We start from the raw sequence: 144,179 nt of genomic DNA on the forward strand, positions 1-144,179 counted from the left end.
GGGGAAGGGTGGTAATTAGGAATGAAAGAAACAACAGGCAGCTTCTGACATGTAAACTAGGATTTTACAATGAGAAACAGTCAAGGGGAAGGAGATTTATTTTCTACATCTCTCTGGCTCCCGCTTAACATGTTAGGAGCTAGACTTGGCAAACAAAATCATAGAGCTTTTCCTCTTTCACTTAAACACTATGCCAAGAAACTTCCTACTCTGTAGGTGTGTAGAAAGAGGATGGATAGAGAAATAAAAGAAAACCTTCCTCTGTGGTCTCTGGGATGGTGAGAAGGAAAAGAGGGATCAGAGGAAGGGAAAGTGGGCAATGAGAAACTCATGCTCCAAGGTGCTCTTCTTGTCCTTGCGGGATTCCGGGAGACTTACGCTGAGTGGCTTCACTTCACCATGTGATGCCCTAGTATGATTAGAAGACTGCAGTGCTGAGGTCCCTCCCTGAGAGAAAGAGAGAGAGAATGAGAGAGAGAACTTAATTTGCACTCAGAAGCCTACCTTGGTACCCATGTAACATGGACACAGAATTGGCAGCCAGAAGCTTGCCATGGGACCTGTTGTGGCAATGGAAGAGATGATCCCACTGTGTTTTCAGGATGGACAGCCTGGCCGGGGGCTGGATGGGGGAGAGAACCAGAGGGTCTGCAGCCAGAGAGAGTTGAACGAGGGCCAAGCAAACAAGGAAGGCATGACCAAGCCCTGATTAAAGCAGGAAAAAATAGACAACTTTAGGAGCAACTGAAGTCTGTAGCCAAAACTTGGATGAACTGACCAGTACACAATCAAAAGCCAGGACAGGACAAGTCCATACGGACCCCCTCTCCCAACCCCATACCATAAGAATACAAGAAACTATACGCTTCCCCATGTATTCTCAGATAGCAGGGCAGTGAGAAGTGAAAATGTGGGAAATCTCAGAACCTGAGAAATATTTGATGAGGTGGTTTAAATTACTGGATCAGAATACATTGAAACCAGATCAAATCAAGTTAGTTTTGTTTTGTTTTTTCTTTCCCACTACCTACCAGGTCATAAGACCAGATCAGCTATAGACAAAATAAAGAAACTAAATTTTTTCTAAATTTCTGTTATCATCAGTAATTTTGCAATCCTGCTACAAAAACACTGAGATCAAATAATAAGTTCACATCATACTGCATTTGACCCCACAAAAATAGTCTTTTATTCCTCAGAACTTTGTTACTGATAAAGGTTTTTCTTTATGAGAGGCTTTTGTGCATGAAGAATGATCACTACTATTTGTGCTTTGGTTATTATCCAATATTTTAATCTCGTGGATGTATTAAATGTGGTAGACTACATTATTTGCCCACAATTCTTCCTTCCCTCCCCTCTTCGCCATGGTTCACTGCAGGCAGACCATTCTTCCTTACCTCTTTGATGTTGGCCTTGGCCATGTGACATGCTTTAGACAATGGAATATGGGTAGAAAAGAGAGCCTGTCAGTTTTGAGCCAAGGTATTAAGGTAGTTACCTGTTTCTACTCTTCTCTTGCACTTCTGCCATCTAGCTTGAAAAGATCCTTGAGTAGCCACTGGTCCCACAATAGAAACACATGGAACATACCTAAACTCAACACACAACCTGAAAGAGATCCTCACCAGCCCCCAGCTACAGGCCGTGAACATGAAATAAGCGATTTGGGTGTTACACTTTACACATCAATATTGCAGAAGAAACCTGACTGACGCATTAAGCAATTCGCATTTCTTTAAATAGTAAACAATCAACATTATCCTAAATATTCATACAACATTCATACTGCTGATAAATCAAATCACAGATTTACAAGTCAAATTTCTCAGATATTCAAACATTGATTATAAGCTTATTTAATTATACTCTCTAGATAATGACTTAGGGACTTCCCTGGCAGTCCAGTGGTTCAGACTCCCCGCTTCCAAGGCAGGGGGCGCAGGTTCGATCCCTGGTCAGGAAACTAAAATCCCACGTGCCGCACAGCCAAAACATTTAAAAATAAAAATTAAATTAAATAAATAATGACTTTAAATCACAAATTAACATAGGTTCTTATAAATGTTTTAAACAACTTATAATAAAGACAAAACACACACACACAATATTATACTGATAGTAGCACTAAATGGTTTGGGTAGACAAATGACTGCTTCTCAATTGGATTTGGAATCCAATCACACAGTTCTACCCCAAACCACTGATTCTACCCCAAACCACTGGTTACTCTATTAAACCTTTATTATAGTGAATACTCACTCTTACTTTTAATTAATTGCCTTTCTTATAGATTTTAATTTTTTGACACATGGTTTCTCTCTACAAAATGATATGTTCTTTCATGTTTTCTATGTCTGGCAGTATATAACCAAATAGCTTACCCCTCTGACTTAATAGTCCAACCTGAAGGTTTAATTGATGACTTCTGTTTCATGAGTACCTCATTATAATTAGCAGAATATCTAGATCAGGGTTTTGTAAACTTTAAGGTACATGCAAATCACCTGCGAATCTTGTGAAACTACAGACTTTGATTCAGTAGGTTTGGAATAGGACCTGAGATTCTGCATTTCTAACAAGCTCCCAAGTGATGCTGATGCTACTGGTCCTTGAAACATACTTTGCATAACAAAGATATAGAGATGTCTTCTCCTGGGTGGTTAAGGATTATGTCTGTGTAGCCAATTCTCTTCTTTGGGATAACTGGCTCTTTTATTTTCTTGGAATACATTATCTTCTTGCACGGCTATTGTATGTGCTGAATAGTTGTCATACCCCCATTCTGTTGGTTACTTCATGTGGCTGCTGGTGTTGAAGAGTTTCTTGGAACAGTATCTACTTCTTCTGTTGTTCCCTGTGTATATTCTTTCCTGTATACAGACATAAAAATAAGGACATTTATATACTTCATAAACAGACTGTGAGGAAAAATTGTGAAAGACTTTGAAATCAGAAAAAAAAATTATTAACTCTCCTGTCTAGCACAATTTTCCACAGTTCATTGGTGGGGTTCAGGACACACTACCACAAAATATGGCAACTTGGCATATTGAATATATTAAGCTGAAGAAATTTGAGAGATGGTGTGTGCAGGAAGGACTTTCTGACCTTACTCTGAAGCAGTTTATGAAACCCTTATGTGAGAAGTGCCCTCCCTGTACTTGGAGGAAAAGAACATCCTTATCTCCAAGACTCTGAGAGGAATCTGAACAGGCCTTGCTGTTTACCCCAGTTTTCTATACTTAGCTCATATCCCTTTTTTGCCCTATCACATTTTTCCGGCACTCTCTACGCTTCATCAAACCTAGCATTAAAACACTCAGGTATGGGACTTCCCTGGTGGCACAGTGGTTGGGAATCAGCCTGCCAATGCAGGGGACACGCATTCGAGCCCTGGTCCGGGAAGATCCCACATGCCCTGGAACAACTAAGCCCGTGCGCCACGACTACCAAGCCTGTGCTCTAGAGCCCGCGAGCCACAACTACTGAGCCCGTGTGCCACAACTACTGAAGGCCGCTTGCCTAGAGCCCGTGCTCTGCAACGAGAAGCCACCACCATGAGAAGCCTGCACTCCACAACGAAGAGTAGCCCCCGCTCGCCACAACTAGAGAAAGCCCGTACGCAGAAATGAAGACTTAATGCAGCCAAAAAATTAATTAATTAATAAATTAGAAAAAAAACAAGCACTCAGGTGTAACCACTTCAGATCTTCATTTTCTTATGAAATATCTTGTGTCACGTAGAACTTATATTAAACAAATTCATACGCTTTTCTCTTATGACTCTGTCTTGTTCTTGTCCCAGCCAAGAACTTAGAAAGGTAGAAGAAAACCATATTTTTCCTCCACTGTAAACTATTTTACAACTCTGTAAGCTGTAGTGAACTAATAATAGTACAAAGGATTTTTGTCTATAGAAATGCAAATTAACAATTGAACGCAATATATTATTCCTTGTGGATATATGCCTTTTCATCTATTTGTGAATTTCTTTGGGCATTCCTTATTGCCTCTATATATACGTGTTTTTTAAATTTTCCTTTGACCAAGTAGTAACATAGGGCTGGTACCCTCATTAATTAATGAGTCACATGGGTTTATTTTATGTCTACATAAGAATGTCATATAGAAATAATGCCCGCTTTTAAAAATTATCCTTTAGCAAGACATAGAAATTGAAAAGAAAAAGACTACTTACTGTCTTATTCACTATTTAATATCATTAACAAGTAAAAATTAAACAAATCTATTCATCTTCACCATTCTTTTGTCTTATATCCACCTTTTTTCTTACATTTTATTATTTTAACTTTTTTCTTTTGAGTATTATTGTGAACTTAAAAAATAAAAATAATCATTTGATTCTTAATTTTTTAAAATTTAGAATATGGGAACGCCTTTAATTTACACCTATGCCCTTTCAGCACTGACTCTAATGTTTTTTTAAAGAATCTTTGTCTTCTGTCAATAGAAGGATATTTCCTGACCCGTTTCCATTTTTTTCCTGTCATCTGGGAAACTGCTACAGTCCAAGGAGTCCAGGCTCCTTTTGGTGGAGAAAAGTATCAAAGACCCAAATATGGGCATTATAAGTACACATGAGAGTTGGTGGTGAGTGAATGCTACTGCTATTGAGGCATTGGAGAAGTCACAGAGTTGGAAAATATAAGTCTTTTTGGAGTCTTGAGTTCATACTCGTTTTCCCAAGTATATTAAATTGCTATGTCCTAGTTTTCTCATAGGCTGGGGTTTTACTGACCTCTGAGAATTTTTCCCATGCTTCTGCTAAAGAAAACATGGTAAACCCATAGAAAAACACAGAGACATAGGTTTCCAGATACAAAGGAGAATGCTTGGGGGACAGCTGCAAAACAAAGCTTTCTATCTTAATTCTAACTTATTTCCTTTCCCTAATCTTGTATGGAGAGCTATTTACATAGGACAAGAGGAGGGAAGAGAGTTGGAAACCACAAAGATTTGGGAAAATCACTTAGGGACATAATGAGGACAAGATATGAACCATGAACAAGAACTCAACTATTCTGTCTTAAACAATCTCCATTCCTCTGGGTTTGAACTAGATTCCCAAATTGGATGGAGTAAAATATTCATCTTAACCTCCCCCTTGGTAGCGACAGAGAGTCAGTGTTCTCCAAGAGCTCTGCAACTGTGGCTTATGATCCCCTGGAGCTTTCTCTAAAGCAGGAAATACAATTTTTTTTCCACTGTGAGGTTTTTCACTTTGGCTATGAAAACCAAGTACCACTTGATTCTAAAGAGTTTTCCTCTTACCAGCTAATTCCCCACTGAGTTTCCTCCCCTTAGTTGCACTTTTCATCAGAACAAACTGCATCTTGCCCCACCCAGAGAACTGGAACCATGACTAATGTCAGATTCTTGGATCTAAGCATTGAATACAGCCACATCTGAGTCAGAGGCCTCAGGCATCTTCCCAGTTCCCATGTGAGGCAGCCAGAGGGTTGAGAGAGAGTACAGCTCCTGTCTCCATGGATTGGCTGTGCTTTAGCACGGAGCTCATGTGACTTGGGGCCAACCTCTCTCTTAAAATCTAGATTGTTTCTCAAAGACAAGCAAATCAAAATTTAAGTGCCCCCCGTTCACACAAACATACACACACACACACACACACATACTCAAAGAATGAAATGTTGTTGTATTACAATAAGATTCTTCCTAAAACTGTATCACAGATTACCAGGTAAAGAATAGACTTCAATGATTTGTGAGCACTTTGTGGGAATACTGTAGGGTCTGTCAACAAATATTATACTTCCATCTTGAAAATGACTTCCTCTCTGCTTGTCTGAGGGAAGCAGCAGTTAATGTTGAGTACGAAGCAACAAAGTGCTCTGTTCATTTCTAATCACTGAGAAGTTAATATTACCCCAAAAGAAGAGAAGTTATCCTTTAAAAATCACAAATGAGGGACTTCCCTGGTGGTCCAATGGTAAGGCTCCATGTTCCCAATGCAGGGGGCGCAGGTTCAATCCCCGGTCTGGGAACTAGATCCCGCATGCCACAACTAAGACCAGGCACAGCCTAAATAAATAAATAAATAGTTTAAAAATAAATAAAATTGATCACTTAATCATTCAAAAAAATCACAAATGAACCAAATTTGGGGACACATTTAAGTTACTATCTCTTTGAATCATTTGTAAGAGACAAAATTTGGGGTACCTAGCCTCACAAATGGAGGAGGGTGAAGTAATGTATAACAGATTTTCCATAATCCATGATTATGGATGATTTTCCATAATCAAAGTAATGTATAAAAGATTTTCCAAACCTCATGAGGGTGAGGTTAACAGGAGACCTTATTGCCTTACTTTCTGAAAAGATGCTGAAATTTGAACAGGCAATTCACAAACTCCATCTATCCAATTTTATCACATTCCAGTACTAGGTAAAGTTTATAGACAAGAAGTATTTACAGTCTAGTTACATTTGTATATGCTTACTTCATTTACTGAATGTCTGCTATGTGCCAGGCCCTGTGTTAGGACTGATACAAAGGTAAGGAGGAAAAACAAATCCCTGCCACCAGAATTTCTTTTGGTCCTGATTTTATAAGCAGTTCTTTGACTCTTGCATTTAAAAGAAGCAGCATTGGTTGTGAAGGCAGCTAGAAAGGAACAGTCATTTTGCCTAAATATTGAACTCAGTGGGAAATTAACTGGTGGGTAATAGACATTTCTGAGCAGCCAAAACCAATTTCCCACATTCCAAATACTGAAAGTCATGAGTTGAATCCCTAGACATGCCTCCTGGAGCCTTTATTCCTATTTTATACACAATTTTAGCCATGGTGGTACAGGAAAATACTGGCTCCCTTACAGTATTCTAGTAGCTTTGTTTTCAAAGTATGTTTGACCAACAGCCCACAATTCATAAAAAGGCAAATGGTGCCACAGCCCTATAAAGCTGGAGGTTACCCTGAGGGGTTTGATAAGGTGTTACGATTTTATAGCCTTCAGAGAAAGTAACCCAGAAGATGTTATGGTTTTATTGCCCTGTAGCATGTTATCCAGTTTTGTATCTCAATTAGCCACAATTTTTTTTGTGTGAACAGTATACACATCTATGTGTTTGTGAAAGCATTCAAGGAAACCAACTCTTTTGTCTAATTGCCTAATTCCTGATTCCCTCACTAATAAAAAGTAGATACATTCGAACAAATACACTTGTTCAAGAGTTTTGTTTTTAAAGCTCTGTATTGTTCCACACATTATCTGAGATACTTACCTGCCCTTCAAATACTGACATAAATTCACAGGTATCTCATCTGTCTTGCATTCTTCTTCGCTCCTACCCTGTCTACAGAAAGAGGCAGCCCTCTAAACATTCATTCCAGAATATGTTTTATTGATAGTTTTTATGGCTTTGTGGTTGGGACCAAGAGAGACGTATTCTTAGCTCACAGCAGCTCCCCAGACCTCTCCTTCCCAGCCTCTCATCAGCTGACTGCACCATGAATGACCTGACCTGGACTTTTTAGGTACATCAATGTAACCATGTGACTATAATAAAATACCAAAGCTCTGTGCCAAGAGAAATGTACCCGGGTCGTTTTCTTAAAGAACTTTGCAGTATGTGTAACTCCCATATATTTGCTGTTTCTTTTACTCCTTATTTGTTTCCCTAAAATAAATGGTAAAACTTAGAATAAGAAGAGCCTTTGTTGAGGGATTATGAGAATAAATTTTTCCTTTTTTATTTCTGTTCAAATATCTCTCATCCCCTATATATAAGCACTGTTAGCAATTTGGTTTATAATTTGGTTTCCAGACAGTTTTTCTATGTATTTTCAATGTGTTCTGCTATCTTTCCATATCGAAGCCTGTCTTTTTGAATCATTTCCTCACAATTCTGAAAGATTTTCCCAAAAGACTTTGAATGTTGGTACAGCAATGGAATACTTGGAAATTGTGCTCAACCTATTTGGGGATTTAGAAAATTGCTTGTAATTTTTCTGTTTTGTCTATTGTTGGAAAGACTTGTGGCGTATGGGGAAAGGTAGGTAGAAATGTGCAGAAGATGATAGACAAGAAGCTTAGAGGGCTTCCCTGGTGGCGCAGAGGTTAAGAATCCGCCTGCCAATGTAGGGGACACGGGTTCACGGGTTCAATCCCTGGCCTGGGAAGATCCCACATGCCATGGAGGAACTAAGCCTGTGAGCCACAACGCTGAGCCTGCGCTCTAGGGCCCGCGAGGCAAAACGACTGAGCCCACGTGCCTAGAGCCCGTGCTCTGCAACAAGAGAAGCCACCACAATGAGAAGCCCGCACACCGCAATGAAGAGTAGCCCCCCGGGCTTCCCTGGTGGTGCAGTGGTTGAGAGTCCGCCTGCCGATGCAGGGGACACGGGTTCGTGCCCCGATCTGGGAAGATCCCACGTGCCGTGGAGCGGCTGGGCCCATGAGCCATGGCCGCTGGGCCTGCATGTCCAGAGCTTGTGCTCCACGATGGGAGAGGCCACAACAGTGAGAGGCCCCCATACCGAAAAAAAAAAAAAAGAGTAGCCCCCGCTTGCTGCAACTAGAGAAAGCCTGCGTGCAGCAACGAAGACCCAATGCGGCCAAAAATAAATAAATTAATTTTTAAAAAAAAGGGTGGTCTTAGGCATGGGAAATGTGACTGGAGGTAGGGAAAAGGTGAGGTAATCGGTGTTCTGCAGAGGTGTATCTGCATTACATACCTCTTCATGGGATACATGTTCAAAAATGGTGCAGTTTTTAGTCTTCTGATGTCAAAAGGTCATTTACGGAACACCTGGGCAGGCCCAGTTTGGGGGTCAGCGGTCCCAACCACTCTTGGCCAGTTTGAACTGGGCGAGAGTCAACTCCAGGTCCCTGGGAAACAGCTTAAACCCACCTGTTACTATAGTGACCCATACATCAGAGGTGTTATCTATAAGGGTGGTTAAGGAGTCCTGTAATATATTATCTAGGCTATGTGAAGCTTGGAGGGTAGGCAATTAAAGAAAAACAACAACTAAAGCAGGTTAATTAGTAAAGGCAGGTTACAAACAGAGGGGGCTTTAATAAGCTGTTCCCTTATCTGCTGTTCTGTAAGACACACTCAAGGATTTCTAAGACGCCAGCTTCTGTTAACCCTGTAGTTTCAATCCCGCATGATAACAAATTGTGCATTTCTCCTTTGTACAAGGAGGAACAACCATAGCCTGGGCTAGGACCTGGGGTGGAATTAGAGCCACCGCTGTTTGGGTTGACATGGGTCCGCAGACAGCAATCCTGAGGTTCAGTGTCAGCAACAGCAGTGACAGTGCAGATGGTCACTGGGCAACAGCAACATGGCCTGGTCAGGGCATGCCTTCAGACTGCTCAGGTTTCAGAAGGCAGTGTACCAGGCACCTTAGTCAACATTGCGTCAGCAGCAAATTCTGGAGTTACAGCATCAGGGCTGCTCTGTGGAATCCTCTGGCCTCACGGGGACACACTGAGTTCTGGGTTTGCAAAGAAAAATAGCTAGAAGGATGAACATTTGGACATGAACCAGCTTCTTGGATATACAGCACTTGGGGAGGAAAACTCAAAAAACACTGGACTTCCTGCAGTCATGCATGCCATGCTAAACTGTATAAAAAAAGGAAGCATGGCCTGTGAGGATCATATGAGGACATGCTCTTCCACATCACTCTGAATACTTCTTTTTTGCCTCTGCTGGATCCTTTTCCTCCACGAGTTCTAAATCAGTATTCTACTTTCCCTCATTTGTATTGTTTTATTGGCGTCCTCATCCTGAGTCTTCAATGACTTACTGTATATTTTACACATATATTATCTCACAGTTTACCTAAAACCCACTTTAACAAAGAATGCTTGTAAGTGAAATTCAGCCTCTGTACCCTGGTACCGAACTGAATCTCAGAGACAGAGTTTTGGGTGAGGTAGAAAAGAATAGCTCTATTGCTTTGCCAGGCAAAGGGGGCCACAGCGGACTAATGCCCTCAAAACTATGTGTCCACCAGGAGGAGGTAATGAGTTTTTTGTTGTTTTTTGTTTTTTTCTGCGGTACGCGGGCCTCTCACTGTTGTGGCCTATCCCGTTGCGGTGCACAGGCTCCGGACACACAGGCTCAGCGGCCATGGCTCACGGGCCCAGCCGCTCCGCGGCAAGTGGGATCTTCCTGGACCGGGGCACGGATCCGCGTCCCCTGCATCGGCAGGCAGACGCTCAACCACTGCGCCACCAGGGAAGCCCTGGGAGTTTGATACTAATGGTTCAAAGCAGATGGCATGATCAGCTCATGGACATTTTTCTGATTGGTTTGGTGGTGAGGTAATTGGGAGTCAGTATCATCAACCTTCTGTTTCCAACCAGTATGGGGTCTACATGCTTGTGGGCATCACACAGTTAACTTCTTCCACCTGGTAGGGGTTTCAGTATCTGCAAAACAGCTCAAAGATATTGTTATGTATATTCCTTGAGAGGCAGAATCAGGACCCTGCCCCAAGGCTGCATTATTGTTTCTTGACTGCTCCCCTCTTGTTTCTGCATTCCCTCCCTTCCTTGATTAGCAACTGTTTGAACCTGCCCTTTGGAACTCCGGGAAGGCCATGGAGGCTGAATGAAGCCTATTTCCTACAAACAAGAAACGGGGGACACAGAAAGACTTTTGTGCCTAGAAATCCCATAGGGTCCTGGTTAGTTCCATGCTTACAAATCAATAAGAAAAAAATATCCAAAAGAAAAATGAACAAAGGACATAGACAATATAGAAAATGCATGAAACAGAAAACGTAAAGGACCAATAAACATGAAAAAATATTCAATCTCATTAGGAATTTTTAAAATAACACAAAAAATCATTTTTTGCCTGTCATATTTATAAAGGTCTCTAAAACCTAGGGTTCCACTGTCATAATCTGGATCTAAAGCTCTTTTTAAAATGGTGATCACAATGCCTCCAAGCTTGCAGTCAGTTTCCTTTTCCACTTGGGACTCTTCCCTCCAGGTGAATGATCCCTCCATTCATTAGTTATCTTTACAAAAGGGACAAAGGAGGTCTTCTGACATTTAGAAAAGCTAAGAAACCTCAAAAGGTACCCTACTACAGCAAAGTAGACCTAATCAAGGTTCAAGCAATAGGTACAACAAGTCTTCTCCTAACACTTAATATGCAAATATATTTGAGATTTTCTCTGAGAATGACATGTTAACTTATTTCGCCAAGTTGTATTCCCAGGGATACTATTTCAGGAGAGGAGAGAGGAGAGGGGGAGGGTTCACAGCACTAGTATTCTGAAGAACACGTTTGGGGAAATGCTGGATTAAATAATAATAGTTAATATTATTAGCTCAATAAAGTAATACTGTTTGTCTTGCTCTGGCACCAATCTAAGCATTTTTGTAAACCTTATAACAGTTCCATGGAAGGTTCTATTTTTACAGGTAAGGAGACTGAGACACAAGAGAAGTTAAGCAATTTGCCTAAAATTGAACAACTAGAGAGTGGCGAGTTTGACTTTGCATCCAGGCGAAGCCTAGTGCCTAAGCTCTGTGCTATATAACCTCCATGGTCTCTTTAAGCTCTGAATCCTAAGGCTCTTCCGTGCCGCTTGGTATTCTATATTCTGCAATACGTGAAAGGACTGTTCCAACATCAGGTAGAAAGGATACTGCTCCTTGATTCCTTTGCCGTGTTACAGAATAGCATTCCATCTCATCACCAACATTTCTGCCTTTGAATCATGGATCCTTAGCGTCTGCCAAGGCCTTAGAGTAAAAAGACAGATCTCCACTTCATTCCAATTAAAAAATGTTTAAATACACTCACTCTTCAGTATCCTAGGTCGTTTAATAAAGTAAATGAAAATTTCCTCATTTCTAATTCCATTAGGAACAAATGGTTTCCATTGCCAGGGTCCGCTCTAAAACTCTCAAATTAGAGTTTACTCTTGAACAACAGGGGTCTGAACTGCACAGTTCCACTTACACATGGATTTTTTTCATTAAATATATGTAGTACTACACGATCCATGGTTGGTTGAATCACCTGATGCAGAAATATGGATATAGAGGGCTCATTATGGGACTTTGAGCATTCATGGATTTTGGTATCCCCGACAGGTCCCGGAACCAACTCCCCCGCAAATACCCAGCGATGACTGTATTGGCTAATTAAAATAGAAGATCTGAGAACCTTTAGATGAAAAGAAAAAAGAAAAGGTGCACAAAAACATAAATGTCTTTTTTTTTGTAGAAATGTAGGCTTATATGTCACTTGCTCTTTCATCTGAGCTATACTATATTGTTTTGTTCTCATCAAGAGAAAGCATAATGCTTTGATAGTGTCAATTATTTTACTTAAAACGTTTCTATGTATTCCTATTTAGACCTAGGTAGCAAATTAAAGGGATATGTATGTTTTCAAAATGTAAAATAATGTACAATTTCAAATAATCTTGTATATTATCATATACTAGAAAGAATAAATTATTATAGTTACAAAAAGCATGCTCCTGAGTTCCGTGACTAAGTTCCGTGTTCCTGTAGAACACTTGGGGGAAGCCTAATTGAAGATTTCTGGACCTGACGCTTGATCTTAGTCTCAAACATTGAGGAGTAAAACAGCCTAAGCAAGCAGGTATTCTACATCAAGGAGACATCAATGGGGATTGTGTGTTCTTGCCTTATGAATCCCAAGCAAATAAATCTTGTACTCCATGCAATAAACCTTTAACTTTCAGTATGTGATAGTCTTTCCTCATTTCATAAATATTTATTGAGCGCCTGCAATATGCCAGTCTCTGATACAGCAGTTAAGAAAACACCAACCCTGCTCCTACGGAGCTTACATTAATGGGAGACCCTTTAATGTGTTCTGCCACCCAATTATCCAAAAAAGATAAATCTCGCCACGTAATCCAATTGTGTAAAATCTGTCTTGGGCAAAGGGAACGGCACGTGCATCCTCGAACCACCTTGAAATGAAAACTCAGCCTGTGCGTGAAGGACGCAGGTCGCCAAGCGCAAGAGGGCGCCGTCGCCTAGCGCCGCTCTGAACGGCGCGCCGCTGTGACGCGTAGGCTTCGCCCCCTGCTGCCTTCATAGCGCCCCCGCCCCCTTGAGCGAAGTGCGCAGACTCCTCCTCCGGGCTCTGCTTCGGCAGGAGAAGCAGCCGAGTTGAAGGCATCGCCTCCCCGCGTGCTTCTGCGGGTGGCTGCCGGGCCTTGTCCTACCGCAGTGGCCGCGCCGCGCTGTTCGGGAGCAGGGCGCTGCAGTCGCGGTCCCGGCCTCGGTGTTTGGTAAACAGAAGCCCCAGCGTGCCGGGAGCGTGCAACCCCTCGCCCGGCCCGGCGAGCCCCGGGCGTGAACCGCGTTGACGGAGGATGGCAGCCTCCGGGGTGGAGAAGAGCAGCAAGAAGAAGACCGAGAAGAAACTTGCTGCTCGAGAGGAAGCTAAACTGTTGGCGGGCTTCATGGGCGTCATGAATAACATGCGGAAACAGGTACCGCCTCTGTGGGAGTGACCGACGGCGTCGGGGAGGTGGTCCGGGACTCGGGCCCCTGTCAGCCGCGGCTGAAACCCCCGCCCTGGGGATCGCGACCCTCTTCTTCCTCGGTCCTTGCCCTTCCTTGCATTTTCGCACGCCAGCGAAGCCGCTGTCGGTGGAGGGTCGCGTTAAACTGTTCTCGAGCAAAAGTGCCTCGTCGTCCGCCGATGCTGTGGCTCCTGACTCCTATGGGGCCCCGTGGGCCGGCATTCGGCGTCGGGTATCGGTTGTATAACAGCTGTGCCCTAGTTATCTCTTTGTGAGGCGAGGAGCCCTCCATTGGCCAGCCGTTTTAAGGTGTCGTGAGATGTCGGGCGAAGAATCCCACTGGCACAGCCCAAACCGAAGCCCCCCAAGGAAGGGAGAAGCATTGCTGGCCTGACATCAGCTCCTCTAAAATAAGGATCCCCGCCCCCCTTCTGTGTTACCAGGGTGGAGCTAGTAGAAGACAAATCCTCCTGTACGTGTTAATTTAGAGCAGAAACAGTCGTGGATAAATACCGTGCCGCCTTTTAAGGGCACCGTGCGCCTCTGTTAAGAGGAGTTCTTTGTTCTTTGATGTGTGGCGTATTAGTGAAAGTCTTCAGCACGTCGGCGAAAGGTGGGTTATGAAAAGAATGGGTTTTAACGCCAGAGTATGTAGACTAGAGAATCTATTTGTTTTTAAATTCCATAGTATCTTATACCAGTAGGGGTAGAAAAGTCACTTGGTTATTTTCTCGTCCTGGAAGCTTTATTTCTAGAAATATGCATCCAGGAAGATTTGTGGGAGTGTTTGTTTTGTGACCGTGTTTTTCATGACAAAAGCAGGACATGAGTATAAGTAACTGCAAAACCTAGTTTGCTCATCGGGTGGTGCTGAAACCACACAACCCAGATGGGGACTGGAACCTACAGGCAGGGACTCGAACCCACCGTCTTTTAATTGAGATCACACACCTGGTCTCAGGACTTTAATGAAGCTCAGGTGCTTTTTTTGTTTGGGTTTCTTTTTTTTGGCTGAGCAGTGTGGCTTGTGGGATCTTAGTTCCCCGACCAGGGATTGAACCTGCGTCCTCGGCAGTGAAAGTGCAGAGTCCTAACCGCTGGGCCGCCAGGGAGTTCCCAAAGCTCAGGTAGTTTATGTCTCATGGCAGAAGAAATTCAGTGAAAAACAAGGTGATAGGTAAGAAGTGGATTTATTTATAGAGATACACATTCCATAGACAGAATGCAGTCTGTCTCAAAAGGCGAGAACGGCCTTGGGAGAAACACACTCCACAGCCGGGTGCGGGCCATCTCAGAAGGCAAGAGGCCCCAAGATGTGGGGTGGTTCGTTTTTATGGGCTGCGTAATTTCATAGACTAATGAGTGGGAGGATTATTCCAACTATTTCGAGGGGAAGAGGCGGAGATTTCCAGGAACTGGGCCACCACCCATTTTTTGGCCTTTTATGGTTAACCTCAGAGCAGTCAGGGCACTGGTGGGTGTGTCATTTAGCATATGCTAATACATTGCAGTGAGCGTGTAATGAGGAAGAAGGTGCACTGGAAGTCAGATCTTTCCACCATTTTGGACCTAGTTGGTTCTAACCAGTTTTTGTCATGTTCTATGGCTGTGTCATTCTTTTAAAGGTTGTGCCCTGCCCCCTTTCCTCCTGTTTCAGTTCTGATGGGTCTATGGACAACAGTAGAGGAATTTAAGTGTTTTATGAAGATATTAACTTTGGTTTCTTTAAGCAAACTCTGCTGGGGTCTTGTCTTTGTTCATCAGCTCCTGACATTGTGCATGAATGCAGTAGATATTTGTGGGAGTGCCTTTATATCTTGCCTGGTCTTTGGGTTGAAGTAGCTGTGAATGCCTGAATTCAGTATTTCACGTAACTTTCATGTATCTATTTCCATGTATACCTTCATGTTCCTTTTCTGTGAACCTTTCTTACATTTAGGACACCACTGACTTTGCATTGCTGGTGCATTTAACTAGTGCCTGCCTCTGAAAGGTAATTGCACCGCAGTTCACCAGTGCCCACATTTGTTTCCAACAACCCTCCCACTCCCCCAAATATGTGTTTTCATACACAGACTATAGCATTGTAAAGCATTGCCTCATTTCCTGCGTAGATGGGGTGCAACTGGGTCGCAGCATCAGATGTTGAGGAGGAGGGGATTGTCTGAGACTGTATGTTTAGCTTTTGGGGTTTAAAAATTGATTCATATCCATTTCTTAGACTTAGCTTTAAACAATATTAGCATCTACTTATTTACTGTTAAAACAGAAATAAAGTTACTGAAATACCGGGTTTCTGTTACTGAGTAGGAAGGGGAAAATGGATGCTGGGTGAGACATCAGGAATTTCTTCGACAGTGGTTAACTGGCCTTAATCTGCCAGTTTCTCCTTTTGTCATTGGCTTTGCTTGTTATTCAGACCGTTCTCCAGTAACACTTTTACCAACTTCTTGGAATCCTGCATCTTTTGTAAGATGGGCAGCTTCACTTTGCAGTTGATTTACATTATACATGTATTGTTCTGTTTAACATAACACAGAAGAGGCGCACCAGGAATGACTGACAAGGGCAGTTGATGGGAAGTGGCAGAAATAGAATCTGCTCTGAGCCAGAGGAGGAATGTTTGAGTGAGGACCAGTTTTAAAAGTGTTCTTCTATGGTGAATACTTTTGTGTTATTACTATTTTTGCTTTCCCTTATGATCTCATTACTTTGGGGATCAGGATAATGAGTGCCTGGATGACAAGGGCCCCCAGAAACATCCCTATACAAATTTAAGAACACTGTGAAATTAGAATTCCTGAATCCCAATTCCTGCTCTATCATTAATTAGTTTTGTGATATTAGAAAAAGATATAGGTCATTTCATGTCTCTGTAGCATTGCAGCCAGTCTCTACGTCGTGGTGAAAGGGGGCTCTGCTGAGCCCGCAGCCTCAGCTTCCCGTGGAGCCTTTTCCTCCATTATCCTTTCAGCCATTTCCAGCCTTTTGTTTTTAAGTAAACTTTACAATGAAGTATAGGATTCACGAAAAGGATCCAGATCATAAATGTGCAGCTCAAAGAATTATTGCAAAACGAACGCACCCCCTCCAAGTAAAAGAACTTGGCTAGTACACCAGAAAGTCTCCACCTAATGCCCTTCTCAATTGCTAGCCCCTCAAAGGTAATTTCTAATTTCTACTACCATAGATTTTTTGTCCTGTTTTTGAACTTGTATACATGGAATCATACAGTATATACTTGCGTGTCTTGCTTTCTTAAAGCTAGCATTTATTTTTGAATTTTTGAATTTTATTTTTTTATACAGCAGGTTCTTATTAGTCATCCATTTTATACATATGACTGTATAGATGTCAATCCCAATCTCCCAATTCGTCCCAACACCACCACCACCCCCCCGCCACTTTCCTGCCTTGATGTCCAAGTCTAGAAACTGTCATAGAGTGAAGTAAATCAGAAAGAGAAAAACAAATATCGTATATTAACGCATATATGTGGAACCTGGAAAAATGGTACAGATGAACCGGTTTGCAGGGCAGAAATAGAGACACAGATGTAGAGAACAAACTTATGGACACTAAAGCTAGCATTTTGTTTGTGAGATTTATCTATATTGTTGTGTGTTGTTCTAGTCCATCTTCATTGTATGTAATATCCCATTGTATGAATACACCACAATTTATCCATTCTATCGTGTACTATTAAAAGTAGTACTACTTTGAATATTTTTGTACATTTTGTACATGACTTTTGATGTGTACATGTATGCATTTCTGCATTTTTGTTGGGAAATACCTAAGCGTGGAGCTGTTGAGTCATAGGTTAGGCTACATTCAGCTTTAATAGATCCTGTGGTACAGTTTCCAAAGTTGTGCCAGTTCATACTTTGGCTTTTGCTTTTGCATCTTTGCTAACACTTGGTATTGTCAGTCTTTATAACAGCCATTCTGGTGGACGTATAGTGGCATCTTATTTAATTTGGTTGAGCACCTTTTCATTCATTTTTCCAGCTTTTTTTTAGATTAATGTTATTATCTGTTACACTAGAAAGGGGCTTTAAAAAGCAGGGCAGGGTCATAGTCACTCTTGCAGGTACCCAGTGCTGTTGCTTTTGTGTTAATGAAGTCCAGAAGACCCTTAACAATTGAGAGATGTTTTGAGAACTTTCTGAGTACCACTGCAGTTCACAGTTTCCTCAGGTTAAATGAATTAAAACATAATTAGAATTTAAAAGTTTATGTTAAAGCCCCATTGAGAGTTAAGTGAGAGAACCACAAATCTGATTTGAGGATTGGATGCTGGGCAGTCACCTGGGCTCACTTACTAACTAAAATGACTCAGCTTCTGTGTACTCACCTCTCCAAGACTGTCAATTACTACATGTCATTAATCTTTAGGGTCTCTTGTGAATAATCTAAACCTTCTGCATTAAATCCTCAATAACAGAAACACTTCTCGAGCACTTATTCTGTACCAGCCATTCTCCAAAGTGTTTTATATGATTGTCTCATTTAATTTTCATAACAACTCCCATTGACAACTCCCATTATCCAGACCTTTCTATTCTTAACTCTCTTCTATTTTCTCTTTTTGTCTGTCCAGTTTAGGAGATATATCTCTCTCTTCACTCTCTTTTCAATGTCCTAAGCTTTCTTGGCCCTCAGTCCTTTTTTTACATCCTTTGGGCAAAAAGCATTGATGACTGTTTACCTTCTTTGTGCACCGCTTCTAAGCACAGCTGAAGAATATCCCATTACTGGGCAGTCCTCTGCCAGGTGAGTCCTAACTTCAGCTGGGCTGGCAGTACTACTGGTGAGCAGTTCTACTTACTATTTATTTTACTGGTTTCCTCTAACCCAAGCCCTTACTCTGTATCCTCACTTTCAGTACATCATCCCTCTTTTGACGTCACAAATAAATAGAAGTCATTAGTCTGGAACTATCTAACTTTTAACTTTCCACCACCAAATCTATAAACCTGTTTTGGAACTTTAAAAAAATTCTGCTACAATGGATAAAGCCATTTAAAGCCAGTACTTTCACCTGGGCTTTGACTCGCTCAGTACTAGTGTAGTCAGAAAAGTTACACCATTGGTTATTCTTTCTTTGTTAGGCATCTTTAACTTCTCCTTCTCTGCTGGATTCTAGCCATCAGCATTTAGGCATGTTTTAACCTCTCTAGCTTTTAAACCAACAAACAAACCAATACACTTAGTCTCAGTATTTCCCTGTAAATAATATCCCTCTCCCCCTTGTTAAAACCAAAAGGTGGGTAGAATCACTGCCTCTTGGCTCACTGTTTATCTATTCCCCTATTTCAGTTTGGCTTTCTGACTTATCCATTTAGATGAATACTTGTTGAGAACCCATTGTGTGAGACCTACTTACCATAAAATGGCAGGTACAAGAGACTGATAAAAGGCCAGTGTGACTGGAGCACAGAACATAAGGGGAGGATGGTGCAAGATGAAATTGGAGAAGTAGCTAAAGATCTGCCCGTGTATAGCCTCATAAGTCAAGTTAGGGGGTTTTGCTTTTATTCTAAAACGCTTTCATATATATATGTGTATGAGAGGAGGAATAGGTGTATCAGTTTTTCTTTTGAAAAAGATGATTGACTGCTCTATGGTGAATGAATTAGCTCTCAGAGTAGATGCTGGCAGACCAAACAGGAAGTTGTTACAGTAGCGCTGTGAGATGGGCCTTTGGACTAAGGTGATAGCAGCGACAGCAGTATCAATAAAGAAAAGATGATATATTCAAGAGATTTAGGAGGTAAGATCAACAGGACTTAGTCATGGTAACGATATGTGGTTGTGATGACTAAATTAGAAAAGCAAATTAAGATAACTTAAAACAGAACCTGAGGGCTTCCCTGGTGGTGCAGTGATTGAGAGTCCGCCTGATGATGCAGGGGACACGGGTTCGTGTCCTGGTCCGGGAGGATCCCACATGCCGCGGAGCGGCTGGGCCCGTGAGCCATGGCTGCTGGGCCTGTGCGTCTGGAGCCTGTGCTTCAGAACGGGAGAGGCCACAACGGTGAGAGGGCCGCGTACGGCAAAAAAAAAATAAATAAAATAAAATAAAAAAAACAGAACCTGATAATGAGTAAGCTCTCAATAAATGTTGGCTATTTTTGCTGTTGTTGTGATGGTGGTGGCTGATTGGATGCTGAGGGGTTCTGTACAAGATGTCATTTATGACCTCCAGGGTTCTGAAATGCATAACTAGAAGGATGGTGACACAGTTCTCTGAGAGAGGAGGTACTGGAAATGGATCAAGGCTTTGAGGAAAGGATTATAGTTTGTGTTTTAGATAGTTTAGTGTGCAGTGCCCCTGAGACATTAAGGTATCTGATGAGTTGACAGGTCTGGAGAGTTGTGGGTTAAAAGTATAAATTTTTGAGGTATCTGCATATAGAAGATAAACTTCATTGAAGCTGTGGAGAGTTAAGAATCTAAGATAAAGGCTGGGTAGGGAATGAGCCTGTAAAGAAGACAAAAAAGTAATGGCCAGAAGAATAGGAGGAAAATGAGAGTTTTGAGAATCGGAGAAGAAATTGTTTCAGAAGGGAGATGACAAACTTTGAAGCCTAAGAGAAGTCAGAGTAAGATTAGAGCTAGAAATGTTCAGAGGATATAGCAACAAAGAGGGGCTTATTGACTGTGATGAGAGTTGTTTCGATGGGGAGACGATGGAAGTCAGATTAGTGTGAGTAGGATATGAGAAAATTGAGACAGTTCATTTGAGATTTGGCCCTGAAGGGAGTGAGGGAATCAAATAAAGGCTTTTTAAATGGAAGATGTATGTGTGTTTAAAAACTAGTAGGAAGAATTCATTTGAAATGGCGAGGTTTAATATATGTGAAACAGAATGGGTGATTGATAGATGATTCCTGAGATGAAGTCCAAAAGTAAAGGTGAGTAATCTCCTGTGGGAGGAGGATGGTTCCTCTTCCATAGGAGTGGGAAGGAGTACATAGGAGTGGTAGGTACATAGGTGGGTGGTAGGTACATAGGTGGGTGTGTTTGGAATCAAGAGAATGAAGGAGTTCCTATCTAGAGGCTTTTGTTTTCTCTGAAAAGTAGGAGATGAGATCATCTGCTAAAATGAAGGAGGAAGAAGATGAAGCTGGAGGTTGAGGAAAGTTGTTTTTGTGAAGAATAGAAATGGTATGAGGGCTGGCAGTGTGGTTTTGTTTTGTTGCTGTTTTGGCCGCACCACGTGGCGTGTGGGATCTTAGTTACCCGACCAACCAGGGATCAAACCCATACCCCCTGTAGGAGTCCTAACCACTGGACCGCCAGCAAATTCCCACTATCTAAGTCGTCGTCATCTTTTTGTTTTTTGCCACACCACACAGCTTGTGGGATGTTAGTTCCCTGACCAGGGATTGACAGCAGTATTTTTTGAGGTTAATTATCATGAACTTATAATGAATATTTATCCTTAACTTGGCCTTCAAAGCCCTGTCATAAAGGTTCTATGACTCGCTTCCCTTCCTACTCATGCCTCAGTTCTTTCTTTTTTTCTTCTTTAAGATTTTTTCATGTGGACCATTTTTAAAGTCTTTATTGAATTTGTTACAGTACTGCTTCTGTTTTATGTTTATGAGGTTTTTTTGGCCCCGAGGCATGTGGGATCTTAGCTTCCCCAACCAGGGATTGAACCCGCACCCTCCGCATTGGAAGGCAAAGTCTTAACCCCCAGTGAAGTCCCTCAGTTCTTACTTTAAAAGCCACTTCTTCCCTGAATGTCCTAGATTATGTCAAGCCCCTCTATTACATATGCTCTTACAGCAGTCTATTCCTTTCTTTCATGCATTTATCAGCTCTATAAAGGCAATAAACACTGTTTAGTTTATTGCATGTCTTTGCTACTAGGCTCTAAGCTCCATGAGGGCACGGACTGTGTTTGGCTTGTTCAGCTGTATTGCCAACATCTACTACATAGGTGCTCAAATATTTGTTAATACAATCGTTGATATCATATGTATGGTTGATAACACCTACAGGATGAGTGGACAGAGGATCTGGGTAGCATCAACATTTTAAAGGATAGGCAGAAAAGTGCATTGGCGATTAAGGTGTGGGAGGAAGAAAGCAGAGAATAATGTCATTGAAACCAAGATTAAGTTACAAAGGAGAGCCAGGTGGGAGTATCCAATGCTCTAGGGAGGTCAAAAAAGAGATTGTCCAGTGGGTTTGAAAATTGGTGGTTTTAGCAAGTAAGGTTTTAATGGAATGGGGGGGAGGGAAGCAAATTTTAGAGGACAAAGCAGGGACAGAGTGGGGAGTATATGGAGAGGAAACTGCCCCCTTTGTGGTCCAAGCTTTCCCAGATGGTATCAATGTTCTGCTAAACTCTATAGTATCTAGTGCATACTGTCATCATGACACCATATGTGTGTTGAATAAATGAGTACAGAAGCACATCTTAAGAGAGACATGATTGTATTAAAATTACCTTCTGAGAAGAAGGGGGACAGTCAAGATTTGGGAGATGCAAGAACCAGGGTAGCCCCAAAAGCCTCTGACCTTTTTCTAGGACACTGCCTTAATTGCACCTCAGCTCTGACTACTTGCAGTCTGTTTCTCTTTCAGAATTTCAGATCTTGGAGAGAGAGGATCTGATAGATGTAGTTTGGGTTAAATGTTAATCCTGTGAATAAATTATCCTAAGCAGAATAGGGCCATGTAGCACAAACATGATCTTGAAAGGCCCATGTATTGAGGCCATTTCCTGAGAAGGAGGAATTGTAAGTCAGGTGGCTACTCCAGTTGGCATCTACTGCAAAGATTCATATTAGTGAAATCACTGATAAATTTTTTAGTACATAATATAGCATATAATTTAGTTACATTCTGTTGAGCTGTCAAAAAATGTGGTTGATTAACGTTTAAGAGAGACACTCTTAAGAATATGCCGTCTTATTTCAGGTTAGCTTACTGGAAAATGGTGTGCCAGGATTAAATGAGTTCTGCCTTAGACCTTCTCTTTGAGTTGCAATTAAATTGGATCACAATTTAATATTACACTAAGCTATTACTGTGAAAAATGATTTTAAAATGGTTTTGTGTCTTCTGTAAAACTTCTTTTAGCAATTTTGCCTTTAGTCACTCATTGCTTTAGGAAGCAGTGTGCTATAGTGGAAATAACATGCACGTTGGATTCAAACAGATTTCTGGTTTTGAATTCTGCTCTGTCTTCTTACTAATTGTGTGACGTTGAGCAGGTCGATTCTTCAGGCTTTTATGTTCTTATGTGCACAATGATCATAATATCACACTGAATCTACCTTACTGATGTTGGGACTAATGAGAGAAAGAATGTGAAAACTCTTGATAAATTATTCAGTGTTACACAGATATTGTTGGTATTGTTATTATCACAGTGAATCTGCTGGGATTCTTGGTTACCAGAAACAGAAACCATTCTGTCTTAAGTAAAAGTAATTTATTGCAAGGGTATCGGGAACTTACGCCATTCACTGTAGGCTGGAAGATGAGCAGTCCTGGCAGACAAGCCCAGGGATTCTTTGGTAGCTAGGCTGCAGAAACCCTGGAGTCAAGGTTACAATGCAGGAACAGCCTTGACGACTTGCTGGTGCCACGATAAAGACATCCCGTCGTCCCACAACACACCGCCCCATCTTTCTGTCATTCACCCAAGATTCAAAATCCTGGAAGTAGGTATCTAATTGGTTGGCCTTAGATTGTTTGCCAGATTAGGGCTCTGCTAAGGAGTGAATAGAAGAATTATCTGATTTACTGGTTCCATAACGAGAGGCAGGCTCTGAGAATTGCCCTCTCCCCAAGATAGTTCATAATGAACATTTTCTCCAGAAATGAGAGTTCGGGGTTCTAGGAGGCAGGGGAAATTGGATGCTAGATTGCCAGAATCCACAAATATCCACTCTGACCTATACCTTAGGTTGTCCAATGCAAACATGCATGCTCTTATTCTGTCCTATAATTTTTTTTTTCTTTTTCTTTTTTTTTTGCGGTACGCGGGCCTCTCACTGCTGTGGCTTCTCCCGCGGCAGAGCGCAGGCTCAGCGGCCATGGCTCACGGGCCCAGCCGCTACGTGGCACGCGGGATCCTCCCGGACCGGGGCACGAACCCGCGTCCCCTGCATTGTCAGGCAGACTCTCAACCACTGCGCCACCGGGGAAGCCCTGTCCTATACTTTTTTAAAAAAATTTTATATATATATATATATATATATATCACCAATTAAATTTTTTCACTTACCATATCTAACTCCAGGATCACTTGGTGATATCCATTCCTTCTATAGGCATTTTAAGACCCTAAGGGTATATGTAATAATAGATTCTTTATATGATCGTGGAGGGGAAAGGAAACTAGTTAAAACTTAGGTAAATATAAAAAAAAGATGAAAATAAAAGTAGAAGCCACATTCATTGTTTATTATTTGTTCATTGTTGTGTTTGTGACTTCTTCCTTCACTGGCTATTCCTATTCTTTGTCTTTAGCCAACCCCTTAAGGTTCTTTATCTGATGGGGTGACCGGGTCTTTTATTCCTAGGTATCTTGAACCTTTGGTCTTGCCTGTATAGGGTTACTTTAGTCTTACATTAACATTTACCACTGCAGTTGGCAGTACTAGTGTTGGGTCTGGGATTTGATTTTATGCTACTTAAAAGCTGATTAGTTAGCCTGTTGCTGTTTAATGGATGCTGGCAGAAGACATGAGACTCCTAGGTCAGAGAGAACAGACTTGATTGTTCACAGCATCACCAGCATCAGCATGTATGCATCGGTTCCCCTTGCCCCACAAGTACTATGAGGGTGACATGGTGGGACCCAGATGGATGTTAGGGTTTGTGTTGCAGCTAAGGAATAAACAGTAAGGAATCTGCCACTTCTATAGCAAATGATAGGCAGGCTTGCTGTTTATCCTGGAGGGGAGACATTATCTCACCCTATGGTCGCTTTCTGCCAACAAAACCCTGAGAAATGATGGCCTGGGTAAAAAGTGGTAGAGCCTTGCATTCTTGGCACGTCCAGGAAGATATGCAGGAACTCAAGACCCATAGATAACTGTCTCTCCCAACAACCAGGAGGTATCCAGGGGGGTCCCCGAGTTCCAGTCATCTTCTGTCCCATGGAGGAAGAGCAACAACTTTTTTCTTGGTGGCCAGGATCAGGCGCCTCCCCAAATGTAATAACTTTTTACCCAGTGGCATGAGGAGGCCAAAATGGCCAGGTCACAGTCTTAACTGTCAGTTCTGTGGAAATGTTGTTATACCTCTTGATTAAATGATTCTTCTTTTGGGTCCCCAAATCTCTAAACTGCTAGCAGAACCCACTTCCAGAAAGACTAATTGCTGAGATAAGAAACAAAATTTTTGTAAATGAATCCTTAAGCATATTAGTGAGGGGAGCCTCTTCCATGCCTTGGTTGCCAGGCTAGTTCTGGCTAGAACCCATTCTATCTATACAGATTAAGTGAAACCACTTAATCTGTATAGATAGAATGAAAATGGACTGAAAATGGATTCAGCTGCTTAAAGAAAACGGTTTGAAAACCACTGATCTGAGGCTTTTCCCTGAAAAGAGAATAAACTGTGTGTGTCTTTCTGTGTCTAAGCGGTGTTGAGAACAGAGGATTTGCAGGGGTGGTCTTAAGCACAGCCTCATCTTCCAACTTAATTTACTAGAAAAGCACTGCATATAGGGGATTGCCAGGTAGTTGCCCATCTGTCAATAGGGTGTTCTATTATGTCTCAGTTGGCTATTGATCTTTACATAAACTCCCTGAGTTGAGAATCTCAAGAGCTGAATGGTAGAATTCCGGCACCAAATCCCCTCACAAAAGTTGGCTGGACAAAGTACTGTGAGTTCGAATTCCCAGGTTTGCTTTGTCTTTTAGTTGTTCTGTTTTCTTACTGGCACAGGGAGTGCTTTGTTCTATCTTAAAGGCTGACAAGGCAGCCTCTATCAATGACTGTTCCTTTTTGTAGCCTCTGAAGAACAGTTGAAGAGGTTATTTAAATTTTTACTCCAGAAAGCTCTGGAATGGGTTGATACCTCTTAAGTTAACTCTAGACTGGAAGGTCATTTCCATTTGTCATCTTAAATTTTTCTCAGCCAAGATGTCATGCATAGCTCTCCGGATTGTCTGCAGTGAACCAAATGACAGCACTCCATCTAATTCCATACTAGCAACAGAAAATCCCCCAAATTTGTCTGTTATGAACCCTCATTATTAAATTCCCACATCTGTAATCTCCCTGTAAATTAAAATTAAGGCAATTGAAAGGCAAAAGTCTGCTCTCCCTGGTTTCTTAAACTCCTCAGTCTCAGCCAGAAGGCATTCACTTAAGTGTTTTGGTCAAGTCAGGGTAACTTCTTCAGCAGCTTCAGCGTAGGCTGTCTTCCATTGGAATAGATTAAGTTAGTTTAGCACCTCCAAAGCTGAACGTCTCCAATTTCAAGGTAGTTTGCGTCACATGTTTTCAGTATGTCAAAGGGTCTCTGGGACTTTTAAGATTAGCATAGTGTCACCCCCACCCCTACAAACCTGAAAAGATACAAGCACATCTACTCTCTCTACAATAAATAGTGCATATGTTGACACATTATTATACAGTCCTAACCCACCTTATTGTTCCCAGCCAAAAACAGATAGAAACTTCGTTTCTGGAGGAACAGGGTTCTCAAAGTAAGAAAATCTTGGCTTTTGGTTTTGACAGCTTGCCAGTCTGTGTCAGCTCTCTGTAATTGATAGACCCTAAGTAAGACTAAACTCAGCTGGGAGGAATCACTTATCAAGAGGCCAATAGGGACACTATGTTTACTGGATAGGGAAGGAATTTCACATATGCATAATAATGTTTCATTGGCATATGATACATTGTTTCTCATGGGCAAAGTGTTAGGTATTTGCCAGGGGGATTTCTCAGCTGCTCAGTCTCTTAGAGTTTCTTTTTTCCCCTTGTTGTCCATCCTGCATGCTTAAAGATTAATTTTCCTTTCTTTTTTGAACCCTGTGGTCCTGGCAGAAATGATTGAGTTTTGTCTAGTGACAAACTCTTCCCTCCCTTTTGGGAGGAGAGTGATCCACGTTTGTAACAGGCAGTTGTGCAGAGCACAGTTTGTGGCCTTGAATTCTCTACAGTTCTAATCCTCCTGGTTGTTCTGCACCTTTGTGTCTTCATTAGAAGCCTCACCTCCTGTGAAATTCCATATATATATATATATATATATATATACACATGTATATATTTAAAATATATTGAAGTATAGTTAATTTACAATGTTGTGTTAGTTTCAAGTGTACAGCAAAGTGACTCAGTTTCTTTATATACATTAATCCTATCTCTTGGAAGAGCCTTTTCTCTATTCCCGTCCATTTGTCTCAGCTGGAGTGTGACCTTTAACAGATTCCTCTAAGGCCTGTGGCCCTTTACAGTGCGCTCCTCAAAACCTTGCCTTTCTTCATTTTTTGTTTTCTAGGCTTTGGAAACTTGGTGGTAGCAGACACATTCCTTTCTGTTACCTATTTGTGTCAAAATGGGCTGTGTCTTTGTGTCTCTTCCTTCCAGATAGCCCCAGCTGAGTTATTAACCTGTTTTTAAATTGAATACTTTCCTATCCTGTAGAGCTAACATTGTATAGATCAAATGCCTCTTTTCCTTTTGGGCCCAGATGTTTTGCTAACCTACTTCTACTAGTGCCTTTCAAAGTCTATAGATTTTGCCATGGTGGAAAATAAGAGGTCTCTGTGTTCAGGATTACTGCCAACCCTTACCACCCTCAGTAAGGTAATTTTAATTATGGGGAAGCCCAGCATCTAACTTAGGTCTGGACTATGTCTGAATTATTTGGCTTCCCTTAAGGAGTCCTACTACTGTCCCTTAGTCTTATCTCCACAAACTTCCCATATACGTTGCACTAGAGCATATACCTTGCCTGTTTTCCCACCAGATCACCTTCCAGATTATTTAACAATGCATGAAATACTCTATTGCTGCTCTTCTTTTCCCTTTTCAAATCAATCTGAACTTACTGTAATCACCTACTATAATTGTCCCAGCCTTTGAGGTCAGTCCTTTAATTATGTGTTTGATTTCTTACCTTTAGCTTTAAAAGAAATCTTATAAAAAAATTCCAGGACCAAGCTTCTTTCTGAGAGAAACGATTTAGTCTGCTCCTGAATTCTTTCTTCCTTCACTATATCTCTTTGGTCCATATTGCTTTTGTATAAATAACAATAAAAATAACTTTTTTTTTGTTTCCTAATTTCGTCTTTTAAAGAACAGTTATACCAAAGTTTATCTCCTTTCCCTTTCAAAGCTGTTTGGCCTAGCTTGTCATACATATGTTCCCCTTAAGGAAGGAAATCCCCTTTTCCTTTATTAATCTAGGTGTGTTCCTTTGTTTTTCTTCAACTTTCCCACTTGCCTTATTGTGATTATACATGTGTTTAAGCCCAGTGCTGTTTTCCTTGCTTTTCTGAACAAAGATGATTTCTAAAGAGGCCTTTTAATTTTTTTTCTCTTAACCTTTGGGTTTATTATGGCTTTGTTGAGACTTTTCTAGTATCTCAATCCAACATGATGATTTACCCTATATAATAAGGGTTCCATTTTCGTTTATCCTTTCAGTGATTTAAATCCACCACCCAACTATAGTTGAATCTACAGTCTACCCGGGGATTTGTACCCAGGGTCAACTTGAAATCACGCTGGGAGGGACTGATTGCAGAACCTTGTTGACAAGCTACATAAATCCAAAGGTTAGTCATTCCTCAGTCCTCTCCTTGGGATACAATAAAGAATAGAATTTGGGACAGCTGCTTGCATGCCTCCTACTAACGCCAGCACATATTGTTAAAAGCTAGAACCTCATGCAATGCTGTGGAGCTTTCAGGAACCTGAAGTGCCTTTGCAGTCCTGTCTGGCAAATACATACAGAGAGCAAAAGGTTATTCCACTAATGCATGCCTAAAATGCTTGCCTGTTTTGAGGTCTTTCCAAACCAAAGGACTCTTCCCTCAAAAGTGTCTAATACTTGCAAACACTAAAGTAGCAGCGAAGTTTCTGTTTGCCTCTGTTTGAGTGTCTATGCATATGGATTTGAGGGGCCCTCTTCTTCTTCTGGTTCTAAATATTTGAGCAGTAAAGGTAGGAGACAGATAAATTAATGGTGATGACAGACTAGTGAACATGGCGTTGAGTTGAGCATAAAATGGGCTTCCTCTTCTTTTTCCCCTTAACTAAAAACTTACCCAGTCTGAGGCAGAGCAGCTGAGGAATGGGAACAGTCCTCTCCTGCCATAGATAGGGGCAAGCCTCCCAATGAATTACGTTCTACTTTGGGGGCAGATTAATGGAAGAAGAGTGAGCCAGGAGGCCTGGCAGTGTGTGGTCAGTGACCTCTGCCATGCTCTTGCTCATCCTGTAGTCACTCTTCGACGAGCGACAGTTGGAGGAAAGGACTGAAACTTCCTTCCCAGTACTTACCTTCCCCAGAGGAAGAGAGAGTACTTCATGACAGAGAAATCTGTTGTTTCTCAAATTGATATGTTATCCCATTTTTTCAATTATCAAATCTCTCACCACATTTTTTAAATTAAACTTTTTTTTTGAGAGCAGTTTTAGGTTTAACAGAAAAATTGAGCAGAAAGTACAGTTTTCATTTACCCCTTTGCCCCTCCCCCTCGCCCCAGTTTCCCCTATTATTAACATCTTGTCTAAGTGTGGGGCATTTGTTACAATGGATGAGCCATTGTTACATTATTGGTTCACTCTTTGTGTTGTACATTCTGTGGGTTTTGACAGGTGTATAATGACATATATCCACTGTTAGAGTATCACACACAATAATTTCACTGCCTTAAACATTACCTGTGCTCCACCTTCTCACCACATATGTGAAATGGTATCTTTATCATATGCCAAATGCCCGTTATTGTGGATCCCTCACATTTCTTAGGTTTATTTCTCAACATTTAATTATTTTGTTGCTGCTATGACTGGGATTTTTATTTCTCTCATTTGTGTGTTTTTCTAATGGCATATTACTCACATCTAATTGCTTTTTCATGTTTATCTTATTTGTCTAGCCACCTTACTAACTTTTCATATTAGTTCTACAAGTGTTAAATTGATTTATCTTTATTTCCTTAGTGATATGGCTAAAATTTCCAGAACAATGTGACAGGGTGTGTGTGTGTATATTTCAAACTTGAATGAGAATGTCTCTCCTGCTTCACTAGTTTGCTGTTGATTCTGATGAATGACCTTCAACATACAGACACATCATTTTCTTTATTAAAGAATCTCAGGAAATGAATTTTTAATTTTATCAAACACTCTTTTGCCCATATATTGAAGTTTTTCTTTTTTTCTTTTTTTGGCCAAGCCTCACGGCATGCAGGATCTTAGTTCCCTGACCAGGGATCGAACCCGTGCCCCGTGCAATGGAAGCACGGGAGTCCTAACCACTGGACCACCAGGGAATTCCCTGAAGTCTTTCTACTACATGAAAATTTTCTCTTTTAACCTGTCAGTACGATGAATTACATTTATAGAATTATCATTCTTGAACCCTTCTTGCATTCCTAGAACAATACCCTGCTGGATTCAGTTTGCAAATACTTGACAGATCTGTAAATGAGACACCTAAAGGAGGAAAAAGTCCAAAGAAAATGTGACCAAAATAGCAACCGACAGTTTTAAAAAAAAAAAATGAAGACAGCAAGGAAACATAATAAATAGTATTTAAAAAGATGGCATATGTAAGATGAAACATAAGTTATCAGTAATAAATAGGAGGGATTCAACTAAACCCTACTAAAAATAATTATTAGATGGTGAGAAATTCAGACTAAGTTACACAAAAATCTATGCTGTTTATAAGAGACTAAAGATTCAGAAGCTGAAAATAATAAATACAAAGATATAATTTTGGGAGGACATAAACAGAAATTGCAAGGTTTTTTGGTTTGTTTAATCCAGTGAAGATGTATTGTTCAAAAGGTAGTTTTGTTTGTTTTTGTTTCTCTTCCATTCACCTAGGACTTGTTACCTCTCATTCTCCAGATCACCTGAATCTCTGTCTCTTCCCATTTCCTGTCTTTGCATACACCTCTTCCCCAGAGGTTTGATAGCAGGAGGGACCTCTGCCTTTAGGTCCGTCTCATTTCTTGTTGAATAGGACCTATTAATCTATTGTAGTCCAGCCAAATAAATGCACCATTTGGATATAAAAGATTGCTCCCATTTCACCTCCTCCTACTCGCCACACACAACGTTACTATCTGGCTAGAGATTAATCTTAGACTAAGACTAAATTGTACAAAGATCCCTCTGATTTCTCTAACTTCCTTCAGTGCCTGTAAATTCACTACACTAACATTCCCCATTCCTGAGTATGCCTTGGAAAGGTTTTTTGCTACATTTCAGTTTAGCTTTACATTTTTTGGAACTTCCCATCAGCAGCCGTAGGTCCCTCACCTATCTAATTTGCTTGCTATTCTGTCAGTATTCTTTCTTCCTCTCCCTCCTTTTTTCCTTCCTTCCCTCCCTCCTCCCTTTCTCTTTCTTTATCTTCAGCAACTTGATCAGCTTGTTTTGATAGTAACCAAATAGTTGGCTTGGTTTTGCTACCTGCTATTTTTGGGTGCAGCAAAATCACCTGAGAGCTACGCCTGTTCTGTACCCCCTCCCCAAATAAAAGGAAATAAAAATTTAAGACACTGTTGGAGTAACAGTAGCTTTAACTATAATCTGCATATAATTTCTAAGCAATAGTCTATAGACCTGATAAAAAAATACTTAAGTAAGCTGTAAGAGTGAAATGTTCATCCCTTAGCCCATTAATTGGGACCCATTTCTTTTCTCATTCTAAGCATTACCGTCTTATTTGGGTTTTTTATTCATGAAGTAGTAAAGTAGGAAATAGCAGTGATTTATCTATCAGAAACTATATCAGTAGTTTCAGTAAAATACTTAAAATTTGGAAAATGCCATATCCTCTGAGCTCTTGAGCCATTATTTAGTTTTGTGAGTGAAATTACTCTGAAAATATTATTTACCTCCTATTCCCAGTGCCTAAGAGGGTGCTTTACAAAATTTTTTCTGAGCCCAAGCTGTATGTTATCTTTAACTTCATTAAAAAATTGAAATTGTATTTGATAAAAAGGACATTTCTTTTTCCTTGGAATTCATCTTTAAGGGTTCCAGTAAATCTTAAATTTTTTCCTTAATATACCCCATTTTTCCAACATTTTAAGTGTATAATCTAGATCTGCCTTCTTTCAGTAACCTAGAGCGACACATTTTGGCCTAGGTCAGAAATCACAATTTAAAAGTGGCTGCTATCCAGGTCCCATCAGAAGTGCATTTTAGAGAGATGTTATTTAAGGAGAGAGTGCTGAATGGACATTTGGTTCATCCACTCTGTATATTCTGAGTTGTTTCTGTTGCAGGTTAGATCTATGAAGGCAACTTTCTTGGAAAATGCAGTGTGCACCTGCATTCTATCAAGGACAATTTTTAAGAAGCAGATTGTTATATTTGAAAAACCATCAAGAACATTGTCATTAGGTCATTTAACGTCCCCATAAAATCTCACCATGAGAAATATCTTAGAATTCATGTCAGAAAAAAAATTTGGCTTCCCCCAAAGATTAGTAGACTACTTTTTTTCTGATTATAAAGATCTTTTTTTTTTCCTGACTGTTGAGAAGCTAAGTGCCAAATTTTGATACAGCAAACTCACGACAGCAACTCTGTAAGTCCTTCCTAAATAGGTTTTATATTAAAAACAAAATCTGTGCTGGAAAAAGACTGGATTTAAATACAAAATAGAGATAAAGCATTTGGCAAGTGCCTGTTTTATATCTTGGCTAAGCCATGCCCATTGAACCCCTTTTAATTTTATTTATTTCTCTCTTGATTAGAAAACATTGTGTGATGTGATCCTTATGGTCCAGGAAAGAAAGATACCTGCTCATCGTGTTGTCCTTGCTGCAGCGAGTCATTTTTTTAACTTAATGTTCACAAGTAAGTATCTTAAGATAAAGCATAATAATTTTTCTATGAGAATTAGGTGGGGTCTAATTGAAAATATGCCATTTTTCCCAGTTTTAAAAGCACTTTAAGTTAAGTCCACAGAACAGTGAAGAGATTGAAGAGTGGTCATGGTGATGATTGATCAAAGGAAAACTGTCCTTTCGTTAGCCCTAAAGGCCTGAAGTCTTTATTAATGGAGATATAGCTTCTGCTTGAATACCAGGTTTTTTTCTTAACCTCTGGTGGAAAGGCACAGGAGCAGATAAGTCTTATGGCATTTTATCTAGCAAGTTAAACTAAAGCAAAATGAAATACATTATACTAGAAAGAACCCTAGTTTGGAGTTGAGAATTGGGTCCAAGTCCTGGTTCTACTTAGTACTGCTCGTGAGCTTGATCAGGTTATATAATATATCTGCCTCAAGTTTTCTCTTTAGTGCTCTGGCTACCTACCAGGGTTTTGGGGAAGAATGAGAGCTTTGCTAGTGAAAGCTGACTATACATATAATTGTCATTGTTCTTGTAGGTTTGTTCCAGCTACCTCAGAGGCATTTTGCCCATAACAATTTAAGAGAATGCTACCAAATTAATTTAGGAGTTGGGGAAATACTAAATGCATTTTTATGTCTCTCTGTTCATTTGGGCTTTTTTTTTTAGAAGTACACTAATTCACTAATTTCTTAAATTATTTTAAGGCACATGTCAAGTATGGAGAATTAATTTGCATTTATTATAGGAATGTGTTGGGCTTTCTGAGGTATTTTCTTTCAGGGAGGTCTCTGTCCTGTTATTTTCTTTCAGGGAGGTCTCTGTCCTGTTATTTTTCTCACATTTAACACAGCCTAGAATGATCGGGTTCTTCAGTTAAACTCAGGGTAGTACTCATGCCATTTATGTTTCTTCTCTTTGTATTAGCTAACATGCTTGAATCAAAGTCCTTTGAAGTGGAACTCAAAGATGCTGAACCTGACATTATTGAACAACTTGTGGAATTCGCTTATACCGCTAGGTAAGTTAAGGATCGTTTCTGTTGTGGAGGAGTAAGGTCGGGATCTGCCATGGCAAAGCGTTGTTGTAACAAATTGGTGTGCTCCAGAGTCTTCAGAATGAAAAACTACACGGATGGTAGGGGCGGGGTTTGAGGATCCTATGCCATACTAATTCAAGGGCTGTAAAGTTTAATTTTTTGTTTAATTTCGGGGGCTAGAAGGATACATTCTATGGTAGCATTATTTAAATAATAAATTGTAGGAAACTAACATTCACTTTAACTTACTTACAGAATTTCTGTGAATAGCAACAATGTTCAGTCTTTGTTAGATGCAGCAAACCAGTACCAGATTGAACCTGTGAAGAAAATGTGTGTTGATTTTTTGAAAGAACAAGTTGATGCTTCAAATTGTCTTGGTAAGAAATGAGATTCCTATTTTTTAAAACAAAAAACACCGTTAATGTATATTTTAATAAAGAAAAAAAGCGTGGTTATAAGTGTCCTCATTTAATCTTTTTTTACCCTCATTTAATCTTAAAGGTGTTGTCCAGTACAAATTTTTCTAGTAATATATTTTATTTTATTTTATTTATTTATTTTTAACATCTTTATTGGAGCATAATTGCTTTATAATGTTGTGTTAGTTTCTGCTGTATAACAAAGTGAATCAGCTCTATGTATATATATATCCCCGTATCCCCTCCCTCTGCGTCTCCTCCCACCCTCCTTATCCCACTGCTGTAGGTGGTCACCTAGTAATATATTTTAAGAGGAGGTTAGGGAGGTACATATTAACCTGGGCAGAAACAAGCCATAAAATACCGTATCAGCATTTTCCAAAATAAAAAATAGCCTCAGTAATGAGTTTTTGTGTGTTTAGGAAAACGAGTAATGATTTACTTCAGAAATGACAAAATGATTCAGTATTAAAAAACCAAACATAATATACTATACTAACATGCTATAGGAAAAAAATACTTAAAATCATAGCAACAGATGCTGAAGGCACTTTTGTGTTTTCAGTACCCATTCCTAATGTTTAAAAAAAACTTTTAAACTAGAAATAAAATACCTAAGTTAACCTGTATGTGTCTGAAACCTAAAGCTAATATTCTTTGCATGGAAACGTGCTACCGTTCAGCTTCGTGCTGAAGATTTCCACCAGTGTAGTCAATCAAAAAAAATAAATAAGGTAACAATAAAAGTTTCCTTATCAGGCATAATCATAACAGTAGTTTGTTGGCTAATTTAAAATTTCATTAACGCAGTGAGTGGTTAAACAAGATTATATCTGCCGTAAAGGTGTTATTTTAGTGTAACATAAAAATATACCAATCTGCCAATCTGTGACTGTAAGACCAAGTCTATGATTTGAATACAGATCCATTGTCTGTCTTACCTAAGTCACATCAGTAATATATTATCTATGATTTTTTATTTTTAGTTTCCTTAAAACGAATTGATAACTGAGCAAGACAGTCTGATTATAGAATCCCTCTAGAATTTTGCAGTGTTTTCCCCGATTTTATCCGTTGTCCTGGTCATGCTTAATTTGAGCCGTTTTCAAGTCTGTTGTAAACCTTAGAATTAGGTTTCATAGAAGCAACTGCTTTCTTTTCACATTCATATTTTATTGATCTGCATGATATTTAATTGAGTAGCATAATTACAACAAATTCAACTGCCAAAAGTTAGTTAAAAAACAAATACTGGTTCTTGGTGAAAATATCATTTCCCTGGTGGGAACATAAATGTTCAGGTGTAGCAGACTGAGCACATAGCATGCCATGGCATTGGTCAGTACATTTAGAAAATGACAACTAGTCTAACTCACTAGCAGGCATCAGTTATGAGAACCTTTATGGTTATAAATACGAAAGTGTCAAAACTATCTGAAGACAGCATTGAAGTTGAAACATGGAAAATCAAAGCTAATAAACTAGTTAAATTTATTTTAATGACTTTGAATGGAGGCCTGCCACAAGATCATATACAGTAATCAGTGGTTTTATTTAGCAGAGGTTGGCAAACTTCCTATAAGGGCCAAATAGCAAATATTTTAGGCTTTGTGGGCCATGTGTCACGTGTGGTCCTTGTTGCTCCTCTTCCTACTTCTCCCTCTCCTGCTTCTCCTCTCCTTCCCCTCCCCCCTTTTCTCCCCACTTCCCCTTTTTTCACAACCCTTCAAAAATATGAAAAACGTTCTTAGCTGCTGACCCTACAGCTAGATGTGGGCTGGATTTGGCTCATGGACAGTATTTTGCAGACTCCTGATACAGAACATTAATAATCAATTAAGGGGGATCTTCCCTCCTAAAGAGAAAATAAAATAGCTGAATGGAAAATATATGGGGTTTCTATGAAAAAAACTGTTAATTACATTGAAGATCATTAAAAAATGTAAGTGGAGATCTATGTCATGTTCCTAAGTGGAACTCTTCCATGTTGCAGAACAAGCAACTGTCCCTAATGTAATCCAGAAATTCAGCAATCCTAATTGAAGTCATATCAGGATTTTTAAGAAGTAGAATGTTATAAGCTTATTTTAAATTTATTTACAAGAGAAAATGTTATACCAGTAGCCAAGAAAAGTTTGAAAAAACACTGAAGGGGGCCTGTCCTACAAAGTACCAAATTCAGCCACACATAAGAGAGTATATTGGCATAACAGTAGACAAATCAATGGAAAAGAAAAGGATCCAGATTTATGAAATTTATTGTCTCATTTTCCTAGAGTCATACTTAATCTTTAATGTATATTTGTTTGTTTGTTTTTTAAGGTATTCATCTTTTATTCATTTGTTTTCTTTCTGTGTTCAGGTATAAGTGTGCTAGCAGAGTGTCTAGACTGTCCTGAATTGAAAGCAACCGCAGATGACTTTATTCATCAGCATTTTACTGAAGTTTATAAAACTGATGAATTTCTACAACTTGATGTCAAGCGAGTTACACATCTCCTCAACCAGGACACTCTGACTGTGAGGGCAGAGGATCAGGTGACTAAACTGGCTTCTCACATTTTTCTTAGTAAAAATGTCCCTATGGATTTCTTATGCTTCATTTTTGGATACATGACAAAGAAAAGAATCATATTAGGAGAGAATGTGTTCTTTACACTAATTCCAAATTCTGTTTCATAGGAAAAATAAGTTTTGGGTGCTTGTAGGGGCTGGCTCTTTGAGAGACCGGCCACTTGTAGAGATGCTCTTGGGTGGGTAAAACAATGCCTCCCCCAGAGTTGTCCACACCCTAATCCTTGGAATCTGTGAATGTGTTACCTTACATAGCAGTTGAGACTCAGCAGATGTGGTTAAGAATCATGAGAGGAGGAGGTTATTGGGTGGGTCCAATGTAATCACAAGGGTGCTTAAATATGGAAGAGGGACAGAAGAGTCAGTGTCAGAGTGATGTGATATGAATTAGACTTGGTTGGCCATTGCTGGCTTTGAAGATGGAGGAAGGGCCGCAAGCCAAGGAATGCAGATGGCTGCTAGATGTTAGAGGAAGCAAGGAAATGGTTTCTCCTGTAGGCCTTCAGGCAGCCCTGCTGACACCTTGATTTTTGCCCAGTGTGTGACCCATTTTGGACTCTGACCTCCAGAACTGTCAGATAAACAGTCAGAGGTGTAAGCTGGGTACAGGTGTTGGGAACTAGATGGGGTAACACTTTGATATGCAGACATTCACTTAAACCCTGTTTTCAGTTCCCCATCCTTCTCTGTATTTTAAGTCAGTAAGTTTGTGATAATGTGTTATAGCAGCAATAGGAAACTAATAGAGGTACAGTAAGATCGCATGCTTTTAGTTACTTTTGTTCTAGAGATAAAAGGTTTGCACTGAGCCGTATTCTTTCTCCCAGTCTTCATGGCCCAGAGTATTAGTTTTCAAGTTGACAGGTTGGACCCGGAGAACCTGAGTAGGCATAAAGAAAAAACTCAATTATATGAGCAAAATTGACTGACATATATAGTATAGAAAGGGAAGAATAATTTTAGACTGAAGAAACCTGACAAACTTGATGAACACTACCTACAGGTTAATATCATCAGTGATATCATGTACTCTTGTGTAATGAGGATGGCATGTTACCTCTGTGTCTTCCTCCCAAAAAAACTATAACCCCAGCCTAATCATGAGAAAACATCAGACAAACCCAGATTGAGGGACAGTCTATAAAATACCTGATCAGAACTCAAAGCTGTCAAAAAGTCCTCAAAAACAAGGAGGGTCTGAGAAACAGTCATAGTCTAGAAGAGCCTAAGGTGACATAACCACTAAATGTAATGTGGTATCTTTTATGGGATTTTGGAACAGGAAAAGAACATTAGACAAAAACTAAAGGATTTTTTTTTTAAAGTATGGACCTTAGTTAATAAATAATGTATCAGTATTGGTTCATTAGTTATAAGAGTTTCATACTAATGTACTATTTTAACAACTGAGTGCAGCGTGTATGGGAACTCTGCACTATCTTTGCAACTTTTCTGTAAATCAAAAAATATTCCAATAAATAGTTTATTTAAAAAAAAGACCAATTCCCATAAAAAATTAACTATATCAGACTTAGGGCTTATTAACACCAACCCAAAATAACTAATGTAAGTAACTCAAATGTGTGTGGTAGATGTATATGTATATGAAATAATGGGTTTGTTTTCAGTGTATTTAAACTAGTGATTTATAAATCCAATTATGTTAATAAACTTGGGCTTGTTTGGTACAGTTAAATGAATGCTACCATATTATTTTGGAAAGCAATTCTTATGTAAATATCCTGTAATTTACTTTTCATATATAGAATTTTTATATCATCAAGTTTCCAGAAAGTAAATAAGTCTGTCAATGCATAATTCAGGAATAAAATCATAGATGACCTTCATATCTCTTGGGGTAGAAGGCCTCTGAGGAAATTAACCTGTTCTCCTGGTACCATATGAACATATATTGAAACTATCATTGACCAATAGATTTTTTTCAGTGGAAATGTACATCATATCTCCTTCCTAAAAGGAAGCTATATTTTGTTTAAAAATGATTATAGATTCAACATCCTACCTGTCATTACATTATGTAGTAGTAATTAGTTCTAAAACATATTACCTAGAAGTAGTAGTAATTAGTTCTAAAAAACATATTACCTAGAAGAATCACTAGAGCATTGTGTAAACTGTTCTGAAGTACAGATAGTGTTTGGGGATGAAAGCAAATATCTGAATAAAATATTGGGAATAAGAAGTTGTGCCTTCATGAGACTCTCCCCTTTCAACGTGAGAGTAAACATAGGTAATTGGAAGTGCTGCTGCCTTCTAAGAACTTTACTATGCTGTTTTTCTCCCCTTAGGTTTATGATGCTGCAGTCAGGTGGTTGAAATATGATGAACCTAACCGCCAGCCATTCATGGTTGACATCCTTGCTAAAGTCAGGTTTCCTCTCATATCAAAGAATTTCTTAAGTAAAACAGTACAAGCTGAACCACTTATTCAAGACAATCCTGAATGCCTTAAGATGGTGATAAGTAAGTTGCCTTAATATCCATTTATAACTTATCGTGTAGCCAGTTTCTCATGGGCTTAAAACCCTTCAGAATGGATCAGACTCGGTAGCCAGGGAGAAACACTCAAGACTTTGCCCTTCTGGATAATTAATCTATTGGGGTTCTCAACTGTCTATCCGGAGGGAACTTAGCCTCAGCCCTTATTTTATAGGAACATGTGTGATAGAAGTTTAAAAATTACTTATGCTCTGTCTCCTTTTGTGTACAATAACTTTCATTCACTTTGTTTTTTGTGTTTCCTTTTTAAAATAATTTAGCCAAGTAGTGTACTGTGATCACATTTTCTTTCTTAAAGAAAAAGGTTTGTTTGTTGCGCGTGGAGCACATTTTTTGCCACATTTGTTTTTTTCCATTTACTTAATTTTTCTTGACTTGCAGGCTAAGTTCCAAACCCTCTGTAAAATGCCTCTTAATAAAATTGTCTGTACAATTAAACAATCTGTTGATTTTATTTTTTGGAAACACATTTATAGAGCCTTCCTTCTGCCTATTCCAGGATGGAGTGTTTGCCCTTTAGGCTTAAGGCACAGTTCTTGTCCTGGGACTTCCCTTCTCTGCCATACTGGGATGTTCTTTCACTCCTTTCCTAAGCTAGATTCACTATCTTCCTCAACCCCAGGTCTTCACCTTTCTTAATTCTGTTTGATTGAACATATCCTTAAAAGGTTCCTGAGAAAGAATATATGATCAACAAATATTTGGAGATTTGACAAATCTCTTATCTTTATTTTATCATAAAATGTCGAAGGATAGTTAAACCAGGTGTAGAATTACGTTGAAAATCGTAAGCATTCTCCATTATTTGCTAGCTTTCATTGTTGCTTTTGAGAAAACTGATGCCAGTTTATTTATTCTTCCTTGTAAGCATTTAAAATCTTTTTTTTTAATCCCTGGTGTTTTGAAAGTTCACAGTAATGTACCTTGGTGTGCATCTTTTTTTTTTCTTTTTCTTAAGTTATCATATTGGGCATTCTCTATCTTTTCAGCCACAGATTTCTCAGTTCTTTATTATTGATATTGTGATTCTTTAGGCATTGAGTCTCTAATCTTAAGTCTCTCTTGTTATCCATCTTTGCCTCTTTGTTCTGTCTTCTTGGAGATAGGCTTTATTTTTCCTTCAGCACTTTTATTTTCTTTTTTTTTGTTGCACCATGTGGCATGCAGCCCTGACAAGGGCTCGAACCTGTGCCCCCTGCAGTGGAATTTCAGAGTCTTGACCACTGGACCACCAGGGAAGTCCCATTAAATACAGTTATTTTATATTCTGTGTTTGATAATAACAATATCTGAAGTCTTTGAAGACCAAATGCTGCTGTTTTTTCATTGGCCTATTCCTGGTGGCTTAATTCTTTGTGTTTTATAATTTTGGATTGTGAGCTTTTATATATATATTTTTTTTAATATTTATTTATTTGGCTGCTTCGGGTCTTCCTTGCGGCGTGCAGGATCTTTAGTTACAGCATGTGGGATCTAGTTCCCTGACCAGGGATCGAACCCGGGCCCCCTGCATTGGGAGGGCAAAGTCTTAGCCACTATACCACCAGGAAAGTCCCATGAGCTTATATTTGATCGATCTTAATCTCCAGAAATATTGGGAGGTGTGGTTTGTATTCCTCCAGGTTTTCCCTGTTTTCCTTAAGAAGAGAATAGTGTTTGCTTTTGCCAAGTGCCCTGGGCCATAACAATCCAGGACTACTTTGAATTTTTCTTGGCTTATGGGTTTCTAGACTTGTAGACAGGTAAATTCAAACCTCAAACCTGTATGATCTGTCATTATAAATTCTCAAAAGAGGGAGACTTTACCTCTGCCTGGAGGTGAAATTGAAATAGATTACTATTTTTCCTTTTTGCCATTAGACAGTTTTCTTAGCTTATCTTCATTAAAAGTATAACCAATACAAGTGATCCAGCTTTAGATAGAGCTCTCAGTTCCAACACTTGTGCAAATCCAAGACCTAATCTTATTTCCCTCATGCAGCCAATAACATCAATTTCTAGGTTTCCAGTATTATCGAAAGCTCTCAGAGTAGCTCCAGGGTCTCTTAACACTCACTATTCTGGTGTTTAGTTCGCCCTCCATTTTTGGCCCTCTGATCTTAGCTATGCACTTAAAAGAATGTTTGTTTTATTCTTTCCAGCATTGTAGCAATTTTGTAGCAGAAAGTTATTTCTGAAAGTCTCAACTGTCATACTGCTGTAAGTGGAAGTTCAGCTTGTTCTTTAAACAGGCCTGAAATGTGTAGTGTATGACTGTGATATGCTGAGATAAGTATGCTCCTGCTAACTCTACCAGGCTCTTCTTGAGTTCCCATTCATCTTAAACCAAAAACCACATGGACAGTATCCACACATGGGATAGCAGTATAGGTTTCAGTTAATATGTAATGAGCAAGAAAGCCTCTCCTAGAAGGTATTTAGAAACCTACTTTGAAACCTTAAGTTGTTTTTGGCATTCATTTGTACATTTCATTTAAGGTATAGCTGGTTTCAGACACAAAATTAAGGAAGGAAATAAAAGAGAAATGACAACTTTCATTCCTGCCTGAGATACCCTTCTCAAGAGTGGCAATGGGCTTCCCTGGTGGCGCAGTGGTTGGGAATCCACCTGCCGATGCAGGGGACCCGGGTTCGTGCCCCGGTCCGGGAAGATCCCACATGCCGCGGAGCGGCTGGGCCCATGGGCCATGGCCGCTGAGCCTGCACATCCTGAGCTGTGCTCCACAACAGGAGAGGCCACAGCAGTGAGAGGCCCGCGTACCGCCAAAAAAAAAAAAAAAAAGAAAAAAAAGAGTGACAATAACTTTGAGTGCCCTGATTATTAAATAGTAATTAATAAATATTAATTACTTTAATAATTACTTTAATACTTATTAATTACTTCCAATTATTAAATTGGAAGTAAAGTAAAATTTCTGTCAGACGTATCACATAGCTACTACTTAATATTGTTGTGGTTTTAGGTAAGTTGACCCAATACTGTCCCCTAGTTTGGAAAAGTATTACAATATATCCATACAATGGAATGCTCTATATTTACTAAAAATATTTTAGATGAATATCTCATAATATAAAAATTTTTCATGAGTGGCAAAAGCATAAGACAGTGCATGGTATAATACCTTTTGGTTACAGTTATGGTGTCAAGGGAAAAAAGAAGAGGGTATGAAGCAAGGATATATCCTTGTGAATATCTACATTTAAGGGGTGGTAGACAAAGAACCGGGAAAGGAGAATTCACCAAGCTACTTCAACCCCAGGCTGGTATCTTTTTTTTTTTTAACATCTTTATTGGAGTATAATTGCTTTACAATGGTGTGTTAGTTTCTGCTTTATAACAAAGTGAATCAGCTATACATATACATATATCCCCATATCCCCTTCTTCTTGCATCTCCCTCCCACCCTCCCTTTCCCACCCCTCTAGGTGGTCACAAAGCACCGAGCTGATCTCCCTGTGTTATGCAGCTGCTTCCCCCTAGCTATCTATTTTACAATTGGTAGTGTATATAAGTCCATGCCACTCTGTCACTTCATCCCAGCTTACCCTTCCCAGGCTGGTATCTTGATAACCAAGATGTAGGGAGTTTTAAGAAGTACAGCATAGGTTGCCGCTAGTTTCTTGAAGTACAGGGACGTGAAAGAAAATCAGGACCAAGAAGATGTCTTTAGATTAGGACTTTCATCTTTTGGATTTCACAAGTTAATACCAGATTTTTTGTCATGCCTCTGTTTGCAAACCCTGTGTTATATTTCTGGTTTCATTGGGTAGAGAGCTGCACCTGTTTCTTCATACATGGTGTAAGCTGTTGAAGATAAATTAGCCAGTCAGTGAAGTATTTAGTTCTTATGTGGATTCTGAGTTGATTTAGAAACAGGATACCAGGATTATTCAAGAAATCCAAACAAGTGTGGGGATTAGGCTCTTGAGCAGGAATTGTTTTTTGTTACATTTTTTTCTTTTTCTTTTCCATTTTTGTTTTGTCTTGTTCTAATAAAGAACTGTGAGTTCTAAAATTCCTTGACTAGGCACAAGCAGCTGAGACTCTTCCAGGCTTTGGAGGCTGAGTAGAGCTCAGTGGAGGAAAGAAGGCCTCCCTTCTTCAGATCATCAATTACCTTCCTACCATCTGATTTAGGGTCTGCCTTTTGAGAGAAGAAGAAAAACAAAAGATGATAGGAATATAGAATAAAACTAAACTGAAAGAATTTATAACTAAAAGAAAACAAGTCATAAAAACAAAATGAAGAACACAGTCAAAACCATAACAAAGGGGCTTCCCTGGTGGTGCAATGGTTAAGAATTCACCTGCCAATGCAGGGGACATGAATTTGAGCCCTGGTCTGGGAAGATCCCACATGCTGCGGAGCAACTAAGCCTGTGCACCACAACTACTGAGCTTGCGCTCTAGAGCCTGCGTGCCACAACTACTGAGCCCACGTGCCACAACTACTGAATCCTGCGTGCCTAGAGCCTATACTCCGCAGCAATGAGACGCCCGCGCACCGCCACGAAGAGTAGCCCCCGCTCGCCACAACTAGAGAAAGCCCATATGCAGCAACAAAGACCCAACACAGCCAAAAATAAATAAATTTATATTTAAAAAAAAAAAAACCATAACAAAGGGTCAGACTAAGTTCTTATTCAAAATTTGCAAATGACAGTACCTGACTCTCAAAGGAATAACTCCCAAAGGAATAAGCCTAAGGAGCAAGGCCTTTCTCAGGGAAAGGTGCCAGAGAGTTTGTCCCCAGCCCTGTCCTGGGAGAGAAACAGCCCATCAGTGAAGGAGCCACAGTTTGTGCTTCCTCCAGGGTTGACCTGGTTAGCCACAGTCAGCCACTTTTACCCAGTGGCCTGTTGCCTGAAACAGTTCCCTCCTGTTTCTCTCCTTCCCTGCTGCCTGTCTTCTCTTGTTGGGAGTATTGTGTTCATAGATTTCACAGTACACCTCTGCCCTGTGTGGAGCCCTCACTAGAGCAGCGGCTCTCAAACCCCACAAGATCTGTTCAGGTGTAGTGTTCAATAATTTGGATTTCTGACACGTTTCCAAGTGATGCTGCTAGTCAGGGAACTATATACCTTAAGAACTACAGTCTTAGACCTAGAGTGGGAGAGGAGGGAATGAGGAAAAGTGGTTTTTATAATTGTAAAGGATTGTAAAAAGCAAACAGATGAATAATAGGAACCATATGTGGCCTGCAGAGCCTAAATTATTTGCTGTCTGGCCCTTTACAGAGAAAGTTTGCTGACCCCTGACGTAGAGCAGGCTGCTGAGTGTTCCAGCTGTTCTAATGCACAGTGCTTCTACTCATACTCTGAAATGGAAGGAGATGCTAGAACTATTGATACTGATATTCATTCACAACCTGTTTTCCAAACGTGTCCTCTCTATCTCTCTTATAAAGGCCCAACACAGCCTCATGAACAGAAGTGTTTTCTGCATGTATTGAGAATTGCTTACATTATTTTATTTTTGGATCAGTAATACTGCACATCATCTACAATTCAAAAAGGTATAAAAGGGTATATGGTGAAAAGTAAGTCTCACTGGAGGTAACCATTATTATCTTGTATATCCTTCCAAAGGTAGTCTTGAGTTTGTGCATATACAGTAATTTACTGACATATACTTGTATAAATTATGTATAAAAATATATATGAATAAAGATATAAATTTTAAAATGGTATTCCACTCTGTGTACTCTTTTATGTCTTGCTTTTTTTATTTCTTTTTTTTTCTTTTGGCTGCGCCACATGGCTTGTAGGATCTTAGTTCCTCAACCAGGGATGGAACCTGGGCTCTTGGCAGTGGAAGCCCTGACTCCTAACCACTGGACCACCAGGAAATTTCCCCTCTTGCTTTTTTTCATTCCACATTATTTCTTGGAAATCGTCTCATATGTACATGTTACCCTTCCTCATGTTTCTCAACGGCCACATACAGTATTCCATTATGTGGATATACCATAATTTTTAACCACTTGCCTGACAGTGAACTTTAGGTTGCTAAAATCCTAAAGGGGGAATTACTGGCTAAAGGGTGTGTGCATTTGTAATTTTCACAGATCATCCTGTATTGCCTTCCAGATAATTTGTACCCATCCACATCCCCACCAGCAGTGGAGGAGCGTGCTGCTTCCTTTATCATACCCTGTTGTGTTCCAGATAGTTTGATCTTGTACAATCTGATGAGTGAGAAAGTATGATTTTAATTTGTATTTCTCTAACTAGGGCAGTTGAGCATCTCTTCGTATGTTTGAGAGTCATTTGTAATTAGTTCTTTTCCTGTGAACTTTGTTCAGATTATTAATGTAATTTTCTGTTAGTTGATCGTCTTAATATTACTAAGAATATCTTTAGGTCATTTATATGATTTATAAATACTTTCCTAGTTTGTCATTGTCTTTTGATTTTGTTCTTTCTTTTTGCCATGAAGTAGTTTAACTTAAAATTTTATGTAGTTCTGAATATTTTTTTCATAGTTTCTGTGTTATTTGTCTTAGGCTTCCTCGTTCTGGGCCTTTTTTTTTTTTTAACTATCCGATTTTTCCTATAGTTCGTTTGTGAGGTTTTTTACATTTTAAAATATTCTGTTGATTTGGAATTTGCTTTAGAGTAAAATATGAGGTAGCGGTACAAATATTTTCTCCGTATCATTGTCTAACATCATTTATTGAACAATCCACCTTTCCCACACTGATTTGAAATGACATCTTCAAAGTTTTTAACTGTTGAGTGTCCCCTGACTTGACAAAATTAAGGAATTGCTTAAAGGAAAAGGGTCATGTTAGATCACAATAGTTCCGAATCCTCACTGCATTTTAGAATAAGCAGTAAGTACTTCTCACAGTTTTATGTGCATCTGATTTACCTTAGGATTTTGTTAAATATGCAGATTCTCATTCAGTAGGTCTGGGATTCAGTATTTCTAACAAGCTCCCAGGTGCTGAAGCTGCTGATCTTTTAACCACATTTAAGTGGTGATACCAGTGCCTCAGCCCTACCACCAGACATTTTGATTTAACTGGCCTGTGGTAGGGCCCAGGTATAGACAGTTTCTGAGATTTTCTAGGTGATTCTTATGTACAGTGAAGATTGAGAACAGCTGGGTTGGGAGATCTGCATTTCAGTAATTAGTGTTGTGACAGCTGTTGCTTGAAAAGCCAGATAATTCCCTGGTATTTAGTAAGTGGGTGGGACAATCTTAGCATTAATGGTGATTGCTGAGAATAATAAATTGATTAGGACTCAGATTATTAAATATTTCTCCTGCCTCTTCTCCCTCATTCTTTCCTTAAATGCTATAGAGGGATGATTTTTTAAAAAAAAAAGTTCCAGAAATAAAAACACTATTTTGTTTGGGTATTTCCTTTTCAAAGTATTAAAGTGCCTGAAGTTCTTGAAGAGTTGCCATGTGTTTTTCTACAGGTGGAATGAGGTATCATCTCCTGTCTCCAGAGGATCGAGAAGAACTGGTAGAAGGCACAAGGCCCAGAAGAAAGAAACATGACTACCGCATAGCCCTATTTGGAGGCTCCCAACCACAGTCTTGTAGATATTTTAACCCAAAGGTAACTAATTTTTATTCTTGTTTTTGTTTTTAAAAGCACTGAGCACATAGACACGCACCTACCGCCAGTAGTAATAACTCATATAGGAGATGTTATAGTTTATGGTGTTCTTTCCTAGACCTTACAAGATACATAGTTATCTCCTTCATTTTACAAATAAGGAAACTGAGGCTTAGTCAGATTTCAAATGTTTCCATGATTGCTCTGGAGTGCTACATAGTAACCATTATCAAAGAAAACGGGAAACAGTTCTGTCTTTTGTGAGGAGCTCCTTGCATTCATTACAGCTCCTTGCTTTCCTTATGTGCGATTTTCATTGAAAATCTGCTTCTAGGGCTATGTGGGTTGTTTTTTTCCCCTTAGTAATTATGTTTGAATATAAAATAATACACAGTCATTCTAGAAAATGTGGAGAATCTAGACCATCATGAAGAAAAAAAGATAAAATTACCTTTAATCCAATCATCTAAAAAATATAAATTTATTTTATTTATTTTTGGCTGCGTTCGGTCTTCATTGCTGCACACGGGCTTTCTCTAGTTGCAGCGAGTGGGGGCTACTCTTCGTTGCGGTGCGCGGGCTTCTCATTGCGGTGGCTTCTCTTGTTGCGGAGCACGGGCTCGAGGCGCGCAGGCTCAGTAGTTGTGGCACGTGGGTTCGGTAGTTTTAGCTCGTGGGCTCTAGAGCTCAGGCTCAGTAGTTATGGCGCATGGACTTAGTTGCTTCGTATCATGTGGGATCTTCCCAGACCAGGGCTCAAACCCATGTCCCTTGTAGTAGGCAGATTCATAACCACTGCATCACCAGGGAAGCCCCAACCATCTAGAAATTATTACCAATTTTAATGTGTTTTCCATTATGTGTTATGCCAGTTGGACAGCAGAGCCTGAGTCATAGGTCTAGGAACACAATTTTTTTTTTTTTTTTTGCGGTATGCGGGCCTCTCACTGTTGTGGCCTCTCCCGTTGCGGAGCACAGGATCCAGACGCACAGACTCAGCGGCCATGGCTCACGGGCCCAGCCGCTCCGTGGCATGTGGGATCCTCCCGGACCGGGGCACGAACCCGTGTCCCCTGCATCGGCAGGCAGACTCTCAACCACTGCGCCACCAGGGAAGCCGTAGGAACACAATTTTTAAAAATAGATCATGAGAAAATGCGCTCCTGTTTCTACCCCTTGTTTCTTAGAACAGTGTTTTCTGGCTGTGGGGAGATAATACCATATTTTGCTGTTACTATATGTATTGCCCAAGCAGAGCAGATACCATAATCCTAAAAGATAGCACCCCGACCTTACAAGGTGGTACCCATAACTGATGTTGAATCTCAGCACTTAATGGTCTCTTTCAACATCTCATAGGCCCTTTTTTTTGTTGATGATAGATAACCTGGTGAGTCCAGAACATCCTTTTTACATCAGGATACTTCTGATACTTCTTTCTCTGAGAAGTGTGTCCTTGGAGGCTTTCTGTGTAGTACTGTAGTGGTGATATACAAGGCATTTATAAAAACACATATGATGGTGTTGTCAAGAGTGCAAAAGACAGCAAAGGCCAATCCACATGCAGAATAAGTATCAATTCCAATGAGGACAGAGCTTTGTCCCTTCAACCGTGGAAGCGTTCCACTGTAGTTAGCTTGGTATTGGGTAACTGGTTCCCTCAAGGAGTGATAACAAATCAAGTTCTTAGAATCCGTCAGTATTGCCAACAAAGTGGGTGCTAGCCGGTAGTGGATAGCCACGTCGGCCTCAGGGAGGGAAAGTCCATTAGCCTCTGGAGCCACTGACTTACGCAGTTACCGCATGCATATCTGTCGCTGCCACTGGAGTCACTCGTAAGCCCACTGGGCAAGCATCGGACTGGGGAGGAAAGATATAGATGCAGTCCTGTCCACATGATTATTAAGAGGCTTTGCTGCAGTTGTGGGCACTCTGGTAAGAACTCACGTGGGACCCAAATTTGTTCCCTTTCTGGAGTGCGTTCTACGTTATCCTTCCTCAGATCTCCTTGTCAGCAGTCTTTCGTGCTTGCTTGTTTTAAGTCTCTATCCATCTGGGAAAACCATTAGTCACCATCCGAGAATGGATAAAAACTGACCTGAGGCTTTCTCTACTGAGAGGTATAATGGACAATAAAAGGAACTGCTTGAAAATCTGCCATATCAGGATATGTCTCTTCTGTATTGTCCTTCAGTACCATTCCTGAAGGGAGTATGGTCCTTAAGCAGTCCACTTTTGGCTAAGACTATCACAAATGCACCAAGTTCGGGTCTCTCAATTTTGTCAGCTGATCCGTAGGGACCACCTCCATGAAGACATAACCCTGGGTGAGAGAGAAGGCCTCCTGAGTAAGGGTTGTGATGATCCCATTTGGGTATTCTGTGCCTTGGGGACCTCCATATGCCCAATTTTATGTTTAAATACTAGATCATGGGTTGAAAGCATGCTATTTGTGAGTTGGTAGGTCAGGTAAAACTGTTCAAAATGGGTTAATGATATGGTCACATGGTGTCCCTTGGTGTCAGACATTTGCTGCCAGACCCTAGCAGCCAGCCAGGAGCTATTTACTGAAAAAATGGTACCTGCTTAAAGTAGGTTGGCCTTGCTCCAGAATCCCACACGTGTGCTCTCTGGTCATATTGGGACATGCCTGAAGTTATATGCAGCATCTCATTCAGCATCCCAATGCCCTAGGATCACACGATAGCCTGAGCAGCTGAGCCATATGATTATAGCCTGTCCCACTTAGAAAGCTTACCCAGTAAAAGTATAAATGTAGGACACTCAAACACAGGATATGTGTCATCTGTAAAATGTTAGAAGATGGTTGGGGCAGCAAGCTGTCCTTCCTTTCCAAGGGGCTATGCCAACATGCTGTAGATCAGGGCTTGGCAAACTTTTTCTGTACAAGACCACAGAATATTTTTAGCTTTTTAGGCTACACGTTCTCTGCCATAACTGCTCAGCTCTGATGCTGTAGCAGGAAAGCAGCCATAGATAATACGTAAACAAGTGGGCATGGCTGTATTCCAATCAGATTTTTTTTTAAACAGTGTGATGAGGTTTTTTTTTTAAAATTAGTTTATTTATTGATTGATTTTTGGCTATGTCGGGTCTTCGATGCTGTGCGCGAGCTTTCTCTGGTTGCAGCGAGCAGGGGCTACTCTTCGTTGCAGTGCACGGGCTTCTCATTGCGGTGGCTTCTCTTGTTGCAGAGCACAGGATCTAGGCGCACAGGCTTCAGTAGTTGTGGCACGTAGGCTCAGTAGTTGTGGCTCGCGGGCTCTAGAGCACGGGCTCAGTTGTGGCGCATGGGCTTAGTTGCTTAGCGGTATGTGGGATCGTCCTGGACCAGGGCTTGAACCCCTGTCCCCTGCATTGGCAGGTGGATTCTTAACCACTGCGCCACCAGGGAAATCCCTCCAATCAAATTTTATTTACAGAAACAGTCATTGGGTTGGATTTAGCCTGCAGGCCATAGTTTGCCAACCCCTGCTGCAGACCTGTGGACATCTAGGGACTCTGAAGTGACCAACTCTGTACTCTAGGATAACTTCTCTCCTGTCCTGTGAAGCACTTGTCTCACCAAGACATACGGGATCCTTTCCATTTTCTGTTCAGTTCTGTTTCCAGAACTGATCAGTATTATAGGCATCGATATAGGAGACCTTTGGCAAGGTGAGATAGACCAGGGCTCCTGCAGCTGAGATTATAGCAGAGAGTTAGAGTCTAGAGATCTTGAGGTCAGACTATGAAATTATTTTATTTTCCCTGCCAGTTGAAATTCCATTTAATGATCTGGGTAAATAGTAACAGAAATAACACATTACCCAGAGTGTTAACTACAGACCAAGTTTTAGTCAATCTGGTCCAGTAAGGAGACCACATCTGGCCCTGCTACGATAGTTAGAGTCACCAGTGTGAGTCATATAACTCATAGAGTATATATGCTGCCAGATATCAAAAAGACCTCCAGGGAAAGAGTATCAGGTTAGATTGGTTAAATACCATCATATTTGGAATGTCCCTGTGGGCTGCTCTCAGGTCATATATCTATCTCTGGTCCATTCCTCCATGTCCAATATATAGGCTGATTTTTTACTAAAGACATCTAGCTTCCTTTCTTAGTAGAAGACTGAGTGACTGGCAGGTACCATGAGGTTTCATGGCCTGTGCAATATAGTTCAATAAGCTCAGTGTCAGTGTGCTTAACAGGTTGATACACCTACACATCTGTTTCACACCAGGTAAGTTTTAAGACTACTGACATTTCAGTGGCTATTTAATTTCACTGTTTTTTAATTTTTCAGGATCCTTTTGAGGCAACAGCAGGAAATTTATAAATAAACTTTTTTTTCCCCAAGGAAAATCTGAAGTCATAGGAGCTTAAATCTGTGAAGCACAGCTTTCAGGTGGTGACAATAGTTACACCCCTCTTGTTTCCCGAAGCCTAACTTTGGTGTTGATTTTGACAGTTAAAAAGCAATAAAGTATGTTTTGATAGAAAATACTTTATCTTAAAGTAGATGTCTGTTTTGATGTACAGGGGGACAAGGAGAATCCTGATTCCATTTGGGAGACAGCACTGTTTTTAGAATAAGGCAAATATGGAATGACTGCTAACACTTTGTTTTTGGTCTGTAGTTGTACAACTTTCCTTAATTTTTATTTTTTTAAATTGGAGAGATAAAAAAAGGATGGATATTCTGCACAAGCTTGGAAATGAGACTGTAACTTCAGAATTCTCATTTGGTGTTTTACTTTGCACTTATAAATGGCACGTTCCTAGTGCTCTTTTGTATACTCAGTCACAGGTTTTTAGACTTGCAGTGGAAAAATGTAAATAACTGAGGATATAACTACCAATAAAAACATCCTCATCCCATCAGTTATTACTTTATTCCCTAACGCTGACACCATTAGAATCCCATTACAATATTTATTAAATATTTCTATTAGAAGTACCAACCTCTCCTTTCTTTCTGCTAAAAACTTCATCTTGAAAATATTCACCATTTACTATTATTTATAATATTTTAATATAAGTTGGTTGTCTTTATTATTTCTAATATTAAAACAATTGGAAAGGCTGATTTCATTATAAGTTATTTACCTTGAATCTCCCAAGGTGAACATTATTTCATTATTTAAGTAGACTGCTTAATAATAAGTACTGTATAGGAATTGTTTTAAAATTCTTGAACTTAATATTTTCAGAGATGCTAAAATGGTTTTAACTGTCATTAAACGGAACCCATTGATGTGTGTCCTATACCAACCCAAAATGATTATTTTCACTGAATTGATCTCCTTCAAAGAGACAATTTAAGCAGTACTACTTAATTGAATTATCTAGAATTAAGCCAACATCCCTATAAACTATTATCTTTAGATATTCCTTGGATATTGCTCATGAGAGGCGGCAAATATTTGTATTAACTGCTGACTGAAAAATGATAAGAAAATCTTAACAATTTTTCTAGTAGATAAAGTAGTAGATAAAGAAATCTTGGGTTGCTATATTGAATTGAAATGATACTCTTCTTGTCAGGGTCCTTTCATGAAGCCTGCTGAGTCTCCCCTTCCCCACCTGTACCTGTTTTTAAAGTTTTCAAGTGCTTATTGATTACTAAAAGAGTTATTTTTCTGAATCCGGTGCTCTGTTCTCTTAGAATTGGTGTTCTCAAATTGTCGTATGGGAACATTTTATGATATTGATGCCAAATAAAAGTTGACTTAATTGATCAGATTATTTGGACTATTCTTGTCAGTGAAATGATCAGCTTTGAGGGCTTAAAACTTTGTAGAGGTCTTGGCTCACCACTTTCATATGGTGGAGAAATAGGAGACTATGGGACTTCCCTGGTGGCGCAGTGGTTAAGCATCTGCCTGCCAGTACAGGTTCAATCCCCGGTCCGGGAAGATCCCACATGCCACGGGGCAGCTAAACCCGTGCACCACAACTACTAAGCCCACGTGCTGCAAATACTGAAGCCCGAGCACCTAGAGCCCGTGCTCTGCAACAAGAGAAGCCACCACAGTGAAGAGTAGCCCCTGCTTGCTGCAAATAGAGAAAGCCTGTGGCCAGCAACAAAGACCCAACGCAGCCAAAAAAAAAAAAAAAAATAGGAGCGTATGCTCTAGAGAAAAAGGGATTCTGCATATTCCCTGCCAAAACCAAACAAGGAGTAAGACCAGCAGAGTGAGGACTAGATCCTGTAAATTGCAAAGGCAGAAAACCACATGGTGCCATATTTTATGGAACCATCAGGTTCAAAAGGTTTACCCTGAGTACCTTTTCTTATTCTTTTTTTTTTTTTGGTCTCACTGCCGGGGCTTGTGAGATTTTAGTTCCCTGACCAGGGATTGAACCCAGGCCCTTGGCAATGAGAGCACAGAGTCCTAACCACTGGACTGTCAGGGAATTCCCTCTTAGTGCCTTTTTCCACTTAAAACTCTGAAGTAGGGCTTCCCTGGTGGCGCAGTGGTTGAGAGTCCGCCTGCCGATGCAGGGGACACGGGTTCGTACCCCAGTCCAGGAGGATCCCACATGCCACGGAGCGGCTGGGCCCGTGAGCCATGGCCGCTGAGCCCGCGCGTCCGGAGCCTGTGCTCCACAACGGGTCAGGCTGCAGCAGTGAGAGGCCCACGTACCGCAAAGAGAAAAAAAACAAAACAAAAAAAACTCTGAAGTAGACTCATCACTGAGCTTAGTGTCTGGCCCAATGTGGGAAGTCAAGTTTGTGAGGATGAATGAACCAGTATAACTTTATATAATATTTCATAAGCAATTTTGTCAGTTGGTTTTATAGGACTGGATTTAAATATAGGTGGGCCCTAAATCAAAAGAAGTGAAGTTACTTTCAACACAAAACACATTTTCCTCTTGGAAATATTGTTTACTAAAGGTATCACAGTGCCTTTTCTCACAGTATCATAGCTACCTTCCCTCTTAAACAGGCCTTCACTAAGGAGACAGTCCTACACTGTCATCACGGTGGAAACTGGCAGTTATACGTTGCATGTGATTTTAAAAGACCTGTGTGTAAAAGAAGTGTAAACCTTATAGGAAAATGGTGTTACATTAAAAAATTAATGAAGCTTTTGTAAGAGGGCATCAGTAGTGTTTGTCACCATCAAAAGAGTGTTGTAGGAGCAGTGTGCTGGAGTCAAAGAGTGAGTCCTGCTAAAATGATCAGGGGCACCTGTAAGAACGAAATATCCAAAATGGGCAGCAGTAAGCCCAGGTGGTTTAGACCTATAGCTGTGTCCTGCAAGGACTGACGTTGCTGGAATGCAAGTGTGGGTCACCATGGGTATCCCTTAAGCTTCCTTAGTGGTCAGTATAACAGGCGCCGGTGGTAAAAATCAGTGTTCTTTGCCGCTTATGCACAATAAGTATTTCTCATACCTGATTGTTTGCAGGCAGTTTGGTTAGACAGGAGGTCCTCACATTCAAGTAGAAGAGATTGGAACACATTCTGAGGTAAATTCTCAGTAGAGTGCCTTCCTAGGATGTCTTCCACAATAGGAATATTGAGAGCCTCTGTTTTGTTTTGTTTTCAAGCATCTCCATAACACACTTTTGTAGTTTTGTTGTAAAGTCAACCTCACAGCCCTCGTACCCTACAAAGGTGCAGTACCTGAAGTTCCCACCTTCAGGGGTCAGTTTCCTTTTGTGTTTAGTCCCTGTGCCTACAAAAAACCCCAGTAAAAATACGACTCACCAAGAGAGGGACGACTTCAGACTCTCTGTAAGCCACGGCCAGCCATAATTATTATAAATTAACAGATCAGTCCCCTTAAGGGACAGAGAGGGCAGAAACAAAGCTGTAGGTATTTGACTGAGGGCCACAGGTGGGAAGGGATAAGGAGACTAGGGATGATAAATCTGTGTGGTGGTGCTTTAAAGGACTCTCGTCATCCTGGAATTAGCTGGAGGGTAGTGGCTACATAAATGCAGGGCTAGGGGGTAAGAGGCTGAGGGAAACCAACAGGGAATGAAATAAATATTTACTATACCATGTCATTCAAAAATTACTGTTGGCTACCTTTGGTGATTGTTCATATGATGCCCCAAAGGCACAGTAAGATCTTTTATCCTAGAAGTATTAAATCATGTTCAGATAGGTTTCTTGTGATATTCTTTGAAAATTGCTGATCAGTATAAGAGAAAGCTAACTTCAGTTGCTATAAACAACAGCAGATTGTACCATAGCATATTGTACAGTTAACTGGTTATAAACTGCAGTTTGAACAAATATTTTGTCATATATTACCAGTATGACAGTTCATCTAGAATTTGAAATTTGGGGATTAGGCTGCAGCAGGGATTATGAAGGAGTCAAACTCAAATTGTATGAGATGTATACAAGCTTGAAACAATTAGAGAACACAGAGGCTGAGGTTGGTGAAGCTGCCACCGAATGTAGCCAATTAAAAGTCCCGGTATGGGATAGCTAATGACAGCCTTGGTGGTCTAAAAAGAAGAGATTCCCCTGGGTTGAATTAGTCCATGGAAGCTTCATGGAAGTTTTCTTGAGGGACACTTACTGGTGGAGTTTAGATAGGAAGAAAGAGAAAGAAAAGAATATATTGAGTCCTAAGTATGAATATATCTTTTTGGTTTGATAAGTATGAGTATTAAAAGTTTTCATAAAATGCATACAACATATTGTTTAACTGAATGGAGTCTAACTTTTTGCTTTAAAAAAAAAAGAATTTAGATATAGGTGGAAGAACTGAAGAACTCAGCCATTGGTCTTTTTTCTTTTGTGAGACCTTTTTTTTGGTCCCTTGTCTTCCTTCCTCCCTCCTTTTCTTCCTTTCTTCCTTCCTTCCTTCCTTCCTTTATTTCTAAAAGAAAGAAGCTGTTTTGTAGAAAGAGCATTTCAAGTCTAGGTATAGGAGCTTAGGCAAGTCAGCCTTTTTGAACTTCAGTTTTCTGGTCTATTAACAGAAGGTTTAAACCTTAGGATTTGCGTTAATATCAATTATGTTCATTTGACTCTTTGATCTTCATTCACTGAGTCTCTTTCTCCTTGCCATCCTTAAGTTTTTCTCATTTTCCCATATTTAAATGTAAAAAGGCTTACCATCTCCATTTTGTTTTTTTCTTTACCCTGCCTAACTCTTCCAAACCTCCTGACTGGGTGCATTATCTCCTATACTCCACACATCTGAGACAGAGTTGATGTTTGTCCCATTGGTGAGAACATTTTATTAAATGGGTATGTTACTGCATTTTGAGATTTGAGATAATCATTTAAAGTATAATATGCCTTCCTGTGCCAAGATAAAAAATTACACGTCAGAGTTCATCTAAAGGCAAATCTTGTCATTGAGATATCTGGCAAGGTGCTAGCGCAGAGATGCTCCCCTGCTATTTCATGTATTTTCTACTGAAAGGACAAGAGCTGATATTGAGCATAATATTCATATCAGGTTTCACTTTTGAACTGAGTTTCATCTCACTTAAATTTCTGAGTAGATTTGAGTTGTGTGTCTTGGTGGTATGGTTTTAGTTTGAGAGTGGAGGAGGGAGAACATGCTGTGACTTTATAAAACAGTAGTGATTCTTAATTAGTAATTCCCTTTGAGCTGGTGTCTGGCCTCACTTCCCACTCCTTGCTAGTTTTAACTGATCAGTAGCTGGGAACTGCCCGTTTATATGTTCACTGTTCCCAAGTTTATCTAGCAGCTTACAGTAGCACAGTCACGCCCTGCCCACCCACCCCCAATTGTGGAAGCCTTTTTTCTAGCTGTGATGCTATGTTTTATGAAGAACTTAAGTTACAAGAGGATTTTCTTCCAATGGCTGATTATTAAATCCCTTTCTGGACTTTGGGAGGTTAATATGTTTACAGAAATATCTGTGTGATCCCATTGAAAATGAGTGCATTTCAAAGTGGGTACAGCCTAGGAAATTAAGTATAATCAAGTGTTCACTTCCAAAAAACTAGATATGCCCTAATAGTGTGCTATTTGGAAGGAAGGCAAAGACTGTTTCTGATCCATCTTGTAGTTGAAATTCAGCCGCATAGTATAATAGCTATTTAGGTGTTTAAGTTTTTAAAGCCTTAACTTAAATTACTTTTAAGTCCACATTTATGTTAAAACATTTAGTACTATTATAAGCATCTGATGTGAGAAGTTGTTTTCTTTGTACCATACTTTTGGTACTACTTGCCTAATTGTTGCATTTACTTTCTCTATTTAAAAAAAATAATATATGCTCATTGTAGAAAATTCAAACATAGCAAGATAAAAAGGAGAAAGCCAAAGTGCTCCCAGCATAACAAACAGTCCTCAATAGTTGGTGAAGATCATTCCAGTCCTCTCATTTTTTTTTAATTTAGAATTTTTTATTTTTTTAATTTTATTTTTTATTTATTTTTTGTTTTGGCCGCACCTCGTGGCATGCAGAGCTTCCCTGACCAGGGATCGAACCCATGCCTTCTGCAGTGGAAGCACGGAGTCTTAACCACTGGACTGCCAGGGGAGTCCCCAGTGTTCTCACTTTATATATGTGGGATCATGCCATACGTGCTATTTTACAAAAACTTTTTTTTACTCTCTCAGCATTTATATTGTGGTGGTATTTTCATGTCAATGAAAACACCATCCTTTTGAAGGGCTGTGGAGTATTCCTCATAAGGATATATAATATTATCATTTATTTGTAATAGTGACTATTTCTGTTTTGTAAGTAAGTTCATTTGTACCATTTTTTTAGATTCTGCATTATGTGTGGATATCATATATTTGTGATATCATATATTTGTCTTTCTCTGTCTCACTTCACTCAGTATGACAATCTCTAGGTCCATCCATGTTGCTGTAAATGGCATTATTTTGTCCTTTTTTTATAAGCCACAGTGTTTTGATGTACTTTTCATGACACTGCTTCTAGGAATGTTGTGGCATCTGGCATATACCTCCTCTCTCCCCTAGCTTTGCTTGATTTTCTCTCAAAACGATGCAAAATAAAGTTCTCAAGTCTTAAAAATAAAAAGTTTCATTTTGCATTTTGGTTGTCTTGAATATTGTTAAAATTTACATCTGTAGTGTTTCTATTATTTGAGGATTCATGTGTTTTCAGAATAAAGATTATATTAAATCAATCCTTACTCTCAAGGAAAATAGCAGGCTGATGTTTTTACCCTAAGGCATTTGGAGAAAAATATTACAGCCCTTCAACTCAAGCAGGGCTTTCACTTTCACTTCCTGTAGCAGTGTCCTACAGCTGAAAAGTCACACAAGACAAGATGTAATGGCGTACTCAGTCATCAACTGCAGACTTCAGTGTGGTGGGGATTCAGAAAAAGGAAATCAGGGAAGCTTGCAAAAAGAAAAGGAGTCTTGAGCTTGAAAAAAGTCTAGAATGTGATATATCACAGCAGAGGCAAGAAAGACTGACTGGGACCAGGAAAGACAGGACTTTATACATGGCTATGTCTGCATATAATATGTGTGGATGCATACATGGGTGATGTGTCAGAACTTAAGAAATCCTTCTACCTGTGTTTTTTCTAAGCTTTCCGGTTTTCTCATTTTCATATCTTCTCAGCAGCTAAGCGTATAACCTTGCCTGGAATAGGTACTCAATAAAAACTGCATTAAATTATATTTTTAGGGTAACAATTTCCTGCCCACACATATACACTGTGACTCTAGTGCTCTTCATCCATCTGTTGCTAACATGAAAGCTCCATGCCCTTCTAGCTTGCCTTGTAGCCTGTGAGTGCTGGGAGCCATAAGTAATTCTTCCTCCACCTACAGGCCCCAGGTTGGGAGTGGTCCCATGACTAGAATAAGACCTGGCAAAGATATCCACTGAGCTGAAAAGCATGACTTCCCATCTGTTTTTATCCCCTCTCTGCTTGCTTCTTCAACTGCACACATCTCCTAGGTAGTATAACAAGTTATCAAAGGGCAAACGTTAAATCACATTCTCAGTACTTTATTTTGGATGGGGGGTAGATTGAGGGAATTGGGTAGATTTCCAAGGGAGGTTGGCCCATACACGCACAGAAAAAAAAGACCATAATCTCCCCTGTGTACAACCAAAGGCAGATATGCTCAAACATAGGTGCATTTAACACCTGACAGGTATATTTAATGAGCCCAAATGTAAAGCATTACATTTTATCTGAAATGAAGTCTACTTTGCATTCCAGGTAAAAAGAAAGATATTTCACTTACCTGTGTAGAAGATGAACTATTAGGCAGAATATTATATATAGCTAGTATTTATCAAGCATAGTGTTTAATATGTATGGTGACCAATGACAGTATTGGGAGAGTTAGGAAAGATTTAAAAACTTGAGGACTTCTAGAGAAATGAGAGCCCACACTGCAAGTAGAAACATGTGCCTATTCCCATGTTACACACACACACACACACACACACACACACTGCAGACACACACGCTAATCAATTTTCCCTTGGGCTTAGAGTTCCGAGAGAGCAATGCATTTTAATTTTTAAATATGAAGTATAACCAAGTCCTATATGACTTATGATCATCCGTTCCCTACTCAGACCCTTGAGTAGTATTGGAAAGTTAGAATTATTCTGTTACCAAGCTCTTTGAAATTATTTCATTCTTTGGAACCTCATAATCTTAGTATCTAAGTGTTTAAGCTCATCTAGCTAAAAGAAGTAGTATATTGTTTTTTCAGTTCCAGCTTCTACCTGGGCAGTTCTTTTTAATTTGAAGAGTATCAGGTCTTGGAGACCATTTCAAAAAATATCTGGCCAACTTTCTCATCCTGAAATTAAGGAAGAGTTTAGAAAGATAATGTTTTTAAGGATGTCTTTAGAAATTATGGGAAAATTTGCATATTACTTTCTAATAATATCAAATAAATTGGGTGTAAGAGTGGCAAGACTTGAGATTCACTAAGTTAATGTACCTTATTAATGAAATTGTATTTCTCTGCTAATGAACCTGGTCAGGTAGGAGCTACGAGTAGATCTGCATAATATGTAAGAGAGTAATTTTGTTTACTTTTGAGGTATTGCTCCCTGTAGAATATTTTATCGCTTACTTTTTTTTCACTCTGTGGTACACAGTTTCCCCAAGAAAACAAATGTTTAAAATACTCTTCCTCAGTTTTTCAAATCCATTGAGTAAAACTGAAGCTTCAGGAAGATGTTACGTTTATCCTGCAGTTTTGTGTGCCTACCAATAAAAATACCACTGAGTAACCCAGGGGGCCTCATAGACCCTAATTTGAGAATAAGAAAGGGATTAAGGCTCTGTTTCTCTGGTCACCTAAAAAGCAGAATGTTTATCATCACTAGGAGTCAAGATATTCTCAATCAGGGACTCTTCTTTTACCTAAGAGACCATTTCGTACATTCTACGATGCTTTGATCTAATTCAGTGAATGCCTGAAAAACAGGACATTAGCATGATAGATATCAAATTTTCCCAAAGGGAAATCCACATTAATAAATCACAGTGCTTTGATTGATGAGATTGGTAATTGTTTGGATTTCTATCTGACCCTAATTATTTTCAACCATTTTCAGAAAGCAGCAGGAACACTGTAACTTCCTTGCTTTAAAAGGGGGAGGATCCAACAAGCTATAACTTTGGGAGCATTCCCCCACATATTTACATAGAAGAAGGGCCACAGGTGTCCTTGGATGTCATCAAACATAGGAATCAGTGGTGCTGTGAACAGCCTTTATTGTGAAGTACTGATAGGTGCCCATTTCTTCTCATAGAGAAGAAAAAAGTTGTTTCCAGACTACTCAGGTTATTCAAGTATTTCATAATATCACAGCTTTAAGAGTCTGGCTGACTATACTGGCTCACCTGAATATTTACGGAAAATTAATATCTCTCAGAAGTCTACAAAATGCCTTCTGGCTTTAGACATTAGTAGGTTAATGGCAGTTAAAGCTTCAGATTATCCATTGATTCTTTATATCCCTATACATCCGGCAAAGAAGGGATGCACATATTTACATTTGAAAAAAAAAATCTTTCTTTAAATAACAAAACTGCTTATTTTAGTATTTTCTTGTATTGTTATCCTCAATAACAGAAGGAATAGAAGACGGGGTGTTGGTGATACATACAAATGTATTAAAGTTTATTTTAGAGCCAGAAAAGACCCAAAGCCGTCACTGTCTTCCTCTTGCCTTCTGCCACGACTAACCAACATTCTGAAGAAATCACGCAAGATTAAATAATAGTCTCAAGCCAAACATTCTTATATGTACTCTGATAAATTTAACATATTCTTATGTTTTGTATGTTCTCAATTATATCTTTGCTTCATCCTTTCCTATTATAGTTTTCCATTACTGAAATCTTCCTGTCCTTTCCTGTTACAGGATTATAGCTGGACAGACATCCGCTGCCCCTTTGAAAAACGAAGAGACGCAGCATGCGTGTTTTGGGACAATGTAGTTTACATTTTGGGTGGCTCTCAGCTTTTCCCCATAAAACGAATGGACTGCTATAATGTCGTTAAAGATAGCTGGTATTCCAAACTGGGCCCTCCAACACCTCGAGACAGCCTTGCTGCCTGCGCTGCAGAAGGCAAAATTTATACATCTGGAGGTTCCGAAGTTGGTAAGGACTTATTCAGTATTTGTGTGTGCTTTAAAGCTGAGGGTCTTGGCTTTCATATTTAAACAGAGTTGGTATTATTTGTTCAGATACTTTTTGACAAATTTAAATACATAGCTGTCATATTTTAGAGCACATTTCCCTGAAGGTTTACCTTACTCTTTCTAAGTCATTAATTTACGAGAACTTCAACTTCCTAGATTATGTTAACTGTCCATTTTTTGTCATGACAACGGTTTCATTGACGTCATCTGGATTTTAGTTTCATTGTTGCCATCTGGATTAGTTATTTTATATACGTAATATTATTTGCTTTAAAGATTTTGGAGTTTGGCTTACTCATAGACCCACATTCAGGCTTTTAAAATCTGTATTATCTTTGCTTTCTTTGTATCAGAAAAAAGTAAGAATAATCTTTTTCATTTGCTTTATTCTTTAACTTTGTTTTTTTCTTTTGGCTGCGTCGGGTCTTCGTTGTGGCATGCGGGATCTTCGTTGCGGCGCGTGGGCTTCTCTCTAGTTGTGACGTGCAGGTTTTCTGTCTCTAGTCGTGGCACACGGGCTCTGTAGTTAGCAGCACTCGGGCTGTCTAGTTGAAGCACGTGGGCCTAGTTGCCCAACCAGGGGTTGAACCAGTGTCCACTGCATTGGAAAGCAGATTATTTACCACTGGACCACCAGAGAACTCCCTATTCTTTAACTTTTTAATGTAATGATTGGTAGTGGTATCTTAAGCTTATTGATCAGAACAGGGTGTGGGTATGGGTATAAAAACCTTTCTCATTGACAGATAATTTGTAAGTGTCCACTAGTGTTCGGTTATTAAATGAATAATTTTTCTAAATGAATATTCTAGGTGCAGACTAGCTTTTATATGCTTTCGTCTTTTCAAGTAATTTCTTTAGCTAAATAATGGGCTTATAAAGAAAACTAGGAAGACCAAGTAAATCTAAAGTATGGAATTTAAACGTTGTCTTTTTGTTTTCTTTTATGATTTTTATATTAGCCCAAAGACTGTTTTACTTTTGGTCAGCATATTTATTTGTTTTAAGTTTCTACCCCCACTCCCACTAGATGCAAAATGAATACAAGAAAGATTATGATTTTCTAAATGTGACTTGAAAATCATAAAAGATTATGATTTTCTAAAACACTTGAGTGTTTTATACATATACTTTTTTGTGGAAAGTATAGTAGATAACTTCATTTCTTCAGCATTTACTCTACTAAGTCAGTTTTTGACTTAAATAGTAACTCTTTTTAATCTGCTATATACTGTATATTTCCCTTTAGTGTCAGCCGACTGAATCTGCCAAATTTGAAATGTTTAAAAAGTTAAAAAGAAGGTACTGTTAGTCTTGACTATTACTTCTTCTGTTTGTTACTCTTTGAACTTTGCTCTTCATAGGCTTTGGTTTTGATAGAGACTTATAAGGGTGTTATTGCTTTTAAGCGTTAGAAGAGTCCAGAAAAGTGGGAAGGGAGCAATAATTTGATAACGTTCTAGCTTCGTTTTTCTTGGGAAAGAAAAAAAGCACTTGATCTTTAATGGTATCATTTCTAAAAGTCTTTATTGAGCTCCTAAAATGTGCAGAAGTTGCAAAACAGGATGGGTGTGTTTTGCTGTTAAAATGTATAATCAAAGTACACCAGAAACACATAACGATACTTTGAGTGTATATTCAAGAATGGACCGGCATGACTTCAGGGCCTACCCACACAACTGCTGAGAGCAGTCAGGAAGAACAGTTTTGTTAATGATGCAGTGGCTGTTGTAGAACATTAAATGACAAGCCTGAGGATACTCTCAGATAGTAGTCTTCATATTTTAAGGTATAGACTTAACCGTGTGTAAACAGCTGTGTTTTTCCCCCTCTCTATAAACATTTGAGGTTCAGTTAATTCCCATCATCATAACTGGGCTGGAAGACATACATAATGTTTCTTATTTAATTTGAAAACCTTTTGAAATCAAACCAATTTCTTTTTTGTTGCTGTTTAATTACCAATTAATAAGTCTCTCCAGCAGATCCTTTTCTGAATATTTTCCAAGGTCTATACAAACAGAGGTAGCTTTTTCTGAAACTATTTCTACGTTTTGTTGTTGTCGATTGAGTAGAGAAAAGACTCTACGACCCTAAATTCTTTCCTCCAGTAATTAATGATTCAACTCTACAGTCAACTCACTCCAGGCCCACATACACACTAAGTTAAGCAAGATGGGGTCCTTTTCTTTTACAGGAAACTCGGCTCTGTATTTATTTGAGTGCTATGATACAAGAACTGAAAGCTGGCACACAAAGCCCAGCATGCTGACTCAGCGCTGCAGCCATGGGATGGTGGAAGCCAACGGCCTGATCTACGTTTGCGGTGGAAGTTTAGGGAACAATGTTTCTGGGCGAGTACTGAATTCCTGTGAAGTTTATGATCCTGCCACAGAAACGTATGTATCAGTTTAAAACTCTTACTACACAATTAATTGTATTCTATAAGCTCAATGGAAGAAGATGTCAAAAGGCAGAAGGAACCCAGCAGAAGGATTTTTGAATGTGCTAGGGTCAGGGGCATGTTTATAGCCTTGACCCTTCCTCTACACCTTAAGAAATAGCTTGACCTTATACCCCATGGGAGCCCCTCTCTTTCTGTTCCTGCTTGTGCAATAAATAAATGTCTGTGAAGAAGAAAATATGACTGATTCATCAAACTCAAAATATTTTTGTTTGAGAGATCGGGAAGTGTAGAGAGGGGAAAACAATTTATGACCAGTAGTAAATTTGCCTTTAATTAGAAATATTATGTATTGGTTCGTGGCATTAATGAATCATACCCCTAGGTATAATGTCTTTTTTGAGTTTGTGCTTACTAAAGTATGTTTGGATTCATATTTATTGAATAAAATTATTCTTTTTTTAAAATATTTATTTACTTATTTATTGGGCTGCGCCATGTCTTAGTTGCGGCATGTGGGATCTAGTTCCCTGACCAGGGATCAAACCTGGGCGCCCTGCATTGAGAGCACAGAGGCTTAACCACTGGACCACCAGGGAAGTCCCTAAGTAAAATATTCTTAAGTCAACTGGAAAGTAAAATAAATGCTTTTAAAAGGCAAAATACAAAGAAATAAACGGTTAGCCCGTTTTTCTGATCTTGTAATTAATGATGGAACCCATTCAATACAGCCAAAGGATATGAGCCAGTTATTGATAGTGGGGGGTGGTAAGTATAGTATAATTAACTAACAAGAAAATGAACACAGGTGATGTTCCAGTCAGACCTTTTGTTGATAATCAGAAACATCCAAAGACCTTCAATAAGAAAATTAACTTGCTCGTTTGAAAGGATTGTTCTTCCTTTACTAGAACAAGTTATTGGGCAAATATGTTCAACATAAATGTTATGCCAAAGAGCCGCACCAAAACTCTTATGCTCAAATTTTGTACTTAGGAAATATTTCCAGGCTACAAAACATAGAAGTCTTCTACTCCAGCTATTGCTTTTATTAAATTAAGAGTAAAGATTTAATTATAAAATATGATTGTCATTTGTAGTTATTTATGCTTCCTACCTATTTTTGAAGGATTTAAGGAAGCAAAATCAGTAACTCCTTTCCCAAAGAAAAGTGCAATTACAATTGTTCTTTTCTCATTGTTTGCTCAACTAGTCACCCATGTTAGGGATAGAATTGAAAGAAGCTTATCTTGAAACATATCTTTTGCTAAGTGTCTAGACTAGGAAATCTCTTGAGATCATCAAACTTAATACTTCCCAAAGTTTTTTTTTATTATTATTGGAGTATAGTTGCTTTACAATGGTGTGTTAGTTTCTGCTTCACAACAAAATGAATCAGTTATATATATACATATGTTCCCATATCTCTTCCCGCTTGCATCTCCCTCCCTCCCACCCTCCCTATCCCACCCCTCCAGGTGGTCACAAAGCACCGAGCTGATCTCCCTGTGCTATGTGGCTGCTTCCCATTAGCTATCTACCTTACGTTTGGTAGTGTATATATGTCCATGCCTCTCTCTCGCTTTGTCACAGCTTACCCTTCCCCCTCCCCACATCCTCAAGTCCATTCTCTAGTCTGTGTCTTTATTCCTGTTTTACCCCTAGGTTCTTCACGACATTGCTTTTTCTTAAACTCCATATATATGTGTTAGCATACGGTATTTGTCTCTCTCTTTCTCACTTACTTCACTCTGTATGACAGACTCTAGGTCTATCCACCTCATTACAAATAGCTTAATTTCGTTTCTTTTTATGGCTAATATTCCATTGTATATATGTGCCACATCTTCTTTATCCATTCATCCGATGATGGACACTTAGGTTGTTTCCATCTCCGGGCTATTGTAAATAGAGCTGCAGTGAACATTTTGGTACATGACTCTCTTTGAATTGTGGTTTTCTCAGGGTATATGCCCAGTAGTGGGATTGCTAGGTCATATGGTAGTTCTATTTGTAGTTTTTTAAGGAACCTCCATACTGTTCTCCACAGTGGCTATACCAATTCACATTCCCGCCAGCAGTGCAAGAGGGTTCCCTTTTCTCCACACCCTCTCCAGCATTTATTGTTTGTAGGTTTTTTGATGATGGCCATTCTGACTGGTGTGAGATGACATCTCATTGTAGTTTTGATTTGCATTTCTCTAATGATTAATGATGTTGAGCATTCTTTCATGTGTTTGTTGGCAGTCTGTATATCTTCTTTGGAGAAATGTCTGTTTAGGTCTTCTGCCCAGTTTTGGATTGGGTGGTTTGGTTTTTTGTTATTAAGCTGCATGAGCTGCTTATAAATTTTGGAGATTAATCCTTTGTCAGTTGCTTCATTTGCAAATATTTTCTCCCATTCTGAGGGTTGTCTTTGGTCTTGTTTATGGTTTCCTTTGCTGCGCAAAAGCTTTGAAGTTTCATTAGGTCCCATTTGTTTATTTTTGTTTTTATTTCCATTTCTCTAGGAGGTGGTTCAAAAAGTACCTTGCTGTGATTTATGTCATAGAGTGTCCTGCCTATGTTTTCCTCTAAGAGTTTGACAGTTTCTGGCCTTACTTTAGGTCTTTAATCCACTTTGAGCTTATTCTTGTGTATGGTGTTAGGGAGTGATCTAATCTCATACTTTTACATGTAACTGTCCAGTTTTCCCAGCACCACTTATGGAAGAGGCTGTCCTTTCTCCACTGTACATTCCTGCCTCCTTTATCAAAGATAAGGTGACCATATGTCCGTGGGTTTATCTCTGGGCTTTCTATCCTGTTCCATTGATCTATATTTCTGTTTTTGTGCCAGTACCATACTGTCTTGATTACTGTAGCTTTGCAGTATAGTCTGAAGTCAGGGAGCCTGATTCCTCCAGGTCCGTTTTTCGTTCTCAAGATTGCTTTGGCTATTCGGGGTCTTTTGTGTTTCCATACAAATTGTGAAATTTTTTGTTCTAGTTCTGTGAAAAATGCCAGTGGTAGTTTGATAGGGATTGCATTGAATCTGTAGATTGCTTTGGGTAGTAGAGTCATTTTCACAATGTTGATTCTTCCAATCCAAGAACATGGTATATCTCTCCATCTATTTGTATCATCTTTAATTTCTTTCATCAGTGTCTTATAATTTTCTGCATACAGGTCTTTTGTCTCCTTAGGTAGGTTGATTCCTAGATATTTTATTCTTTTTGTTGCATTGGTAAATGGGAGTGTTTCCTTAATTTCACTTTCAGATTTTTCATCCTTAGTGTATAGGAATGCCAGAGATTTCTGTGCATTAATTTTGTATCCTGCTACTTTACCAAATTCATTGATTAGCTCTAGTAGTTTTCTGGTAGCATCTTTAGGATTCTCTATGTATAGTATCATGTCATCTGCAAAGAGTGACAGCTTTACTTCTTCTTTTCCAATTTGGATTCCTTTTATTTCCTTTTCTTCTCTGATTGCTGTGGCTAAAACTTCCAAAACTGTGTTGAATAAGAGTGGTGAGAGTGGGCAACCTTTTCTTGTTCCTGATCTTAGTGGAAATGCTTTCAATTTTTCACCATTGCGGACGATGTTGGCTGTGGCTTTGTCATATATGGCCTTTATTATGTTGAGGAAAGTTCCCTCTATGCCTACTTTCTGCAGGGTTTTTATCATAAATGGGTGTTGAATTTTGTCAAAAGCTTTCTCTGCATCTATTGAGATCATATGGTTTTTCTCCTTCAATTTGTTAATATGGTGTATCACGTTGATTGATTTGCGTATATTGAAGAATCCTTGCATTCCTGGAATAAACCCCACTTGATCATGGTGTATGATCCGTTTAATGTGCTGTTGGATTCTGTTTACTAGTATCTTGTTGAGGATTTTTGCATCTGTGTTCATCAGTGTTATTGGCCTGTAGTTTTCTTTCTTTGTGACATCCTTGTCTGGTTTTGGTATCAGGGTGATGGTGGCCTCGTAGAATGAGTTGGGGAGTGTTCCTCCCTCTGCTATAGTTTGGAAGAGTTTGAGAAGGATAGGTGTTAGCTCTTCTCTAAATGATAGAATTTGCCTGTGAAGCCATCTGGTCCTGGGCTTTTGTTTGTTGGAAGATTTTTAATCACAGTTTCAATTTCAGTGCTTGTGATTGGTCTGTTCATATTTTCTGTTTCTTGTTGATTCAGCTGCTTGGCAGTTGTGCCTTTCTAAGAATTTGTCCATTTCTTCCAGGTTGTCCATTTTATTGGCATAGAGTTGCTTGTAGTAATCTCTCATGATCTTTTGTATTTCTGCAGTGTCAGTTGTTACTTCTCCTTTTTCATTTCTAATTCTATTGATTTTAGTCTTCTCCCTTTTTTTCTTCATGAGTCTGGCCAATGGTTTATCAATTTTGTTGATCTTCTCAAAGAACCAGCTTTTAGTTTTATTGATCTTTGCTATTGTTTCCTTCATTTCATTTTCATTTATTTCTGATCTGATTTTTATGATTTCTTTCCTTCTGCTAACTTTGGGGTTCTTTTGTTCTTTCTCTAATTGCTTTAGGTGTATGGTTACGTTGCTTATTTGAGATGCTTCTTGTTTCTTAATGTACGGCTGTATTGCTATAAACTTCCCTCTTAGAACTGCTTTTGCTGCATTCCATAGGTTTTGGGTCGTTGTGTTTTAATTGTCATTTGTTTCTAGGTATTTTTTGATTTCCTCTTTGATTTCTTCAGTGATCACTTCGTTATTAAGTAGTGTATTGTTTAGCCTCCATGTGTTTGTATTTTTTACAGATCTTTTCCTGTAATTGATATCTAGTCTCATAGCGTTGTTGTCAGAAAAGATACTTGATACAATTTCAATTTTCTTAAATTTACCAAGGCTTGATTTGTGACCCAAGATATGATCTATCCTGAAGAATGTTCCATGAGCACTTGAGAAAAATGTGTATTCTGTTGTTTTTGGATGGAATGGCCTATAAATATCAATTAAGTCCATCTTGTTTAATGTATCATTTAAAGCTTGTGTTTCCTTATTTATTTTCATTTTGGATGATCTGTCCATTGGTGAAAGGGGGGTGTTAAAGTCCTCTACTATGAATGTGTTACTGTCGATTTCCCCTTTTATGGCTGTTAGTATTTGCCTTATGTATTGAGGTGCTCCTATGTTGGGTTCATAAATATTTACAATTGTTATATCTTCTTCTTGGATCGATCCCTTGATCATTATGTAGTGTCCTTCTTTGTCTCTTCTAATAGTCTTTATTTTAAAGTCTATTTTGTCTGATATGAAAATTGCTACTCCAGCTTTCTTTTGGTTTCCATTTGCATGAAATACCTTTTTACATCCCCTTACTTTCAGTCTGTATGTGTCTCTAGGTCTGAAGTGGGTCTCTTGTAGACAGCAAATATATGGGTCTTGTTTTTGTATCCATTCAGCCAATCTGTGTCTTTTGGTGGGATCATTTAATCCATTTACATTTAAGGTAATTATCAATATGTATGTTCCTATTCCCATTTTCTTAATTGTTTTGGGTTCGTTATTGTAGGTCTTTTCCTTCTCTTGTGTTTCTTGCCTAGAGAAGTTCCTTTAGCAGTTGTTGTAGAGCTGGTTTGGTGGTGCTGAACTCTCTCAGCTTTTGCTTGTCTGTAAAAGTTTTAATTTCTCCATCAAATCTGAATGAGATCCTTGCTGAGTAGAGTAATCTTGGTTGCAGGTTTTTCTCCTTCATCACTTGAAATATGTCCTGCCACTCCCTTCTGGCTTGCAGAGTTTCTGCTGAAAGATCAGCTGTTAACCTTATGGGGATTCCCTTGTGTGTTATTTGTTGTTTTTCCCTTGCTGCTTTTAATATGTTTTCTTTGTATTTAATTTTTGACAGTTTGATTAATATGTGTCTTGGCGTATTTCTCCTTGAATTTATCCTGTATGGGACTCTCTGTGCTTCCTAGACTTGATTAACTATTTCCTTTCCCATATTAGGGAAGTTTTCAACTATAATCTCTTCAAATATTTTCTCAGTCCCTTTCTTTTTCTCTTCTTCTTCTGGAACCCCTATAATTCAAATGTTGGTGCGTTTAATGTTGTCCCAGAGGTCTCTGAGACTGTCCTCAGTTCTTTTCATTCATTTTTCTTTATTCTGCTCTTCATTAGTTATTTCCACTATTTTATCTTCCAGGTCACTTACCCGTTCTTCTGCCTCAGTTATTCTGCTGTTGATCCCATCTAGAGTATTTTTCATTTCATTTATTGTGTTGTTCATCATTGTTTGTTTCATCTTTAGTTCTTCTAGGTCCTTGTTAACTGTTTCTTGCATTTTGTCTATTCTATTTCCACGATTTTGGATCATCTTTACTATCATTATTCGGAATTCTTTTTCAGGTAGACTGCCTATTTCCTCTTCATTTGTTAGGTCTGGTGGGTTTTTATCTTGCTCCTTCATCTGCTGTGTGTTTTTCTGTCTTCTCATTTTGCTTATCTTACTGTGTTTGGGGTCTCCTTTCTGCAGGCTGCAGGTTTGTAGTTCCTGTTGTTTTTGGTGTCTGCCCCCAGTGGCTAAGGTTGGTTCAGTGGGTTGTGTAGGCTTCCTGGTGGGGGGGGACTAGTGCCTGTGTTCTGGTGGATGAGGCTGGATCTTGTCTTTCTGGTGGGCATGTCCACGTCTGGTGGTGTGCTTTGGGGTGTCTGTTGACTTATTATGATTTTGGGCAGCCTCTCTGCTAATGGGTGGGGTTGTGTTCCTGTCTTGCTAGTTGTTTGGCATAGGATGTCCAGCACTGTAGCTTGCTGGTTGTTGAGTGAAGCTGGGTGCTGGTGTTGAGATGGAGATCTCTGGGAGATTTTCGCCGTTTGATATTATGTGCAGCTGGGAGGTCTCTTGTGGACCAGTATCCTGAAATTGGCTCTCCCACCTCAGAGGCACAACACTAACTCCTGGCTGCAGCACCAAGAGCCTTTCATCCACACGGCTCAGAAGAAAAGGGCGAAAAAGTAGAAAGAGTAAGAATAAGGAGGGGGAGGGGGAGGGGAGGAAGAGGAGGAGGAGGGAAGGAAGGGAAAAAAGAAAGACGATAAAGTAAAATAAAATAAAGTAAGATAAAATATAATAAAGTTATCAAAATAAAAAAAATAAGAAAGAAACAAAAAAACGGATGGATAGAACCCTGGAACAAATGGTGGAAGCAAAGCTATACTGACAAAATCTCACACAGACACATACACACTCACAGAAAGAGGAAAAGGGGAAAAAATCATAAATCTTGCTCTCAAAAGTCCACCTCCTCAATTTGGGATGATTCGTTGTCTAAAGGAGGGAAGGAAGGAAAGAAAAGATAAAGTAAAATAAAGTTATTAAAATAAGTAATTATTAAGAAAAAAATTTTTAAAAACGGACGGATAGAACCCTTGGACAAATGGTGGAAGCAAAGCTATACAGACAAAATCTCACACAGAAGCATACACATACACACTCACAAAAAGAAAAGGGGAAAAAATAATAAATCTTGCTCTCAAAGTCCACCTCCTTATTTTGGGATGATTCGTTGTCTATTCATGTATTCCACAGCTGCAGGGTACATCAAGTTGATTGTGGAGCTTTAATCCGCTGCTTCTGAGGCTGCTGGGAGAGATTCCCCTTTCTCTTTTTTGTTCTCACAGCTCCCAGGGGCTCAGCTTCGGATTTGGCCCTGCCTGTGCGTGTAGGTCGCCAGAGGGCGTCTGTTCTTTGCACAGACAGGACGGGGTTAAAGGAGCCGCTGATTCGGAGGCTCTGGCTCACTCAGGCCCAGGTTAGGGAGGGTCACGGAGTGCAGGGCGAGCCTGAGGCGGCCTCTGCCGACGTGACGTTGCACCAGCTTGAGGCGCGCTGTGCGTTCTCCCGGGGGAGTTGTCCCTGGATCACGGGACCCCGGCAGTGGCGGGCTGCACAGGCTCCCCGGAAGGGGGGTGTGGATAGTGACCTGTGCTCGCACACAGGCTTCTTGGTGGCGGCAGCAGCAGCCTTAGTGTCTCATGCCTGTCTCTGGGGTTCGCGCTTTTAGCCACGGCTCGCGCCCGTCTCTGGAGCTCCTTTAAGCAGCGTTCTTAATCCCCTCTCCTCGCGCACCAGCAAACAAAGAGGGAAGAAAAAGTCTCCTGCCTCTTTGGCAAGTCCAGACTTTTCCCCGGACTCCCTCCCGGCCAGCCGTGGCGCACTAACCCCCTTCACGCTGTGTTCACGCCGCCAGCCCCAGTCCTCTCCCTGTGCTCGGACCGAAGCCCGAGCCTCAGCTCCCAGCCCCGCCCACTCCGGCGGGGGAGCACACAAGCCTCTCAGGCTGGTGAATGCCGGTCGGCAGCGTTCCTCTATGTGGGAATCTCTCCGCTTTGCCCTCCGCACCCCTGTTGCTGTGCTCTCCTCCGCACCTCCGAAGCTCCCCTCCTCCGCCACCCGCAGTCTCTGCCCGCGAAGGGGCTTCCTAGTGTGCGGAAACCTTTCCTCCTTCACAGCTCCCTCCCACTGGTGCAGGTCCCGTCCCTATCCTTTTGTCTCTGTTTATTCTTTTTTCTTTTGCCCTACCCAGGTACTTGGGGGGGTTTCTTGCCTTTTGGGAGGTCTGAGGTCTTCTGCCAGCGTTCAGTAGGTGTTCTGTAGGAGTTGTTCCACGTGTAGGTGTATTTCTGGTGTATCTGTGGGGAGGAAGGTGATCTCCGCGTCTTACTCTTCCGCCATCTTCCCGGTAGTCTCTTTCTCCCAATGTTTTTTTAAACTGTACCTTTGTACTTGCCAGGGCACACTGGGGATACACCTTATCCTAATCCCATCATCCATCCATCCAGCTATCTATCCATCCCCTCTTGTCCTAAACCATAGGAGCAGGGTATATACCAACTGTCCTCCCTCCTGTATCAGTCTCTACTTTACCTCCCATAAATCCTATACTCAAAAAGCATTACAGCATACTAGTTGGAAAACTGTAATCTCATTCATTCTGCTGCCTAATTATTGTTTCGTTTCTAAAAAATATCTTAGAGTAGAGCCCATACCATATGAACTCCAGGCTTCTAAATTCTGAGATCTTTATTCAGGCAGTATCAGTGTAAATCAATATATTCTTATTTATAGTAGCAGAGAAAGAGTATAAAGGGATTCTACAACTTCAATATTTTTTAAAACTAGGTGAATATAATCAGTTTGGGGAATATTTTAAAACTTACACAATTTAGCATTTCTTTTATATATATTGAGCTTATGTATTAAATTTGAATTCTCTATATTCTCTAAATTTTCCTAAGTGAAAAGCTAGTGTGAATATAATTATCCAAATCTCATAATGAAAGATGTTATATACTACTATGATTTCCTTTCTAATATGTCCATCCAACGTATTTTTTGTAAAACTGTTTCTACCCAATTTTGACAATTTTTGAAGTGTTTTTTAACTAGAATATGTTCGATTGGAAGCTAAGAAATGAAACCTATGGAAACAACACAACACAGTTTCCACAGTTAGAATTTTGAGAAAAGCTACTGAACACTAAACTCAGGTTGGAGAGAGCAGAGACCTAGTGCATACTCTGCATGTGAATTATAGGAGGAAGGGTGTTTCACGAAGTTCCTTAATTCTAAACCTTGAGGAGACTTAGATATATATAAAACATTCTCTTATTTTATATCATAGACATATTTAGAGAAGAAAGGGGTATGTATATTGAATTTTTCCAAGTCAGATCCTCTGTTTAACACACTGACAGCTCACTGTGTGGAGAAGCTGTGGAGGTCGAGTACTGGCTCTCCCACTTTCCAGCTGAATGCCTGTCTTTTCACCTGGAAGAGCACGTGTGTTCATCCTGAAAAACAGGAGGACTTACTTTAACTGAATGCTCAGAAAATGAGAGTGGTGACTGTCAAACCATTTTTAAAACAAACCAAAAGTATGTAAATATAAGGCAACAAGAGTTGTTGATACTTCAGAGTTCATCATTATGCTCTAATTGTTTTGAAAAGTTAAATGTATTAAATTATTTAAAAGAAGAGTTATGAATAACCATATTAGGGCTTCCCTGGTGGCGCAGTGGTTGAGAGTCTGCCTGCCGATGCAGGGGACACGGGTTCGTGCCCAGGTCTGGGAGGATCCCACGTGCCGCAGAGCGGCTGGGCCCATGAGCCATGGCCGCTGAGCCTGCGCATCCGGAGCCTGTGCTCCACAACGGGAGAGGACACGGCGGTGAGAGGCCCGCGTACCGCAAAAAAAAAAAAAAAAAAAAAAAAAAGAGAGAGATGAATCTCATAGAAAACAATAACAAAATTGTCTGTGTGTTTAATGCTGCTACCTGTGAATTAGTATCCTTCAACCCTTGTGTCCACATTTATATTCTCAATCTCTTTCTTTATAGTAGTGCCTGTGATCACAGCAACATGCTAATAAGTTATTAAACGTGACAGAATGATAGGAGCTGCCTGAAGTTCTAAGTGTATATTTAAAGATGTATGTGTGAATAGTAACAGATATGCTAATTTGCTAGAGGCCCATGATAAATTTGTTTTACTTACCGTATGTAAATATTAATTAAAACCACATGTGACTAAAACCATATTAGTACCTTATATTTTCTTACATATCTTCCCTGTTTTGTTTGTTACTGTTTTACAAGTTACTGTGAACTATAGGAAATGGATGTCTTCCAAAGACATGTTAATAGTCTCCAGATATCCTCTGTTTCCCATATCCTATTGGAGTTGAAAGGAATAAAATCCCTATTTACCCCACCTATAAATTACTGAAAACCGCTGTTAAACTTTTGTTTTCTAGCTTTCCAGACATGCAGGCGCACATTTGTGTGTGTGTGTGTGTGCATGTGTACACATATGTGAGTGGTAAATGAGCGCTTACTTGGGATAACAGACCTTTCTTATAAATTCGTATGAGTCCTTTTACTTCTTGTGAACATGTATACTAAAAACTTTCCTTTGTTTTTTCAGATGGACTGAGCTGTGTCCAATGATTGAAGCCAGGAAGAATCATGGCCTGGTATTTGTAAAAGACAAGATATTCGCTGTGGGTGGTCAGAATGGCTTAGGTATGTGAAATTAGTTCACTTTTTCAACTTTTGCAATGAATTTGCTGATATTTCCTTATCTTAAGTTATGAAAATGTTTCTTGATCACATACATCATTAGACTTTTTTTTTATAGTTTCTGTGAACTAACGGTTTATGAAACATTGTAATACGTTTAACATTTCTGTCTATGAATGTAGGTAATAGCCACCAGTCATTGTGACAGTCTCAGGTGGCTTTAGCACATTTCCAAATACCCTCTGGGGAATGGTATCACATTAGCTTAAGAGCTATTGAGGGGGAATTCCCTGGTGGTCCAGTGGCTAAGACTCCATGCTCCCAATGCAGGGGGCCCGGGTTCGATTCCTGGTCTGGGAACTAGATCCCACATGGTGCAACTAAGAGTTCACATACCACAACTAAAGATCCCACATGCCACAACTAAGACCTGACACAGCCAAATAAATAAATTAAATATTAAAAAAAAAACAAAACTGTTGAGTGACAGAAACATTTGAACTTTAATATAACTTTTAAAACTTTTTAATTTAACTTTTAGGACTTGTATCCAGGCTCTGAATGGCAGTGTTTCCTAAACATTTTTAAACGTTGCATGAAAATATCGGTACTACTTTTTTAAATGAGTAAATTTGATCTTTTTATTTTCTTAAATAATGTTGTACTAAAGAATCTTAAATAATTGCTTTTAATAATGTAGAATTTGGACTGAATCTATAAATAAGATTCCACAAAGCTTATTTTCGTCAGTACCTTTAATCACTACTTAAGTATAACAAAGAAATAGCTTTATTTCCTTCTTCTGTCTCTATCCATTGCTGTTTTTCATAAGCTGCTGACAGATAAATGGTAGAAGGAAAAAGAAGGACATTTGAATGGTTATAATCAAACTTAATCAGAAGGAAACTTCACTGGTCTACTTTTTAATTTTTCCAGAGCAGATAGACCATCTTTAATTTTATAGAATAAATATAAGTATTTATGATTCTAAAATGACAAATGAAAATTAAGTTAAATTTCTGTTGTGTTCAAGTAGGAATAGGAATTTAAATGGTAGATATGTGAGGATTCATTGTAAAATTCTTACAACTCTTCTGCATGTTTGAAGTTTTTCATAATGAGAGGTTTGGAAAAAATACAAAGAATTATTACTTTAAGAGATCTTAGAATTGTTCATATAGCTGTTCACGTTTTATTCTTTTGAAGGTGGTCTGGACAATGTGGAATATTACGATATTAAATTAAACGAATGGAAGATGGTCTCACCAATGCCATGGAAGGGTGTAACAGTCAAATGTGCAGCAGTCGGCTCTGTAGTTTATGTCTTGGCTGGTTTTCAAGGTGTGGGTCGATTAGGACACATCCTTGAATATAACACTGAAACAGACAAATGGATCGCCAACTCCAAAGTCCGAGCTTTTCCAGTAACAAGTTGTTTAATTTGTGTTGTTGATACTTGTGGAGCAAATGAAGAAACCCTTGAAACATGAAAAATGAGTGAACTTCAAGACTCACTGGAGACTCAAAAGTATGGCCACCAGTGCTTTGTTCCAAGAGTTTGGTTACAAAGTTTTAGTTTGGTGTTCTGTTCTTTTCAAGGAAGTTTCAAGTAAAGTAAGATTCCTATAAAATAGATTTTCTTTTATATGGGATTTGTTACTTCATTCAAAGACCATATTTCAGCTGGCCACATAACCAAGAACATATCTAGCAAGAAAACTTGTAAAGTTATAAGCACTTGGTGAAAGTATGAATTCTTAAATGAATTTCACATTTGTAACTATGATTATGGCAGAATGGGGGATTGACTCACCATAGAAGCAACCTCATCTTAGCTCTAGATTCTATTTTCATACATCATAGAAGTGCTATGTAGTTAGGACTGTTTGTTTCTGTTCAGTCAAGAACTAAGAAATAGTATGAATTGTAAGTCAAAGATAGGCAGTTCTGTTGGAGCAGCTTAGTCTCACGTAATTTTGCTTGTCTTCATTTGTTCCATTTAGTGCCAAATGTATTGCATTTTAAAAGCAAGCCAGAGTGAGTCAAAGCATACACTTATATCTCACAAAACTTCATAAACACATTTGGAGAGTTAAAAATGTACCCAACTCCTCATGAAATATATTCTGTCCAATTAAATAGTTCCATCTTTTTAACACAAAATGTCAAGCCTAGTACCCATCACTAATTTATATCACTTTTTTTCCCAGGGGTTAAAAAAGGATTATGCCTCTTCAGTGCTCACTCTGTTAAATAAAATCGAATCATTATAAGAATTATTACCTAGCAAAAGAAAGCCACTTATAGCAAATTTCTAGGTCACTAGAATAGCACTGATAGTTATACATTTTGAACTTCTTACAGATTAGAAAGGTACATGATTTCTCTTCCTTAGCAGAGCACATCATTGATATTTGACCCAGTTGTCTCTAAAAGTTTTTTAGTTGAGTTAAATATTTGTCATCTTGTATTAATTGCTTATATGTGGTCAGTAAATCTTTTACAAAACCAACTCTTCATTTCTTTCCAAGTAATGTTTTGCCCTTTTACATTATGAAATGTATGGAGTGGGCCATGTAAAGCTGTCACCATCCATGTTTTTACCTGGTAATATTAAATATTTTTAAACTTCAAGTAGACCGCTAAGTTCATTCTTCATTTTAAATGTGTTAGGTAATGGTTGTTTTTTGAACTTGTGAAACAATGTTTCTCTTTAACTTTTTATTGTTTTCTTTATAATGGGGGTTATAAGCTTAAAACCTAAAAATGTTTATATGAAAAAGGAATTATAAAAAGATTATGGTAGATATATTTCTATTTATGTAAGGTTTTATGTACATGACAGCTTTATTAAGATATAATTTACATGTCATACAGTTCACTGATTTAAAGTGTACTATTCAATGGTCTTTAATATATTCACAGAGTTATGCAACCATCACCATAATTTTGGAACACTTTCTTCACCGCAAAAAGAAACCCCATCCTCATTAGCAGTCACTCCCCATTTTCCCTGTATTACCTTCTTATGGCTCCTGTAACAAATCACCATAAACTTTGTTGCTTAAAGCAACAGAAATTTATTCTTTCACAATTTGGGAGACCAGAAATCCTAAATCAAGGTGCTGTTAGGGTTGAGTCCTTCTGGAGGCTCTGAGGCGAAAACTTGCCATGCCTCTCCTGTAGCTTCTGATGGCTGCCGGCAAATGTTGGTGTTTCTTGGCTTATAACTACATCTCTTCAGTCACTGCCCCAGTATTCACAGGGCCTTCTTCCCTGTGTGTCTCGTCTCTCTGCATCTTCATGTGGTGTTATAAGAACAACAGTCATTGGATTTAGCTTACCCTCCTCATAATCCATTGTGACCATATCTTAACCAATGACATCTGCAAAGACACTGTCTCCAAATAAGGTCACATTTTGGAGTTTTGAGGAGACATTATTCAACCCAGTTGCATCTCCCAAACACCCCATCCCTAGGTAACCATTAATCATTCTGTCTCTAGATTTGCCCATTCTGAACATTTTTATGTTGAATTTTGAATTTTCCTCTCCGTTGAAAAAAATGCGTCAATGTTTTTTGAGGGTAGACTATCCATTTATCATATTACAATGGTTATATTACTTAATTTGATACAATAATTTCCCATATGGGAATATGCAGCTGTTTAAGGTATTTTAAATAACTACCCTTTTCTTTAGGCTGTATCTGCTGACTAGAGCACACTACGATAAGTATGTAGACAGCCTTGATGTAGATTATAATGAATTGTGTGTGGTTTTTTTCCTTAGTAATCTTAGTAATTCTAATTAGTGTCTGTTTTCTGTCCTGGAAATAGTCTATGATATTGTCAATATCATGATAATGAGTAAAAGTACAATATATTGGCGAGTATATTTTCTGTTACTCCCCCACCCAAAATTCCTATCCTGTATAGTGCTCTACTTTCTTTTTAGTAGATATGTGATTGTTAATGTTATATTTTTTACAGTGACACGACTTTGATGACATAGCAGTTTAGCTTTTACTTTTGAAAATCACAGTGTGAACATGAAATTTTAATGTCTTGAAAAAAATTGTTGCTGTCAAAAACAGTCATTAATTACAATTGTGACCTAGCGTTCAAAAATGTGACATATAGTGTCATGGAAAATTTAGAGTCATGAAAAGAGCCATTTTTTTAAATCCAGCAGTCTATTTTCCTTTTGCCTCATACACTGTTAACGGCAAATATTTTGGATTTGCTGCAGAGGCCAGGGTAAAGGAGATATTTGAAGGAAATTTTGCTTTTTAAGGGTGGTAGTGTTAACACACATCAGCAACTTCAAAAATTCAATCCACTCAAACATGGCACCAAAACAGCTCTCACTAAGTCCCCGTAATTTGTTAACATGAAAGAATATTTTACAGGTTACATCATTCAGCACTTGATAAATCATTCCTTTAAATAACCCCCTTTCTCCTTACAGTTGCCTCAAAAGATTTTTAAAAGCTTGAATCTACTTTCATCTTCCTAACTTTCCTCCTTCCCAAGGTAATTCAAACTACTTTAGGAGAAAATCTGTACTGGGAAATTGTCTGAAATGTCATCCTTACTAACTAGAAAGCTTTTTTACTTTCCAGAGCTTTAAACCTATTCTGATAACAAAGCTGTAAAATGGGGTTCAAGGTCTGGTTCATTCAGTTCTTTTTTTTTTTTTTAACATCTTCATTGGAGTATAATTTATTCAGTTCTTGTAGGGGATTTCCCTGACTTTATCTTCCAGCCATCCATTGAATTTGTTTCCACTATTCCATGTTTAATTTCCAAGAGCATTTTCTTTTTAGGATTGTCCTTTTATATAGCATGCTGGTCTTGTTTCATGTTGCCCTGTCTGAGGATATTTTAGTTTCCTTAACATTGCTTATATTTTTGGTGTGTTTCTCTTTCCTCTGACTTCTTTTTAGATTGCTTTGCTCTTTCCTGTTGGAGTCTTTCCTCAAATATCTGGTGCCTGGCTGTGCATTTTATATTTAAAATTAGACATTAAAAAGTTGTGAACTTTTGTTTACAAACGTGAGCTGAATTGTCAGTGAATCTCATCATATGTTAAGGAAATGGCTGCCTGTTTTTTAATAAATTTATTTGTTTATTTATTTATTTATTTATGGCTGTGTTGGGTCTTGGTTGCTGTGCGCAGGCTTTCTCTAGTTGTGGTGAGTGGGGACTACTCTTCGTTGCGGTGCACGGGCTTCTCATTGTCGTGGCTTCTCGTTGCAGAGCACGGGCTCTAGGCGTGCAGCCTTCAGTAGTTGTGGCACATGAGCTCAGTAGTTGTGGCTCGCGGGCTCTAGAGCTCAGGTTCAGTAGTTGTGGCGCACGGGCTTAGTTGCTCCGCGGCATGTGGGATCTTCCCAGGCCAGGGCTCAAACCCGTGTCCCTTGCATTGGCAGGCAGATTCTTAACCACTGTGCCACCAGGGAAGCCCCTGGCTGCCTGTTTTTGTTGGAGATCCGTAAGAGATCCACAGATCTTTTTCTGGGATGTTTGATTCTCCAGAATATAAACTTACAAACTCCTGCCCCTTGAGTGTGGGAGAGCAAGCTGGGAAGAGACTGACAATAAGCCTGGCTGCAGGATTTCTGGAGCTCAGACAAAGCGCCATTCAACAGGCAGAGTTCGGTTCCTCTTTTGTCAGTACCATAACTTGACCCTCTATATTTACATCCTGGACCCTAAAGCCTCTCTTGTTCCCTTTTTTCAAGAAAAGAACCTATCTCCCAACAGGTAAGGATAGTCACCTAATGGATTTCTAACTGAACCTCATACAGATTTTCAAACAGTCCACTGTTCTGTGATACCTAGTGGTTCTTAATTCTTGTGGCTTTTCAGCCTTCTCTGGGGACATCAGTTGTCCATCTTACAGGAATATGATTCTTCCTCTAAGTAATTTACTATGTACTCTTCTATGTGCATTCAGTCTTCATAAATTGTGGTTTGAAATTACAGTTATCTCCTAGTATAATCAAAGATGATGTTTTTGCTTGTTTTCCCCCTCATTGTGAGATATTTTCAAGAGGAAAGGGTGGCAGAGGCATTTTTACTCTGCCACCTTGAAACCAGATGTTTCCTTCCCGTGACCTCACTCTCCTGATTTCCACCTACCCCTCCCCTATCACTACTGAGTTCTACATGCCTCAGCCCTAGGCTGTCATCATCTCACACAGCACTTTATTCAGATGATTTCGGTCAGGATTCTGGCTTTGCCCACCTCTCCACCTTCACAGAGCACCATACACACCCTTGTTTAAGCTTCAGCCTAACTGGTATTATTTTAGGTCTTTGATGCCAGCAAAGTTCTTACACATGCTGGCATTTGCATGGATGAAAAGTCAGTGAACATAGTGAGAGATTCATTACTACAAGGGGACTGCTCAAAATAGATACGTTAAGAATGATGGGAGCCAAGTTTCTCACTATGAAAGAAATACAAAGGGGAAATAAAATGAATTCTGTGATCTTGGGTTGAAATTGGAGGTTATCAGTGTGCAGTCATAGTTTTTAATAGACATATAGATATAGGAATATGTATTAATGTAAATGTGTCTGTCTATAGTATGTATTCTCTAGCAATGCCCATGAAAGGATTTGGGAACAAAGATACCACAATAGCAATGAGCAAATTTAGAGCTCAGATCTTGGCTTCTAAGTGCCACCAAAAACGACCCAGGGCTCCTTGGAGAACAGGCTGATTCCAGGACTGAAGCAGGGAAAGTGTCAGATGACCCTGGAGCATATTTTAGGCCAGGAAGTGAAGTGCTCAAAGAATCATGGGATGTGTCAACTGGAAATGATTTGAGCATCACAATAAATTATAGTAACAAATTATAACCCAATGAATAAAATTGGAAACCATAAGTCATACTGATAGGAATAAATAAATGAGTGAACTAAAAGTTTGGTGAGGAATGAGGTTTTTATATACTTTCACAGTCTCTCCCTACAAAATCCTTATTACTAACAAAGAGGAAAAGAGTAATTTTACAGTGGAGCAGCTTGCCAGACAACACCTGAAGTGATCAAAGTGAACGTGACAATGTGACAAACAGAAATTGTGCACAACTTGACAGGTACATTGTGAAGACCATGGATGCCAAAGATGCATAATCTAAATCTAATTACTAGAAAACAGATTAAGTCTGCATTAAGGAAATTCTACAAAATAACTAGCTGTAATGTTTGTGTCAAGGTCATGAAAGTCAAGGAGAGACTGAGAAAATGTTCCAGAATGAAGCCTGAAGAAATATGAGTAAGGCAACAATGATTCTGAACTGCATCCTTGTCCTTTAAAGGACATTACTCGGACGTTAGGCAAAATATGAATAGAATCTAAGGATTAGATAGTAGTATGCAGCAATATTAATGTCCTGATTTTGGTGATTATATTGTGGTTAAGTAGAATGTCCTTGTCTGTAGGAAATACAATAAATAATTGGGTGTTGGGGCATGAGGTCTGCAATACAGTCTCAAATGGTTCAGGAAAAAGATCTTTGTACTATATATACATGTAACTCCTCCATAAATTTTTTTCAAAACAAATGAATTAAACTGATTTAAAAAAATAATAAACTAGGTTGCACCAGTTATTCCCAGTGCTCCTGTAGATTCTGCTGTCATCAAAATCCAAACAAAGTATATGAGCAAGAACAATGGCTAGTCATCTTAAACCACCGGGGACGAACCTGTAAGCCAACAAAGTCAGATTTATTGACGCATTGTAACCAAGGAGACTGCACAGTAGAGGAACTGTAGGGTGTCTCACCACACAATGGAAAAGGTAGATGTAGGATTTGTGGGAAAGGTGGAGTTAAGATAAAATCTAAATGAAACAGTTTTGATAGCCTCAAAGCAAAGCAGAGCGGTGTAAAGAGGCATCAACATCACATCTGGAGTGAGAAGTGGGTGTAGGATCATGTTCCCTTGGAAACCACAAAGTTAAGAGAATAAGTAATATTCTTTTCAGGAACCCTTTGTCTGCAGCTCTGCACCTGATTAGAAATAGAAGCTGCTTCTCTGTGTCAAAGTGTCTTAGATCCTCCAGGCAAAAGTGGAATGTTTCATTCTTACTGATAAAATTTCAAATAGCAACGTTTACATGGACTTTAAAGAACAAGGTTTCTCCGTGTAAGAATGTATCCAAAGACGCGGGTTGTTATACTTTTTAGTTGCAGTTTGTCCTTAAAAGAAACTTTCCTGTAAACGTTACAACTGGCTTTATCTTATACTGTTACCCATCCTGATGAATGGCTGGGCAGATTTTTACTTTCTCAGCAGTTACAAATGAAAAATACGACTCGGCCTCTCAAACCACAGCTGATCCTCCTCTCAGGGCCTTGCTGAAGTTATGGGTTTGCCCGACCAACTTTCTTTCCTCTCATTTTGGACCTCAAGCCTCCCCTGATGAACGAGATGCTGCACCACGGTCTTCGACGCCTTTCTCCACGTAACCTTTCAATCATCCTGCCTTCCCAGGCCACGCTCAGTGCGTGGAGGGCGGTCCCACTTTTCTCAAATCCTATTGGGTAAAGTCACGCCTCTCTTCGCAGTGGGGACGGGACAAGAGATAAAGGGCCTTTCCCAGGCGCGAGAAGATGACGTCACAGTAGCGGAGCCGCGACCTCCGGCTGTTTTGGGCTCTGCTAGCTGAGGGTGTCGACTGAAAACAGTTCCGTCCGCGATGCAGTCGCCATGACCATTTGTCAGTTCTTCCTTCAAGGCCGGTGTCGCTTCGGAAATCGGTGCTGGAACGAACATCCCGGCGCCGGGGGTGCGGGCGAAGGACGGCAGCAGCAGTTCTCAGGTGACGTTCTCCTCCATCCTTCGCCCCTAGCCGAGCTGGGGAAGGCCTGGCGTGGGGCCGAGCCGGCGACGAACGGCCGTCCCTCGTGGGCCCAGCCGTTGGGCACAGCGCCGAGGCGCACCAGTCAGGTGACGCGGACGTGCCCGCGTCGTCCCCTCGCCCGCCCCGCCCACCGGCTTTTTTATTCATTTATTAGGAGCTCGGTTGGCTTTTGTTGAGCGGTTGGAGGCATGGGCTTGGTCCTGTTTACTAATGAAAAACAGGAATACGTGTCAGAACTTAAGCTTGTCTCTGGGCGGCAGTGGTTCGCAGAATTGGCATAGGTCGACCCAGACGCCTCCTTTCTTTACTACTTTACTACCTTTCTGCGTACTTGCTTTTGCCCCTTGATGCCTTGAATATAATTTTTTCTAAACGTTTTTTCTAGGGAGAGGCTAGCAACTGGGGTCAAAGTCAGGATTCTTAACTTTGGGAAACTCCTTTGAAGATCTAATAAAAGCTACAGAGCCATTAACCTCAGATAAATGCACATGCTCATAAAATTTGGGGTAAAATCGAGAGTGGGATGCTCAGTTAAGAACTCTGGGCTATGAGGGAAGGGGGTGCAGGACTACGTTGACCTGCTTCCTGGCCTAAGTCATTGTCGAAGCTTTTGGAATATTTCACTAAACCAATTGTGGATGATGCAGAAGGATTGACTGTCTTCAAGGAGAGGAGGGGTCCGAAATGAAACCATAGTACAATGCAAGGTTTTAGAGGTCAGATGAATCGTTAGGTTTCCTTAGGACTGAAACTTAGTCCTTAAAGTTACCACAAGATGCTGACCACCTCTCCCTTCTCTTTCCTCCTTTAGGGCTATTCATCTGACCCTTAAACCTTGTGTTACATTGTGGTTTCACGTCTCATTCCTCTTCTTGGGGGCAGTCTTTTTGCATCACCCACAAATTGGTCTAGTGAAATATTCCAAACCAAAAATTAAGACTCAGGATCTGATAAATGTGCGAGTATTTCCAGGAACAACAAAACGTAATATGACATTCTGTTGAGACTCACTCTAAATGCAGTAATTAGAGAATAAATGTTGAATGGATAAATGTTAATGGATTTTAAAAGTGGAGATAAAACTAGTCAAGTAAACAGTGTATTTAATGCCCAGAAACAAATAAATGCTTATGGAATTAGTAAGTATGAAGACCAAAAGCTGTATGCAAAAGATGGAATGAATTTCTTCAGTTGTGTCGTCCCCGCAAAGGATTTGAAACTCTAGGAAAATAAAATATCATTAACCCATACTTGAGGGATCTGGTCTAGCAATCTGCCCCCTTTCCTCTTAGGTTTCGTTAAGCAGTTTTAGAATTGGGAGGTGAATTTTCATAAAGGAGTGTATCTCCCATCGCTCGAGTTTTTAATATACATATTTAATGGCATATCTCCTAATTCAGTCAGAAACAAGGTGAATTATCTTGACCCCAACTAAGAAGTGATGAATAATTGAGCCAGTAGAAGTGAAAAAATTTTGTAAAATATAGAGACAGAGAGGATAAAAATGTTGGCTCATTTTGATAATTATAGAATACTAGAAATCTGCTCATAATAGAGGAACTCAGTACACTTTATTCATATGTAAATTACCTCTATAATCTCCCTGTGGAAGGTAGGTGGGTTGGTGTTGTTTTCTCAGAGAGAATACTGAGTCAAATAGATTTACCCATCTATTCAAGGACAGAAGGTAGACTCTAATCTTTTATATTCAATACACTTCTCAATACATTGTCTGTTTTTCAGATTTTACTAATATATAGGGCCCAGTTGGGGAGCAAAGAATGATACAGACACATCTTTTTATCATGAAGGAGCTTATGATTTCGGTACATGCCTTCTATCCACTCCATTATCGAACAGTTGTTTACCTAATAAACTTAGGTCTGCTGAATTTAGTAATATATCATTATTTTTCTGTGGATTTACAATCTTCTCAATCTTGTTAACTTAGACCATTATGTGATTTGTTGATACTACACTTACCTATATAAATTGAAAGTGAAAAGTTTTGTAATTTAAAATGAGTGGAGGGCTTCCCTGGTGGCGCAGTGGTTGAGAATCCGCCTGCCGATGCAGGGGACACGGATTCGTGCCCCGGTCCGGGAAGATCCCACATGCCGCGGAGCGGCTGGGCCCGTGAGCCATGGCCGCTGAGCCTGCGCGTCCAGAGCCTGTGCTCCACAACGGGAGAGGCCGCAGCAGTGAGAGGCCCGCGTAGCGCAAAAAAAAATGAGTGGAAATGTAGTGCTTGTTGAATCTTTACATAATGTCTGCACATATAATAAAACAAACTACAATGAAATTTTAAGAGATTTTAAAAATGAGTTGCTAGTAAAATTGTTTATTTTGTTGTTTATTTCAGGTAGTAACAGACGAGGATGGAATACCACCAGCCAGAGATATTCTAGTGTTATCCAGCCATCCAGTTTCTCCAAATCCACACCATGGGGGGGCAGCAAAGATCAAGAAAAGCCATCTTTTGCTCCTTTTGATTCTGGAGCGTCAGCTAGCAGGAACAGGGGGTTTGGATGGTCTCAGAACCCATTTGCTTCACCTAGCTCTGATGGGCAGAAAGATGATAAGAAACTTCTGTAAGTGAAAGCCTTCAGAAAAATTCCTTCCCATTTGCTTATTTTTTTTCAAAAGTACCTACAGTACTTTCCTTAAAAAAGAGGTAATGTTATTATTACTTTATTAAATTATTAAAAAATCAGAATAAGCAAAAAGCAGAAAAAAATCCATGATCAGAGATAACTACTATTTTGCAGGTATCATACTAGACTTTATTTCACTTAAAAATGTCATTCTTCTTTATCGATACAATGAGTTCTTGGGGATAATTATGCTTTTTCCACTTTTCTATTGATAACACCGTACTGTGAATATCTTTCTAATGTAGTCCTGCTTATATTAAATTACGAGTTCTTTACAAAGTATGAGGTGATTTAAAGCAACTTGTGATCTTGGAGGTCACTTATAGCATCTCGTATTCTTCTTTCTAAAACTTTTACTTCAGTAAGCCCATGTAAACATTTCATTTGATTTCCTTCATTATTGTGGAGTAGATTTCTTACCATTTATTGAGAACATTCATAGTAGAATTTATGATTGGTGCCAAAACAGTGCCTGGCTGTGTATAACTGTTCCGTCAAGCCCCCAGCAGTTAGGACAGAACTTAAATATACTCATTAGTCTTTTACATCCCGTAACTAAATTAGACTAGTTGTAAACATTTTGAACCATGTACCATATATAATAAATTAAATAAAGTAAAAAACCAAATTAAAAAAATTAAAAAAGGAAAAAGAAACCCTCCTTCCTATATTTGATGTTGCCATCATAAAAATCCTAAATTTTATTATTATTTTATTATCAGTTATTCTTATTTGATTAATTCTGCTATTCTGGATAAGGGGAAAATATTTAATTTAGACCCAGATATATCCATGACTTTGCCAACAAGTTAACCACGGACATGGGTCTGTACCCTTTTTGCAAAATGTGAGAATTAGACAAAATGATCTCTGAAATCCTAACCACTTAAATATTTTATGGTTCTTTATTACTTACTGGTTCTTTCTTTCCCAGTTAAATGATCATTGATGTTAATAATGAACAAAGAAAGATTAAACTTAGTATTGTGTATTTTATTATATTTCAGTTCTTTAAGATATGTATGGTATGATAGTTGAGTTCTCAGTAAATGTATCAGTTAATGGTTCAGTGTATTGGAAAACCAAAATTATGAACTTCTTTGATATTATTTATAATCATGAAATGTAGCTCATATTTCTATAAGCTTCTCCTTTAAAGAACACTCCTCAGAAAATATAACGGAAAAATCTAAAATTATATATTTAGTACAATTTAAAATTTCAATCATTGAAAATTATAAATGGTAAATTTTAACAATCAGTAGAAAAAGATCTTTCGCCCTTTTTTTTTTTTCAGGGAAGGAATTGTAAAAGATATGGAGGTTTGGGAATCATCAGGGCAGTGGATGTTTTCTGTTTATTCACCAGTGAAAAAGAAACCTAATATTTCAGGTAACTAGAAATTATGTGTTTTTAAAATGTGTTTTACAACTATTATTTTCTAAAACCAAGACTATGTCAAATAAAGAAATCGACCACAAACTTAGCTACAGTTAGGAGAGTTTGGACATTGTTTAAAGTATCCGAGTATTCTAGCAGAACTTCATAATTCAGAGATTGAGGTTGGAAGATATAGTTCAAGATATATAGATCCCTTGGGAAAATTAGTAGAATCAGGAACCACCACCTTTCCAATTCTGTAAGCCCAAGAAGAGGCTCTGCTTCCTTGGTTTCCTGTCGATACAACTTCAGAACCCTTTAGCTGCCTGCAGTGAATAGAAGAGTCCTGTTATGCCAAGGCTTTGGCTGCCTGATTCTGTTCTCTTTCTCCCCTATCTTTTTTTCTAAGGATAGTTATTTTTCATAAAGCATGTTGAGATCTATTCTGGGGGTAATATTTGAAGGTAAGGAGCCTTAGCTGGGCTACAGAGATAGCATTTCTTTAGAATACTCCTTTCCTTCCCATTTTCTTTTGTCCATCGCCCTTTTTGGGCTGAAAGCTAGACCACCACAGTTGTTTTTGTTTTGTTTTTTTGACATCTTTATTGGAGTATAATTGCTTTACAATGGTGTGTTAGTTTCTGCTGTATAACAAAGTGAATCAGCTGTATGCATACATATATCCCCATATCCCCTCCCTCTTGCGTTAGACCACCACAGTTTTATAAGCCTCCTCTGGGTGGTCCTGGGCCCTATTAAGTTGAACAGCAAGTGCCTAGAAGATGAGAGCCCTTTCAGTCTCTCAGAACTCTGGGATTTCTGTCTGTCTCTGCTCTATCTGCTCATTCTCTGTGAGCATTTGTGTCACACCACTCCTTAGTTGTTTATTTACTTAATCATTCAACAAATACTTATTGAATTTCTTTTGTGCCAGGCCTCATTCTAGGTGCTAGAGATATAGCAATGAGTAAGATAGATAGGATCCATCCCTTATGAAGTTTATGTTCTTGAGGGATGGAGGCAATAAGTAATACAAATAAATAAGATAATTTTAGATAGTGATTTTTCTGTAAAGAAAATAAGTGTTAAGCCTTTTTTAAAAAGTTCAGAATTGAACATAATGCCTAATGCCCTAGAGCAGTGGTTCTCAGTGTGAAATGTAGATCCATAAGCAGGGTTGTAAGATAAAATATGGGACATCCAGTTAAATTTAAATTTCAGATAAACAGTATTTTTAGTATATGAATATCCCATATAGTATTTAGAACATACTTATACTTTTTTTTTGGCTGCGCCGTGCAGCTTGTGGGATCTTAGCTCCCAGACCAGGGATTGAACCCGGGCCCACGGCAGTGAAAGCGCCAAGTCCTAACCACTGGATCACCAGGGAATTCCCGGGACATAATTGTACTTTTAAAGTATTTGTTGTTTGTCAAATATTCAAATTTAACTGAGCATCCTCTTTTTTTTGCCTAAATCTGGCAACCCTATTGCTAAAATCCTTTTAGGGGCTGTACAAGTTTAGAAATATTTTCATAATAATACTAAGACATTAATTGCCATTTTCACTGTGTTGACATTTGCACTGTTCGTACAAAAGCTTTGATGAGGCACAGGCAACAAACTGTACTAGCAGATTATAATAGTCAATAAAAAAAATTTTAATGCCATTTTCACTTAAGAATGTCCTTGATGAAGAGGTAAAAATTATTAAGTTTATTAAATATTGACCCTTAAGTGTACACCTTTTAAATATTCTATGTGACAAAATGGGAAGCACACACAAAGTAACATTAACAAATTTTTTGGTATTGTAAGATGACATGTGCCAACATTTGGAGGTTCTGGATAACTCAGTGAACCAATATTTTCCAGATGACCAATGTGTGACATTACAAAATTATGCATGTTTGAAAAATCCTTTCTAAGTGCAAGATAAAACAATTAATAGTTTTGGTTTATTAATATGATTTCATTAATATGATTTGAGTCCACATTATAGCTAACCTTTAAGAAACTACTGTCTGTCAAGTTTTGGTATAGTGTCAAGAAGGATATCCACAATTATCTGAAAAGGCCATTAAAGTCATCCTTTTCCAGCTACACATCTGTGTGAGAACAGTTTTTCTTCATATACTTGAACCAGGCAATATACTGAAACAGGTTGAAGCAGATTGAACAGCAGAAGCAGATATAATAATCCAACAGTCTTCTATGAAGCCATACATTAAAGAGATTTACAAACATAAGACAATGTCAGTAAATTTTTATTTTTTGTTTTGGAAAATAGTTTTTTCATTTATGTTGATATATTTCTTATTTTTAAGTGAATTAATATTTTGTACAATTTTTCAGTTTTCATTTCAGATATGGTAAATATTGATTTATGTAACCCATGTAAGCAAAAGGTCTGCCATCCTTATTTATTTTTAAGAATGTGAATGGGTCCTGAAACCAGAAAGTTGGAGAATCACTGTCTGTAGGCATCCATTATAATGAATTAATTTTTCCTGTGCAGCTAGAATGATACTACATTTGTACCACCCTTGAAAGAATTGAGGAAATAGTCACTCAAATCATTTTCTGTCTTCATGGTTCAGATGAGTAACAGATGGAAGGAGGAGAAAGTAGCCAGAGGGATAGTGTTTCTTCACAGAGAGTGGTTATCTATTCTTAGGAAGCAGTATTGGAGCTGAGTCCTGAATGAAGAGAAGATGTCACTTATGGGAAGATTTGGGGGAAAATGTTGCTTACAGTACAATAGCTAGTGCAGAGGCCCTTGTGGAAACAAGGTTGCCATGTATTTCGTCTAGCAAGGCCTGAATTTGCCAGAGGAGAGTAAATAAGAGAAAGAGTAATATGACATAAGGCCAGAGAGAGGCAGCCAGGGGCCAGATTATATTGGGCCTAATTGCACTAGGAAGCCAGAAAGAGCTTTGAGCAGGAGGAGGGATATGATCTGATTAGAAAAAGCTCACTTAGGGACTTCCCTGGTGGCACAGTGGTTAAGACTCCGCCTGCCAACGCAGGGGACATGGGTTTGAGCCCTGGTCCGGGAAGATCCCACATGCCGCGGAGCAACTAAGCCCATGTGCCACAACTACTGAGCCAGCGCTCTAGAGCCCGCGAGCCACAACTGCTGAGCCCGTGTGCCACAGCTAATGAAGCCCGTGCGCCTAGAGCCTGTGCTCCGCAACAAGAGAAGCCACCACACTGAGAAGCCTGCGCACAGCAGCAAGAGTAACCCCTGCTCACTGCAACTTGAGAAAGCCCGCACACAAGCAACAAAGACTCAATGCAGCAAAAAATAAATAATTAAAATTAATTAATTAATTAATTTTTAAAAAGCTCACTTAGACTGTTGTATGAAAAGAAATGGTATGTTGGGGGGCAAAATAGCGGCAGTCCAATGAGTTAGGAGACAACTGCTGATGACCGAGAGTTACTAGCAGTGGAGACAGAATAGGTCAAAATTCGTGTTCTGTTTTGGAGCTAGTACTGGCAAGAGGCTTATTAATTAGATATGGGGAAAGAGAGAAATGCAAAGTGATTCTAGGTTTTGTGGCCTGAGCAGTTAATAAAGGTGGTAAAGACAAGTTGTTAGAGAGCTCCAGGATTCTGATTTGAATGTTTAGTCTTTTCTTTATTCTGAGTTAAGGGTCTTTGGAGTTAATGGTGTCTGGTTATAAATAATTCTCTGTAGAAAAATATCCTGAACTTCTTCTCCCTTTCTTAAAAAGTTTTCCTAATTATGAAAGTTACAGCTGTTGCCATAGAAAACTTGGAAAATACAGAAATATGTGAATAAAGATCAACTAATCTCAGAGATTACAACTGTAACATTTTAGTGTATTTCTTTCAAAACATGTGCACACATATTTCTTATTTATATGTATAATTAGGAATCATAACCTAGTGTTGTATTCTGCTTTGTTTTCAGTGTCTCCATTACTAAAAATACTAGAATGAACATCTTTTTATGTAACACCCTTTGTTTATATATTTAATTATTTCCTGAGGTTAAATCCTAGAAATTCTAAGATCAAAAGGTATGAGCATTTTTAAGGCATTTGACATTTATTGACAATTTTCCTCCCAGAAAAGTTTACCTTTTTGATTTCCATAATGGCAACTTAGGAGAATGTCCATTTCACCACATCCTTAATAACAATTATTCATTATTAATTTTTGTCAGTCTGATAAATAAAGCATTGTATCTCTATTTAAGTTGTATTTTTAAATTGAACTTTTTTTTTTGGCGTGAACTTTTTAATTTCATTTATTTACTGGCTATTTGAATTGTTTTGTGAATTGCCTGTTCATTATCTTTGCCCATACTAACTTATTTTTCTTACTGATTTGTAATAGCTATTTATACATTGATGTTAGCTCTTATCCTGTCATATATGTTGCAATTATGGTTTTCCCAGTTTACTGTTTGCCTTTCAATTTTGCTATTGTAGTTTCTGACTTACAGAATATTTTTTTTAGAAGTATGAATGTATATGTAGTCAATTCTTTCTTGTTTCTTTTGTTTATTATTCCTTCCACTCCATTTATCTTTAGAAAATTTTTCCCCTTCAAAGATCAGATAACAACTATATTTTATTCTAATTTTATACTTTATTAAATAGAGTATAGGCTTTGAATTTTTTCCTTATGATTATGAAATTTTTCTAATGATCAAGATTAGCATATTTTCCTGTCTAGTACCTCTTATTTTACTCTACTATCAAAAGTATTGGTATTTAAAGATTCCAATTGATTCCTCACTTCAGGTTTTACAGATATTTCACCAGAGGAGTTGAGACTTGAATACCATAACTTCTTAACCAGCAATAACTTACAGAGTTATGTAAGTTTGTTTCCTATTCATCTACCTAACCGATTAGCTGTTAATTATTGTCTTCTCTGTAGTGGCTTGCTTCTGTGTTGGCAAAGTGGATGAGGTCTATAATTTTTTTCCAGAACAAGGCTATTTTTATATTCTAAATTAAAATTTAGAATTTCTTTGAAATTGGTTGGTTATCTAAAATGGTGATAATATACTTTGACTGTAGTAACTAGGAATGTCATTATTTTTATTACGGGTTATCCAGCAATCAGTCCCAGAAATCATACCTTTCATTATTTGGCAAACATCTATGGAGTATGTCTTAGGTGCAGACACCACAATGAATGCTAGAAAAACAAACTTAAATAAAATGCAGTGTTGTATATAGATTAACATTCTCATATATCAAATATCAAAAAATTGAAAAGCTGGGCTTGAATAAGTTCAGTGCCTAAAGGAAATGACATAAATCATGTCTTTTTCTATTGTCTACAGTCAATATCATGTGTTTCAACTAGTGCACATGTTTGTCTCTGTACTGCCAGGTACTTGTGATTTTAACTAGGTGATACAAGGAGTTGGAGAACAGGGAAGGGGGTCTACAGCTGGAGTATCTTTAGCAAGTAGGGGTAGGTCAATGCAAATTTTACAAGTTATGTGTTGTAAAAATGTTTTATAAATTTATTGTGACTTTGGAAATACAAACATGAAGTTGTTGGAGAGATTATCTTAAACACTCAATATTGACTCATCATTTTTCTGTCTTCTCTCCAGCTACATTCCATCCAACAGTTAATAAATCAGTGGAGGAACCGGGTAAATGAACTGAAAAGTCTAAATACATCAACTACAATAGCTTTGGTGAGTATTGGAGAATTTTCTACAGGGAAACGTCTTATCTATTGCTTTTTTGCAGAATTTCACTTTGGATTTGGAAAGCAAAGCTAAAATTCTCTGTCAAGAATTGTGATACACACATTCTCAAGAACTATATTATCATTTAGAGTCACGGTCCTGGAATTGTTTTGTCTCTGTTCCTTAGTCAGAAAAGCACAGATAATTATGCTTTTCTAAAACTATTTTTAGGATAAGGTGTATAACTTTGGTGGTACTAGTTTTAAACATTGGAAAATATTACATAAATTCAAGTATGCCAGGTTATCAGCATTTAAAAAGAAATTGCTTTGAAAAATATGCATGCATATTTAGACTAATGTATACTTTTGTGACTGAAGGACCATATGTTCCTTGTCTTATACAGAAATGCCTTTAGGAGATACATGCCCACTTGTCCCCAAAGATACATGATCCTACTGCAGCATATTCATTATCTCTGTCAATAGTTTATTTTGCTACCCCCATAAGAAGTTCCTAAGAATATTATTTTTAAATAAGATATTTACATTTAGAATTTGATATTTCCAGTCTACGAGGTGGTTTTTCTTTGTACTTTCTGAAAAAGGCTATGAGAGTAGTAGCTGTCTAAAGTTAGTGAATGACTGTTTGAAAGTCCCGACTCCTTTCTTTTTTTTTCTTTAAATTTATTTATTTATTTTTGGTTGTGTTGGGTCTTCTTTGCTGCGTGTGGGCTTTCTCTAGTTGTGGCGAGAGGGGGCTACTCTTCGTTGCAGTGCGCGGACGTCTCATTGCAGTGGCTTCTCTTGTTGTGGAGCACGGGCTCTAGGCACATGGGCTTTAGTAGTTGTGGCGCGCGGGCTCAGTAGTTGTGGCTCACGGGCTCTAGAGCGCAGGCTTAGTAGTTGTGGCACACAGGCTTAGTTGCTCTGCGGCATGTGGGATCTTCCCGGACCAGCGGTCGAACCCATGTCCCCTGCATTGGCAGGCGGATTCTCAGCCACTGCACCACCAGAGAAGTCCCCCTACTCTTTTTTTAAATATGTGCTTCTAAATGACTAGACTCTTTTTTGGGGGGGCATTGCATTTTATTTTTGTTTAATTAATTTTTATTGGAGTATAGTTGCTTTACAATGTTATGTTAGTTTCTACTGTACAGCAAAATGAATCAGCTGTACATATACATCTATCCCCTCTTTTTTGGATTTCCTTACCATTTAGGTCACCACAGTGCATTAAGTAGAGTTTTCTGTGCTATACAGTATGTTCTCATTAGTTGTCTATTTTATGCATGGTGTCAATAGTGTATATGTGTCAACCCCAATGTCCCAATTCCTCACACCCCCCGCAAATGACTAGACTCTTGTGCAAGCTAATTTCTTCTACCTTTCAGTTGTTGTAATGCCATTTGAATTCAGTAGGACTCCTCGGAAGTATTTTTTCTCTAGATGAGAGATGGCCCGCCATCACCATTGCTGATGTAGAAGGGATAACTGAGTCCAGAAAACTACAGAGCTTCCTTTAAGGTTGGAAGTTCCATGTCCTTTGCCACCTTCCTAGGGGCCCTTCTGTAGGTGAGAATCTTGGACAGCCTACCTACAACTGGCTTACCACGTGTCAATTCTTCATGCCAAGTGATTGGTTTTTTTAAAATATTTATTTATTTATTTTATTTTTGGCTGTGTCGGGTCTTAGCTGCGGTTAGCGGGATCTTCATCGCAGCATGCGGGATCCTCCACTACGGCACCCAGGCTCATCATTGCTCAGGCTCCTCATTGCAAGGCGCAGGCTTCTCTCTAGTTGTTGCCCGCGTGCTCAGTAGTTGCGGCGTGCAGGGTTAGGTGCCTCGCGGCATGTGGGATCTTAGTTCCCCAACCAGGGATCAAACCCACGTCCCCTGCATTGGAAGGCGATTCTTAACCACTGGACCACCAGGGAAGTCCCTGCCAAGTGGTTTATTCTTTATTCCTTTAATCTATTATATGGATATAATTTGTTTATCCACATACCTGTTAATGACTGAGGGAGAGAAGCTAGACGAAAAAAAGAAAAAGTACATACTATATGATTCCATTTATATGACACTCTAGAAAAGACAAACCTCATCTCTAGTAATAGAAAGTAGGTGAATGGTTCCCTGGGGCCAGAGCTTGGGAGAGTGTTGACTGGAAAGGGACACAAGGGAACTTTTATGGGTGATGGAAATATTCTAAATCTTGATTGTAGTTGTGGTTATAAGTTTGTCAAAACTCATCAAGATACAGATAGATTGTTTTAATGGACGCATTTTATTTTATGTAAACTGTACCTCAGTAAAGTTGATTTTGTTTTTAAAGAAAAAATGCCAATAGGGTTTTAAAATGAGAGAAATCTTATGTGCTTAGGTTGATGAGGGAAGACTTCTTAGAGGTAAGGATTAAGTGAACAGTTCCTTGAAAAGGAGATTAAGATTTCAGTAAGCAGAGACGAAAGACATTTCTAGAGCAGAAAATAGCAAGAGCATAAAATATTTTCAGGGAATAGATTAATAGATTTTAGTGGTAAGCTTTTAATAATGTAATTGCGAATTAACTTCAGTTCAAGCATTTGAGTAAGTAGACTGAGTAGCCTCTAAAGGTCCTTTACCTAATATCTAGGTTTTTTGATAAATGCAGATCAACCAGTAGAAACTAAAATCTAGAATTAAAAAGTATTTTCCTGATTTTAATATGTGTTCATTGGAGAAATTTAGAAAGTGTTTTAAAAGCATAAGTAAAATTAAAATCATTCATAATTCATCAGCCGCACAATCACTTCGAACTCATTGAGGTTGGCCCATTTTTTTCTATGAACATTCACTTGTAGGCATTTTTCTATATTAAACAAAATGAAGACGTTTTTAAGTGCACATTTTAAAAATTGAATTTGGCTATAAAGTGTATAGAAAAGGTACTTGAGAATTACTCACTTGCCTACCTTTTTTTTAATAGCTCTCTGATATAAAGGGTGGAGTAAATCAAGCAGCACCTGCATTTGGATTTGGCAGTAGGCCATCAGTAACGTTTGGGTCACCAGGTAAGTGACAAAGTAATGAAGGACTTCGCTGATTCAAAAAAATAGGATTTTATAGGTTTCAAATATAAAGCCTGAAGTTTTGTTTAGTGCCATTTTAAGTCACTCTTGCAAACTCTACCACCTTCCATAATAGAGCTTCAAAGAATTTGGCTCATCAAGCATTTGTGAAATGGGATTCAGAATGGGCATGGTCTTTGAAAGACCCTATGGCTCAGGCTTTAGAAGTATATTTTAGGAATGGTTTTTCAAGACTTCCATAGTAATACATAGTTAGGGTAGCAGCACCTTTGAGGACTTTGTTGTCCCTGTATATAACAGCATAGTATTGTCCTCAAATGACAGTTCCGATGAGATGAGGGGACAGGTGAAGTGAAGGTTTACTCCCTAATCCCTGAGGTTTCTCAAGAGCTGCCTCCTTGAGTGTAAATTATGGTGCAAATGAGATAATGTAGCAGAAAGACAAGACAACAGGGTTTAGTGGGTTTGTCCTAGTTTCTCATTTTTACTTTTCTCTTCTTCCTTCCAATAAGTTAATTATCATCTAAATATGGCAGAAATAAGAAAAAAAAGGGCGGGTGGGGAGTAGTAATATAGCTACATTTTCTGATTAATAGCTTCTTTTTTTCTTTTTCTGGTTTTTGTAGGTTTTCCAGTGAATAACAACAACAGCATTAGTGCTCAGAATTTTAGTTTTAAACCAAGCTCTGGATTTGCTACTGCCCCTTCTGGAAGCCCTTCTGTGTTTGGGAGTACCCCAGCATTTGGAGCTGTACCCTCCGCCAGTTCTGCCATCACTGCTTCTACTCCAGCTTTTGGACTTGGGAAACCCCAGATCACATCTGCTGCTTCATTTTCATTTAAAAGCCCTGCAGCTTCTGGTTTTGGATCATCCGGATTTTCAGGATTTCCAGCTTCTACGGCAGCAGGACCTGTTGGAGCTCCAGAGGCCCCAGCCTTTGGAAGCAGCAGTTCTTCAGCTGGTTTTGGTAGTCCAGGCTCACAGTCTCACACTGCTTTTTCCAAGTCATCCAGTGACACCTTTGGAAACAGCAGCATATCCACCTCTCTCTCATTCTCAAATGGCAGCACCACAACAGATAATGTATTATTCACACCCAGGGATCAACTAACAGCAGAAGAACAGGAACAATTTCAATCCAAGAAATTTACTCTGGGAAAAATTCCATTAAAGCCACCTCCTGTGGAACTTCTAAATATTTAAACGAGTAATTTTAAATACAGAAAAGAACAGCTTTTAAAATTGTTTTGAGTGGTTCATATGAAAGGGCAGATATATATATATACATACATATATATTATATATATACGTATATATTTATAAGAAGTATAAACTTTCAATAATAGGAGTTTTTATATTTAGCATTTTCTTGAGTGTAACTATTTAAGTAAAACAACAAAAACTCAGCAACGGATTTTTTTTTTTTTTTTTTTGCTATAATTATGAATGGAACTGAAAAAACTGTCAGGGTGCAGTGAATAAAGTACTTTTCTTATTCTACATCACTTTACTCTCTTACCATTTAAAATTTTACATTTAAACATTTTTTTTTAAAAGGAAGGAGATAATTTCTAGAACCAGCAGAGAAAAAATGCTTAAATGTTTAGCCTACTTACCAAATAAACATCAGTAGCATGACTTTAAACTTCATGTTAAAGAAGATTCTCTTAAAGAGAGAAATAACAATTTTTAAAGGGTGAAAACTTTTTAAGACCTAAGAAGCATTTTCCCCTCATATTTTTTCCTCCTCAGTTTTGGCTCTCTCATGGACCATTTGAGTTTTCTTCAACAATTCTGGGCTAATTTTTATCTTGGCCTAATTTTTATGTAATTCTATTTTTTCCTCACATTATCCCATCAAGTGGATGGATTGTAAGAGGAGTAGAAATTATGATCTCCTGTGAATAAATAGTATATAAATATCCTTTGTAGTTGCATAAAACATTTCTGGAAGAATATTTAAGAAACTTGCTAACAATGATTACCTCTGGGAAAAGAATTGGTGTCTGAGTTAGGAGAAATACTTTATATACCATTTTGAACTGTTTGAATATTTTACCATGTACATGCATTACTTTGTTTTTTTAATTGAAAGAAAATCAGGAAAATTAAAAAAGGACTAGGAAGCTTTTTTCAACTATAAACAGCAACATTATTGGCAAGTTTAATGATACTTATGATCAAGCTAGTTTTTCTAGCTGCATTTTTGAAAAGCATTTTTTTTAATATAAATTTATTTACTTATTTATTTATTTGTTTTTGGCTGTGTTGGGTCTTCGTTGCGGTACACGGGCTTCTCATTGCCGTGGCTTCTCTTGTTGCAGAGCACGGGATCTAGGCGTGCAGGCTTCAGTAGCTGTGGCATGGGGGCTCAGTAGTTGTGGCTTGTGGGCTCTAGAGCTCAGGCTCAGGCTTCAGTAGCTGTGGCATGGGGGCTCAGTAGTTGTGGCTTGTGGGCTCTAGAGCTCAGGCTCAGTAGTTGTGGCACACGGGCTGAGTTGCTCCGCGGCATGCGGGATCCTCCTAGACCAGGGCTCGAACCTGTGTCCCTTGCATTGGCAGGCAGATTCTTAACCACTGTGCCACCAGGGAAGCCCGAAAAGCATTTTTTTTAAACTAACGAATAACTCTTTATTCAAGATGCATCTTCTCTAGAATTTTTTTTTAAGTAACAGAGAAGGGACTTATAACTGGAAAAAAGTTTTTGAACAAATCTAGGCTGCTTTCTTCCGCCTCCATTTACATTATTATGGTATGCTCTTATTCCTTTGTGGTATATTTCTTAAAACACTTTTTTATAAAATATGTTTATTATAATAAATTTGGAAATTTCCAACAAGGAAATTAAAATTTTCAGTAATCTTCTCCCTGCTTCCCCCAAATAGTTTATGTAGAGCGGTGAGGATTCACCAGCTGTTTCTAGAGTTTCTATTAGAATTCTCAGACATGTTTGGATCTCCCTGTGTCCTCAGATTGAGGGAGTAATATCTTGTATATCTTACATATGGTTGATCCAAATACCCAGAGACCTGTCATGAGTTGAAGCATATGTGTCAGAGTTCTGTGTTCCTTTCTCAAGCCTCAAAAATTACACAGCTAGCACTGTGAGAACAGTTTCCTGACACAGATCTGGCATTGAAGTCATTTTTTTAAGTGAAAGTAAAGACTATTAAAAGATATGCACTCCACGTGATTTTAGCATATATGCAAAGGGTTTAATCCTCATGGGATCCAGTTTCTCTGTTAACACTTTTTGAAGAACTGTATGACTCAAACTAACAGTTGTGGAACCCCAGCATTTAGAATAAAATCTACTCAAGGGGGTGTATGTTTGAAACCATCCTTGGTATAGAAGTGATAAATAGACCCTAAGTTCCTGCTTTGGTCGTAAGCTCTAAAGACTTTCCAATGTTTTTTTCAACACAGTTGACTCCTAGAGTTGTCCTATCCTGATGGAATGAACCCTGTGCTACCATTAGGTTGGTTACAGGCTTACCAGGCTCCCTTGGGTCCCAATTGAACTTCCCAATGTCCTGGAAGCTCTGAGGATGCAGATTAAGGGCCCAGTGTTTCTAAATCTGCCTGACTGTAAGGATCACCTGGGGTACTGATTAAATAATATATCCATTGGGCTAGGCTTGGGAATGTGTTTTTTTTTTACCAAGTGACCCATGAGATCCTTCAGGCAAGTTTGGGAAACTAGCCTATCCAACTACATTTAGGCTACTTAGTAATATGCAATTTGGGAGTTGTAATTGTTGGAAGTCTATTTTCTGTGCTCTCTCTCACACACACACACACACACACAAATGAGATCCAAAGTTGTCAGATAGTGCACTTGTCAAAAAGTACAAATAGGTGCTATGAGTTCCTTAAAAGTGTGAGAAACTGAAGCAAAGAAGTCCACAAAGTAGAAGTCAGCAGTATGCATGCATACTGGTATCAGGAGTCCAAGGAGGCCAGGAACTCCTAGACAGGCCCTAAGGGGCAGCAGGGCTTCAGAAAATCAGAAACAGGTAACACTGAGGTGGTGGCCAGGCATAAAGGTAGATTGAGTTTCAAGACCCTAAGAGAGTGGAAGGGAAAAGGCAACCACAAGGCACGACAGCAAGTGCCACCATCTGGATTTTTTTTTTTTTTTCACCGTCTGGATTTATTCAGTGAGGCAAGAACCGATTCTAGCAGAGCTGGTCGAACTGAAAGTAGACCCAAAATAAGCATAAACAGCCTCCCTTCACAGCTTCTACAACAGCTGTCCCTTTTACCTCGGACTCAGAGCAAGGGACAGAATCGTATATAAGGTTTTATTACAAGTAAACTGATTTAACTAGGTTGATTATCTGATCACAGATTAGAAGGGGAGAAGTGTAACAGCTGAGAGCTGACTAGAAGGAGAGAGAGAAGCTGATATTAAAACTATTTAAAAGGCATAACATGATTTAGCTACATAGTATTGTTCATAAGAGTAAAATAATTCAATCCAGTGTCCAACAACAGGAAATTGGTTAATGTGGTAGGTTCACATATTGGAATACTAAACAGCCTTTCTAAATGACCTAGAGGAATAGGGAATAAACTTGGAAAGTTTTCACTCTGTAGTCAATGGGCAAAACCTGTTATAAAACAACATGTACAGTATGGTCCAGTTTTGGGGGAAAGTGTATATTCATGGGAGGAAAAAGCCTAAAATTAATAATAGCTCAGATTTGTTTGGTTTTTTTATTGTGGTTAAAATAAAACATTAAATTTACCATCTTAAACATTTTTAAGTTCAGCGGCATTAAGCTACGTTCACATTGTTGTACAACAGATCTCTGGAACTATTTCATCTTGCCAACCTGAAACTGTTTACCCACTAAACATTCATTCTCCCTCCCTCCTTTCTCCAGCACTTGGCAATCACATTTCTACTTTCTGTTTCTATGATTTGACTACTTTAGATACCTCATATGAGTAGACTCATACAGTAATTGTCCTTTTATGCTGGCTTATTTCACTTAGCATAACGTCCTTGAGGCTCATCCTTGTAGACTGTGATCGAATCTTCTTCTTTTTTTAAGTTTGCAGAATATTCCATTGTATGTATTGTATGAACCACATTTCGATTATCCATTCAGCTGTTAATGGAATTTGGGTTGCTTCTACCTCTTGGCTACTGTAAATAATGTTTTAATGAACATCTCTTAAAGATCCTGCTTTGAATTCTTTTGGATATATACCCAGAAGTGGGTTTGCTGGATCATATGGCAGCTCTGTGTTTAGTTTTTTGAGAAACCTTTACACTGCCCTTCATAGGAGTTACACCATTTTACATTCCCAGCAGCAGCGTTTCAGTTTCTCCACATCCACCCCAACACTTAGTTTCTTGTTTTGACAGTGGCCTTCCTAATAGCTGTGAGGTGATATCTCGTGATTTTGATTTGCATTTCTCTTATGATTAGTGCTGTTGAGTATCTTTTCATATGCTTGTTGGCCATTTGTATATCTTCTTTGGAGCACTATCTATCTATTGAACTCCTTTGCCCATTTTTAATAGGGTTATTTGTTTTCTTGTTGAGTTTTAGAAATTCCCTATGTATTCTGAATGTTAACCCTTTATCATATATATGATTTGCAAATATTTTCACCCATTCCACAGATTGCCTTTTCACTCTGTGGATTGTTTCCTTTGACACACATAAGTTTTGAAGTTTGATATAGTCCCATTTGTCTATTTTTGCTTCTATTGTCTGTGTTTTTGGTATCACATTCAAGAAATCGTTGCCAAATCCAATGTCCTGAAGCTTTTCTCCTGTTTTCCACTAGTGGTTTTATACATTTAGGTCTTTAACCTATTTTAATTTTGGTCCATGGTATAAGGTAAGTGTCCAACTTCATTCTTTTGCCTGTAAATATACAGATTTCCTAGTACCATTTGTTGAAAAGACTATCTTTCCCTATTTTGTAGTTTTGACATCTTTGCCAAAAATTATTTGGCTATATAGGCAAGGGTTTATTTATAGGCTCTAGTCTCTGTTTCATGGGTCTGTATATCTGCCTTTATGCCAGTACCAGACTGTCTCAGTTGGTGTTGCACTGTAGCTGGTTTTGGAATAAGGAAATGTGAGGCCTCCAACTTTGATCTTTTTCAAGATTATTTTGGCTATTCAGGGTACCTTGAAATTTCGTATGAGTTTTAGGATTTTTTTTCTACTTCTGCAAAAAAATGACATTGGGTTTTTTATATGAATTGCATTGAATCTTAACATCGCTTTATGTAATATGCACATTTTACCAATATTAAGTCTCCCAAACCATAAGCACAGGATGTCTCCATTTATTTGTGTCTTCTTTGATTTCTTTTAGCAATGTTTTATAGTTTTCAGTGTACAAGTCTTTCACCTCCTTGGTTAAGCTTATCCCTATGTATTTTATCCATTTTGATGCCATAGTAAATGTGATTGTTTTCTTAATTTTCTTTTCACATTAGCCATTATTAGTGTATAGAAATACACCTGATTTTTGTATGTTGATTTTGTGTCCTGCTACTTTGCTGAAATTACTTATTAATTGTAACAGGGTTCTTTTGTGTGTGTGCATGAAGTCTTTAGGGTTTTCTACATATACGATCATGGAATCTGTGAACAGAGATCATTTTACTTCTTCCTTTCGGAATTGGGTGCCTTTTATTTCTTTTTCTTTTCTAATTGCTCTGGCTAGGACACTCGGTACTAAGTTGAATACAAGTGGAGAGAGGGGGCATCTTTACCTTGTTTCTTTTTTTTTTTAATGGACACTTTTAATCCTAATTGCTTTTCTTAAAATTCATTTACTTAATTTTAATTTTTGGCCGCGTTGTGTCTTCATTGCTGCGCATGGGCTTTCTCTAGTTGCAGTGAGCGGGGGCTACTCTTCATTGCAGTGCGCAGGCTTCTCATTGTAGTGGCTTCTCTTGTTGCGGAGCACAGGCTCTAGGCATGCAGGCTTCAGTAGTTGTGGCACGTCAGCTCAGTAGTTGTGGCTCGCAGGCTGTAGAGCACAGGCTCAGTAATTGTGGCGCACGGGCTTAGTCGCTCCACTTCGCCTTGTTTCTGACCTTAAAGGAAAAACTCAGTCTTTCGTGGTTGAATATGATGTTAGTTGTGGCCTTTTCATATATGGCTTTTATCATGTTGAGGTAGTTTCCTTCTTTTCCCAGTTTGTTGAGTGTTTTTTTTTTTTTTTTTTTTTTTTTGCGGTACGCGGGCCTCTCACTGTTGTGGCCTCTCCCGTTGCGGAGCACAGACTCTGGACGCACAGGCTCAGCGGCCATGGCTCACGGGCACAGCCGCTCCGCGGCATGTGGGATCTTCCTGGACCGGGGCAGGAACGCGCGTCCCCTGCATCGGCAGGCGGACTCCCAACCACTGCGCCATCAGGGAAGCCCACTATCTACTCTTTCAATTCTAATTTTAGTTATTTGAATCTTCTAGCTCTTTTTCTTAGCTAATCTAGATAAGGGTTTGTCGATTTTGATGATCTTTTTAAAAGACCATGGCTTAGCCTGCTTGGGCTGCCAAAATAAAACATCATAGAATGGATAGCTTAAAAAACAGATCTTTATTTCTCACAGTGTTGGAGCCTGAAAGTCCATGTCAGGGTGCCAGCATAGTCAGGTTCCGGTGAGAACCCTTTTCCTAGCTTGCAGATAGCTGCCTTCTTCGTGGGTACTAAGGTGGCCTTTTGTCATGCATGTGCATGAAGAAATAGATTTCTCTCTCCCTCTTCTTACGAGGGCACTAGTCCCATCATTGAGGCTCCCACCCTCATGACCTAATTTAAACCTAATTATCTCTCAAAGGCCCCACCTCCAAATACCATCACTTTGGTGATCAGGGCTTCAACATATGAATTTAGGTGAGGGGACACAAACATTCAGTTGGTTTTATTGGTTTTATTGATAATACCAACTCTTGGATTTATTGATTTTTTTCTATTGTTTTTCTATTCTTTATTTCATTTACCTCTCCTTTAATCTTTATTGTTTCTTTCCTTCTGCTAAATTTATGTTTAGTTTGTTCTTTTCCTATTTCTTCAAGGTATAAAATTAGATTATTGATTTGAGATCTTTCTTCTTTTTAATGCAAGTGTTTATCTCTATAAAGTTCCCTGTTATCACTGCTTTTGCTGCATCCCATAAGTTTTGGTATGTTGTATTTTTCATTTGTCTCTAAGTGTTTTCTAAATTCACTTGTGATTTATTCTTTGATCCATTTGTTGTTTAAGAGTATGTTGTTTAATTTCCACATACTTGTGTTTTTTCCTTCTGCTGTGGATTTCTAATTTCATTCCATTGTGGCCAGAGATACTTTGTATGATTTCAGTCTTCTTAAATTTGCTAAGACTTGTTTTGTGACCTAACATATGGACTACTTTGGAGAATGTCCATGTGCACTTGAGAAGAATGTGTATTCTGCTATTGTTGGGTGAAGTGTTCTGTATATGTTTCGTTCAATTATTCTATAGTGTTAAGTCCTCTGTTTTCTTATTGATCTTCTGTTTGGCTGTTCTATCCATAACTGAAAGTGGAATATTGAAGTATCCTACTATTATTGTGTTGCTGTCTTTTTCTCCCTTCAGTTCTGTCAATGTTTGCTTCATATATTAGGGAGTTCTAATGTTAGGTGCATGTATATTATAACTGTTATATCTTCCTGGTGAATTGACCCTGTTATCATCATGCAATGTCCTTCTTTGTCTCATATGATAGCTTTGGTATTAAAGTCTATTTTATCTAAGTATGGCCACCTCTGCTCTCTTTAGGTTCCTGTTTGCATGGAATATTTTTTCCATCCTTTCGCTTTTAGCCTATGTGTGTCTTTAGACCTATAGCATGTCTCTGTAGGCAGCATATTAGTTGGTTCTTGTTTTTTATCCATTCAACCAATGTGTCTTTTAATTGGTACATTTAATCGATTTACATATAAATTAATTATAGGCAGGAAAGGACTTATATTGCCATTTTGTTTTCTGTATCTTATAAACTTTTTGTCCCTCTCTCCATCCTGCTGCCTTATTTTGCGTTTTGCTGATTTTTTTGGTAGTGACATATTTTGATTCCCTTCTCATTTCCCTTTGTGTATATTCTATAATTTCTCTGTGGTTATCACTGTAATTACATAAAATATTTTAAAGTTATAATAATATGTTTTAAACTGAAAACAACTTTAATCACATATAAAAACTCTGCTCCTTTACAGTTCTGCCTCACCCACTTTATGTTATTGAGACATAAATTATCTCTTGTAACATTGCATATTTATTAACATAAATTTATAATTACTTTTTATGCTTGCTTTTGTTTTCTTAAATCTGTACCAGATTTAAAAGTGATTTATGCACTTACCTTACAATACTACATAATTCTAAATTTATCTATATGTTTACCTTTACCAAGGAGTTTTATATTTTTGTATGGTTTTTGTTGCTCTTTATCATCCTTCTGCTTTAACTTGAAGGACTCCCTTCAGTATTTCCTTTTTTTCTTCCTAGCCAGTTTGTTTTCTGTTGACACCACAATGCTCAGGTCTCGACCGTGTACTTCGGTGGTGGTCACAACCATTACTTCCATTGCTGCTGCTTGGTCTTCAGGTTCTCCTCACGCTTGTTGAGCTGGCAGTGCATAGTACATATTTTCCTGGGCTGCAGTTCCAGGGGTTTGTACTTCTTGCCCTTGTAGAATTTCCTGAGGTTCTCTTTCTGAGTCTGGTTAATGGCAGTGAGAACACAGACAATAGATTTTCAAACAACTCGAATCTTATAGAGTTTGGAAGCTGCACTGCCTGTCACTTTGGAGACATGCAGCTGGGACAGCTCCACTTTCACATCATCCATCTGTTTCAGCAGCTCCTCCTTCTTCTAGCCTGAAAGTCTCAAGACTTAATGTTGGCCATGGCTGCACAAGGATGCTTTAAAGTATGAAACAGATGAATGAAGGCATCTTCTTTACCCAAAACATTAGTTTATGTTAAAAATTATTGCAGGGCTTCCCTGGTGGCGCAGTGGTTGAGAGTCCGCCTGCCGATGCAGGGGACACGGGTTCATGCCCCGGTCCGGGAAGATCCCACATGCCGCAAAGCGGCTGGGCCCATGAGCCATGGCCTCTGAGCCTGCGAGTCCAGAGCCTGTGCTGCGCAACAGGAGAGGCCACAATAGTGAGAGGCCCACGTACCGCAAAAAAAAAAAAAAATTATTGCAGAAGAAGAAACTCAATGGGGTCTGACTTCAATAATACTCATCAAAGGTAAATTAATATAACAAAATACCACTTCATGCCCATCAAATGGGCAAAAATCAAAGTCTTACAATAACAGTATTAATGAAGATGTAACATTGTGGAGACTCTGGTGAGCTGCTGATAGGAGTGTGGATTGGTGCAAGCACTCGAGAGAGCCATTTGGCAAGATCTAGTAACTTTGAAGATGATCATCCTCTACAACCTAGAAGTTTTACTCCTCTGCAAGGCCCTTGCTCCTCAAAGCGTGGTCCTAGGACCAGCAACATCAACACCATCTGGAAACTATGCAGAATCTCAGGCCCCATCCCAAACCTACCAAATCAGAGTCTGCATTTTAACAAGACTCACCAGATGATTATATGCACATGAATATATGAGAAACTACTGCATGTGGGAAAAGGAGACATGTATAAAACTTTAAATAGAATTGCTTGTAGTAGCAAAACATTGGAAAAAACCAGAAGTCCATGCCCATGATAACAGATACACTTTGGTATAATAGGATACATCTGTACAACAACTTGAGTTACATGTATAAACAGCCAAGAAAGCACAGGTGCAGAATGATTTGTATAACATACCACTGAAAGTGCAAAGCACAAAACAATATTATATATTGCTTATGAATTTATAAACATAGTAAAGGAATAACAGCATGAGAATAATAAGCACCAAATTCAGAATAGAGCTTGTTCAGGGTGAGGAAAAAAAAGAATGAGATTTAGGAGGCATATACAGGGGGCTTTATATCTGTGACTTTTAAAAAATTTAAACTTAATATGACAATAGTAAAATTTTATAGAGTGGGTGATGAGTACATAATTATTCATTATATTTTTTCTGTACTTTTCCATGTACTTGAAATAAGCTTACAAATTTTTAAAGGTTTAATTTAGAAAAACAAAAAAAGGAATGCCTTCTTTCCCACCCTCAATTTTGTATTATCGAGTAGCTTTTAGATTTCTGAAGTGATCACTATGAATCAACTAGTTTGTCAAATTGTTTCCAAGTCTTGAATTAAATATTCCACTCTGAAGATTCCATTCATTCAAGTACTGAAGTACAAGGAGTAAAACTACTCTAAAGAACAACTGACTGTGGATGTAGACCATGTTATTTTTGCTGCTAATGAAATGTTAAAGGTACACATTCAAATATTTGTGGAGCAAAATGGAAACTACATTTGATTCACTTATTTGGGTAAGAATATGTGTTTGTCTCTCTACTTACACCAGGCAAGGAAGATAATCTAGAATCAATATGATAACCTTGAGGCTCTTTTCTCAACCATATGTTATCAACCAACTGGAAGTCTAGTCTTATTTCCTTGGTCATTTATAATGTAAACAGCATTTAGTCCTGTCAGCATTGAAGTGGAGAAATAGAGGAATTCTCTGCCACTGATATTTTTTTATCACAATGGTTGTCAAGCTTTTCCATTTGGAAACCTTCTATTGACTCTATATGATTCACATCTCCCCTATACCAAGAAAAAAAATTCAAAAGAGGACATGACTTTACTGGAATTATCTATTAATTTAGAAGCTATTCAACTGAGGGACATTTACATAATTCAGTAGAGAAAACATACAGTTCTGTGTAAGAGAAAGTTTGCCTGATTTATAGGAATTGTTGATCATCAATATTAAGGACCCACCAAATGCAAATGTTACACTAAGGATTCAGTCCTAAGTCCTATTGAGGTTTGGAAACAGGCTCTGAAGGATTATGGGAAGTTCTAAACAAAGTGTCAAGTCTATCAAGGAGCTCATCATCAAAGATGAAGATGAAGGAGAATAGAATCAAATTCAAACGGTAACATATATACAAAAGCACTGCAGTGAGTATATCAAAATGCTACAGAGTAAGGTTAATGGAGTCACGAGGAGCCATGAGCCTGTGGTAACTTCCCAGAGGAAATGAATTTTAATAGTTTTGAGAGGGAAGTGAAATCATAATGGGAAGGAGAAATAGCTCAAAGGGCCAGAAGTGAGCTTCTAAAGCGAGATAAGCGGAGCCTGGGAAGACTATATTCACTTTATGATATAGAGTTTGAAAAGCTTATCTCTTTAGATGATCTAAATGTGAGCTTGGGCAGGTTAACTTTTCTAATCCTCTTATCTGTAGAATAGGTAATATTCACCACCCAGAGACTGTGTGATCAGTAATGAGTGTAACATCCGTAGGAGAGAAATTATGTTCAATAATTCCATTATTCACTAAAATTATGCTTGTTCACTATAGAGAATTCAGACCACATAGAAATACATAAAGTGAAAATTATACTCCACGTTCCCAATAACATTGTCTTTAACATTTTTGTGTGCATTTCTTCCATTTTTATTCCTTATACACATTCTGATAGGTATTATCATTATCGATGCTATCATACTATTTTGCATCTTGTCACTGAACAGAGCGTCTTGAAGAACCTTCCATGTCAGTACATATAGATCTACCTCACTGTTTTTTGGTTTTTTAGATAAGTAGATCTATTAATATAGGATGCTTATGAAGGATAGAAGCAGGCAAGCAAGAGAGCTCTGCCCCGAGAACTAAGTGGCCTACATTTTTATAATCAAAGGAAAAGTGGAGAGGGAGAAAAGACCACCTTCTTCCTCTTCCTTTGTAAAGTTATTGCAGGAAACTTGGGCACAAGAGGTTGGTCATGTCCCAGGTGAGTCCCTGGGTTGGGCCACCAATTCTTTCCTTCGCACAGGAAAGAATTCAAGAGTGAGCCATAATAAACTGAAAGCACAGATACACATTCCATGGGCAGAATGTGGTCTGTCCCAAAAGGCGAGAGTGGTCCCAGCAGAAACATGCTCCACATACAGGGGGCGGGCCATCTCAAAAGGCGCGAGCGGCTGACCTCACTGTTTTCAGAGTCCATATAGTATTCCACTGTGTGTCCATTGCTTAATTTACTTAACCAGGCCCCTATTTATGGGCCCACAGTCCTTCACTAGGACATTCTAGAACATATATCTTTGCATTGTGGTAGTGTTTTGTAAGAAGCAAAAGTGCTGAGTTGAAAATTTTTCATTTTAATAGAGTTTGTTAAATTGTTCTTTGAAAAGTCTTATTGATTTATCCCTCTCCGCTTTCCTCCCCACCATGTAGGTGCTGAAAACAGAAGACATAACCTATTCGCATTTCAAAGGATAATGGATGATGAATTTTTTGTCATTGAAAATATACAGCAATAATAGCCATGAAGACTGGGAGATTGACCAGCAGCATTGCCGTAAGTCCCTTCCAGTGAGCCCCTGGACCAGTCCTGTGTGGACATTGCCTCAGGTCTTATGTGCTTTTTTTCATCAAAACCAGAGATCCGTATATATATATAATACATCCATATGCATACATAGTCAGATACATTGTTGCTATTATTATTTTGAGCAGACTGATATTTGTTAGATCAATTAACAGTAAGAAAAATAAAACTTTTCTTTTACCTTCAAAAAACAAGAAGAACAATCCAGAGACCCAGAGAGACAGGATTCCCAACTGCTCTGAAGATGCCATCTGCCCTGCAGACCAGTTTTTGTGCTTGACCAAACAGCAGAATCTCATCAAAACAGAAAGGAAAAAAAAAATTTCTTGGCAGAAAGTACCACCTCAGGCAGCTCACTGGTGGGGGCAGAATTGGACAGGGATGGCTTTAAGAAACAACCCTAGCCTTCTAACTGGCCAAGCAGCTTCTAACAAGCTGCTAAAGGAAGAGGAAAATGAAACTCTAAGGGAGAGAGAACTATCCCCAAGTGACTGAGGCACCTCCTGACCTCACATGCTTCCTTATCTAGCTTAGAGCCCATGGCCCATCAGTCAATCACTCTTAAAGATACGTAACTGCAACTCTTCTGCACCCCCTTCCTCCAGGTACTTGCCTGGCCAACCTGAAACCCAGGGAGGCTGTCTCCTGTGACCAACACACCTGCAGGGCAGAGTGGTGCTACAGACAGCTGCGCTGTGAGTCACGATCTACGATCTCGGTGACACTGCCCAGAAGTCCACACGGTTCCTCCAGGGGGCTCGGGCAGTACCGAAAGGTTAATACCTGATTGCAGTTAATACTCGATTACACTGTTCCCAACTAAGCCGTTCTCCACTGTCGCCTAATCTATCTTCTCTCTGAAAGAATGACCCCTCCTCATACTTCACAGAGAATTCGAAGCCATCCAAGAAGACATTGGTCATTCTCTTCTGCACTCCAAGTCCAGCCCTTCACACATGCTATCTGACACCACCAGTTATCCACTCCCCCTTCACCGAGTCTCCCATAAATGTCACACATGCTGTAGCATCTCCTCCCTGCTTGGGGGGTGGAGAAACAAATGCAAAATGCTCTCCATCTCATCTTCTCGCCACCACTCCAGCTCTCTACTCCCTGTAACAGCCGTGTGTCTTTAAATGTTAGCTTCATTTGGTGGCTCCCCTCCTCTGCCCAGTCTCCTCTCACTCTTCAACCCATTTGTCTCCCACCCGCCATTAGCCTGAAACTGTCCTTGGTAAGGTCTCACTACCAGTTAGGCTTCTTTTCAGGCTCCCTTTTCATCTGACAACATTTCCTGCCACAGCTCCAGACACTACATCTTCTCTGAAAGTCAGTGAAGAAAAAAAGATTCCAAGCAAAATTCCCACAGCCTCTCTGGCTCTGCTCAGGGCTATGTGCCCATCCTGGATCAGTCATGGAATACACAGAGGCTCTTCTGATGTCCTGACCAAACTCTGATACAAAGGTCTCCTTTTTAATGGCTGCATAGTATTCCATTGCATGAATGTATCATTATTTATTTAACCTCTCCTTTGCTAATGGACATTTGGGTTTTTCTAGCAATTTACTAACATAAATAATGCCAGGATGCACTTTCTTAGACCTTGCCCACCTACATACACACTCATACTCACACAGTTCTTTCTTCACCAAACTCATAGAGCTCATGACTGCTGAATTGTGCTTTTTGTGTTTTTGAGGATCTTTCCATCACACCACCAACATGTCACATTGTATGTTCCTGTGACCACTATGTGGAAGAGAAGGGGGGAGGGGACACTGGAGGCTGCAATGTCTAGACTTTGTCTTCACTGTCTTCAGTTCACTAACTGTAGTCCAGCTGTCAAGAAAGGAGCTCTATGAAGTTTAACCTAAAATTAGAAGAAAAAAAAGCTTCAAATTTCTATGGAAGTCTCATTTGCCTTCTAATTTCTCTGGGTGACCTGGGGGTGCAGGGGGAGGCAACTTTCTCCTCATCTGTTCTGCCCTGTAGCCTCTGTTTCCACCATAACAGTTCGCAGGAACTGTTAAAAACCTTTAAATTTCCCATTTGCCTTCTTTTGCCATTGTCTAAGAGCTGCTATGACCCAAGCTGCAGAGAGAGCCTCTACCACATCCCTCCAACCTCCATCCTCAAGGAGATGACAGCACCCCCAGACCAATGCCTGATGTCTTAGCCCTTGTCTTGATCCCCTGCTTTGTGGTACTGGCCTTGCCTGTCCCACAATGCCCTTATCCTGCCAACCCATCACTCTGAAGCTATAAATCAGCACTTCTGGTTAACTAAATGCAGCATCTCTCAGAATGTCATGTGTTCTTTCTGCTTCTGATGCCTGATTTTTTAACAAATAATGTCTTTACAAACCTCTCTGGGCTAGCTTCAGTTTAGAAGTCCTAGAACTCAGCTCTAACACTATCCAGATCTGTCTGCAGTTAATACTTGATTACACTTCATGTCCTTTTTTTTTTTTTTCTTTTGTGGTACGCGTGCCTCTCACTGTTGTAGCCTCTCCCGTCGCGGAGCACAGGCTCCGGACGCGCAGGCTCAGCGGCCATGGCTCACGGGCCCAGCCGCTTCGCGGCATGTGGGATCGTCCCAGACCGGGGCACGAACCCGTGTCCCCTGCATTGGCAGGCGGACCCTCAACCACTGCGCTACCAGGAAAGCCCTTTCCTGTCCTTTTATTGTTGATAAATAAGCTTTCTCTTCCTTGACTTGCGGAAAATTGTTTTTGCATTTTTTTCTCTCGTGCCTGTACATGCTCAGTGCCGTGACCAAACACCACCAACCCCATTCTCCCGTGTTACAACAAAAGTCCTCTTTGTCCTCCTTCTCCCCCCATGCCCAGCAGAGAGCGAAAACACAGACTGAAAATATTCTCTCTCCTAGCCCTTTCTGATGGGCTCCCTGCCCCTCTCCCTCAGCATTTGCAACTCCACACGGGTTCCCAGGGAAAATCCCAGCCCCCTTTGGAATACGGTCTTCCCTCGGGTCACATTTGCTGATATTTTGTAAACGAAACTTTCTTTTACTGGCACTTAGTAAACCGAATGAATAAGTATCAGTACTACTCATAGGGACTTCGCTCGTGGTCCAGTGGCTAAGACTCCGTGCTCGCAATGCAGGGGGCCCGGGTTCAATCCCCGGTCAGGGAACTAGATCCCATGTGGCACAACTAAGAGTTCACATGCCACAACTAAAGACCTGGCACAACCAAATAAATAATTTTTTTTAAGTACTACTCATAAAATATAGAGAGAACTTACAACTGCCAGCATTGTTTCTAAAGGGTGTTACAAACGCTGCACTATTGACATTAGTTAACACATTTGTTTTAAAGACTCAGTTTTATCAGAAGCTTCAAAACAGAATCAGGAATGGTGTACAAGTTATAGTCCCTGCCTTGTGATTATTTTGGTTTTCCAAAGCCTAATTTTTTTCTAGATCTGCATACATGAGTGATTCTTTATCCTGTGAAAGTAATACTTTATCACTACATAGCTCCCTAATTCCCATTTACTCATAAGATTTAGAAGAGAGGAGCTCAAAAGGAAAGTTATTCAACTTGAAACAAAATTTCTAGTAAGAAAATAACTAAGCGGGCTTCCCTGGTGGTGCAGTGGTTAAGAATCCGCCTGCCAATGCAGGGGACATGGGTTCGAGCCCTGGATCGGGAAGATACCACGTGCTGCGGAGCAACTAAGCCCGTACACCACAACTCCTGAGCCTGCGCTCTAGAGCCCACGAGCCACAACTACTGAGCCCTCGTACCACAACTACTGATGCCTGCATGCCTAGATCCCATGCTCTGCAACAAGAGAAGCCAGCACAATGAGAAGGCTGCGTACCGCAACGAAGAGTATCCCTGCTCATTGCAACTAGAGAAAACCCATGTGCAGCAACGAAGACCCAACGCAGCCGAAACTAAATTAAAAAAAAAAAAAGAAAATAAGAAAATAACTAAGGCTTGAAGCAGAAGAAACCCCAGCTGGCCTATTTCCATTACCTAATTAAGAAGGTAAATAAAGGGACTGCCGTGGCGGTCCAGTTGTTAAGACTCCACACTTCTAATGTAGGGGGCACAGGTTTGATCCCTGGTCACGGAACTAAGTCCTACATGCTATGCAGCGTGGCCAAACAAAAAAGAAGGTGAATCAATATACGAATGTTTGCTGACTGGATTAATTTTGGGGGTGGTGAATTACATTTACGGTATTCAATGTCTCAGTCTATAATAATGCACATATGTACATATGACTCTTTTTTTTAATTTCCTTCCTTTTTAAAAATTTATTTATTTATTTTGGCTGTGTCGGGTCTTACTTGTGGCACGCGGGCTCTTTGTTGCGGAGCGTGGGCTTCTCTCTAGTTGTGGCGTGGGCTCCAGAGCACGTGGGCTCTGTAGTTGAGGAACACGGGCTTAGTTGCCCTGAGGCATGTGGGCTCTTGTTCCCATACCAGGGATCAAACCCACGTCCTCTGCATTGGAAAGGGGATTCCTAACCACGGGACCACCAGGGAAGTCCCACATGTGACTCTTTTAAAGAACAGATTCTCTGATCCCCCAAGTCCCACTGGAGCCAACACTTTTCTGCAGTCCTATGAGATCCAGGATTGTTTTCCTCTGGTTTGTCCCAGAGCGTGGCACGTCTACCTCTGGAGGTACCTGAGATGACTTTTGGAGGTATGTGAACACATTTTTAAATTTCAACCGGTTTCCAATATTTATTTTACAATAGATTACTTTTCTATAGCTACAGTAGATTATTTTTCTACAGATAGAAAAAAACATAGCTAGCGTATCAAACTCCTGAATTCATGAGTACTATTGCTTAGGGTGAGATTAAAGTATCACTAGTAGATCCAAAGATAAATATTAAGTAAAAACTACAATAAAAAGTACACAGATATGACAAAAATCAGGAAGGTGGTACAAGGGTGACTGAGGTTGAGAAGACCCTGCTCTCTCTCTCATGCTGCCTGAAACATTATGGTGCTTCATCAGAGTTCAATAATGTGATACCTGACCCTCATCCATCCTTTTTCCTGCTATATTTCAAATAGTCTGCCACAGGCAAGGTGAGTTAACTTAGTGGCTGGCTTTCTGTGCTCCCTGTTTCCTGCGTAGCTGGTGCAGCAAAGCAGAACCCACCTGCTGAACTAATTGTGCTGAATTTGGGCATCAGAGAAGATGCCGGTCATTTATCTGCTCAGTGGCTAGTGAGTTCTTTGGCATTTGTTTTACTTTTGAGAAAGACGAAGAGGGAGGTAGTGATCTTCTCTCCAGGAGCCCTGGGCAGCTGACTCAGAGTCACAGGACTTGCTGGCCTGGAGGCATTTCAACACCAGGCTCGGGCCCTTGCAGAGCAAATCCCATGACTCCAAGGGACTGCCCCCACTCACTGTTGTGCCAGAATGCCCCTGTGAATGATACTGCTCAAGTGAGTAGGTCCTGGGAAAATCTCTTAGGTTATAAGAATTTTATGGGAAGAAGGTGCTTGATCTTGTAGGACCGAATTTATTTTAACAATTGTTATTTATTTATTCAGGTATAACTTTATTCTAGAAAGGATATGAGATGACTTACAAAAATATTCACAGTAAGATAAAACTTTAAACAAGTAGATGAGGAAACTAGGGCAAAAGGAAAGTGAGAGAGCTTCCCTGTTGGTGCAGTGGTTGAGAGTCCACCTGCCGATGCAGGGGACACGGGTTCGTGCCCCGGTCCGGGAAGATCCCACATGCCGCGGAGCGGCTGGGCCCGTGAGCCATGGCCGCTGGGCCTGCGCGTCCGGAGCCTGTGCTCCGCGGCAGGAGAGGCCACAGCAGTGAGAGGCCCGCGAACCGCAAAAAAAAAAGGGAAAGTGAGAGCAGGAAAGATAAAATGGAGCCAAGAATGAGGACTGTCACCAACATGCTTGCAGTACGGGCTCTGCACTTTCTAGCGGTGGTGGCACAGGGGCCTCTAGGCTTCCTCACAGCGTGAAGGCAACAATGAGTGATGAGCCCATAGTGACCCTGACATTTTTCCTAAAAAGAGAACACAAACAAACAGCTGCTCAGGACAAGGCTAACCATTCCATGTGCTGAGATCAGAGGAGTTTCTAGTGTACCTGTGATGCCTTCAATAGCATCCACAATAATGTCCCTAGGATGCACCATGGTGGCTTCACAGGGCTGGTTAATACCAGGTCCTTAAGCAGAGGTGGACAACTGATTTTTGACGAATATCTGAAGGCAATTCAGCGGAGAAAGGGTAGTCTTTCAGCAAACGGTGCTGGAACAATTGGATATTCACATGCAAAAGATGAACTTTGAGCCATACCTCACATCATACATAAAAATTAATTCAAATGGACCATATTTTCATTTTCATATTTAATTTAATAGCTGTACTGAGGCATAATAAATAGTAATAAATAATAATAAATTATTGTTCATATTTAACGTGTACAGTTAAATAACTTTGACACACATACGTATCCAGGAAGAACAGAATTGCTGCTGAGGGAAGGCAGACTACATCATCGGTCAAGGTTCAGCTGCAGAAAACAGAATACACCCTAACAGAAAATTCCACTCTAGTTGAAGCAGAAAAAGACATTTCAGAGTATAAAATGATGTAACAATAGAGGCTCTACCCTGAGCTTCTAGGAAAAACTCTCAGTCTCACGACCAAGTCAGAGTCAGCAAGCTGCCTCTGCTAAGCTAGGAAGCCACCCTGACTTCTGCAGGCTTCAGAGCTCTACCATTTCCTCCTCATTAGTAAAGAGATGCATGTGCCCTGCCTCTCCTCATAAAATCAGTTCCAAATTCAGGTCTTGCAACTGATTGTCGAAACCTAACTGACATCTGGAACTCTAGCTTCAAGAAAGTCTGGGCAATGTAGTTTTTAGCTTTCCAGCCTCTGCAGTATTAGAAGGCACTTTATTTTATTTTTATTTATTTATTTTGGCTGTGTTGGGTCTTCGTTGCTGTGTGTGGGCTTCTCACTGCAGTGGCTTCTCTTGTTGCAGAGCAAGGGCTCAGTAGTTGTGGCACGTGAGCTCTAGAGCGCAGGCTCAGTAGTTGTGGCATGCAGGCTTAGTTGCTCCGCAGCATGTGGGATCTTCCCGGAGCAGGGATTGAACCCATGTCCCCTGCATTGGCAGGCAGATTCTTAACCACTGCGCCACCAGGGAAGCCCTGGCAGGTACTTTAGAAGGAGCTTGGGGTAGATGTAGAGCAAGCAAATCCACAATACCCATCACGCTGTGGAAGGAGTTGGTTTGGGGGACAAAATCAGGAGTTCAGTTTTGAACACGGTAACTTTAAGGTATCTTTTAGATATAATAGTAGAGGTGTATAGTAGGCAGGGGAATAAAATGCTGCAGCATAATATAGTGGTACAAGCACAGATTCTGGGTCTTGGGTTGGGTCTGGGTCTTGAACCCAGTCTGCTGGTGTTCATATCATACCTATATCATTTATTAGCTGTGTGACATTGGAAAAGTTACTTAACATCTCTGTGCCTCAAATTTTATCACCTATAAAATGGGAATAGTAAGAGCATTTGCCTAAGTAAGGTTGCTATGAAGACTTAAATGAGTTAAGTTTTGTAAAGTGTTTAAAACAATACCTGTCACAAAAGAAGTGTGTTTGCTCTAGTAATAATTACTATTGTCTTAATTAATAATTATTGTTTAATTAATAATGCAGGTGGTCCTCCATATCATGGATTCTGGGAAATAATGAATTTGTGCTATTTTAAGCCACTAAATTTTTTTGTTACATAGAAACAGATAACCAATACAGTCGCCTAAGTATGAAGTGATATTAAGGAATTATTGAGTTAGAACTGTTACAATTTGGAGTTACAAAACATGTTCTTTTTACCCTGGGGTGCTGCCTGCCTGCCTCTCCCAGAGAGCCTCAACCCCTGTGCTGGGCCCAGTGACGCTGCCTGGACAGTATGTGCTGACCAAGGCGGCCCAGCCCGATGCTACCCGCTCCTGTTCATCCAGCCCCAGGTCCTGGTGGCTTCCACCCCTGCCTCTACCCTCTGACTGGGCTTTGCATGTTCCGCTGACCCAGGGAGGTGGTGGGTGGAGGCGCCAGGCTTCAGCTGCCTTCTGGGGTAGAACACTTACCTGACCACAGCGGGTCAGCGGTACTCACCCCAGTGAAAGCAATTCCAACTTTAAAAAAAAAAGGTGATTTTTTATTAGTGATACATACAGAAATATGCAGGAAGTGTCTGGGATTTATTTTAAAATAATGGTAAAGAAAGAAATAGATCAAAATATATGAAGAAAACACGGTAAAATGTTAGTAATGACTAGATCCAGGTGATAGATATACATGGAATCATTGTGCTATTCTGCCCTTAGATATGTCTGAAATTTTTCATATTAAAATGTAAATATACATACATATAGATGGGTGTGTAGAGAGAGAGAATTCTGTCTTAAAGCCCGTTTCTCCTCTTCCTCCTTTATGTTGATGTTTCCTAATTGTCTCTTTCATTTGTCTCACGAGGGTATCCCCTTTGGGTGGACTGTATTTCTAAAAGATTTCCCTATTAAAGCATACTTTTATAATCTTCTCCTCTTAAAAGTTGGATTAAGCCTGCAAACTCCAGCTCTGTGCGTCCTGGAGTCCAGTGTGAGCCCCCACAGGGGGACAGCCACCTCCTCTTAGCAGGTCTGGTTGAGCCCCTGGGGGCTGGAATGCCCTTGAACAATGGCCCTTATTTGCTGCCTTTCAGGGGGCCTGGCGTGATCTCCTGGTGCCAACCCCAGCTGTCTTTTTCACCATTCTGAGCTCTCCTCCGGCACCTCGGCCGAGCCTTAATTCTTTCTCAGAAACCCGATTCCTTCGGCAGAAGCCATGTGTCCGCTCAGGCCCCATCTGACAGCTGTGGCCCCTGGCCTGGCCCTACAGACTTTCAGTGTTCCCTTTCACAGGCCGTGGCGTGTTCCTGCCAGAAAAGTCCACTTCCTTTACGAGTCTCTTTTCCATGGTGTCGCTCTTTGTGGCCTTGAGTGTCATGCCAATTCCTTGCACACTTGATGAAAGGATTTGGGGGCAGAAAACTTGAATCAATGGGGTCTTTTTATTTTTGAACATCAGTAAACAGCACAAATCAGTTCAATGAGTTCAGACTCAGTTATTTCCATGCTTGGTGCAGTCTCTACCCAGCATTAAATCCCACTGAAAATGCCTCTTATTATCTCCAGCTAATGAAGAATGTTGCTCTTTTTTCGTGGTTTGAACACACTCCAAAACACTGGCCTGAAAGATCAGTTTAACACTGGACAGCACTGAATACAAAAGTCTTTAACTTTCCCTTTTCTACAGCTCACTGACATTATTCTAATCGTTTTCTTTCCTCTTCATTTATTCTGCTCACTGACAGTATTTTTTATCTGTTTGGTAGTGTAAAATGCAACCATTTGTTTTTGAGACTAATGAAGACATGCCAGGATCCTTTCCATTGATTCAGTTATGAATAATATAATTAGAGATTAAGAGGTCCAGTTAACCTGTTAATTTGTCATAGTTGTACCTCCATCAAAACGGCCCCTTCTCACCTGTGTCATTCCCAATATCCAAACCCAGGAAGAACACTTCACAGTATATTGTGGCACCAGCAAAGAATATGACCCTCAATATTTTTTACTTAAAAATAATTGGTGGCATATGAAATTATTGAGAAATAAAACCACAGAACAAATATTCCTGAAAGAAGATTTTATGGCAAAAAAATCTATATATTGTCCCCTGTAATACTGAATGCCCCCATATTTTAAAAGGTTAAATCTTTTATAGTTAAACCACTAATACCACGAGCATACGTTAAGTGGTACCAGTGATATAGCTTCATCAGGCACTGATAACACCTAGTGAAACCCTCAGCCCAGCAAGAGGGTTCAGTGGCAGATTCCAGAACCAGACTGCAGGGGTTCAAATCTCAGTTCTAGTACTTACTGTGTGACCTTGGGCAAATTGCTTCACCTCTCAGTGCCTTAGTCCCCTCATCTGAAAAATCAGAACAATTAGAGTACCTATTGTCTCCTCTCCTCACCTTGGTGGGTTGTTGTGAGGATGTAAAACACTTAAATTATTGTCCAACATGGGCTTCCCTGGTGGCGCAGTGGTTGAGAGTCCGCCTGCCAATGCAGGGGAGGCGGGTTCGTGCCCCAGTCCGGGAAGATCCCACGTGCTGCATAGCGGCTGGGCCCGTGAGCCATGGCCACTGGGCCTGCACGTCCGGAGCCTGTGCTCTGCAGCGGAAGAGGCCACAACAGTGAGAGGCCTGCGTACCGCAAAAAAAAAAAAAAAAAAAAAATTATTGTCCAACATATGGAAAACAATCATTGTCATTGCCATTGTTGTTATCCTGGGTGGATGACCATTGACTCTCTCTGCTCTAGCCTCACAGCCCTGCCAGAATGTTCTTCCTGCAGCACTGCTACCTTCTTTTCTCACACTAGCCCACACTTGACAAAACCTCTGGCATTTTTTCATTCATCAAGTGATCTGCCACTCCCCCTTGGGGGAAGTTTCATTTCTGTGGCAGGATAAATCACCAGGCTTTCACTCAGAAGGCAGAAATGATCAGGAAACCCCAGGTCACAACATGAAACAGATCTGGTTTTTCAAGATCCTCATTAACTTAAAAAACTTTAAAAAAAATGTTAACCTAGATGGAAAGTTGAGTTAACTTTATCCCTCTGTTTGAAGCACATTCTCATTAGTCTCCACATAAGTCTGTTCCCTTGTTTTATATTTTACTTATTCTCTTGTTCACTTTCCTCACTCCCATCTTCCCCCACCCCAGCATTCTATGTTTAAGGTGACTCTCTGTTTCGGGCTTTGTGAAAAGGCGGTGTGGCCGTGGTGAATGCACGTGTCTTTAAGTTATACGTGTGTTGTGTGTGATGTTCCCCCTACAGTCTTAAGGTCCACGCGGCTGTGAGGACTTCTAGGCTTCTCTTCTCCCTACTGCCTAGTACCCCAGAGCACCCATCCTTACATCTGACTCTCCTGGTCCCCAGGTGACAGACACCCAAGTTGCTCCCAAACATCCTCTACAGCAAACCAGGGAAAAGAGAGGTTCTCGGAAGATGGTCTTGGGAAATCTTGCTACTACGTGGATGAAAATAAAATTGGATCCCCACCTACCACTACGTACGAAGTGAACTCTAGATCGATTAAAGACCAATATCCGAAAACTGAAACAATGGGATTAATAGAAGTAGGTGTGGGTGACTATCTAAGTGACCTGGCAGAGTAGAGAACTTCTTAAACTAAGCCTCAAAAGCATGAAAGTCCTTGAACATTTCTTCCATTCACCTTGGTTTTCCAGTCCTCCCTCACCTCTTGGTCAGCCCTTCTCAATTGCCGAGAGGTTATCTTTTGTTTAAAAACAAAAGTGGAACAACAAAACTTTCAATTCGCCCTTCCTGTAAATCAAAGAGATAGTCTTTTTTCTAGGGTTTTCCTTCGTCCAGCTCAGGGGTCAGTAATCTATGGCCCATGACCCAAGTCTAGCCTACCTCACAGTTTGGTACAGTGTGCTAAAAGGTTTTTACATTTTCAGATGGTTGAGGAAAAAACAGAAGAAGAATATTTTGTGACACTTGAACAACCTATGAAATGTCAGTGTCCATAAATAAAGTTCTGTTGGAACCCAGCCAAAATCACTTATTTCCATCTTGTCTACACCTGCTTTCTCACCGCAGCTGCAGGGCTGAGTAGTTGTGACAGAGACTGTACAACTCCCAAAGCCTGAAGTATTGACTCTCTGGCCCTTGACTGGAAAAGGTCTGCCACCTGGATTGCATGCCCCTTGAGGATGAGAGTCGTATCCAATAGGTCTTTTATTTCCCTGATGTCTTAGCACAGGGCCTTGCAGGTAACCAGTGCTATTTATAACACATAGGACTACTTTTGGCTTCAAGTAACAGAATACCCTACCGATAGGGTTTTTAATTCTAACGTGACAAGGAATCCAGAGATAGGGCTGGCACTGATTCAACAGCTCAAGGTCTCTTCCCCTGTCCCCTCAGGGTTGCAAGAGAATAGAGATAGCTCCTCAGAGAGTTTCTTCAAGTGACCATGTTCAAAGACAGAAAACTGGCAGCAACAAGGGCAAAGAAATGACCTGGTATACCCTTCTCTTATAGGAGAAGAAAATATTCCCTGAGACACCCCCATCCCAGCAGACTTCCCTCCTTGGTATTAGCCAGAAGTGGATCATGTGCTCACTTAGGCCAGGGGCTGGATCCCCCTTCCTTGAGAGCTAGAGATCTCCACCCAAAACTCAAACGGCATCAGAGAACGAGGAATAGGGCATGGCTTTGGAGTAGGCAAAGAATAGCGTCTGCCTAAGGATTAACTAATGATGAGGCTGATTTTTGAACTTGGAAAGGCAACCCAAAAATTTGAGCTATTTTTTTCTGAGTGGAACCAAGCAATAGCTTGATTCCAACCTTCCCTATGATTGATAACTCATTTTAAAAGAGAATAAACTTTTCAAATAGTTTCAGATGGTTTTCAAGCTGTAGAAGCACCAAAATTGACTGAGTAGCTTTTACAAGTTCTGCATGGTCTTTTCTAATGAAATTTAACGGTCCACAGTCAGGCCCCTCAGCTGCACAGAGTCACATGGTGGGAGGCCATAAATTGAATAGCATCCCACAGCCTGCCCTCTTATAGTCAAAACTCTTATATGCATAATGGCTGGTCCGTCAGGATCACGGGAGTGATCTTTCACAATGGTTAAACAAGCAATCAAACAGGACGATAGTAATGGCTTCCAACCAAAGCATGCTGCTGCGTGTAGGAAAGAAAGGCCAGGATGTGAACACACAGGTTCCAGAGAGATGTGAAGCCAATGCCCAGCATGTGATCCGGGCCCCTGTGATTCAGAGCCGCCGGCTCTGGCAGCCTGCCCCGACAGGTGGCCCCTTTGATTCTCCCGACCCGTGTTTCACATTCTGTTTATGAACCTCTGCACACTCAGTTCAGCAGATGAGCAAATGAAGACAAAATCAAACAAGGACAAGTAATAGCAAGAAAAATAATATAACTTTTTACTTTTTTTTTTTTTTTTTGCGGTACGCGGGCCTCTTACTGTTGCGGCCTCTCGCGCTGCGGAGCACAGGCTCCGGACGCGCAGGCTCAGTGGCCATGGCTCATGCGCCCAGCCGCTCCGCGGCACGTGGGATCTTCCCAGACAGGGGCACGAACCCATATCCCCTGCATCGGCAGGCGGACTCTCCACCACTGCGCCACCAGGGAAGCCCTAATATAATTTTTTAAACCTAGAAATCTCGAAATGCCAGCTCTGTAAAGAGAGTGTTATGATGAGGTGGGTTTTATATACTTTTAGAAGATTTGGCCGCTCTGCTTCCTCAATATCAGTGTTTCCCAAATTTTTTTCAGTCTATGACTTTGTGGGATCTGCCCCCACACTCTTGTCCTATTCTGACAGTCCCACCTGCCTTTAAGACCCAGGCATGAACATAATCCACACAGTCCTGCCCCACAAAAATTTGGGGGAAATAGGTGCAGGGGCAGACATTACAAATTTATATGTAGCGAGTAAAACACTTTGTTTCACAAAGGCAACTTCCTTGACCACTTCAGTGCATAGCCTTAACTTTGTAGATCAATGTTTCCTAATGCCAGAAGAAGGTAAGGAAGTGGTCAAAAGAACAACAAAACATATTTAAAAATTTAAACTTTAAAGCATTGACTCCTGCCATGAACCACAGTCTACCCAAACTTCTCCCAGAAATTCAAATGTGGCTATGGAGTTGCTCTCTCTGCTTCAGTCAAACATTACACTTTCTATGACCTGTTGTCAATATTATCGGCACCCCCAATACACACACACACACACTCTCAAAAATTGTAATAGAATTTGCATTCTGTGGTGAACGGGTGAAAAGAAAGGGATCCATGAGAATTGGGGTCAGCTTCCAACTGTACCCCTTCTCCTGGGTCCCTGGGAGAAGCAGGGGGTGAGGGCTGTGATGCTGGGCCCTAAACCCGACTCCACTCACAGGTCTCGGCTCTGGAACAGAGCGTGCAGCTGAGCACACTCTTCACTGAACTGGAGTTCTTTTGCATTTCCGTATTTAGTTCAAGGTATCGAGAAAAACCCTGTTTCATTTTCAGTCATTTCATGTAAAGGATTAATGAATAGATACCATTTAGCTCTAAAACTACATAAGCTTTAGAATTCACATGATTCACAAAAGAAAGATAAATAAATGTGCAAGAAAGTTTTTGTCCAAACCCACCAAATTAAGAAAATGCTGAAGATAAAGAGAGCAAGATGGAATGTAGCCTCTTTATAAAAACTGATCAGCTGTAACGAGAGAGATTGTGTTATTATGTGTGTGAGCTGAGGTTTGTTTCATTGTAGTTATGTATGTCTTCAATGAAATCACATTCTACACATTTTCAGAATTTTCCCATATATACTTAAATCAGAAGCTTCCTGCTTTTTATGTGAAGGAAACTTCTATTTTATAAATTTCATGTGAGAATTGCAATAGCCCTCTCTTATTGGCATAAGGCCTCCAAACCTCAATCCATAAGAATTGTCCAGAGCCTACTCTATGCCTTGCCCTGTGCTAAGTGTTTGTATGTACTTACTTTTAAGTAATAGTCTCTTCAATTTAGTGACTAGAAAAGTGTTCAAAAGTTATTAGAACATGTGATGCAATAAAAGGGAAGTAGTATTACTTATGCAGTACTCAAAATGCAGAACCTGAATGTAAGCATGAGGAAGCATGAGAGAACCCTAAAATGAGGGGCATTCTGTAAAACACTCTTCAAAAATATTAATGTCTTGAAAGATAAAGTAGGCTGAGGGAATGTTCCAGATTCAAGAAGACTAAAGAAGGCTTCCTTGGTGGCGCAGTGGTTAAGGATCCGCCTGCCAATGCAGGGGACACGGGTTCGAGCCCTGGTCTGGGAAGATCCCACATGCCGCGGAGCAACTAAGCCCGTGCGCCACAACTACTGAGCCTGCGCTCTAGAGCCCACGAGCCACAACTACTGAGCCCGCGTGCCTAGAGCCCGTGCTTCGCAACAAGAGAAGCCACCGCAATGAGAAGCATGCGCACCGCAACGAAGACCCAAGACAGCCAATAAATAAATAAATTTTCCTCTGGAAAAAAAAAATAAGAAAAGAATGCTGGAGACAGACAGTTGGGTGTAGGGAGTGGGCATTAAATCAATTATGTGTAATGGGAACTCGACCTCTGTGTTTCCTCTTCTTTATCTCCACTCCTGGGAAATAGGTCAGAGAAAACAATACCAGATGTGCATTAAAACATTGTCCCTATTACGCTCTCCGTAGAAATCAGGCTTGACCCTCTGCCCTGGCTGTAGGGTGAGCATGTCACCCTCATAGCTCCCCTCCAGCTGTGGCCCCCAACCCCTGACTTGGTTGCCTGGAGCAACACAAACTCCAGGCCACTGCTCAACCCGTGGGGAAGCTCTTCCTGTCCGTGTGGAGCTGCTCTGTGTGACACACCAGCCACTGGCACATGTGGCCAGTGAGCACTTGCAATGTGCTGGTCTAAAATACACACTGGACTTCAAAGACTTTGCATGAAAAAAATATACAATATCTGGGCTTCCCTGGTGGCGCAGTGGTTGGGAGTCCGCCTGTCGATGCAGCGGACACGGGTTCATGCCCCGGTCTGGGAAGATCCCACATGCCGCGGAGCAGCTGGGCCCGTGAGCCATGGCCGCTGAGCCTGCGCGTCCGTAGCCTGTGCTCCGCGACGGGAGAGGCCACAACAGTGAGAGGCCTGCGTACCGCAAAATAAAATAAAATAAAATAAAATAAAATATCTCATCAATAATTTTACACATTGATTACATGCTGAAATGATGTTTTAGAGATATCGAGTTAAATGGAACATAGTCTGAAAAGAATTTCAACTGTTTCTCTTTAGTTTTTTAAAATGTGGCTGCCAGGAAATTTAAAGTTACACACGTGGCTCACATTATATTTGTACTGGACAGTGCTACCCAGCTGGGACTGAGCAGCCCCTTTCATCGTGCCCTCAGTGTGCACCCTGACATATTTCTACCGTAGCCCCTGCACAAGCTTCTTCACCTGGCTGCTAACTCCAACTGGACTGCCAGCGCCATAATGCTTGGTGCCCTTTTATCCTCGGTTTCTAGCATCGTGCCTGCAACACCTAACAAAGGGTGTCATGGAGTTAATCATTACTGTTCTTTTTTTGTTTTTGTTTTTGTAATCAGGGTGAAATTCACATAACATAACATGAACCATTTTTTATAGTAAATATTTTATACTTTATTTATTTAACATTTTTATTGGAGTATAATTGTTTTACAATGGTGTGTTAGTTTCTGCTTTATAACAGAATGAATCAGCTATACACATACATATATCCCCATATCCCCTCCCTCTTGCGTCTCCCTCCCACCCTCCCTATCCCACCCCTCTAGGTGGTCACAAAGCACCGATCTGATCTCCCTGTGCTATGCGGCTGCTTCCCACTAGCTATCTATTTTACATTTGGTAGTGTATATATGTCCATGCCACTCATATGAACCATTTTAAAGTGAACAATTCAGTGGCATCTAATACATTCACCATGTTTTCCAACCACCACCTCTATTTAGGTCCCAAACTTTTTCACCATGCCAAAATGAAACCCATACTCACTAAGCAGTTATTCCCCATTCTCCCCTCCCTAGAGCCCCTGGCAATCACCCATCTGTTTTCTTTCTATGCATTTGCCTATTCTGGATATTTCATATAAGAGAATCATACAACATGTGACCGTTTTCGTCTGGTTTCTTTCACTTAGCATATTGTTTTCCGGGTTCATCCACATCGTAGCACGCATCTGTGCTTCATTCCTTTTTGTAAAAAATGGTCCTTCTTCTATTCACATTACGCCCTCCTACCTGAATGCACTCTCCCCGTGCCTCCTCTGTGCTTATCCAGCTTAACTCATCACTCAAGAACTAAGTCATACTTTCTCCATAAAGATTTCTCTACATCCTCCATCTTCTCTGAACTCCTTTAGCTCTATCTACATTACTTAATTTAAACGCCACACACCAGTGATGTGTAGGATTGGTGTTTAAATAATCCAGCAGATAACGGTGTGGGGAGGGGGATGAATAAGACGAGACTGGCCATATATTGATGATCCTTGGAGCAAGTGATGCGTACATGGAAGTTGATTATGTCATTCTCTCTATATTGTGTATGTTTGAAAGTTTCCAGAATAAGAATTTCAAAAGGTGTTTCATACTATTACCTGGTCTATGAGTCTCATTCTCCCCATGAGATCCTATGCTCCTCTGAGGTCAGAGATTGTCATTCATGCCTTGGTTGATGATGGCTAGTATAGAAAGGCAGACCTCCACTGGTGAATTAAATTCTGAGGTGTTAAAAAATTTCATTGAGAAAAAGCTGAATTTAGACATGAGAATAAAGATCCAAGAGGCTATTCCAGCTTCAGTTTCCTGACCTTTCTTCTACAGTTAAAATCCCTTTTGATTTTTGCTCTGACTTCTTTCTTGGGCTTACAATTGATCTCCCATGAATGAGCTCAATGCACTGGCTCCTGTGATCTGAGACATGTCTGGATAATCCATAATTATCCAAAATCTGGAAGCCAGGTTTCCATTCAGATTTCTATTTTTGCCCCTCCCTTCTCTCTGTCTGCTTAGATCCCATTCTAGTTCTCTCTTGTGTCCCACTGATCTATGGGCACCAAAAGTAGAAAAGAAAAGCATTGTTGCTTCCACATCCACTCATTAAACTTTCATGTCTTATTCTCCTTCTACACTAATAATTCAGAGAAAATACTTTAATAACAAAACTAGGACTTAGTATGATAACCCATACTTTTCTACACCTACTGCTCTTTCTAATTTCAAATGGGCAACTCCTTAAGAATAGTCTCGTCAAAAAACGTTTGCAGCCAGCACCCCAAGAAGAAAACTCCTTTACTGGAGTCTAGTGTCTGATTCCTGCAGGTAGAAAATCAGGCTAAAAATACAACAGCTGTTGCCACTTTGTGATAGCAGAGGTGACCAGAAAACGATGAACTGACCTTTTCTCCTCTTTCCCTGAAAAGCGAGGGAAAGTATTTTCACGGAAGAGTAATTTCAAAGCTTAGCAAACCTAGAAACCAGGGGGTTTAATTACTTATTCATGTGGGAAGCACCCAGACAGGAGAGGCCGAGGAACTGGACACAAAACAGAAGTCTCTGCGTCATTTGTTAATGCTTAAATCTGAAAACTGTGACTCTGATTATAACACGTTAAAAAGCCCACATTAGGACAAAACAGTCACATGGGCTTTCTCTCTCTCTGAACTGATTCCTTTATCTTCAGTTCATTCTTGCCTTCTGCTCTGCCAAATATCAAAAGCTTTGTTTCAGCAAGTCATGTAACCTCTGAGAGTTACTTCCCATCACTGCTCTTATCACACACTCTTCTTATACACAGAATTTTTTTGCCAAATCACCTGCTGTATAACTGTGATAGGCGGAATAATGGCGCCCCCAAAGATATCCACATCCTAATCCGGGAACCTGTGAAGCTGTGCTGTGGCAAGAGGGAATTAAAGGCTGCAGATGGTATTAACGTTGCTAATCAATGGACTTTAAGACAAGGAAATTAACCTGGATTATCCAGGTGAGCCCAATGTAATCACAAGGTTTTATAAGTGAGAGAGGGAGAAAGGAGAATCAGTGTCAGAGTGATTGGGTGTGAGAAAGACGTGCCCAGCCGCGACTGGCTTTGAAGATGGAAGCGGGCCGAGCCAGGAGATGCAGGGAGACTTCTAGAAGCTAGAAAAGGTAAAAGAAACAGATACTTCATTGGAGCTTCCCTGCTGCCGCTTTGATTTTAGCCCGCCGAGACCCATACCAGAAAGCAAGGTATTAGATTTGTGTAGTTTCAAGCCTCCAGGTCTCTGCAAATTCTGCTAACGGTGGCGATAGGGAACTCATCCAACAGCTGTTTACAAGAGTTGGAGAGGAAAGGGCCTTCATTTTTATTACCTTGCTTAAAAACAGCAGTTTGAACTAAAAACTTCCTAAAACTAAAGGGAACTCCCCCACCGCCTGCCGTGACACCTGGGTGTGGCTGCCACCTGCCCCTCCACGAGCCTTCCTTGAGGGGGCTGCTACCTTCCTCCCAGCTCAGGGGCTACTCCTCAGGTTGGGGCTGTGGTTGCACGAGGGGTGCCAGACCCAGGCCGCTGAGAGGCCATTTAGGACGTTCTCAGAAGGTGACTCTTTGCTCAACCGCATTTCCACCAGGATAATCATGTGGATAATACCAGGTAATTGCGAGCCTTCCCTTCTTTGAAGGAACCATTTCAAACCTTTTTCACAGTATAATTTTATTTTGCAAGGAAAGAAAAACAAGCTTGAAGATATTTCTTATCCAAAATAGCCCAGTATCTTGAAACCTACAAAGGACTGTATATGTTGTCAGCTGTTGATTATCAAGGCACTGATTAGCCAATTTGTGGTGCTTTGAAATTAAGAATTTCTGGTGCCTTGGCCTCCATCCAGCTGCCTACCTTTTGCCTGTTGCCTTAGTTCATTGCTATCGCCTGTTGACGGGAGAGGGAAGGAGAGAAGACTTGATCATTGTGTCTGTCACCCTAAATAAGATCTCCTTACCTAAGAGTCTGACACTTCCAGTTTTCTTAGAGACAGAAAGAGCTAATCTGGCCAAAAATAGAGGCCAGAACTAATCGTAAGCAACAAAGGGAAATCATACTTTTCAAAAATCAATAGTGAGTTTCCCCTACACTGAAGAGCTTTTCTTAATTATAAAAGTTATTCATGTTTGTTGTAAAAAGAAAACAGAACTATATAGATTATGTGTAATTTATGTAATATACATTACATAAAACCAACAGCTACTTCCATTATTCACTTACTCATCTGTATTTGAAAACAGTTTTGTTTCAGTTTTGCATTTGTTCCCTTCCCTGTTGCTCGCTTCATATTTTCTTCAAAGGCTGTAAAAGCAGCTCTAAAGAGCTGTGTGTGGCCTTAGGGTAGGGAGTTTCACAGACTATTTATTTCTATTCATCATTAGCACAACTGAAACATAAATCACTACCACAAATTTTCCCCTCACCCCTGACCAGGGCTTCTATGTGTACTGAAAACGGTTATGTGGGTGTGACTTAGAGAACGATCACATGCAGTAAAGTCATGTTGCCACATTTTCTGCACATTCTGTAACCAGAAACGATTTGATAAGATGTATGTTCTAGGCGAGCTTGTTTTTACATTTAATGCTTGCTTTCTGTAACATGAAGTAAATATGCTGTATGTTGAATGCAGTTGGTCCTGAGTGATACAACACAAGTAAATGCTTTGAGAGCAGTTATCAAAAATGATGCAGGTGGTTCCAAAAGTTATATGGAATTGCACAGATATCCTAAATGCACTTTTGAGTAAATTTCTCAACTACTGGAGGTGGTGCAGCTACTTCAGTCCCCTTTCGGCACAGCGTATGTTTTTATCCGTGTATGTCATCCACCATTTCAAGTGATGGAAGAGATCGCTCCCCGTCTTAGTTTCCTCTTGGGGGAAGGGGATGTACAAGCACTAGCTAGCGCTGGGAAGAGGTGGTCGTCTAAATTATGGCAAAAGAAGCATAATTGTGACATTTCAACATGAGCTGGGTGAGTGAATCACCAAACGAGTCACAGCAAGTTAATAATCAGTGAGGTTGGAGAAAAATGGTACAGATGAACCGGTTTGCAGGGCAGAAATTGAGACACAGATGTAGAGAACAAACGTATGGACACCAAGGGGGGAAAGCAGCGGCAGGTGGGGAAGGTGGTGTGATGAATCGGACGATTGGGATTGACATGTATACACTGATGTGTATAAAATTGATGATTGGACTTCCCTGGTGGTACAGTGGTTGAGAATCTGCCTGCTAACGCAGGGGACACGGGTTCGAGCCCTGGTCTTGGAAGATCCCACATGCCGCAGAGCAACTAGGCCTGTGAGCCACAACTACTGAGCCTGCGCGTCTGGAGCCTGTGCTCCGCAACAAGAGAGGCCGCGATAGTGAGAGGCCCGCGCACCGCGATGAAGAGCAGCTCCCGCTTGCCACAACTAGAGAAAGCCCTCGCACAGAAACGAAGACCCAACACAGTCAAAAATAAATAAATTTTTTAAAAAATTGATGACTAATAAGAACCTGCTGTATAAAAAATAAAATAAAATTCAAAAGTTCAAAAAAACGAACAGAATGAACAGAATCTAATTCAAAATATAAGATAACAAAACATTTTAAAAATTAAAAAAAATCAGTGAGGTTGGAGATTGAAATTTTATTTGGGGAAGGCTATCAAAATAGGACCCATAGGAAAGTAAGTCCCTTTAACTAGAAATATGGAATAGCAACACTGCAATGGTGTGCATCTGAAAAGTGAATAAATAGATACTAAGAGCAAGTGAGTCAGAAGCACATGAGTGGTTGAACTCCAGAGACCAGATCAAGCCATGCAGCTTAATACCATCACATGATCTGCCCCGAGGCCCATATTTAATGAAAATAAGGAGTGGAGCACAGCAAAAACCAGAAGAACACTGTTGCTCTTAGCGGATGGAGCCAGAGGAGTTACAAGTTAAACCTTGATTGCCGGGATCCGTGAGAATTCAGCATGGAATGTCTCTACTGTTTCCTGGGATTTCTGCTGCTGGCTGCAAGACTGCCACTTGATGCTGCCCAACGTGAGTAACTGTCCATTTCTGTATTTTTAACCCATTCTCTGGCTATTGTCTGAAGTGATGGGTTTGTCTGAAGTAACTCTGCCTGAGCCCAAAGTTGGACTTTAGGAAGATTTCACGCTCACTTGTTTCTTCTTCTGAAAACCGTTGGGGATGTTGAAAGTACGGCAGAATGCGTTCAGTCCCCATTCTTTGCTCCAGGCTCTTGAAGTGAGAGACGTGCAGCCCCTCTGCTGTGGAGCTTTTTTCTATCAAAATTGCCATCCACTCTGTTAGAGACATTGGGGGGGGGCGGTGATGAAGGGCACAGTCTCTGGCTTGAGACCACAGCAACGCTACCCACTAAATTTTGTTTCGTTGCCATTCAACAGGAAAGAGCCTCAGATGAAATGGGGCCCAAAATCTGGAATCAGACTTTCTAATAATCCCAACCCAGAAGCTATCGCCAATCCTGCTGAGGGAATTCCCTGGTGGTTTGGACTCCACGCTTTCACTGCCGAGGGCCCAGCTTTGATCCCTGGTCAGGGAACTAAGATCCCACAAGCCGCTTGACAAAAAAAAAATCCTGCTGATAGGTTTTCACAGACCTGCAGGAGTTTGCTGCCACTGTAGTGAGGATACTGAGAAAAGCGCTAAAGCCCTGGGTCTCTTTTCTAGTTAGAGTAGAGGCTGGGGACTTTTTAACAATGCTGATGCCCAGATCAATGAGATGAGAATCTTTGGAGGTGGGGTTGGAGCATCCTTGTTTTAAAATCTCCTCTTGTGATTGGAATGGAAGCCAGAGCTGCGAGCCACTGAGCTCACCGGTGGCCCACTTGTCCAGTCCAGGGGATGGGCGGCCATGGCAGCCCCTATCCTCCAGTGGAGTGGGAGAAGGAAGTGAATTAGACATCTCCCAGAAGGTCCACTCCACCTCACTCCAGTAGAGTGACAACGTTCCCTGGAGGAAAAGTCCTGATTTTGCCAGACGACCCTACGGGAGGGCGGCGGGGGGAAGGTAGGCGCTGAGAAGGGACCCACCATGTGTGCTCACTGAGCTGGCCGCCTTAAATCAGTCGGCTAGTCCTCACAGCCCCCTTTGTGGAGCACATGGTCCTCCCACTCTTTAACGGGTGAGCAAACAAGCCCAGGTCCAGCTTTTCACCTGCTGGGCCCAGATCGGAGAGTGGAGGATCCTGGACACACGTGCACGCGTTCCTCTCACTCCTCCCAGCGGGAGAGAAAAGCCCTACAGCGAAGAGGTCCTTGCAGAGTGCGATGCCCGGCGGCGGCTGGGTGGAGGAGAAAGAGAGGGGGGCGCTGCAGGCTCGTGGAATGGGGGGTGGGGGGCGCTGGGTGCGCCGGGAGCCCGCGGTGCTGGGGTTCCGGGATGGAGACCTGGGCTGAGGGGTAGGGGAGGAGAGTGTCGGGACGCCAGTTGTGCCGCCAGCGCTGAGGCCGGTGACGGGGCAGGAAGAGGAGCAGCGACTTTAACCCAGGAGCCCAGATGCAGGGGCTGTGCCGGCGCGGGGCCGGGCCGGAGAGCGGCGACCCGGGATTTGTCACTCGTCTGGGCCGCACGGGGCCTTGCAACAGCCCGGGGATGCCGGGCAAGCTGGCGCTGTTCCCCTGTCCCAGGCAAGGGGGAAGGGCCGCACGGCGGATACGAGGACGAGGAAGGCTTTCGTGGCAGCCGCTGTCCTTCCTGCCAGCCGTGGGGCTGGACCACGAGTGACTGGCCCCCGCACCTAATTCTAGCCTTCGGTCCACCAGCACCCCCTTGCTCTGCTCAGCAAGGCAGATCAGCCTGAGGCTGGCCGGCAGTTTGAGAGGAGGCCCAACCTATTACCACATAACAAAACCTGCTGTGCCTGGCTTCACCTTGCCTTAAGAAGAAATATCCTGGCCGCAAAAAATAAGGATGGGTAGAATTTAGCAGTATATAAGACACCAAGGGATTCCTTGCCATTTTCCAGTCACAGCCGTGGTAAAAAGAGGAAGGAGAGGCTATTGACAGAGTAGCTCACAAGTGGCCAAGCCGCCATGTCTCTGCTAGTAGAGCAGGGCGTCCGAAGGGTAGAGGGAACAGCCACAGGGGTGCTGGGTGTGACCCCATTTACCTTCACATCTATTCCCCTCCCCACTTTCTTTTTTAAAGTCTTACTGTTGGGGTTTTTTTATTTTATTTTTTAATTCTACTTTTTATTTTGAGGTTATTATAGATTCCCATGCACTTTCAAGAAATAATACAAAGAGGTCCCCGCTATGTACTCTTTACGGGGTTTCTCCCAATGGTAACATTTTGCAAAGTTGTAGTACAATGTGGCAACCAAGATATTGACCTTGACACGGTCAAAATACAGAACAGTCACATCACCACAAAGATCCAAACCCACTTCCCTTTCCCACTCCACCCAACCCCCAGCCCCTGGCAACCACTAATCCATTCTCTAGTTTTATAATTTTGTAACTTCAAGAACGTTAGAGAAATGGAATCATACAGTATGTAATTTAGGGGAACTGGCTCTTTTTTACTCAACATAATTTATTGAGGTTGTTGTGTGTATCAGTAGCCAGTTCTTTATCACTGAGGGGTATGCCGGACTACATGGATGTACCACAGTTTAGCCATTCGCCCACTGAAAGATTTCTGGGTTGTTGCAGCTTAGGCTATTATGAGTAAAGCTGCTCTGAACATTAATGTACAGGTTTTTATGTGAACATAAGTTTCCATTTTTCTGGGACAAATGCCCATGAGTACGACTGCTTGGTTGCGTAGTAATTGCATGTTTAGTTTTACAAGAAACTGCCAGACCGTTTTCCAGAATGGCGGTACCATTTCCACCAGCAGTGTATGAGTGATTCAGTTTCTCTACATCTTCACCTACATCTGATGTCATTTGTTTTTAATAAATTTATTTATTCTACTTTTGGCTGCATTGGGTCTTCGTTGATGCGTGTGGGCTTTCTCTAGTCAGGGCGAGCAGGGGCTACTCTTCGTTGTGGTGGTCAGGCTTCTCATTGCGGTGGCTTCTCTTGCTGCAGAGCACAGGCTCTAGGCACACGAGCTTCAGCAGTTGTGGTGCGGGGGCTCAGTAGTGGCTCATGGGCTTAGTTGCTCTGTGGCATGTGGGATCTTCCTGGACCAGGGCTTGAACCCATGGTCCCTGCATTGGCAGGCAGATTCCTAACCACTGAGCCACCAGGGAAGCCCCTGATGTCAGTATTTTTCATTTTAGTCTTTCTGATAGGTATGCAGTGATATCTCATTGTGGTTTTAATGTGCATTTACTCACTGGCTAATGATATTGAACATCTTTTCATGTGTTACTTTGTCTTCTGTACATCCACATCTGTGAAATGTCTGGTCAGGTCTTTTACCTGGATTATTTGATTTTTTAACACTGAGTTTTGAAAATCCTTTATATGTTCTAGATATTATTCCTGTTTTGGAAATGTGGTTTGCAAATATTTTTCTCCCTGTAATGTGCCTTTTTACCCTCTTCACATGGTATTTCACAGAGCAAAATTTTTTAATTTTAATGAGGCCCAGTTTATCAGTTTCTCCTGTTATAAATTATGGTGTTAAGTCTAAGAATTATAAAAAATTAAAAAAATTAAAAATTACAAGATAATTTATAATTTTATAAAAATTATAATTTTTTATTTAAAAAAATAAAAAATTATAAATTTTGGTGTTAAGTCTAAGAATTCTTGCCTACCTAGAACCTGAAGATTTTTCCTATGTTTTTTTACTTTTTTACAGTGCCATGTGTTGAAAGGCTATCTTTTCTCCATTGGATTATATTTGCAAAAATCCGTAGGGCATATCTGTGAGTCTATTTCTGGGTTTTATAGTCTGTTCTATGGGCCTATGTGTCTATTCCTTGTCACTTGCCTTTTAAGTTTGTATTTTTCCTTGATTTTTGACATTTATTTTTTTCAATTTATTTATTTATTTTTTGGCTGTGTTGGGTGTTCGTTGCTGCACACGGGCTTTCTCTAGTTGCGGCGAGCAGGGACTACTCTTCATTGTAGTGCCCAGGCTTCTCATTGTGGTGGCTTCTCTTGTTGCTGAGCACGGGCTCTAGAGCACGGGGGCTTCAGTGGATGCTTCAGTGGATGCAGCACATGGGCTCTAGAGCACAGGCTCAGTAGTTGTGGTGCACGGGCTTAGTTGCTCCGCAGCATGTGGTATCTTCCCGGGCCAGGGCTCGAACCCGTGTCCCCTGCATTGGCAGGTGGATTCTTAACCACTGTGCCACCAGGGAAGCCCAGACTTTTGACATTTAAAATCAGAGGAGAAATCTGTGTTTGGATTATGTTTCTGGAAACACTGACATTCACTCAGGATCTGAGGAAGAGGAAGACTTCGGAAGAGTAGAAAAATCTGATCCTGGGACTCAAAGATGCCAATCTTCATTTCTACTTGATTACAGATGACTCTGAGTGAATCGTATCACTTCTCTAGGCCTGAATTTCTTTTTTTTTTTTTTTTTTTTTTGCGGTACGCGGGCCTCTCGCTGTTGTGGCCTCTCCCGTTGCGGAGCACAGGCTCCGGACGCGCAGGCTCGGCGGCCATGGCTCACGGGCCCAGTCGCTCCGCGGCATGTGGGATCCTCCCAGACTGGGGCACGCACCCATGTCCCCTGCATCGGCAGGTGGACTCTCAACCACTGCGCCACCAGGGAAGCCCTAGGCCTGAATTTCTTCGTTTGTAAATGAAAGGATTTGAACGAACTACTCTTAGTTCTTTCTATATCGAACATTCTACCATTCCATGACTCAACATTCAACTGAATTTCCAGTTATAATAAACATTTATTGATAAACGTAAATTTCCTGCCCTCACTTTGTTCCTTTTTGGAAACAGATACTATCTCACAGTATCACAGGACATGTGGTTTTTTGCCTGATGTGAAGGCCCAGAGAAGAAACATGGCCTGAAATCCCACAGCCTGTTTCGTAGTGGGTTCTGTAACTTCCAGCTCAATGTTCTTTCCCACTCCATCTGCCTCCATTATAAGAAGGCAATTACATGCTTCCCCTTCCTCCTACCAACAAAGAGGAATAGAAGGCAGAGGCTAGTGGCATCCATTCAGTATGGCTTCTCTGAGTACCTTCTAAATACCGCCCCTCATAGGAGGCCTCTTTCAGGATGTAAGAGAAAAGGCAGCGTTCCTGGCTCTGAGTCCGTAGCCAGACCAAGACACAAGACCGTATGACTAGATGAGACAACAGTTTATAGCAGTGTATGATTAGGGGCTGCCAAGGGTTATAGACAGTGGAGCTTTTGCCTGTGAGTAACAGATACTCAAATAGGTTGAGTAAGACATTTATCGTCTCAATCCACCCAAAGGTAGACAAGGCTGGAGGAAGAGCTCAACAATATTGTCAAGGACTCTTTCTTTTCATCCATCTATTCTGACACCCTTGGTGTGCTGGCCTGCTTCCTCAGATTTTTTCCCTCATGGTTAAATATGGCTGTCACAGTCCAGGCATCACATCATTATACTACTGTCTCCAAAATCAATTCTCAGGAGGAAAAAATGGAGTTTTTTCCCACTTTTTTTTTTAATAATAGAGAAAAATGTTTCCCAGAAGCCTCCATCAGACTTACACTCAGCTCCCGTCAGCCAGGATCTAATCATCAGTTCCTGCCCAAACTGTAAGGAAAGCTAGGAAAGTGATCCTCTAGAATTTTGAGTCATTATGGTAAAAACTCTGCAACAAGAGAAAGAGGACAGGTGCAGGCAGGAACTGTCTGCTACAGTCCTCAAAGAAAGGACAGACAATGTGACCACCAGACTTATCAGGAAAGGCAAAAAGACAGACATCAAGATTGGAAAGAAATTTAAAAGAAGTGGAATACTATAAACCCTGGAGCAACCACTCAAAACAAAGAGGTATAGCTAATAAGTCAATAATGCAGATAAAATGGAATCCAAAAATAATCCCAGTAAGTATAAGAAAAGAAGAAAAAAGGAATAAAGAACAGATTGGATAAATAGAAAACATATAGTAGACAAATCCCACAATATTGATAATTACATTAAATGTAAATTACCTAAACACTCCAAATAAAGGGTAAAAATTATTAGACTATTTTTTTTAAAAAAACAATATGCTGTCTACAAGAAACCCACTTCAAATATAAAAATATTTATAGGTTAAAAGTAAAAGGATGGGGACTTTCCTGGTGGCACAGTGGTTAAGAACCCTCCTGCCAATGGAGGGTACACAGGTTTGATCCCTGGTCTGGGAAGATTCCACATGCCACAGAGCAACTAAGCCGGTGCACCACAACTGCTGAGCCTGTGCTCTAAAGCTCGTGAGCCACAACTACTGAGCCCGTGAGCCACAACTACTGAGCCCGTGTGCCACAACTACTGAAGCCCACGTGCCTAGGGCCTGTGCTTCGCAGCAAGAGAAGCCACCACAATGAGAAGCCTGAGCACCACAATGAAGAGTAGCCCCCACTCGCCACAACTAGAGAAATCCCGCGTGCAGCAATGAAGACCCAAGACAGCCAAAAATAAATATAAATTAATTAATTAAAAAAATTTTAAATATGTAAAACAAAGTAAAAGGATGGAAAAAGATGTACCAGTTAAACACTAAGCACTAATATCAAAGTATTCTTCAGAACAAGGAATATTAGCAAAGAAAAAAAAGTCAATTCCTAATGTTAAAAGGGTCAATTCATCAAGAAGACTTAACAATTTAAAATAGAGCTTCAAAATACATAAAGCAGATAATGCCAACTGAAAGACAAAGTTGGCAAATTGGCACATCCATAATTACAGTTGAAGATTTCAACGTTCCTCTTTCAGTAACGAAATAACAAGCACACAGAAAATCAACAGGAACAGAGAAGTTGCCAAAGACAATACCAACCAGCTTGACATAAGTGACATTAAAAAAACACAATACTACACAACTGTATATGGAACGTTCACCAAGACAGACCATGTGCTGGGCCATAAAAACATTTGTTCAGCAGTGGGCCCTCCAGGACTGGTACATGTCTCCTGGAACCTTGGAGGCATTCCTCAGCCTGGCACTCCTTGAGCCAAGTAAACCATTCAGAATGGAAAAAGATGAAAAACTGTTCTGAAGATCATTGGCATCACTGTCTTTCCTAATGATAGTGTATCAAATCCAAATATTCAGAAGACATGTTTTGAGAAACCAAATGATGTCTAAGAAATACTGACATTCAAAACTTTTCCTTGATCCACTTAAAGTACGTAAAGAGATAGGGTCTAGGGTCTGAGTACTTGTATTCAAGGTATTTCCAGTACACATTTTTTTAAAAAGTACCTTCTATCTGCTTCACATATTGGAAATATTATGTATGTGCTTTCCAATCTTATGAAGTGAAAAGTTGCTTTAACCATTGTTAGATAATACTAAATGAGAGATGAGGTAGACAAAATAATTTTTTTTTCCAATATTTTTATAGGCGTTCATGATGTGCTGAGCAATGAAAGACCTTCTGGTTATATGCGGGAGCACAGGCAATTAAATGGCTGGTCATCAGATGAAAATGACTGGAATGAAAAACTCTATCCAGTGTGGAAGAGGGGAGACTCGAGGTGGAAAAACTCTTGGAAAGGTAAATCAAAAGACTCAACCAAAACAACTGTAATTTCTTTTTTTTTTAATTTCAAGTGTACAACATAGTGATTCAATTTTTTCTAACTGAAGTATAGTTAATTTACAATGTTGTGTTAATTTCTGCTTACAGCCAAGTGATTCCGATATATATTTATTTATATGTTCATATATATATGAAGACACACATTCTTTTTTTTAATATTCTTTTCCATTATGGTTTATCTCAGGATATTGAATATAGTTCTATAGCTCCCTGCGCTATACAGTAGGACCTTGTTGTTTATCCATTCTATATGTAACAGTTTGCATCTGCCGACCCCAAACTCCCAGTCCATCCCTCCCCAACCTCTCCTCCCCCTTGGCAATAACAAGTCCGTTCTCTATGTCTGTGAGTCTCTTTCTGTTTCGTAGATAGGTTCGTGTCATATTTTAAATTCCACACATAAGTGCTATCGTATGGTATTTGTCTTTCTCTTTCTGACTTCACTTAGTGTGATAAACTCTAGGTCCATCCATGTTGCTGCAAATGGCATTATTTCATTCTTTTTTATGGCTGAGTAGTAGTCTATTGTATATCTGTACCACATCTTCTTTATCCATGCATCTGTTGATGGACATGTAGGTTGTTCCATGTGTTGGCTACTGTGAACAGTGCTGCTGTGAACATAGGGGATCATGTATCTTGTTGAATTATAATTTTGTCTGGCTATAGTCCCAGGAGTGGGATTGCTGGGTCATGTGGTAATTCTATTTTTAGTTTTTTGAAGAACTTCCATACTGTTTTGCATAGTAACTGTACCAATTTACATTCCCACTAACAGTGTAAGAGGGTTCCCTTTCCTCCACACCCTCTCCAGCATTTATTATTTCTGGACTTTTTGTTGATGGCCATTCTGACTGGTGTGAGTTGATACCTCACTGTAGTTTTGATTTACATTTCCCTAATAATTAGCAATATTGAGCATCTTTTCATGTTCCTATTGGCCATCTGTATGTCTTCTTTGGAGACATGTCTAGTTAGGTCTTCTGCCCATTTTCCGATTGGGTTGTTTGATTTTTGTTGTTGAGTTGTATGAGCTGTTTGTATATTCTGGAAATTAATCCCTTGTCAGTCACATCGTTTGCAAATATTTTCTCCCATTCCGCAGGGAATTTCTTCTAATTTTGTTTATGGTTCCCTTGGCTGTGCAAAAGCTTGTAAGTTTGATTCGGTTGCATCCGCCAAACAGCTGTAATTTCTTATTTCAGTTAGTCTTGTAGATTGCAGATCACAGGGCTCATGGTGCGTCCATGAATGACAGCACTCTAGCTACCAAGTGGGAGGCACCTGGATTTGGCAATCTTTCCTTTATCTCAACACTATCACTTTCTAAACTCCTCTCCCCCACCACACGCACAGTAAAATCGCCTTAGAAATTTGCAACTGGTGCCTCTTGGAAGATTTCGAAGAGCAAGCAGGTTTGGCCTCAAACTTAAGTAACTGATGTGGGAATGGTCATCTTCAGAAGTTCTGAGACTCCAGGGCACTTTGACCATCTCCAAAGTGTGGTTTCTCAGAAAGTTAATATCTTTCTGTTCATATCAAAAGCCAATGAATCCTTCAGTCATTGGTCTTGAAATTGAAAATTGCAAACCTTTAATACCTGTCTCCTCAATCCAATTAAATGGATTTTTAATTATTTTAAGGAAATGTTCTTTCTGTGGTTAGAGAGTTCTTCAATTGGTCTGACTTTTTAAGTTTGTCTTCTGGAATGTTGTACTCTGACAGCAAAAGTGAAGAATTCTGCAAATAGTTTGTAAAGAGGCATAAGGATCCTCTGGTTCTTATTTGTAGATTTAACTTTACTTTTTTTTGTTTATCAGTGAAAGGGAACAGAGGTGTTTGATTGAGCTCCACTTTTCTATGTCCTAGGAGGCCGCGTGCAGGCACTCCTTACCAGTGATGCGCCGGCACTGGTGGGCTCCACTATAACGTTCGCAGTGAACCTGGTATTCCCCAGATGCCCACAGGAAGGTGCCAGTGGCGACATAGTCTATGAGAAGAACTTCAGAAACGGTAAGGAATGTTAGTCACATTACAGGAACATGCTAGGTCTCCTAACTACTGGAGACCCTCCTCATAAACCTTAATGCTCACAGGTACTTCTATAAATGCAAGATGCTGCAGTTGTCCCTTGTCACCCCCTCCTCAAGTTGGATGACAGGGAATGTGAATATGTCCCTCCATCAACATCAGTCAAATCCATTTCGGCCAATGGGTGTCTCTCCACTACTTGGAACTCTCCTCAAATCTACGTTGGGAGGCTTGGCCTTTTTTTTTTTTTGGCTGCCCTTTGCTGCATGTGGGATCTTAGCTCCCTGACCAGGCATCGAACCCATGCCCCCCTGCACTGGGAGCTCGGAGTCTTAACCACTGGACCGCCAGGGAAGTCCCGAGGCTTGGCCTTTTCTTAGTGCCCAGTTGATTGGACAGAGAATACCTTGTTGATTCTCAGATTTGGGTTTTATTACTTGGACTTCTTCTGGCTACTCGAAGAATAGTCAGTTTGTCAGATCTTTGTTAATCAGATAGGCTTCTGCTCACAAGAATTCCTTAAACTGTGTGCCTAGCACAAATGCTAAGATGTGTCTATTTTGGTGTTGCTTTGCTCTTAGTTAAAGCAGATAAGCTCTTTGCCCATGTTAAAGAGCACAAATGATTACAAGTACATCAAGGGGGATTATCTTGTTAGAACTGTACAGCCTCAAAAGTTCAGGTAATTACTGAGATTCCTCAGTCAGTAACAAGGCTGATAAGTGCAGTTATGATCTCATTTTATTACTTAGAACTTCTGTGAAACAGCTGATGTGTTTATTTCTTATTAATTCTTCATCTTCCTATGAAGCAAACAATGAATTCTGTGTAGAAAGAGTTTGATAATTAAAAAGTGTTGTTTATAATCGTCTGTAGCATTTTTTCTTTCCTTCTAAAAAAGTTAACTCTTATGAATGTTTCAAATGGCAATCTAACCCTCTGAGCACTTTTATATGAAAGAGTCCTTGTGACTTATGAAAAGTTATATAAAGTATATATCACCACTAGAAGAAACTAGAATTTTTGAAGAAATGACTAATTCCAGGTGTAGGACAGGGAAAGTACCACATGAACCAAGGACATCTTGTTGTCCCAGAAAGCAAGGGAGTAATGGGGACATGTCACAGGGACACGGAAGGCAGCTAGAGGGGCTCCTACTGGCCATATTTGGAACAATTTAAGAATAAAAAAATAATGGCTGTAGTAGATTGATAAATAAAAAGGCTCTTCATAAATGTCAGTGACATAAAAAAACAAGAGGGTGGGGGGATTGTTCTAGATGAAAAGATATTGATCCTGACTTGTTTAAAATGGAAAACTGATGTTTTCCCAAACATACAGAAAAGTAGAAAGCAGGTACTTCGAGATTCAACAAATTTAACATTTTTTTCCTGTTTCCATCTATCTATCTACCTATCTATGTATCTATCATCTATCTACATTTCTAGGCATATTTCTTTTTTTCTTTCTGAATCATTTGAAGAAACAAAATAGCCAAATGTATGATGTGACCCTTGACTGTGGTAGGCGTGGCGATGACGTGGTTATGTAAGAGAACGTCCTTATTCTTTGGAGATGTGTGCTGAAGTCTTTAGGAGAGTCATGATGTCACATGAATCAGGGAAAAAAAGCTACAGATAGAGAGAGTGTATCAAAGTAAAAAGATACAGCATCCCTCGGTTTGGTTTGAATATGCTTGTGATTTGGAGACCCAATATGAAGATAAACATATTAAGTGATAGCTCTAAATTTCCTGAAAAATTGCTTTATATAAAACTCATTGAAATATAACATGTAGGCAGAAAAATGCACAGGTCGTAAAGGTACCATTAGATGAATTCTGAATATTAGGGTTTTAGTTCTCCAACCATATTTAAATGAGTTATGAGAAAATATGAAAATGTGTTTAATTCAATGAAGAGCATTGAGTATTCTGAGTCAATCACGGCGTGTTCCTTTCTCTCTTTAGATACTGGTCCATCTCCTGACCCATATGTTTACAACTGGACAGCATGGACAGAGGACGGTGACTGGGGAAATGGCACCAGACAAGGCCATCACGGGAAGCCTTTCCCTCACCCCCGAAAATGGAATTTCGTCTTTGTGTTCCACACACTTGGTTGGACTTTTACAAACCCCCTTAGCTGCTTCTTTACCTTTCCTTCAAATTTTAAATTTTTTCTCTTTCCGTATTCTATAATTGAGAATTACAACCCTGGGAGTTTAACAACAGTTACTCTTCTAACTTTCCTTAGCTGGAGTGGAGGGTGAGGGATAAAAATTAAATCTTGGTTAGCCTTGCCATATCTCCAGGACATCAAATAATTAAAACGAGAAAAAGACAGGTTCAGCTTTCTTTTTTTAAGACAAAACTACTCAATTTTTTTCCGTCTAAAACAGTAATATGAAAAATAATATTTATTTATTTGCATCGCACACGGATGGGCATTTGCTGATTTATTATCTAATTTTTTTATGTTTTTAAAAGAATTTTAAGAATTTAACTGATGCTCTTTGTAGGAAATTTGGAAAATGCAGAAAAACACAAATGAAAAATCGGTCACCATAATTCACACCAGAGATTATCATTGTTAACATGATGGTGTTTTCTCTACCAGTATTTCTTTCTTTCTTTTTTCTTAGTGTTTCTTGATTAAGATCATAAAATATATACATTTTGATCAATATCATGAGCATTGACTAAAATTCTTGCATGGCTTGTGGGATCTTAGTTCTTTGACCAGGTATCAA

At 39.9% G+C, this 144,179-nt stretch overlaps 3 protein-coding genes across 6 annotated transcripts in view; all 3 read left to right on the forward strand.

Annotated features, from left to right (window-relative positions):
- Nucleotides 1-13,117: 13,117 nt before the first annotated feature.
- Nucleotides 13,118-77,400, forward strand: KLHL7 (kelch like family member 7). Of its 3 annotated transcripts, none has more exons than XM_060157149.1 (12): nucleotides 13,359-13,498; nucleotides 28,169-28,299; nucleotides 32,470-32,572; nucleotides 33,496-33,589; nucleotides 33,863-33,987; nucleotides 36,392-36,567; nucleotides 38,913-39,087; nucleotides 46,555-46,697; nucleotides 61,051-61,291; nucleotides 63,530-63,731; nucleotides 74,672-74,769; nucleotides 75,973-77,400. In XM_060157149.1, exons 3-12 carry the CDS (start codon nucleotides 32,494-32,496, stop codon nucleotides 76,254-76,256), a joined length of 1,617 nt encoding a protein of 538 aa, XP_060013132.1. In that variant the 5' UTR covers nucleotides 13,359-13,498; nucleotides 28,169-28,299; nucleotides 32,470-32,493; the 3' UTR covers nucleotides 76,257-77,400. The 3 variants fall into 3 exon arrangements, with proteins under 3 accessions (XP_060013131.1, XP_060013132.1, XP_060013133.1); XM_060157150.1 differs by lacking the exon at nucleotides 13,359-13,498 and adding an exon at nucleotides 13,858-14,144; XM_060157148.1 differs by lacking the exon at nucleotides 28,169-28,299 and having other exon boundaries at nucleotides 13,118-13,498.
- Nucleotides 77,401-83,377: 5,977 nt separating this feature from the next.
- Nucleotides 83,378-98,369, forward strand: NUP42 (nucleoporin 42). The gene is made up of 7 exons (XM_060157151.1): nucleotides 83,378-83,607; nucleotides 86,012-86,240; nucleotides 87,601-87,695; nucleotides 92,462-92,538; nucleotides 93,292-93,378; nucleotides 96,342-96,426; nucleotides 97,071-98,369. The coding sequence occupies exons 1-7, from the start codon at nucleotides 83,496-83,498 to the stop codon at nucleotides 97,646-97,648; spliced, it is 1,263 nt and encodes a 420-aa protein (XP_060013134.1). The 5' UTR covers nucleotides 83,378-83,495; the 3' UTR covers nucleotides 97,649-98,369.
- Nucleotides 98,370-131,591: 33,222 nt separating this feature from the next.
- Nucleotides 131,592-144,179, forward strand: part of GPNMB (glycoprotein nmb) — a 39,791-nt gene continuing 27,203 nt past the window's right edge. The window contains exons 1-4 of one of the 2 annotated variants that reach the window (XM_060157153.1): nucleotides 131,592-131,758; nucleotides 139,200-139,352; nucleotides 141,267-141,410; nucleotides 143,398-143,547. In XM_060157153.1, coding sequence (XP_060013136.1) covers nucleotides 131,689-131,758; nucleotides 139,200-139,352; nucleotides 141,267-141,410; nucleotides 143,398-143,547 — 517 coding nt within the window. In that variant the 5' untranslated portion in view covers nucleotides 131,592-131,688. The remainder of the gene's footprint in view (nucleotides 131,759-139,199; nucleotides 139,353-141,266; nucleotides 141,411-143,397; nucleotides 143,548-144,179) is intronic. The other variant, XM_060157152.1, reaches the window with a different exon arrangement.

Source organism: Lagenorhynchus albirostris, chromosome 8 (assembly GCF_949774975.1).
Source record: "Lagenorhynchus albirostris chromosome 8, mLagAlb1.1, whole genome shotgun sequence".
Classification (NCBI taxonomy): Eukaryota; Metazoa; Chordata; class Mammalia; order Artiodactyla; family Delphinidae; genus Lagenorhynchus; species Lagenorhynchus albirostris.

Excerpts from the sequence above, each read along its gene's own strand:
- KLHL7 (XM_060157148.1), top strand. The coding sequence starts at position 13,379 with ATGGCAGCCTCCGGGGTGGAGAAGAGCAGCAAGAAGAAGACCGAGAAG. Across the intron at positions 33,590-33,862 it reads GAATTCGCTTATACCGCTAG|AATTTCTGTGAATAGCAACA; the intron begins GTAAGTTAAGGA and ends ACTTACTTACAG. Across the intron at positions 46,698-61,050 it reads GTAGATATTTTAACCCAAAG|GATTATAGCTGGACAGACAT; the intron begins GTAACTAATTTT and ends TTCCTGTTACAG.
- NUP42 (XM_060157151.1), top strand. The coding sequence starts at position 83,496 with ATGACCATTTGTCAGTTCTTCCTTCAAGGCCGGTGTCGCTTCGGAAAT. Across the intron at positions 92,539-93,291 it reads GCAATAACTTACAGAGTTAT|CTACATTCCATCCAACAGTT; the intron begins GTAAGTTTGTTT and ends TCTTCTCTCCAG. Across the intron at positions 93,379-96,341 it reads CATCAACTACAATAGCTTTG|CTCTCTGATATAAAGGGTGG; the intron begins GTGAGTATTGGA and ends TTTTTTTAATAG.